At 38.2% G+C, this 127,093-nt stretch overlaps 2 protein-coding genes and 1 long non-coding RNA gene across 7 annotated transcripts in view; 1 reads left to right on the plus strand and 2 right to left on the minus strand.

Moving 5' to 3' along the window:
- Positions 1-18,177: 18,177 nt before the first annotated feature.
- On the minus strand, positions 18,178-63,383 carry LOC125921744 (uncharacterized). Its single transcript, XR_007457480.1, has 4 exons — positions 63,215-63,383; positions 56,318-56,421; positions 44,099-44,182; positions 18,178-18,601 (listed from the first exon to the last, which is right to left on the minus strand). It is a non-coding gene; the product is annotated as an uncharacterized LOC125921744 (long non-coding RNA).
- A 20,581-nt stretch (positions 63,384-83,964) lies between these two features.
- Positions 83,965-104,857, plus strand: BTG3 (BTG anti-proliferation factor 3). 3 transcript variants are annotated; one of them, XM_049629335.1, is made up of 5 exons: positions 83,965-84,019; positions 87,792-87,970; positions 91,802-91,939; positions 97,428-97,635; positions 104,186-104,857. In XM_049629335.1, exons 2-5 carry the CDS (start codon positions 87,798-87,800, stop codon positions 104,423-104,425), a joined length of 759 nt encoding a protein of 252 aa, XP_049485292.1. In that variant the 5' UTR covers positions 83,965-84,019; positions 87,792-87,797; the 3' UTR covers positions 104,426-104,857. The 3 variants fall into 3 exon arrangements, with proteins under 3 accessions (XP_049485292.1, XP_049485291.1, XP_049485290.1); XM_049629334.1 differs by lacking the exon at positions 83,965-84,019 and adding an exon at positions 84,367-84,452; XM_049629333.1 differs by lacking the exon at positions 83,965-84,019 and having other exon boundaries at positions 86,711-87,970.
- Positions 104,858-104,948: 91 nt separating this feature from the next.
- The window catches only part of CXADR (CXADR Ig-like cell adhesion molecule), a 56,090-nt gene continuing 33,945 nt past the window's right edge, over positions 104,949-127,093 (minus strand). For 2 of the 3 annotated variants that reach the window (XM_049629324.1, XM_049629326.1), the window contains exons 4-7: positions 126,586-126,741; positions 125,092-125,214; positions 124,421-124,559; positions 118,811-122,927 (exon numbers count right to left, since the gene is read on the minus strand). In XM_049629324.1, the coding sequence (XP_049485281.1) occupies positions 122,663-122,927; positions 124,421-124,559; positions 125,092-125,214; positions 126,586-126,741 (683 nt within the window). In that variant the 3' untranslated portion in view covers positions 118,811-122,662. Of the gene's footprint in view, positions 105,361-118,810; positions 122,928-124,420; positions 124,560-125,091; positions 125,215-126,585; positions 126,742-127,093 lie in introns of those variants that run through there. The other variant, XM_049629325.1, reaches the window with a different exon arrangement.

Raw genomic sequence — 127,093 nt, forward strand, 5'->3', positions numbered from 1 at the left:
TATTTTTTAAAATGTTTCTTTTGAGAGAGACAGAGAGAGAGAGACAGGGAGGGAGAGAAGGGCAAAGGGAGAGAGAGAGAATCTCAAGCAGGCTCCATGCTCAGTGCAGAGCCCAATGCAGGCGATGCACAGCTTTATCTGTGAGATCACGACTTGAGCTGAAATCAAGAGTTGGATGCTTAGCCAACTGAGACACCTAGGTGGCCCTGTTTTATATTTTTTAAAGGGGACAAAAAGAAAAAAAAAATTCTATCATGATTAATTCAAATTGTTTTCTCCTATTGACAGCTGGCATCCATTTTTAAAAAGCAACTTCAGGGGCACCTGGGTGGCTCAGTTGATTAAGCATTCGACTCAATTTCTGCTGAAGTCATGGTCTCATGGTTTGTGGGTTCAAGCCCTGCATCGCTCTGTGCTGACAGTGCAAGATTCTTGGGATTCTCTCCCTCTCTCTCTGCCCTCCCCCACTCACCCATACCTGCATGCTCTCTCTCTCTCAAAAATAAACATTTCATAATAATAATAATAAAATGAAAAAGCAACCTCACACTTAGCTGTACTTGCTGTTTGTATTGGTTTTTGCCTTACAAACACAGCAATTATAATAAACTCTATTTTGTGGGATTCCCAGCAAAAAGGAAGAAAAATGGTGGCCTATAAGTATATGTTCCACATTATCATGTATATTCCTGACCAGAAGGAATCTCCACTTTGACTAGGCTTCAAAAACAACTGAATCCCCTCTGCTTACTTTTTTTTTTTTTGCAATTTTTGTATTTTTGCTGGGTTTCCAATTTTAACACATTTTTAAAGCAGTTTAAAATTACAACGAAATTGAGAGAAAGAGAAGAGATTTCCCTTTTTTCCCCCACCCCCACATATACAGAGCCTTCCCCCATTACCAACATCAGTCACCAGAATGCTGCATTTTTCTTTTCATTTCAAGGATGAATCTATATTGACACATTATAATCATCCTAAGACCACAGTTTCCTTTAGGGTTCACTGTTGGTGGTATACATTATATGGGTTTGAACAAATGTATAATGACATATATCCATCATTATAATATCATAGAGTATCTTCACTGCCCTAAAAATCCTCTGTGCAATCTGGCTAATCACCTCCTCCCCCATACACAACCCCTGGCAACCACTGATCTTTCACTGGGTCTATTTTGCCCTTTCCAGAATGTCATATAGTTGGAATCATACAGTACGTAGCCTTTTCAAATAGGCTTCTTTCACTTAGTAATACCCATTTAAGTTTCCTCCAGGTCTTTTCATGGTCTGCTGCAATCTTTCTTACACATCCGATGACTGGAAAACATCCCCCGAAACTAGCTTCTGACGCCCTTCATTTCAAGCCTTCTTTCTTCTCTACTGTGCACAGAGCCAAGGGCTATCAGAATTGGAGACTGAGCGGGAGAAGAAAGGCACCATAGGATGTGTCTGGAAAGCTACTCCTACCCCAGAACAGCTAGCAATAACTTACCCACACATGGAAATAACCTAAAAATCCCACACCGCATAAATGCATCCTCGACTCAACTTCTCTCAGCCAGGTGCCAAAAATACTCCAAGGTCACCCGACAGGAGGTGAAACCTGATGGAGAGGTCAGAAAGGAAAAAAGACTACAGTAATCTGGACTGTGGTTCCTCCTGCAATGACGATATAATCACATTGTTAAGGCCCCTCCCAGAGCCTTGGAAAGAGCCTGTGCTAGGGAAGTGCCCTGTAGCTTAAGTTTTATTTGCTTCACAATAAACCTGCCTTCCTCTTCTCACATGTAAAACAGAGCTAATATTGGCCTAGCTTTATTGAAATGACTGAGTGGGGAAAATATGCAGAAACACTGAAAACTAAAGGCTCCTGGGAAAGTAGACACGCGCACGCCAGACACCAAATTCTGTGGAGAAAGTGTCTCCAAACGTTATCATCTCAGTGAATGTGAAATGATTATCTTTCTGGCTTCCTTCCATCTGGGTTTGCTTTCTTTTCCTTTTATCCTCACTTTTACATATAATTCTGGTGTCTCTTTCCCCCACTTTGCTTATATATTTTTCTTCTCTCATATTTTGTTTCCTGTTTTCTCTGCTCTCTCTTTTCCCCGTCCAGCTGCTCTTCTCCCCCTCAGCCCACAATTCCTGTGGCCTGTAGAGCTGCTCCTCCAGCTTTTCCTAAGCTGCTTTAAAACCTACAGATGCTAGGATAGCCATCAATCTAGAAGACACAGGCAGCCATGTGATGCCTGACTCTCCAGATGGGGTTTCAGGGTGACCCTGCCTGATCACCAGGCTCGACTTAGGAAATACAGCCACTGATGAAATTCATGGCAGGCAAACCCCCTGCACAATGTGGGGCAACAGCATGATGGATGGGCCCCTGATGATGGATGGCTCCTCTCTTACCCGTAGTCCATGAATTTTGGTTCATGAATTTCCTCCAACAGAGACTGAGTTGTCCAGAGATAAGATAACAACACAACCAGGCGCTGGGCTCTGGGCTTACTACTTGCTTAGGGATATCACCCTCATTAGTCAAGTAAAGCACATCATTACTGACAAGGTAAGGTTTTAGTCCATTTTAGTGGTTTTAAAATTAAACAGACAGCTGGTGTACCGGTCAAGATTCCTAGCACTGTAAAAAATTCTTTTATAAAATATGAGCAAAACATGGAATTTAAGTAAAAGGGAAGATTTATATATAGGAGCTTAATAATCCTCCTTGTCATCTGTTCATTCTTTTGGGGAAATTACTATTACAGCTCACTATAATCTTAAGCCTTCATAGTTTTCTCTTTTTTTTTTCTTAATACGTGACCCTGTTTTTAGTATTAGGGAATGAATCAGAAGTCCGAATACAAAAAAAAAAAAAAATTGGGTGATTTTAATATATCTGCTAACATTGTCTCATTAATCCTCATGGTACTTCTGAAAGATGTATGCAATGTATTTTTATCTCCATTTTACAGAGTGTGAAACCAAGATATCCTAAAGCTCTTTAAGCATACTTAAGATCACAGAGGCGTTCAGTAATATAGTCAGAAATAAAAGCCAGCTTTTCTTGCAAGCAGGTCTCTGACAATTAATCAGAATCACAGCAAGTCTGCTCTTTCTTTGATGACTAGAAATTTCGTCTGAAGCTGAATGCTGATTTAAGCATGAATAAAGTCATCACAGCTGGTAATTTTATATCTTTAGGAGATTTTTCAGTCCAAAAACCTGTAACATAACATGTGCCCCTGCTTAGATTTGGTACATCACAGCAAAGACAGCTACCAGAAAAAAAAAAAAAAATTATAAAGAAAATCTTAGTCTCCCTTACTTCATTTATAAAATTCAAAAGTCATTCCTATGGAAAACAGAATCCATAGACTCCAAATGAAAAAGAAGTGGCAATGCAGAGTCAAGATTTTGTAAGAACACAGTCAGTATCTTGGAAATTGGACTCAGTTATCTCCTGGGGATTCTGGTTCCTGGTCTTGCAACCAACACTGCCAAGCATGAGTAATAATAACAGCCATGTCAACATGGAGCTGATATGGCAAAAATCACTCTTGTTTCCCCAGTGCTTGCCTTAGCCTAATGAGCAAGGTATTTAATGCATAATTATCACCTACAAAAGGGAGGATATGTGAATCGATGATACTCAAATACATCGCTATCACTCTGCCCCAACGTAATTTCTACCTGCAGACAATCCTAATGTTCCTGGAGTATTTCAAGTTCTTTCCACTACTTAACACTTTAACAACCAAGGGATCTCTTCCATCAACCTTCCACAAAAAAGAATTTCCCTCTCTATGATGTCCAAAGTTTTACATGTGGACTGCCTTCATGTCGCTTTCATTGAACAAATAACAACTAATTCAATGGTGTTCCAATTTTATTGACCATAATAGTCACCTGGGGTGCAATGTTAAATATTCTCAGGCCTCCAGCAATTCTGATTCAGAAAGGAGGAAAGGACTCAACATTTAAACAAAAACCCCAAGGAATTCTGATACAGGCATTACAAGGACCACTCTTAGAAACCAAACAAAACAAAAAACCCACCTCTCTGTAATGGCCCTCTATTCTGCAGCTTAAAAAATGGAGACTCAGAAAAGTTTTTCACCCAAGACCATTCATTCATTCATTCAGTCAGTCAGCCAACAAATACTATAGCATAGATGCTCAGACAGTATTGGTTTGTGCAGAATTAGAGTCTGGCCTGGTTCCTAATCCATGGTTATTTCTACTTAGGCTGATGCCTTATGTTATGGAAGTTCCAAATAATACAGGAGACTAGAAGGGGGTGGTCAGGAAAGGCCTTGTGGAGTGGATAGAATTTGGAATTAACTCATGGATAAAATTCCAGTTGTCAAGATGAGAAGAGAGGAACTAGCCCAGCAAAGATATTAATAATGGTCCAAGGGCTTGTGTCCAGAACTGCAGGTTGCACCAAGTAATACAGATGATGAATGAGGCAGAAATGAAAAAAGAGTGATATATCTTAGAGCCCCCCACTTGGCATGTTTCAGGAGACCTCAGAGGCTTATAACCTATATCTCTTGGCACTTCTTACAGCCACATCCAAATTTGTTGGGGTTCCCATTGGAATAAGGAGAGTCCTGCCAGCAGCGGCCTGAGCCCTCCAAACACAAGTACCCTCCAGCCTCTAGTGCCAGCAGCTTTGTCCTGAGCACTTTTTTCCCTGTGGAAAAAACGTCTTCTTCATTAATAATTTACAGATGCAGGATTGGGAAGGAGATGAAAAAGGTTACATGCAAAAGCCAGAAAAAAAGTATAAATATGATGTGGAGTGAGTCCTCAGGATGCCAGGGCCTCAGGAGGGAGAGGAGAAACACTAATCAAGATGTGTAAGCATGAGCCACCTGGCTGGCTCAGTCAGTACAGTATACGACTCTTGACCTTGGAGTCATGAGTTTGAGCCCCACATTGGATATAGAGCTTACTTTTTAAAAAAGAAAGAAAAAAAAAAAAAGGTGTGTAAGCACGGAGTAATTTCTCGCGGCACTTTGGTTCTTGGCCCAAGCTTTGATTAGAATCAAAGGAGCTTCTGAAAAAATACCAATGCCTTGGCACCTCCGCAACCAATGGAATCAAGAGCCAAAGGGTGGAATTGAGGCATCACTACATTTTAAAAGCTCTCTGGGTGGATCCACTGGCATCCTGGCAGCCTGGGTTGTGAACCACTGATCTAAAAGGTTAGAAATTCCAGAATTTGCAGCATTATTTAAAATAGTGAAGACATGGGATCCACCAACGTGTCCACTGACAGATTAGTGGGTAAAGAAACTGTGATATATATATTAGAATACTATTTAGCCGTAAAAAAGAAGGAAATCCTGCCATTTGAGACTTGCCATTGGATAGATCTTGAGGCCATTATGCTAAGTGAAATAAACCAGAGAGGAAAATACTGTATAATCTCACTTATATGTGGAATCTAAAAAACAAACAAACAAAAAGCCCAAACTTATAGAAAAGGAAATCAGATCCATGGTTAGCAGAGGCAGGGGTCAGGAGGGAGGAGGATTGAATAAATGCCATTAAAATGTACAAACTTCTAGTTATAAAATATATAAGTACTAGGAATACAACATGATGATTATAGTTAACACTGCTGTACAGTATATTTGAAAATTGCTAAGAGAAAAAATCCTAAAAGTTGTCATCATAAGGAAAGAAATATTTCTTCTTTTTTTTATGTATATAAGATGGTGTATGTTAACTAAACTTACTATGGCAATCATTTTGTAATAAATGTAAGTCAAGTCATTATGCTATATACGTTAAACTCATCTGGTGCTGTATGTCAACTATACCTCAAGAAAATGAAAAACTAAAAACAGAATGGCAGAGCTTGAATACAAAAATGCAATATAAATGTGCTGGAGACAATGATTTGAGCTGCAGGTGGATTAAAACAGAGTAACTTCAATCTGTGACTAAGACTGAACAAGAGAGGCCTCAGTAATCCTAGGAACAAGTTAAAGGCATAAGCCAGCATCTGAGGCTGGCACCTAAGGTTCTTGGAGAATCTGAATAGTAAGCCAGTGGGTGCCAGGCTAGATAAACTCATTTTTTAAAATATGTACATACTTCAAACCTATTATTATCTTCATTTTTCAAATAAGGAAGCCGAGTCATACAGAGGTAAGGTTGCCTAAGGCTCTTAATAGGACATTTGCTCAAAAACAAGTAAATGAATATTAAATCAAACTGATTTCAATACACGCAATAGAATACGGTTGAATTAGAAAGCACTGCCATTTTTGTAGGTTAAAAATAGTTTAATATAGGGATGCCTGGGTGGCTCAATCGACTTTTGATTTTGGCTCAGGTCATGATCACAGAGTTCATGAGTTCAAGCTGTGCAGAGTGGAACCTGCTTGCGATCCTCTCTTTCCCTCTCTCTCTGCTCCTCCCCTGCCTGCACACATGTACTTTCTCTCTCGATCTCTCAAAATAAATAAATAAACTTTAAAAAAATAGCTTAATATAGGCAATTCTACAGAGCTTATCCTAATACATTCCTGTCTGATCTTGTCTTTAGGTATGGTTCTTACTCAACTGTTGTTCAGACTGTATCTTTTGGCGGGGGGGAGGGGTGGAAATTCTTGCTGACCTTTATTTTTTTTTTAACTTGCCTTATTTTTTATTTTTTTAAATTTACATCCAAATCAGTTAGCATATAGTGCAACAATGATTTCAGCAGTAGATTCCTTAGTGCCCCTTACCCATTTAGCCCATCCTCCCTCCCACAACCCCTCCAGCAACCCTCAGTTTTTTCTCCATATTTATGAGTCTCTTCTGTTTTGTCCCCTTTCCTGTTTTTATATTATTTTTGTTTCCCTTCCCTTATGTTCATCTGTTTTGTCTCTGAAAGTCCTCATGAGTGAAGTCATATGATTTTTGTCTTTCTCTGACTGACTTCACTTAGCATGATACACTCCAGTTCCATCCACGTAGCTGCAAATGGCAAAATTTCATTATTTTCGATTGCCGAGTAATTCTCCATTGTATATATATACACCACATATGCTTTATCCATTCATCCATCGATGGACATTTGGGCTCTTTCCATACTTTGGCTATTGTTGATAGTGCTGCTATAAACATGGGGGTGCGTGTGTCCCTTCGAAACAGCACACTTGTATCCCATGGATAAATGCCTAGTAGAGCCATTGCTGGGTCGTAGAGTAGTTCTATTTTTAGTTTTTTGAGGAACCTCCATACTGTTTTCCAGAGTGGCTGCAACAGCTTGCATTCCCACCAACAATGCAAAAGAGATCCTCTTTCTCTGCATCCTCGCCAACATCGGTTGTTGCCTGAGTTGTTAATATTAGCCATTCTGACAGGTGTCAGGATGTATCTCATTGTGGTTTTGATTTGTATTTCCCTGATAATGAGTGAGGTTGAGCATTTTTTCATGTGTCGGTTCTGGATGCCTTCTTTGGAGAAGTGTCTATTCATGTCTTTTGCTCATTTCTTTACTGGATTATTTGTTTTTTGGGTGTTGAGTTTGATAAGTTCTTTATAGATCTTGGATACTAACCCTTTATCTGATATGGTTCAGACTGTATCTTGGCCTTATATTCCTCTGGAGCCTTTTTTTTTTTTTTTTAATTTTTTTAATGTTTATTTATTTTTTGAGAGAGAGAGACAGAGTGCGAGCAAGGGAGGAGCAGAGAGAGGGAGATACAGAATCCAAAGCTGGCTCCAGGCTCCGAGCTGAGCTGTCAGCACAGAGCCTGACGCGGGGCTCAAACTCACAGCCAGATCATGACCTGAGCCAAAGTCAGACGCTCAACTGACTAAGCCACCCAGGTGCCCCTGGAGCCTTCTTCTAAATACAATTTCCAACATACCAGAATTATAAATATTCATATATCAACTTATCTATCTTTCTATTTGCCTCATATCGGCAATCAGTCCTACTTGATAAAGAGTTTAAACCAAGGGAAGCAGAGTAAATAAATGACTCTCCCTGATAACAAAAACAGGCTAATAAACCTTTTATAGGCTATCAACCCTAGCAGAAAGAACTGAGATTTATTGAACTAGCCAGCTTCCAGGTTTCTGTGAGAACAAGGGCAAAGCTGGCAGCAAAGTAACAGACACAAAGCCTGTGAACTTAGCCTCTAACTTCTTTATTAAAAAGCAGGAAAGAAAAGCATCCTTTTCTCAGAATGTTATCCTAGAGGAAACCTGGCTGGCTCTAACAGTGGTTCAGTAAGTAAGACTATGCTAAGGAAAGTTTAATTGGATTGCCATCCTATTAATTCCATTCTCCACCACAGAGTACTATATTCTATTCGGTCTCACCAGATTGCCTTGAGTAAGTTTCATGAGGCCAAAACCACCTCTATCTTACTCATCTTTTGATTATCAGTGCCTGGCATGGTGAGTACCAAGAGGTACAGGCTGACAAGTATTTGGGGAAGAATAAGTTTATAAAAGCAGGAGTTGATATAGTCACAATACAAACAATAGCTGCTTTTCTAATCTCATCTTGCCAACAACTGGCAATGTGATATTGGACAAGTTATTTAAATTCTCTGGGCTTCCCTTTCCTCATGAGTAAAAGAGGGAATTGGGATCGAATCCCTCTTCAGGGATTCTAATGCACAGAAGAGACTGTGATTGGGTTAGTCTTGTGAACTAGTCAAGAATTTTTAGTTAATGTCTCTGTACTCTTTTCCTGATCTATTCATCATCCTCCTCTATACTAACCTAAAAGCATACCAGAGAAGGGCAAGGATGCAAAAATATGAATCAAATTACCAAGAATTTTCACGAGGCTTTTTGAGGTATCTGAATCCCCTTGACCACATTAGATTTACGATAGCAAGTTCATAGGGACAAAGCCTCAGTATGCAGAAGTTAGGTTCTCTTTGTATATTGTCTGATTCAATTTAGGAATATTTCAGAACCATATTTCATTCCACAAAGTCCACATTTTCACTGCAGCACAGTGCAATTAAAACAACTGAAATTTTTCTGTGAAAAGCCAGTTTCTCCTCTGTGGAATGAGACCAGATAATAGCATCTTTTTAGCAAAGTCAAACTTTTGAAATTCTCTGTCCTTGTAAAGAAACATATCCTCCAACTGGCAAATGGCATATGTCCTAGGATTCCACTCCATTCTGAAAGAGGAAAAGTAGCCCCAAACACCACCACTCTTAACCTATTTGCCAACCTCTTCAGATACCTTTCTACAAGATTATAGTTTCGATCAAAAGGACTATAATATGAGGGAAAAAGAAAAAAAGGAAAAAACAGAGAAAGATCTGGTACTCTCCATATCTACTAGAAAAGCCTTGAACTCTAATCTTACACCCGTATACATGTCTAGACAGGTAACAGAAAGAGGTCTTAGGCTTTTAATTCCCTAATGAAGTTTGAATAATATACTTAAATTTTTGATACTTTTTGGAATATTTAATTATAGCATTTATGAAGCAGCTATGGAGAAAATACCACTGTCCTGGTCAGAGACTGAGGATGCCACATACCTGATGATCCTGTGATTACTGTTGTGTAATAGAGCAATCCAAACCCAGGTAGCTCAGAGCAGTACTCATTTTACGATATGTAGTGGATGTGGGTGAGCCATTCAGATGACCTTTTAAGACGAGGCACTCATTCCCTTTGGAATGATGGTTCTCAGCTAAGTTCCTCACACCACTCTGAAAAGAGCCACCTTGTCCAATGGGCATCCCCCATCTAATTACTGGTCCTTCTTATGGGATCGGCTGATGCTTTTTTTTTTTTTTTTATGACTGCATTGCAGTTCAAGCCTTCCTTCTGTGCAATATTACCTCCTTTTCTCCTCCATAAAAATTGAACTCAACTGTGCTCCCTAATAAGTCTTTGCATATGAAGCTCTATCTCAGAGTTTATTTCCTGGGTAACTCAATGAAAAATATAATAGCAACTAAGGTGGAGACAATGGTGAAAGAAGTATGTCTTTACTTAGGAAGCCCTGGGAGTGATTAGGGGAGACTGAATCAGCCACGGCAGAGCACTTGTTAGTTACACTGTCACCATTAGAGAAGTCTCAGAATGGTAACCACACAAGGGAAATGACTTTGAGTCCTTCCTGGGGGTGAGCCTTGTTCTCTATTCCATTCAGCATTATGCTGAAAAACTGGCTCTGTGGGGGAAAAAAGACATCGGAGTTTCAACCTTTGCTGAAATCCACAAAGTAGTTTGGCTGCTTTCGAACTATTGACTGTTTAACAACTGGGCTCATCAAATTCCTAAATATTTCACAATAAGCTCTTGGGGACCAGGAAGACAGCCATCTTCAGGACATCACTGCAACTTACAGATCTGGTATAGGCCTGTCAGTGGCTTAGACTTGCCGTGGCATGAGAATCAGAAGAAGACCATAGCAACTAAGCAGAACACGCAAATGCTCTCTGACTGAACTTGAATGTGAGGTATATAGAGAATATGAGCTGCCACTTTCAACAATAGTCAAATTATGAAAAAAAGCCTAAATGTCCATCAACTGACAAATGGATAAAGAAGATGTGGTTTATATATACAATGGAATACTACTTGGCAATGAGAAAGAATGAAATCTGCCCATTTGTAGCAACGTGGATGGAACTGGAAAGTGTTATGCTAAGTGAAATAAGTCAGGCAGAGAAAGACAGATACCATATGTTTTCACTCATATATGGATCCTGAAAAACCCAACAGAAGACCAGGGGAGAGGGGAAGGGGGGGAAAAAGTTACAGAGAGGGAAGGAGGCAAACCATAAGAGACTCTTAAATACTGAGAACAAACTGAGGGTTGATGGGGGTGGGGGAGAGGGGAAAGTGGGTGATGGACATTGAGGAGGGCACCTGTTGGGATGAGCACTGGGTGTTGGAAACCAATTTGAGAATAAATTACATATAAAAAAAAAAGAGAGAGAGAGAATATGAGCTGCCAACACCGGAGAGTAAAAGCTAAAAATGCAGATGCAGTGATGCTATAGGGACCAAGAAGCAGTGAAAACAATGAGTAAGCAGTTGGTAATGAAAAGTAACCACGTGGTGGCAAGATCAGAAATGAGGACTCCGAGTGATACAGAGACAGGAAGAGTAACTGTCTCAGTCAGCTGTCTCAGTGGCAGGGTCATATACTGAAGAGCAATCAACTTGCACTATGGACACGGTACCTGGAGAGCTGCATTTCACCCCAGACATGTAGAGCTGTCTGAGTACACAGCCTGTCCGGCTGCAATCTCCATCTTCCTCATTTTCACATACATCCTCACAATCAGTCCCTATTATTTGAAGCAATCAGAGAGAATGTCTGTTGCTTGCAAAGACACGCGTTTATTAACCCCAGGTCACCATCTGAACTGAATAGCTGCAAGGCAGAAACAAACTCAGAGTGTATACAAAGGTTGTTGACATCATCAGAGGCAACCCAAAATAGAAGCAGCAACCAAGGGAGAGACAAAGCCATTCTCTTCCCAGGGTTTAAATATCCATGGGGGGGCAGCATGATTATATCACTCCTTTACCCTACTAATGAAGGGAAGGACTATTAGGGTCTTGGATACCACTCATTCATTCATTCAACAAACATTTAATGAATGTCTATTCTGAGAGCCCAAAAGTATGTGGTGGACTCTGGGGATACAATGATAATCAGAAAAAGATACAGACTCTCCATCATGGAGCCTATAATGTAGTGAAAGAGATAAATATTTTATCAAAAAACTGTCCAGAGAAAACATAGAACTTGACTGTACTAAGTGCTAAGAAGGAGAGATATATGGTTCATGAGATTTCACAGTAAGGTTGAGGGGACTGGCTTTGTTGGGGAGATTAGAGAATTCCTTAAGAAGAGATAAGGTATCAAGATCTGAACAATATGTTCCAGTGAATAGAGGAGGAAAGAGTATTGAGGAAAACGGGAAACATGTGCCAAAGCATATGCAAAGGAGGCCTGGGGACTGGCTGACCTTTGGATTCAGATCTGAGCCCTGGATCAGCAGTATCCATATCACCTGGGAGCTGATTAGAAATGCAGAAATTTCAGGCTCCATCACAGATCTACTTCATCTATTTCATTCTGCATTTTAAGAAGATTCCCAAGTGATCTGTATACATTTTAACATTTGAGAGACTAAAAGAAAACCAGTGTGGCTGGATCTAAGAAAGTGAGGGTTAAGGCATGGTATGAGCCAAGGCTGGACAAGCAGACAGAAAACAAACACCCAGAGCATCACTGGCTGCATTTAAGAGTTTGGCTTTATCCTAAAAGTACTGGGAAGTCATGAAGGGTGTATGTGTTAGGGGTAAGTAGAAGCGAATAGAGCTGCAATGTAGAAACTTATCAGATAGAAGTAGAATTAAATGTGATTTGCAATCAGGCTATTACAATGGTCCAGGCAAGAGAATGTGAAAGTGTAAGCTCTGGAGATGAAGGTGGAGTTGGAAAGAAGTGAATTAATCTGAAAAATACTCAGGAAATAAAGTTAACAAGACATGATGATGGTTTGGATTTGGGGAGAGGAAATGACAAAATATAGGATGCTTTCAGACATACACAAATTATTTTCATGGTCTTTGCTGATTTTTACTATCATATTCACAGCACCAACAATTATGGCAACAGGTACCCAATATTTGTTAAATAAATAAAGGACTGAACTGAATAGAAAGTCTGAGACATCGTTTAGGGAGAAGATCATGAGTTAGGCTTTGGAATTGTTGTGGGTTGAATTGTGTTCCCCAAAAAGATATGCTGAAGTCCTAACCCCCCAATACCTCTGAATGTGGCCTTATTTGGAAACAGGGTCTTTTTGTAGGCATAATCAAGTCAAAATGAGGTCATATTGGATTAAGGGCACTAAATATAATGACTGGTGTTCTTATATATAGAGAGAGATTTGGAGACATGAAGACACACGTGGGGAAAGACAGATACTTTAAGATGGAGGCAAAAATGGAACTGATGTATCTACAAGCTGTGCATGCAGGCAACCACCAAACCCTAGAACACAGGGGCATGGAACAGATTTTCCCTCAGAGCTTCCAGAAGGACCCAGCCCTGCAGACACCTTGATTTCAGACTTCTGGCCTCCACAACTGTGAGAGAATAAATTTCTGTTGCTTTAGGCCTTCCAGTTTGTGGTATTTTGCTATGGTGGTCCTAGGAAACTAATACAGAAATGCATTTCTGATATCCAAGGAGAAATGTCTATTTATAAGTGGTTTGGAATTTGGATCTGAAACTGAGCAATTACCCTAATGAAGTCTCTTAGCCAGAACCTACTTTTCTTAAGATAAACACCTCTGATTACATCCCTCTTAACCACTGTGCCCTAGGAAATATGAGTATCCATCTTTGTTGTAAAGAACAGTCTGTGAGATCCCAAGTACCCCTTTGGCAAGCTAAGGTTTCAGGAAAAAAAAAGATATAAAAGACAAGGAAATGTTACAAAAGAAAATGAAGTCAAGAGCATCAAAAAAAGTTGTTCTGCAGGAGTGCTCCAACTTCTGCTTCAAAGTTCAGAAGGTGCTTTTCTTATGTTTGAGATTGGTGTGTTATCTAATGACTTGGCTACAGTAGTTGCCCAGATGTCTCTTAAAATTTCTTCTAATTCAGCACCCCCTGACGCGGGTCTCGAACCCACGAACCACGAGATCATGACCTGAGCTGAAGTCAGATGCTTAATCAAATGAGCCACCCAGGCGCCCCAAGTCATCACTTTTTAAGAAAGGTTGGGAGATAACCTTTCTGGGGCCTTTCCCAGGATGTAATCATTATCAACTCCCTATAATATTCTAAAGGTCATCCTTATTTATCATAGGCCAGTCTACTTCCCAGGTATCAGAAATCAAATTTTCACAATAAGTTCATTATCCATGCTGTTCTATATCCAGCACAGCCTCCAATATAACCGTGCTTGAGTCCCAAGAATACTAACTGACTGGGAATTTGGACTATCTGGAAATGAAGAACTCATTATTCATCTTGCCTGGGTTTCTGTAGGTTTCTGTGCATGATAGGTAGTCCACTCCTCCAGGCTGGTCCTAAAGAGGGTATGGCTTTGAGCAGGACTATTAATTAATACAAGCCACTAAAGAGCAAGGAACAAGAAAGGTGTTTCATATACAGATAATTTCAAATGACACATGCTTCAAGAGTTCACATCTATCTTCACAGATATAATGCATGGCTGGTACTGGATTCCAAGTTGGCCTACCTAATGTAGCCAAACTCACTGAATGTGACTATATCCGATAAATGATTACTGTATGAAATGCCATCCAAGACTCCCTCTTGGAGTCTTGGCCATCCAAGACTCCCTCCTGGAACATACAGACCTGACAGCCAAATCAAAAAGGCCTCCCTCTTCTCCCCCTGGTCCTACCCCTAGATACCTGCTTCAGAATCAGAAGTATTTCCACAACTCTATGTCAAGTCAAACAAAATTCCTCTAAGCAATACACAGAGATGGACTTGTGAAGTAAACAACTACAAGTGGTCAGGGAGAAGTGGTTAAGGGGTCTGTGGCCAGGCCTCTTTCTCCCACCGAAGTCTTCCCTCTGTCCTGGGCTCCCCTAACTGCTAACTGCTTAACTAACCTTCTGTGTTACATGGATCCTCTCTGTAGACGTAGCCATGAACCAAAACCTTGTTTTTCCCCTTCCCCAACAATAACAACAACCAAAACTAAAATAAAGAAAATACAAAAGCATGAGTAAATGTTCAATTTACATAGCACTGCCAAAGTTGCCCGTGCATTGGGTAATAGACTGATGCTAATACCTAGGAAGCGACTGTCACTCATTTGGCTATCCTACAGCACAGGTGTGCCCTGCTCTCCTTTATCCCCAGCTGGAGAGGGTGAAGTTGGTCTTCCTACCTCAGCACTTGCTACTGAATCCATGTTAGCCATGAAACTCACTAAAGCACAACTGTCAGGTTTATTGGAGTGGTCAGAAGAGAGAAAGAGCTTAGGACTCTGATCTCTGCTCTAATAAGAAGTGTTCCGTATTATCAAGACAATTAAAATAAAGGTGAGAATTTGGGGAGTCAGAAGCCAACCCTAGCAAGTGGGCTACACTTCTACTTTCCTTCATGTTTGCTTTAGAGATGTCTGAGGCTGTACAGCCAGTCTCCTTCTTTATCTCTTTAGATCTGGAGTGCAAGGGGAAAGGGAAAGAGCACCTCAAACAGGCTGAAACTTGCTCCGCAGGCAGTAAGAGCATGGGTCCCAACCTTCAAGATAATCTAGACATTTTCCTGAGAGAAGATCAAGTGACCAGATATTTTTCTTTCCTTTTTTCTTTTTTTTTTTTTTCACCATCAGCAGTGGTCCTGTCTTTGAAAACTCTACCTGGTTGCTCTGTATCAGGTATCTGTATCAGAAAGGGATGTGGACCTGTAGAGAACTCAGAGTACAAAGATAACAAAAATGTAGAAAAGACAAAATCTTAGCTACTCCTCACGTATTTCCTATACCAGTGTCTGTGAAGACTGAAGAGAAACAAAACCAGCAGAGGGAGAGGGAGAGAACTGGATGGTGGGGTAGGAGGAGAAAAGGAGGCAGAGGAGGAGGAGGTAAACGGAGGAAAGGAGGATGAAGAGAAGGAAGTAGGATGAAGAGGAGGGAGACAGAAGAAGATAAAGTGATTGAAAAGGAAAATAATGAGGCTTTAAAGCTAATAGTGAACCCCTATCTTGTTTCACCAGCCCCTAGATCTTCTGCTCCCTGTAGCCAAGGCCTCTAATGATTATCTCCCAAGACAAGCTTTTGCCTGTCCTTATTCTATAGAAAAAGGTTATACTTGGGGCACCTGGATGGCTCAGGTGGTTGAGTATCCAACTTTGGCTCAGGTCCTGATCTCATGTTTCATGAGTTCAAGCCCCACATCATTCTCACTGCTATCACAGTCTGCTTCAGATCCTCTGTTCCCTTCTCTCAATCTGCCCCTCCCCCGCTCACATTTTTTTTCTCTCTCTCTCAAAAATACATAAAACACTTAAGAAATAATAATAAAATAGGAATAAATGTAACCAAGGAAGTGAAAGATTTATACACTAAAGACTACAACCATTGCTGAAAGAAATAAAGAAGACAAATAAATGGCAAGACATCCTATGTTCATAAACTGGGAGACTTCATATTATTAAAATGTCCATACTACCCAAAATGATCTACAGATTTAATGCAATCCCTATCAAAATCCCAATGGGAGGAGTCCACATGGCAGAGAAGTAGGGGGACCTGAAGTTCCCCTGTCCCTCAAACACAGCAGTATTGAGGCCTTAAGACTTGGAATTCCAGGAATCCGGGCTACAGTGACAGAAACATCTCCAGGTACCCACAAGGACAACTTGGCAGGCCATAGGTGCGTGATTGCAAAATGAGAGAAATAAAATGGGCAGCATAGGCACACTGGGGAGGGATCCCCTTCTGTGAGAGACAAAAGAAAGAGAAAGAGAGGCTGTGGAAGTATAGGATTGTATTTGGACAAGAGAAAAACCAAGGACTGAGGAATGGAAAAAAATGAAGAAAGAACCACTTTCTAACACAATCCAGGTTTTGGGGACTTCCTCCGAACTGGGGCCTGCTGCCCTATGCCTGGATAGGAGAGGCCAGCCTCAGACTCAGTAGCAAGCTCAGAGAGGCAGTCGGAGGGTACAGGCCACCCTCGAGTGCTGTGGGAAGAAGGTATATTGTTGCTCCAAAGACAAAAAAAACCCTGCAGGTGCTGGCCAGCCAAACTGGGGTGGGATCCTTTAAGACATCAGGATTTGAATCCCAGCTAAGTGCCTGGGAGGCACAGGAGAGACTGTGGAGCAGGACAAACTAGCCCACTTGCACAGGTGCAGCACTGTGAGGACAGCCTGAACTGACTGGTTTGGGACACCCAATTCTGGGAGGAGAGACTAGGCCATCGCCATTTTTCTCCCCATCACCAACAAGATGGGGTTTCAGGGAATGGACAGCAGGCCCACAGTGGAGGCAGGACTGCTTACACCAAACCCCACCCCTCTGGTAATTGCGTTATCTACCAGAACAAAATTGACACTGACCCAACCAGCCGGCCCTTCCTCCAGACCAGCACAGCCACCAGTTCCAAGGCACCACCAGATAGCGGTCATATTGGTCCAGTGGTTTTGCATTTTCTGATTTGATTCTTAGTCAAGTCTTATTTCATATACATATATTTTTTTTCTTTTTTCCTTTTCTTCCTCTTATTTCTTCTCTTCTCTTTTCTGGCTGTTGGTTTGTTTAGGCAGACATTTTTAATCTATTATTTTTATACCTCTTCTGTATCTCCTTCTTCTTTATTTTCCTCTCTCTCTCTCTGGATTAAGTCTTAGAGTTTCTCTGATTCTCTGCCTGGTCAATTTCTTGTTTCTTTTTCCTCACCCCTGTCATTTTTCTCTTTGTATGGGATAAGGCTTCTTCTGCCACTCCCCCAGCCTTTTAAATTTTTTCCAGGGTTACTTCAATGAAAAATGAAAGCAGACCTGGTGGAAGGTCCAAACCATCATTATGAGTAGGGAGCTAAAACAACCAGAGTCACAACAACAGAGAGCACACAACACACTCCAAAAATACCTGTTAAAGGGCCAGGCGCTGGACAGTGTATGACCCCTTTTTAATATAGTGGTGCTCACAGGTGCAAGACACATAACAAGCTATGAAAACACATAAAGGACAGAAAGCTAGCCAAAATGATGAAACAGTAGAATTCTCCTCAAAAGAAATTCCAGGAAGAAATGACAGCTAGAGAATTGCTCAAAACAGATATAAACAATATATCTCACCAAGAATTTAGAATAATAGTCATAAGATTAATAGCTAGGCTTGAAAAAAAGCATAGAAGACAGCAGAGAATCTATTGCTGCAGAGATCAAGGAACTAAGAAATAGTCACACAAATTAAGAAATGCTGTAAATGAGGGTCCCCTGGGTGGCTCAGTTGGTTAAGCGTCCAACTTCAGCTCAGGTCATGATCTCATGGTTTGTGGGTTCAAGCCTCGGGTGAGGCTCTGTGCTGGAGCCTGGAGCTCAGAGCCTGGAGCCTACTTTGGATTCTGTGTGTGTGCGTCTCTCTCTCTAACCTTCCCCTGCTTCGGATTCTGTCTCTCTCTCTCTCTCTCTCTCTAACCTTCCCCTGCTTGCACTCTGTCTCTCTTTCTTTCTCTCAAAAATAAATAATAAACATTAAAAATTTTTGAAAAAGAAATGTTGTAAATGAGATGCAAAATAAACTAGCTGCAATGACAGCAAGGATGGAGGAAGCAGAGAGGAGAATAAGTAAAATAGAAGATAAAATTATGGAAAATGATGAAGCCAAGAAAGAGATAAGAAAATACTAGACCACAAGGGGAGAATTTGAGAACTAAGTGATTCAATGAAATCTAATAACATCCATATCATAGGAGTTCCAGAAGAAGAAGAAATGGAGAAAGAGGCAGAAGGTTTACCTGAACAAATTATAGCTGAGAACTTCCTTAATCTGGGGAAGGAAGCAGACATCCAAATCCAGGAGGCATAGTGAACTCCCTTCAGATTCAAAAAGAATAGATCTTCACCATGGCATGTCATAGTGAAACTGGCAAAATACAAAGATAAAGAGAGAATTCTGAAAGCAGCTAGGGACAAACGGGCCTTAACCTATGAGGGTAGATACATAAGGGTAGTAGCAGACCTGTCCACTGAAACTTGGCATGCCAGAAAGTGGTGGCAGGAAATATTCAATGTGTTGAACAGGAAAAATATGCAGCAAAGAATCCTTTATCCAGCATGGTTCATTCAGAATAGAAGGAGACATAATGGCTTCCCCAGACAAACAGAAACTGAAGGAGTTCATGACCACTAAACCAGCCCTGCAACTGATCCTAAGGGGAACTCTGTGAGTGGAATGCTGCAAAGAATACAAAGGACAGAGACATCACCACAGGCATGAAACCTACAAATAACACAATGACACTAAATCCATATCTTGCAATAATAACTCTGAATGTAAACAGACTAAGTGCTCCAATCAAAAGACATAGGGTACCAGAATGGATAAAAAAAAAAAAAAAAAAAAAAAAAAAAAAAAAAAAAAAAAAAAAAACAAGATCCATCTATATGTTGTCTACAAGAGACTCATTTTAGACCTGAGGGCACCTTCAGATTGAAAGTGAGGGGATGCAGAACCATCTGTCATGCTACTAGAAGTCAAAAGCTGGAGTAGCCATACTTATATCAAACAAACTAGATTTTAAACTAAAGGCTGTAATAAGAAATAAAGAAGGGCATTATATCATAATTATGGGGTCTATCCATCAAAAAAAGCTATCAAATGTAAATGTTTATGCCCCCAACTTGAGAGAACCCAAACATATAAGTGAATCAATCACAAACATAAGCAATCTTATTGATAAGAATACAGTAATTGCAGGGGACTTTAATACTCCACTTATAGCAATGGACAGATCATCTAGCAGAAAATCAATAAAGAAACAATGGTCATAAAGGATACACTATACCAAATGGACTTGACAGATATATTCAGAACTCTTCATCCAAAAGCAGCAGAATACACATTCTTCTCGTGTGCACACGGAACATTCTCCAACATAGATCACATACTGGGTCACAAAACAGCCTTCAATAAATATAAAAGAATTGAGATAATACCATGCATACTTTCAGATCACAATGCTATGAAACTTGAAATCAACCACAAGAAAAGGTTTAGAAAACCTCCAAATGCATAGATGTTAAATAATATCCTATTAAAGAATGAATGGGTTGACCAGGCAATTAAAGAAGAAATTAAAAAATATATGGAAGCAAATGAAAATGAAAACATGCCAGTCCAAACCCTTTGAGATGCAGCAAAGGCAATCATAAGAGGAAAATACATTGCAATCCAGGCCTATCTCAAGAAACAAGAAAAATCCCAAATACAAAACCTAACCCCACACCTAAAGGAACTAGAAGCAGAACAGTAAAGAAACCCCAAAGCCAGCAGAAGAGAAATAATAAAGATTAGAGAAGAAATAAACAATATACAATCAAAAAAAAAAAAAAAAGTAGAACAGATCAATGAATCTAAGAGCTGGTTTTTCGAAAGAATAAACAAAATTGATAAACCCCTAGCCAGACTTCTCAAAAAGAAAAAAGAGAGAACCCAAATAGATAAAATTATGAATGAAAGAGGAGAGATCACAACCAACACCACAGAAATACAAACAATTATTAGAGAATACTATGAAAAATTATATGCCAACAAACTGGACAACCTGGAAGAAATGGACAAATTCCCAGATACCCACACACTAAACAGGAAGAAATAGAAAATTTGAACAGACCCATAACCCATGAGGAAATTGAATCAGTTATCAAAAATCTCCCAAAAAATAAAGAGTCCTGGGCCAGATGGCTTCCCAGGGGAATTCTACCAGACATTAAAATCAGAGTTAATACCTACCCTTCTCAAGCTGTTCCAAAAAATAGAAATGGAAGGAAAGCTTCTGGACTCATTCTATGAGGCCAGCATTACCTTGATTCCAAAACCAGGGACCCCACTAAAAAGAATGAAGATGATGAACATAACTGCAAAAATTCTCAACAAGATACTAGCAAACTGAATTTAATAGTATATTAAAAGAATTATTCACCATGATCAAATGGGATTCATTCCTGGGCTGCAAGGTTGGTTCAATCCTACTTTGTAATATCCTGAGTAATATCCTATTCAATGGGGGGAAAACTGAGAGCTTTCTCCCTGAGATCAGGAACACAATAGGAATGTCCTCTCTCACCACTGTTGTTTAACATAGTGTTGGAAGTACTTGCCTCAGGAATCAGACAACAAAATGAAATAAAAGGCATCCAAATTGGCAAAGAAGTAAAACTTTCACTTTTTGCTGATGACATGATACTCTACATGGAAAACCTGAAGGACTCCACCAAAAGCTGCTATAACTGATCCATGAATTCAGCAAAGTTGCAGGATACAAAATCAATGTACAGTTGCATTTCTATACACCAATAATGAAGCAACAGAAAGAGAAAACAAGAAATCGGTCCCGTTTACAACTGCACCAAGAACCATAAAATACCTAGGAATAAACCTAACCAAAGAGGTAAAAGATCTGTATGTTGAAAACTCTAGAAAACTTATGAAAGAAATTGAAGAAGACACAAAGAAATGGAAAAACATTCCATGCTCCTACACATTTAATGCAATCCCAATCAAAACTGTACCAGCATTCTTCTCAGAGCTAGAGCAAACAATCCTAAAATTTGTATGGAACCACAAAAAACACCAAATAGTAATGTTGAAACAGAAAACCAAAGTGGGAGGCATCACAATCCTGGACTTTAGCCTCTACTACAAAGCTGTAATCATCAAGACAGTATGGTATTGGGACAAAAATAGGCACATAGACCAATGGAATAGAGAACGCACAATTGGACCCACAAATGTACAGCCAACTAATCTTTGACAAAGTGGGAAAGAGCATCCAGTGGAAAAAAGACGGTCTCATTAGCAAATGGTGCTGGGAGTACTGGACAGCAACATGCAAAAGAATGAACCTGGACCACCTTCTTACACCGTATAAAAAATAAACTCAAAATGGATGAAAGACCTAAATGTAATCATCAAAGTCCTAGAGGAGAAAAAAGACAACAACCTCTCTGACCTCAGCCACAGCAACTTCTTACTTGACACATCTCTGAAGGCAAGGGAAATAAAAGCAAAAATGAACTATTGGGACCTCATCAAGATAAAAAACCTTCTGTACTACAAAGGAAACAATCACAAAACTAAAAGGCAACCGATGGAATGGGAGAAGATGTTTGCAAATGACATATCAGATAAAGGGTCAGAATCCAAAATCTATAAAGAACTTACCAAACTCAACACCCAAAAAATAATCCAGTGAAGAAATGGGCAGAAGACATGAATAGACACTTCTCCAAAGAAAACATCCAGATGGTCAACAGACACATGAAAAGATGCTCAGCATCATGCATCATCAGGGAAATACAAATCAAAACCACAATGAGATACCACCTCACACCGGTTAGGGTGGCTAACATTAACAACTCGGGAAACAACAGATGGTGGCAAGGATGTAGAGAAAAACATGAACACTTTTGCATTGTTGGTGGGAATGCAAACTAGTGAGGCAGCTCTGGAAAACAGTGTGGAGGTTTCTCAAAAAATTCCTATGACCCAGAAATAGCACCACTAGGAGTCTGTCCAAAGGATACAGAAGTGCTGATTCATAGGGGCACATGTACCCCAATGTTTATAGCAGTGCTATCAACAATAGCCAAATCATAGAAAGAGCCCAAATGTCCATCAACTGATGAATGGATAAAGAAGATATGGTTTATATATACAATGGAATACTACTTGAGAAAGAACGAAATCTTGCCATTTGCCACAACGTGGATGGAACTGGAGGTTATTATGCTAAGTGAAATAAGTCAGTCAGAGAAAGACAGATATCATATGTTTTCACTCATATGTGGAATTTTAGAAACTTAACAGAAGATCATGGGGTAAGAAAAGGGGAAAAAATAGTTTCAAACAGAGAGGGAGGCAAACCATAAGAGACTCTTAAATACAGAGAACAAACTGAGGGTTGATGGGGCAGGGGCGGAGGGGGAAAGGGGAAAATGGGTGATGGGCATTGACGAGGGCACTTGCTGGGATGAGCACAGGATGCTGTATATAAATGATGAATCATGGGAATCTACTCCTGAAGCCAAGAGCACACTGTATACACTGTATGTTAGCTAACTTGACAATAAATTATATTTTTAAAAATCGCCAACGCTATTTTTTTATAGAAATAGAAAAGAAATCCTAAAATTCATATGGAATCTCAAAGGACTCCAAATAGCCAAAACAACCCTTAGAAAAAAGAACAAAGCTGGAGGTCAAGCACTTCTTAATTTCAACACATATTACAAAGCTGTAGCAGTCAAAAACAGTATGCTACTAGCATAAAGACAGATATATACATCAGTGAACAGAAGGGAGAACCCAGAAATAATCCCTCATGTAAATGGCCAAATAATATTCAACAAGGCCACAAAGCCTACATAACAGAGAAAGGATACTCTTCTTCAACAAATGGTGCTGGCAAATCTGGATATCTATCCGCAAAAGTTGGATCCCTACCTTATACCGTATACAAAAATCAACACAAAAATGGATTAAAGACCTAAATATAAGACCTGAGATTCTAAAACTACTAGAAGAAAACATAGAGGAAAATCTTCATGATAATGGACTGGGCAATGATTTATTGGATATGACACCAAAACCATAGGCAACAAAACCAAAAATAGACCAACAGGAGTACATCAAACTTAAAAACTTCTGGACATCAAAGAAAGAAATGGAAAAAAAAAGTGCAAACCATTTATCTGACATCCTACAACTCGTACAACTCAACAACAACCAAAAAATGAAATAACCCAATTAAAAAATGAACAAAGGACTTGAATATATGTTTCTTCAAAGAAGATATACAAATTGGCAGAAAGCATATGAAAACAATAGTCACGGATTGTAATAAAAATGCAAACCAAAACCACAATGAGATACCACCTCACACTCATCAAGATGGCTGCTATCAAAAAGAGGAGGAGAAAGGGGGGAGGAAAAGAAGTGTTGGTAAAGATATGGAGAAATTAGAACCTCTGTGCACGTTGGTAGGGTAGGAATGTAAAATGATACAACTACTATGGAAAACAATATGGCATTTCCTCAAAAAATTAAAAATAGAATTATCATATGACCTAGTAATCCCACTTCTTGTTATATATACAAAAAAACTGAAAAAAAAGATCTTAAAGAGATATTGGCCTATCCATGTTCATTGCAGCATTAAACACAATAGCTAAGAGATGCAAGCAACCTAAATGTCTGCCAATGAGTGAATGGGTAAAGAAAACACACACACACACACACACACACACACACACACACACACACATACACACACACTTAATAGAATATGAGTCAGCTTTTAAAAAGAAGGAAATCCTGTCATATACTACAACATGGATGAACTGTGAGGACATCATGCTTTGTGAAATAAATCAGTCACAAAAAAGATGCACACTGCATGATTCCATTTGTGTGAGGTACTAAAGTAGTCAAACCCATAGAAACAGAAAATAAAATGTGGTCACCAAGGGCTGAAGATAAGGGGTGAATGAATACTTGTTCAATGGGTAGAGTTTTAGTTTTGCAAGATGAAAAAGTTCTAGAGATCTGTTGTACACTAATATACATATACTTAACACTATTATACTAAATAGTTAAAAATGCTCAATATAGCAAATTTGTGTTATGTGTTCTTTACCACAATTTTCAAAAAAGGCAAATGACCCAAGTGTCCACCAACAGATGAATGGATAAACAAATTGTGGTATATACATAAAAGGAATTCAGCCATAAAAAGGAACAGAGTATATATTATAACTTGGATGAACCTTGAAATCACTATGCTAAGTGAAAAAACTGGATAGAAATGTTCACATATTATATGACTCAATTTATAGGAAATATGCAGAATTGGTTTAGTCATATAAACAGAAAGCAAATTAATAATTGCTAGGGGATAGGGAGAAAGAATGCAGAATAACTGGTTAATGGATATAGAATTTTCTTTAGGGATATTGAACTAGACACAGGTGGTAGTTGCTCAACATTGTGAATGTACTAAATGCCACTGAATTGTTCACTTTAAAATAGTTAATTTTATGTTGTGTGAATTTCACCTCAATAAAAAAAATTAAACTGTTATATGTGTGCAGAGCTCTTGGACCAACAATCTCTTACTATCTAACTAGATTAAATAAGACATTTGGAACCATTCGCTGTAAATAGGTTTTAAATCCTACCACCTTGCATGCAAACGTGTGAACATCCACACTTACTTACTTTATTGCTTACTTATTTCATGCTAAGAAAACAAGGTATCCTTCTCATTTCAAGATAACTCCTCCAAATCCCTCCATTCTTTTTTCCAAGCTCTCATTCTTCCAGTTTTCCCTCTTCTCCTATTCAATCTTCCTTTCTAGTCTTTTCTCCTCTTAGCCTATAAATAGTACCAAGTCTTCCCCTATATATATATATATATATATATATATATATTTATATATATATTCCACTAACCTTGTACTGCTCTCTAATAATTTGCCTCCTTCCATTCTCTGCCAACTTCCTCAAATAGCAGTCAACATTCACTTCTGCTTCAGTATGCCTCCCCAAGCTCACCAGTGCCTCCATACTGTCAAATCTAATTAATGTATAAGTCTTTAAATGATTCCTTTGATTTCTTTCCAAGTTTTTTGTTGTGGTTGTTGATATAATCTCCATCCACTCTTAAAATATTCTTGTTTCCAAGGGCCTGTTCTTAGCCCACTCATGCTGCACACTCTTGGTGTAATTTCAGCCATTCTTGAGGTTTTAACAACCACCTACATGAAGATGATGAGTCTCTAATCCATACCTCTGACAGAGACTTCTCCCAAAGCTTCAGATATATACACCCAATTTCTTATTCAACATTTCCATCTGGATGCCCCGTGGGAACCTCAGACTCAGCATGTCTAAAATAGCACATCAACCTTCATACAAAGCCTTCTCTTTCTATATCACCCTCAGCCACCCAATTAGCCAAGCCCCAAACCTGAAAGTCACCTTTGAATCTGCGAAATTCCTCATTCCACTCTCTCCTACAAACATATTTTAGAAATCACCTAATTCTGCTAATTATACCTCTTAAATATTTCTCAGAATAGTAGATCAGATGATATCATGCTACTCCCTCCTTAAAATTCTCCAACGGCTTTCCATTGTACTCAGTATTTTCATAAAATGAAAATTCCAAGGACCCACATAATCTGCCCTCCCTCCCCATCCAACACATCCTACGGTTTGGCCCCTGTTCCTGGCCTCTAACCACATATGTCTTTTTCTGTTCCTCAAACACCCAAGTTCATTCATATCTCTAGGTTGTGCCATTTGAGGTTTCCTCTTCCTGGAATTGTTTCTTGCCAGTTCTTTGTACAGCTCTTTCCTCATAGCCACTTCTTGACACAAAAGACATCTCTGAGAGCACTAATCCTGCCCCACCACCTTCAACAAGCAGGCTCTCCTGGATACATCGTCACTTTTATTTTCTTCATGGCACTTACCACTATTTGAATCATGTGATTTGTATATTCCTCACTGTCCCTTTTACTAGAATAAGCAGTTATAATTTTGGAAATATTTGCTTAATTTGTTTTCTGTCCATCTCCCCGGCTAGAATTTAAAATGTATGACAGCTGGGACCTTATACAGCCAACTCCAGTCCCTCTTCTGGCAGATCATGGATTCCTCCTTCACCTTCCTGGTGTGATATTATTGATGTCCCAGCATGTTTTATACTTGGTCTTAACTAAAATATGACAAATACAGAGAAAGACAAAACAAAAAACAAAAAAACAAAAAACCTCTCCCCATTCACCTTCGGAGAGGAGTCTGGAGCTCCCAATTTCTGAGTGGTGCTAAAATGATCTTAGCCCTCACAGTGATAGCACTGTGTTCACATAAATGCTCCATGACTCAACATTTATTAGGCACCTTCTACGTGCCTTGTACTATATTAAGGGTTGTGTAGGTGTGATATTGTGATTTATAATAAGAAATATATATTTGGTCTTTGTGCCAGTTTCTGGCATAGAACTCCTAAAACTCTTATAATTTCTTAAGTGATGAGAGCACATTTTGTTGTGTTGGTAAGTGACATTTAGGAAGCCCCTAGGTAACCTAAGGATGGGGGTTGATTGTCAGGAGAACCAACCATGTGGCTAGAGGGTTAGAACTTTCAGTCCTACTTCCCTGACATCCTGTAAGGGGAAAGGGGCTGACAAGTGAATTCAATCACCAACAGCCAATGATTTAATGAATCATGTGTAATGAAGTCTCCATAAAAACCCAAAAGGATGGGGTGTGGAGTGTTTCCAGGTTGGTGAACACGTGGAGATTTGAAGAGTGGCACACCTGGAGAGGGTATGGAGGCTCTATGCCTTTTCCTGCACACCTTGACCTATGTATCTCTTCATCTGGCTACTGATTCTTATCCTTTAATATTTTTTTGTAACAAATTGGTAATCTAGCAAGTAAACAGATTTCCTGAGTTCTGTGAACCACTCTAGCAAATTAACCAAGCCCAAGGAGGGGGCTGTGGGAACCTCTGATGTATAGGTCAGAAGTACAGATAACTGCCTGGATTTGTGACTGGTGTCTGAAGTCCAAAGAGGGAATCTTGGAAACCTACAATCTATAGCTGATTGATCACAGAAACACAGGTAATAAGCACAGATTGACATCTGAAGCTGAGGGCAGTCTTGTGGGATGGAGACTTGAACCTACAGAATCTGATGCTATCTCCCAATAGATAGTGTCAGAATTGAGTTGAATTGTATAATACCCGGCTGGTGTAAGAGAATTGTTTGGTGGGGTAGATAAAAAACCCACACATTGGAACTGAGTGCTTAGAAGCATTCAGAGGTTACACTGGGGAATTCAGCACTATCTCTGATCTAGAAAAAAAAGCTCATTTTTATCAGGGAAGATACACAAGCAACTGTAATTGTGATAATCATATATCTTGGATTATCTGAGATGATTTGGATTGCTGGTTCACATGTCCTGGTTTGTGATGCAGAATACCTTGACATTGTAACTACAAAGTTAACTTATGGATGGTATATACAAAGTTCTTTGGGGGCATAAGAGAATTAATTCTGCTGGTGGTACCAGGGGAAACTTCACAAAGGACCAGTTAGTTGAATCTTAATGTAAATACAGCATTTTTCCAACTGGAGAAGAGGAGAAACAGCATTCACAGCAAAGATAAAAATATGAGTAAACGTAGAGAAGTGAGTGGGATCATCAAGTTCTAGGTGGGGAGACAGAGAAAGGAAAAAAAAACCCACAAAGGTGAATTGCTACAGAATAATGGAAATTTTGTGGTTGAAAGTCTTGAATGTCATGACGAGGAAGGCTGATTTTTTTCCCCCTCGAATTCACTCGTTCCCCATATCTGTGTCACGTGGTGGCTCTATAAGTATTATCTGGACAGCCTGCATAAAATATGTATTTCTGGGGCGCCTGCGTGGCTCAGTCAGTTGACTATCTGGCTCTTGATTTCAGCTCAGGTCATTATCTTGCAGTTTGTGAGATTGAGCCCCATGTCGAGCCACATGTGCTAACAATGTGGAGCCTGCTTAGGATTCTCTCTCCCTCTCTCTCTGATCCTCCCTTGCTTGTTGTCTCTCTCAAAATAACTAAATAAAAACATGAAAAAAAAAATAAAACATTTCTGGGGGTCACATCCGGATAATCTTATTCAGATCATTTGTAATGGACCCCTGAAATCTTCCTGATAAATTCATATGATGAGCTCAGGTTGGAAACCATGATAATAGAAAATGGAGGAAGCCCAAAAGCCCTTCTTAGTTTTGCTCCACGGGCATTACCAAAATCCAAAACTGGTCAGCCTTTGGGAGTTCCCAAAAAGGATAGGAAGTAGACAGTCCCTTATCTGTTGGAGAATGGGCTCTAGATTTAGTCCTGCTGTTACTATCCATAGTCCAGTGTGCTTGGGCACTCAGTGTCCATTGGGCCTGCAGCCTTCCCCCACCTTCCCCATGTACCCAGTACATGCAGCTGGGCTTCTGTCTCACTGTCCTCATCAATAACCCAGTTTTTCCCTAGACTTGCAGCTTCTGGAAGAACCCCAAGTTACTTGGTTGGGCTGTGACAATCTGCCTTGCACTGATACTCCCCTCTCTGTGGGAAGCAAAGAGAACCACAGAGACATTTGTCTTTATCAGGATCATCAGAGTTGTGTCAAACAAAGGTTTTCAGCAGAAGGATGACATAATTGGGTGTATGCTTCAGGAGGATAGATTACCAAAACCATAGAGGGAAATGCAAGAGCACATTTAGAAAGCCACTCTAGTAATTTAGAGGGAGAGACATTGAAGAACTGTGCCAAGCAGGGGCCAACAAAATGGAGAGGAAGGGATTAGGAGCTTGGGCAAGATTAAGGGCCAAGGGAACAAAAGCAAAGATAACCCCAAGGTTTCTAGTTTTATCAAGCAGTGGTTTAGCTGGATTATCTATTTGCTTCTGTATCACTTGTTACTTATTTTTAAATTTTTCTCCAAGTTCTCATTGTGTGGGGAAGCACCATTGTTAAGTGATATCTAAGTGTGTCACAGCCCATTTGTAAAAAAACACTGTAAGTATCACAGTGTTGAAAGCCTTTCTCCTGGCTTGAACTAATTTTCTCCATCACAAATATCAAAAGTGCCTGGAAATGCTCAGAGCAATCATTTCAAGCACCAAAAGTAATACCATTATTCTGACCCCAGAGTAACCCCTTCAAATGTTATTTTAGAAAAATAAAAAGCATTAGTAGTTTATCTTAAAGATGGGACTCTACTTGCATTCAAGATTACTATCCTAAATAATAATAATAATAATAATAATGGCCACTTATCTTTTTGTCTCCTTTTTTTTTCTACATGAGTATTTCAGCTTTATTTAACAATTTTACTTCTGACTAATTTGAACAGACATGCGTTGCTTTAGTATTTGGCTTGCAGAAGATTTTTATGGTAAACATAATACAAAGTCATTACAGCTTTAGAATATTTCTCTTGAGATTCTGAAAGGTGTGCATTGGTTTGGGGAATAACTTAAAATTTCGATTTACTTTTGGACTTTACAAGTATCGTTCAATTTATAGAGCTATTGTCCTAAAAACAAAATTTTAATGTTCAAATGCTGTGCAATTGTCCTGTCTTGATTTCCTGAAAGACTATAGCTGCCTCCTTTACTCTGCTTGAAGTTGCTAAGTAGAACTGGTAGCAAAATTAAGCAGTAAACCTGCTGATGCAGAATTCTTCACTCTTAATTTGGCTGATGTTCAACTCTAAATTAGAACACAACTAAACCCTCAGGTTTTACGGGCAAAGAAACTTGATTCATATGCTGAGTCCACAAACTCCTGAAATGTAAATTTGCTTTTCTGCCTTGCCTGCCACAACCACTAGAGAAGTCACCAGGAACCTATAAACGAAAACAACTCCTTCTTTAACCAGGATTTTATTTTCCCTGGCTTTCTTCTTTCAACAAAATTAGGAAATGGTTGCCAAACTCTACTTCTCTTATGTTCCCCAATGACTTTCCTACTGTGGAGAGAGCTTTAACATAATGCACTGCAAATTTGTTTTCCTCTTTGATGAGTTCATTTTAGTCTCCTGTGTTCAGGACTCCTCTTCCCAAAGAGCAGATGAATAATCTGTTGCAAATAAGCCAGCCAGAGGAAGGGAGTCACCAGCTCTCTCCTCGGTATCACGTCCACTGCCAAGTAACAACTGGTAGGCTGCCCCATGATTCTCCACACTCCCGATTCAGAGGGAGGGATGTTCTTCTTCATTCAGATAAACCAGAGAAAAGAGAAAAGACATAAGGGCGCAGCAGGTGTGGCATAATTCACTGCCGCCTGAACTTCTGACAAGAAAAACCTCCTACACCTGCATGTAAGAACAAAGCTCGGCTACAACAGGAATTTGGAATCCGAAGCCAAGTTACCAGCCATGAGTTTGGAACTGCCTTCAACCAAGTTACAAAGAAAGCACAAGCTAGGACTTGATAGGGCATTTGAGGCCTTGACATCTTGCTTCTTTGTCTTCTCCCTGTTTGGTGGTTAAGAGGAGGGATGGCATGACCTGAACCTAGAAGAAGAAATGCTTCTAATGACACAAAACTAAGCTTACATATCTTCTTAAAAATGCCCTCACTTTTAGTAAAATCCTGTGCACTGGTGAGTGGAGTGAATCCAACTATATTATCTCCATGAAGAGAGGGCAGAGAGGATGTAAAAGAGCCAGAAGCATCTAAAAGAGCCAGAAGCATCTCGACTGACAGCCACATCAGATTTTCAATCCTTCCCATAGCGGCAAACATAGGCTCCACATTACAGGTATTGTGACTGAAGCTCGGAAATTTTCCATCACTAGCTCAAGGTCAAATGACTAATCTAAAGCAGAGCCTGAATGGGAACTTTGGATGGCCAAACTTCAAACCTGTGGTTTGTCCTTTATCCTAGTGGCTTCCAAATGCCAGTCTCTGGTCTTGTGCTAGCCTGGCCATTCTCAGGACCCACTTGGGCAGCACTGTCAGAATGCCTGGACCACAGGCTACAGGAAATCAAATCCAATAGGTCTGGAATGAGACCTGAGAAATTGTTTTTTTAAAAATCTCCTTGACATTTTTCTGCGGCCAGATTTGGGAACCACGGCACTATCTAAGTCTCCGAAGTGGTTTTTTTCCCCAGCAATTAATTAATTGATTTCATGGAAATTTTAGGTCATCTCCCAAATCAAAGTATAACGCATCTCACTCTTAGGAAATGTATCTGCTCTTTCTAAGAACCATGGAATATATTTTTTAAATATTTAAAGTTCCAGCAGTCCTTCAGAAAATATCCTTGAGTTGGGACTTAAGGGTGCTTCCTTATGTTAAAAAAATAGAAGTGTTTTCCTGGGGATAATTTATCTCCCACGGTTGTCTTGCTGCAAAACTCTATGGTTCCCTGCACGGTCCAAGATTTTCCTTCCTTCTTGGTGGCTCACAAAGCCAGGGCTGCTGATGCTCAAGGCAAACTCCCTATCTCCCAGACATTTTTGATTAAGTGCACCTTCGGGGCTTCACTTATTTTAGACATGGGGCTACAGGGCTACACATATGTTTCAACCAATTTTCTACAATACACTTCTTCCTAAAACAGCTGTTTTTCTGGCTTTTTGCCACGGACTCTGTTGAGCATCTCTTGGGACCTTAGGTGAATCTTTTTATATCCTTATCTCTCCAGTAAGAAGCTCTTTGTGTGCCCCTATATCCAGATCTCCAAAGCGATTTCTCCTTCTCCTTCAGCACTTTTGTGTTAAGGGGCCCGCAGGTTGAGCAAGGTTCTGTAAACTATGATCCTGGGGCCAAATCTAGCCTGGCATCTGTTTTTTGTAAATAATATTTTATTGGAACACAACCAGCCCCATTCATTTGCCTGTCTATGGCTGCTTTCATACTACATTAGCAAAACTGAGTAGCTCTAAGTAGACAAAGACCATAAGCCTGCAAAGCCAGAAGTATTTGCTATCTGGCCTTTTATAGAAAAAGTCTGCCAATCCCTGAACTAAAGGAACATTTCCAACTTAAAATATTTATAAATTTTCCTCTGATACAGAAACAAGAAATATACACTTCCAAGATCACCTCAAACCACATACGCTATAAGAATTTTGTTGTTTGCCTGTTTTTATTCATTTTTAACCCATATTTAGGGTACAACATATATTCTTTTTTTACTTCCATCTTCAGATGTCACTGGTTATTAAAGAGTTACTCTTAGGACCTAAAAATGATGAACAGTTTTGCCAATAAGCCATTCTTTAATATATAATGAATCAACTCATTACTTGTGTGAGAGTAAGGCGTATGGAAAGGACTATGTGAATCTCTATTAATTCATTGTAATTGTCTCCAATTAACCTTTCCTCCATCTGCTAAAATGAACCCCAGTTTCACCAACTTGTAACTTGTATGGCTGATAAGAGAAATAAACAATTTTCTTTTAATTTTCTCCAAGCTGTCTTGAAAACTAGTGATTGTACAAAGTATATATCTAATAAAACATTAACCCAGGAAAATACATTTTTAGGAAAAAAAAAAAAAGCCTCACTTCTTTCTATGAAAAAAAAATGTGCTTTAAAAACCTCATTACTGTTTTAAAATCCTACAAAAATTACCTTAAAAATCTTGTGGATTTGATATTTTGAATGATTGCAAAAGAGCAACTGGCTTGTAACTGAAATCTGCACCTTTGCACCTGTCCTCAATTACACTCACTTTACCTGCAGTTACTGATATTTAAAAGTACCAGTGCGCCCTCTTGTGGTACATTGCAGTTACTGTTCTTTTCTACCAGTCATACCAGTTTGGTATGAACCCATTAAATTTTATGTAAGTCATTTTACAAGAAACTACTCTATCTTACATTTCGTCTGTGATTGATTCCTATGGAACAATAATCAATAATACATGCTGGTACCTGAAGAATGAACTGCTAAAATTATGCTGGGCTGTAATGAAATATGATTATCACTGTTTGACACCCACCCTGAGCTCCGAAGAACAGAAATAAATCTACCACCGATTTTGGTCCATAGATCACTTTACAGGAAGAAAAAAAAAAACAAAACATAAAGTCTACAACTATCATGTTCTTGCATATCAGGTGTTCTAAAGAATTTCTACCTACTCCACTTTCCAGTTTGATGATGTGGCTATATACAGAAGTGTAAATATTTTTATTAAAGGGCACATGAAACTTTCGCTACGTAGAAAAAAAAAAAAAAGGCCTTATGAAAGTCAAATCTACATCCCAATTTCTAGTTTCTCCCGTTTCCAGGGGAGCTTTGGGTACCTGTTTTGGCCTCTTGACTATGAATTCAATGGTTTAGGCTACAGTGCAATCCCCAAGGATCCCCCACATTGTATTTTGGCGCTGGTGAGACCAACTACCCATAATGCCTCCTCCTCTGGACTGCTTGGGCTTTTTGTTGTCACTTTTTTAAATATGTAGAAGTCCTACCACTTACTAGTTTAACTGGAAACCCTTGAGCAAGTTACTCTAACGCTTCAGCTTTACTTCATCATCTGTAAAATGGAGATACTAATAATGACAGTCTCATATAGCTATCATGAGGACTAAATACAAGTTAAGGAAGTTAAGATTCCTATCTTAGGACTGGGCACATAAGAAGAGATTAATAACCTGTTACAATCAGTATTACTATTAGGTTTCTGAATGTATCAGAATGCTGTGATTTCTTAATATTCCCCCTTCTCTTTTTATCACCCTCCACTTTTCTAGCATATTTTTGGTCTGTTTTATTGATCTTTTTATGTTTGCCTTTGCTTACTGTGTGGCAATGGAAAAGCTAGATTTAAAAGTGTGGGTGCGGGGCACCTGGGTGGCTCAGTCGGTTAAGCGTCTGACTTCGGCTCAGGTCATGATCTTGCTCAGTTTGTGAGTTTGAGCCCCACATCGGGCTCTGTGCTAACAGCTCAGAGCCTGGAGCCTCATTCAGATTCTGTGTCTTCTCCTCTCTCTGCCCCTCCCATGCTCATGCTCTCTCTCTGTCTCTCAATAATAAATAAACATTAAAAAAATTAAAAATAAATAAAATAAAAGTGTGGATTCTTGGGGTGCTCGGGTGGCTGAGTCAGTCGAGTGACTGACTCTTGATTTCAGCTCAGGTCATGATCTCACGGTTTGTGAGTTCAAGCCCCCCCATTGGGCTCCATGATGACAGTGCAGAGTGTGCTTGGGATTCTCTCTCTCTCCCTCTCTTCCCCTCCCCTCATCATGCTCTCTCTCTCAAAATAAATAAACTATAAATAAATAAATAAATAAATAAATAAATAGGTTCTTGGGGAACCTGGCTGGCTCGGTCTGTAGAGCATGTGACTCAATCTTGGGGTCCTGAGTTTGAGCCCCATATTGTGGGTGGAGATTACTTTAAAAAAAAGTGTGTGTTCTTGGTTCAGAACCCTGCATTTCAATTGACTTATTGCTATCTCTAACATATTAAGACTGCATCACAGGGTCAATACCTAGAACTGTAAATGCCAGAATATCTCTGTGCTACTGAGGTATGAATCTTTGGACACTCTTTTTGTGGGAGAGCTCAAATAGGACTTTTGACATGATGTTTTAAAAGTATAGAGTATACATACATATATATATATATATATATATATATATATAATGAAGTACTTACTGTTTGTCTTTTCAGTGGTTAGGAGATTCTTCTGCATTTATCTGGAAGTTTCTAATGCAAGTTGCTTTTGTGAAAAAAAAAAAAACAAAAAAAAAACAAAAAACCTCCCACATCATGGATCTGTCTATATTAGAAAAAGAATAAACATTGGATATGGCACATCACTAGACAGAACAGATGCTCCAACTATTGAGGGTATTTTTTTATACACTGCTTCATCAAACATCAAGAGTGACTTTCTAGGTCAGCTCCGGCAGAAAAGCACTTATTTTAGAACCCTTATTTTTTGTTTCCCCAGCAATGCTATGCCATCATGTCAAGGTCCTTACATTCAAAATTAGTGCCTAAACACGCATGCTTCTTGATTCTTCTTGTACAACTTATACTTAGAGGTATTCAATCTCCTCATTAGATGTAGCAAAACTAAAACATGCTTAAAAAGCAGGGGGCTCAGGGAGAGAGAGATGATTTTCAATTAGGAAAGTCCAGATAGTATTTAATAAAACAGCTATTTACCTATGCTCACTCTGGTATCCATGACTGTTGTTTGTTTCCTAGGAATTAAATGTTAAGTTGCAAGGTATGATCACTATAGTAACTAGAAGGGCACTGGAATTGAAAATGTGAGTAGATGTTAAATTTAGATCAAAGTGAGTAAATGTCACATTATCAATCCTATTCCTGTAGAAGCTAATTTTCTTCAACGGATTTTCCTTATAAATCAGGTGAAAGGCCCTTTTCCCTCCTTTGTGCCTATTTTCAAAACTATTTAAATTAGATTTGACCTTCACTTGTGCTCTTTTTTGGTAATATACAAAGTCCAATGGAGGATTGTTCTTCTTCACAAATGATTCTGTTTCTTTGGTGTTCCTGACACAAATCTGTGGAGTATTGGCAGTTGTCTTACCAACAGTAAACTCCTGAAGGACTATGACCCAAGTGTACAAAAACACATGTTCTGTTTACATGTCTTGCTTTGTCCATCACCTACTATTGTCTAAAAATAACATGCTCACAACCCAGCTTTTCACTAACACTTTCAGGAGAAGTTGGTCTTCCTTGGATTGTGTCTCTGGAAGAGCCAGGTGAAGGGCTGTATTATGGAAGACTGAATCTTGTTTCCAACCAACCCCCACCCCACCACCACCACCAAGAGAGAGCAAGCATCTCCCATTGGTCAGGGTTGACGAGCACTGTTTCCATGGTTCAACATGATCAGCTACATGCAGTTCATAATCAAATATATCCTCCTTTCTTTTGACAAAAGTCTGAGAAGGAGGCACAGTTCATTGCCAAAAAGAGTCCTACTAGCAACAAGTCCAGACACACAAGAAGTCCAAAAGATGTCCGCAGGTGAAATGCTGATTTTCCAATGAGCCTCCTGACTGTCTTTACAGAGTCTTTCTTGAGTGGGAGCCTGGGGATCCTTTTCCTCTGCAATCTCCTTTCTCTTCCCATGTCCCCAGTGATGCGTAACCCCCTCTGTGGAGTGCTGGGTATATCTTGAGAGTAGAGTAGGCAGTAAGATTCCTTCAGGTCAGACCATTTTTCCCAGAAAACTCAACCTCCATTATACCTGAATCCTCCCTTGTAAGAAGGGGCTTAGGCATTTCAGAATCTTATTGGAACACTAAAAATGAAAATAAACCCTGGAATGCCTGGCTGGCTCAGTCAGTTGGGCATGTGACTCTTGATCTTGGGTTTGTGGGTTCAAGCGCCACGTTGAGTGTAGAGATTGCTTAAAAATAAAATCTTAAAATAAATAAATAATAACCTGGGGTGCCTGGGTGGCTCAGTCAGTTGGGCATCAGACTTTGGTTCAGGTCATGATCTCACAGTTCATGGGTTCGAGCCCTGCATCGACTCTGTGCTGGCAGTGTAGTCTGCTTGGGATTCTCTCTTTCTCCCTCTCTCTCTCTGCCCCTCCCCCACTTGCACTATCTCTCAAAATAAATAAAGTTTAAAAATTTTTTTAAATAAAAATATTTTTTAAAAAATAAAAATAACCACTTTTGTTTATGATATTGACTCTTACAGCATCACATGTTCAGAGTTCTTTAAATTTTTTAGGGGGTGCCTGGGTGGCTCAGTCGGTTGAGCGTCTGACTTCGGCTCAGGTCACGATCTCATGGTTCGTGGGTTCAAGCCCCACATTGGGTTCTGTGCTGCCAGTTCAGAGCCTGGAGCCTGTTTCAGATTATATGTCTCCCTCTCTCTCTGCCCCTCCCTCGCTTGCTCTCTGTGTCTCTCTGTCTCAAAAGTAAATAAACATTAAAAAAAAAATTTTTTAATTTTTTTCATTTGAATTTGTATTACAAAAATCCCTTCATCAGAGGTAAAGAAAGAATTATTATTATACATATATATGTATAATCTCCATTCAAAAAATCCAAACATAAATTAGTGCCTTCTTTGAACCAGGAATCGTAGGAAGTACAGAAATGTAATTCATAGGCATAATCTCAGTGCCTGTGAATTCAGAAATTAACTGGGGGTGGGGTGAAGGTGGTAAAGAGACATATAAAAAGGTTAATGGCGGGGCAGTCCTGTAGGAACTCTCATCTAGAGATGAACAGAGTGTTGTGTTTACTCCGAGGAAGGCCCACCCTGGATAAGTGGGATGCAGGAACAATAACACAAAGGAAAGCACGCACCTTGGTTAATTTTCCTGGACTTAGTCTTCACAGAGCCATTTCCAAAGTAAACCTGGGCCATCTTACACAGAGGTTCACATTCCATACCTGGTGCTTAACCACAATGAAACCAACACAGCCACAGAATGCCCAGAGTGGGGATGCCAGGAGGAACAGGTGGCACAGATCTGAGTAAAGTTTTGATGCTCAGATCACGGCTGGGTGTGTTAGTTTACTAAGGCAGCCATAGCAAAGTACCACTGACAGGCGGCTTAACAACAGCAAGTTATTTCCTCATAGTTCTGGAGGCTAGAAGTCTAAGATCAAGGCATTGGTACGATTGGTTTCTTCTGAAGGCTTTTCTCCTTGGTTTGTGGATGGCTGTCTTCCTCTGGTATCTTCACATGGTCCTCCCTTTCTGTGTGTGTCTGTGCTCTAACCTCCTCAATAAGTACACCACAAATGACTTCATTTTACCTTAGTCACCTCTTTAAGGGTCTTATCTACAAATACTGTCACATTCTTAGGTACTGAGAGGTTAGGATTTGACAAAGATTCTCTCCTTGACCAAACTTTGGTCAGGCTCTTCTGAGCTCTCTTTTTCACTAGGCCTGACCTTGGGCTACTATGTCCTTCCTTGTAGAATATTTCTAGCAAGAATCTTGCTAAGTCAGTTTAACAAGAAACCCTCATCTTCAATATCTGATCACCCTCAATATCAGATCGGGTTCCTCACCATCTACCTTCCCCCAGATGATATCTGACCACCCTGGCCTGCCTTCAACAAGAATCTCGTCAGGCTGGTTTACACAGAATCCTCTCTTACCTATAGTATTTCCTCTCGGTAACTTTCTGACCATCAACCCCCAACCCCACTTCTTAGCTACAAATTGCCATTTTTCTTTGTATTTGAAGTTGAGCTCAGTCTCTCTCCCCTACTACAAAACCCTATTGTCCTGGTTCCTAAACCTATTGTGATAGTCTCCCTGAATAAACATTGCCTTACTGTTTCTTAACAAGGGTCATGAATAATTTTCTCTTTAACAGATTTCAACATAGGAACTTTGGAGGGGATGTAATTCAGCCTACATAACATAAGGTCTCAAAACTTTGGGGAAGGTATAGTGAGGAAGCTCCAGCTATGAATTCTCCAGCTATGAATTCCTCCTTCAGGGATGGTCTGGGGATTGGGGGAGGGGGAGTGGTGGAAGTGGGGGCAGAGGAAGAGAAAGGGAGAGGGGGGAGAGAGGAAGGGAGGGAGAGAGAAGATTCTTACTTTTTTTTATATAGAATTTTTAAAAAATGTTTATTTATTTATTTTGAGAGACAGCCCACACAAATGAGAAGGGGAAGGGCAGAAAGACAGACAGAAAGACAGACAGAGAGAGAGAGAGAGAGAAAGAATTCCAAGCACTGCACTGTCAGCATTGAGCCTGACATGGGGCTCATCTCATGAATCATGAAATTATTACCTAAGCCTAAATCAAGAGTGAGACACTTAATCAACTGAACTACCCAGTGCCCCAGATTCTTAGTTTTTTAGAGCTCTATAGGAGAACACCAATTGGCTGGGGCAACCTGAAGATCCGCATTGGGGAGTAAGGAGGGGAATGGGACAAAGTGATTGTGATCCTGTAGGACCACATTTCTGTGTGGCTTAAGAAAAATAAGCTCAAGGGAAAAACAAAATCAATAAATGCAGTGACATTCTGCCATATGTATCTCATGGCAATTAAAACTCCCACTACTATTCCACCACCAAAGAATCATTTTTATAACTATTACCAGTCATTGATTGCTCACTAGTTTAGCCCAGCAAAGAAGCTAAGGGCAAGTGCCCTAGGGTCACACAACCTTGTATTTGAGTTTCAGCTCTACCATTTACCATGTGACCTTGAACAATTCAACTTTTCTGTGCTTCATTTTTTCATCTGGAAAATTTGAATAATGACTGTGTCTTCCTCAGAAGGCTCTAGTAAGGATTACATGAGACAGTAAAGATTACTGTTATTTATTACTGTTTTTCAAGGACTACATATAGTAGATATTTAACATATTTTATCTATTTTAATCTCCTACAAAAATCCTTCGAGGTACACATATCATCAGCCCCATAGCCTTGTAGTATCTCACCTACCCCTGCTGTCACTGAGGACAATTTCCATGAGGAGATTCATGAAAGATTTGTTCCCTAAAACTGATGGTAAGAGTAGATTCAAGATCAGTTCCTTCCTCTCTTCTTTAGATAGTACATTCTATCATGTGTATAGCTGCTCCTCTGGTACAGTTCCTATGACAACCTCTCTGGGATATTTTTCTGCTCAGCCATAGTACTGGTGGCTCTTCTTGTTACCAAAAAAAAAAAAAAAAAAATCCATCAAATAAAGCCTTACATAAAGGGCTTTGTTAATGGGGAATCTCATAAAGGAGCCGTGATGCTACATCAACCAAGGTAGTAAATTGCTTTAAACTGTTTTTGTTTAAATGTTATAAAGCCCCATATACACCCACTGTCTCCAACACAATAATTGAGAACATGTACAATTAGATCTCGTAGTTACCAGTACAGTGCAAAACATAAGTACAGTTTCACTTTGATGTTGGAGCTTTTAAAAAATATTTTTCTTGATATTTCTTTTGGTTTTATTGTCTGTTGTAATTTGCTTTACCACAGTATGTAAACATTGGAAACTCTGTATGCACAATTTAATTCTAATCTACCTGTGCCCTAGTGGTCAATTAGCATGTGAAGTGACCAAACAGAGTTAAAATCCTAAGAATTTGCCAGGTGGCATTCAAAGGTATTTTTGTCAAAATCACTTTCAGAAGCTTTACTACTGAGCATGTTAGAATTTCTAATTGGCAAAATTAGTGGAGTTTAAGTTATGTGATCGTTAGGCGTTGGGTATCTCTACCTTTGCAGGAACAACGTATATGTAAGTACCTACCCTGGCCAGTACTTCATACCAGGGGGACAGCTGGTATGGCCCTGCACCTCTGTCATCAGTGGATGATCTTGTCATCTGATCTGACCAAAAGGCCTGACCCTCCCTCCAGCAGACCATGCCTGTCTTCATCTTGGAGACAGCCTTGCATGAAGAGGCTGGTCATCGTGTCAAGGGTTGAGACTGATAATATTCCAAACATACCCAGGCTGTATGATTGTTTTCTGTCTGTTGCTTGCTTAGAATACCGTGGTCTGAAATGTGCTTCTTGCTACAATTGCCAGATAAAAAAGTGGTGGGTTGGAAACACAGAGCTGGCATTCCCTGTAACTGCTGGAGACTTCTGATAAAGTTCAAAATTACCTGACATTCATGCAACAAAAAACTGGGTGAAGGTGGTTCAAATTCTCATACTCTGTTGTTCAACACAAACCTCAAAATAATCCTGTATACCTGAATTTCCTCCCGCTACACTGTCATTTGTCTTCATTGACGGGCTCATTGATCTCTATGTAAGTGTAGTCTACTGGTCAGAATATCATCTTCAGGCAACGTAGGAATGCTTTTGTTTTCATAACCATCATTCAGGTACTAAGTCATGGATCCTCATGCTAGCTCCCAGACTCTTTTTTTTTTACTTGTAAACAGATTTTATTTCTTAGACCAGTTTTAGGTTCACAGCAAAAGTGAGTGGAAGGTACTGAGATTTCTCATTATCCTCTCATATACACACACAGCCTCTCCCACTGTCAACATCCCCCACCAGAGTGGCCCATTTGTTACAACTGGTGAACTATATTGACACATCACTATCACCTAAAGTGAATAATTTACATTAGGGTTCACTCTTGGTGCCGTATATATTGTATGGATTTTGACCAAATGCATAATAACATATATCCACCATTTCAGTATCATACAGAATAGTTTCAATGACCTGAAAATGCTCTGTGTTCTACCCTTCATTCTTCCTTTCCTTTATTCCCTGGCAACCAGTGATCTTTTTATTGTCTCCATAGTTTGCCTTTTCCAGAATGTCATATAGAAGAAAGCACACAGTATGTAGCCTTTGCAGATTAACTTCTTTCACTTACTAGTATGCATTTACACTTCCTCCATGTCTCTTCATAGCTGGATAGTTCATTTCATTTTACTGTTGAATAACATTCCATTGGCTGGATGTAACACGGTTTGTTCATCCATTCACTTATGAAAGGACATCTTGATTGCTTCCAAGTTTTGGCAATTATGAATAAAGCTGCACATTCGTGTGCAGATTTTCTTTTTAATGTTTTATTTACTTTTGAGAGAGAAAGAGAGAGACAGACAGAGTACTAGCAGGAGAGGGGCAGCAAGAGAGGGAGACACAGAATCCTAAGCAGGCTCCAGGCTCCAAGCTGTCAGCACAGAGCCCCGCTCAGGACTCAAATTCATGAATCGCAAGATCATGACTTGAGCCGAAGTCGGACACTTAACCCACTGGGCCACCTAGGCGCCCCTGACGTGCAGGTTTTTGTACAAACATAAATATTCAACCCCTCCGGGTAAGTATTAAGGAATGCCATTGCTGAATCATATGGTAAGAGTATGATTAGCTTTATAAGAAACCACCAAACTATCTTCCAAAGTGGCTGTACTATCTTGTATTCCCACCAGCCATGAATGAGAGTTCCTGTTGCTCCATACTATCGTCAGCATGTGTTCTGGGTGTCCTGGATTTTGGCCATTCTAAATAAGTGTATAGTTGTAGCTCATTATTGTTTTATGTTTTCTCTTCATTTGTTTTAAATTTATTTATTTATTTTTTAAGAGAGAGAGAGAGAGAATGCATGCGAGTGGGGGGGGGGGGTGGCAGAAAGGGAGAGAGAGAATCCCAAGCAGGCTCTGCACTGTCAGCACAGATCCTGGTGTAGGGCTCCATATCACAAACCATGAGATCAAGACCTGAGCTGAAATTAAGAGTCAGATGCTTAACTGACTGAGCCACCCAGGCACCCCTCATTATTGTTTTAATTTACATTTCCTTAATGACATAGGCTTATTTGCTATTTGTATATCTTCTTTGGTAAGACATCTTTTCAGGTCTTTTGCCAATTTTTTTTTTTTAATTTTTTTTTCAACGTTTTTTATTTATTTTTGGGACAGAGAGAGACAGAGCATGAACGGGGGAGGGGCAGAGAGAGAGGGAGACACAGAATCGGAAACAGGCTCCAGGCTCCGAGCCATCAGTCCAGAGCCTGACGCGGGGCTCGAACTCACGGACGGCGAGATCGTGACCTGGCTGAAGTCGGACGCTTAACCGACTGCGCCACCCAGGCGCCCCTTTTGCCAATTTTTAAAATCAGGTTGTTCATTTCTTATTGTTGGGTTTGTGTTTTTTAAGTTTATTTATTTATTTTGAGAGAGACAGAGACAACACAAGTGGGGGAGGGGCAGAGAGAAAGGGAGAGGGAGAAAGAAAGAGAGAGAGAGAGAGAAAATCCCAAGCAGGCTCCAAACTGCCAGCACAGAGCCCCATGTGGGGCTCCAATTCATGAAACTGTGAGATCATGACCTGAGCTGAAACCAAGAGTCAGATGATTAACCAACTGAGCCACCCAGGCACCTTGTTGTTGAGTTTTAAAACATCTCTGTATTATTTCAGGTAACAATCCTTTTTCAGATATATCTTTTGTAAAGATTTTCTCTCAGTCTGTGGCTTGTCTTAACATTCTCTTGACCAGAGTCATTTTTAATGTAGTAAAAACATGCATATTTGTTTGTGCATTGGATTTATTTACTCTTTCATCCATTCAACATGTGTTCATTAAGTACCTGATAAGTATGAGGCACTGTGCCAGGCATGCAAAAGGCAGGGGTAACCAACAGAGGCACTGGGTTGCATTTGCCTCTAAGTCAGAGCAACTCACATTTTAAATCCTATAACTTGTATTCCACCCTTTGTCATTTATCCTCTGACATATTATGGAGACTGTCCTCTCCTCTTTATTTACACAGACTACCCTGATTGTTCTCCTTAACATGGTAGATGCTCACACCTAACTAGTCTCATTTTAGAGTGAGAAAAATTCCTTCCAATTCCTTCTCTATGTGGGTGACAATTATCCTTCTAAATTTTAAATACAATCAGGTCACATTTTTGGTTAAAAAAAGCATGTATGACCTATAGCTGGAACAGGCATCAGTTTTATTCCACAACACTGGAGTGTAAGAAACATCATTTCTCTTAACTTCTCTAAAATGGTTAAATTATGCTGAACTCTCTGCTACTTAGTTGGGGAGAAAGTCAATTTCAGTCTTCTGTTTATTTGTTTTATTTTTATTTAGATTCAAGTTAGTTAACGTACAGTGTAGTCTTAGCTTCAGGAGAACCCACTGATTCATCTCTTACATATGACACCCAGTGCTCATCTCAAAAAGTGCCCTCCTTAATGCCGGTCACCCATTTAACCCATCCCCCCCAGCCACCCACTCCCAATTTCAGTCTTTTTATTAGGCTTATTCTTTCCACCAAGAATCTTTTGAAATTCACAAGGATCTCACAAAATACATTCAAGAATGGCCCTCTGGTCTTAGTCTACAATGATCATTACTAACCTTCTCCTTGGCCGTATCCAGGTGGTCCTATTGTCAAGTCTAGCTCTTTAGAGAAAGAGTTTTGGCCGAGCAATAGAAAACCCTCTGAAATAAGGAAAAACTAAAGTTAATCACCTTCTCTGGTGGGAGAAAATAAAAATACATAAAACAAGAGAAACAAAAACATTAAAATTTCAAGTTATCCTGACTTATGGAGAGCCCAAACTTTATAGTTGGCAGCTACAAGATATACCTACACTTCCCAATTTCACCTTCATCCTAAGGTGTGGCTGGAGCAGGTTCTCAACAGCTCATAGGAGCCAAGTGTGAATTTTTCAGTAATGTCGTGAGACAATGTTTAACAGAGCTATTATTAAAAATCAAATTATATAAATCTCACTCCCTCTCCCCTCCTGCCTCCCTAGAGAGCCTTCCCATCCCATCTGAGCTCCCAAAGCACTTTAAACGTGCTTGTATACAGTGAGGCTGACATTGTTCCTGCTGTTTTCACTAAAATATCCCGCAGACTATGAGTTTGTCAGTTAGATTTTTTATTTGTATTTGTCTCCCTTGCTCCTAGCAGAGGGCCTAAAACATGGTAGGAAATCCATAACTGTTTGGTGAGTGAGAGAGGGAATGACTTGAAGGTTAAACCTATTCCCTTCCTGATATCTTGGGATCAGCCCTCTATGCAGCAGCACTGTTTCTTTCCTAGATCAGGCTCTGCATGTCCTTCCATTCTTTAATCAGTCACCACAGGAAAAGACTGGTTTCCCTCCAAAAGAGAGGTAACTTCCATTCTCCAGGGCTTTCACTCTAGGGGAGGGTTAAAATGCAGATGAAATACAAGTAGTAAAGAAGCAAAGAACCTTTAACAGTTCCCTGAGGTAAAGAAAGCAAATTAGAAGCTCAACATCCGTACATAAGGTCCTGTGGTACATGAGCCTGAAATGGAAAATTCATGTGGCTGGTTGGTAAACCAGTGCAGGGTTGTCTTCAGCCCAATTAACATTTTGCAGGGAGGAAGTAGATTTGGTAAAAACTATGGGAATGTTTTATTGGTGTGTTGATAGGTGGACAAGATGGCCAGGAGGGTTGTTCATTGCATAGATACAACTGGGAAACACTCTTTTCCTCCTTTAGAAGAATGTCATGAACATTTTGGAAAATTCGTGACAGAAATGTGTCAAAGACCAAAAATACAAAGATTAAAAATGATTGCTTTTGATTTTAGACTATGCAACCCCAAGTACAGAACTGCTTGACCTCATTTCTGATTCCATAAACAGCTTTGGGGAAATTGTCATTGCTTTGTCCTAGTCTTCCCAGAACAAGAACCAAATATCCCTAAGGATACCAAATGACACTACCACCCCACCACCAAGTTGGCAATGGCAAAGACGTAGGCTATTTGCAGAGAGCACGCCGCCTCTGCTGTGAGTGGGCAGTAAACTACCCGGGAGATTCGTGCTGCTTGCCTGGAGACCGGGTTGCTAGGTGCCTCTGAAGTAGTGAGACCGAGAGGTGTGCATTATTCCCCCCACACTTCTTATTTTACACTGTGACAGTTGTAGCTTGGAAACAGAAGCAAAGAATAGCGTCTATAGTGTTAGGAATAATGGCCAGCCAAGTGCCCTATGGGGCAGAAGGAACAGAGTTGAGGCTTTTATCAGGAGTAGAAGAAAAAAGTAATGTGATTTGGTTTCATCATAATTGCTTAAGCAGCCTGGGTGAGAACTAATTGTGAGTTCATCTGGCTCCAGAGAAACCCCACCTCTTCCCTCTCCAGAATGGTACTAAAATATCAGCATTGCATCACCAGAAATCACTCCCATTGGTGGCCTTTCTTAAGGACAGCAGCATGCTCTGTCTCTCTGAAAGCCACTGGAATCTGTATAGACCTAGGAATTTATATCTTTCCAAGACAAATAAAATATTCCTGGCACTCACTTGTCACTTGAAAACTCAGAGTGCTTGCCCATTATTATATCATAGAGGAAGTGTTGTTTTAAAAATGTGGGAGTAATGAAATGCAGAGAAGGAAATGAAGGGACAAGTTAGACCCTACATCACTACATAGTCCGGCCATTGTTGGACTCAGGGGAAGTCCTGGGTTTTAAAACCAGACTGTTCACTGATAATATCTTGACACTCCTGGGCTCTCTCACCAGCTTCCAGTAGCCCTAAAGAGACAAGTACTTTTGTTTTTTAAGTTTATTTATTTATTTTGAGACAGACAGACAGAGAGAGAGAGAGAAAGAGAGAGAGAGGGTGAGTGCATGGGGGAGGAGCAGAAAGATAAGGAGAGAGAGAATCCCAAGCAGGCCCTTTGCTGTTAGCCCAGAGCCCGATGAGGGGCTCGATCTCACAAATCATGAGATCATGACCTGAACCAAAATCAAGAGTAGAACGCTTAACCAACTGAGCCACCCAGGCACCCCAAGACAAGTACTTTTGCTCAGAAAGTTGGTCACCTAATTCTCAAAAGAGCAGAGCTAACATTGGAAGTCATCAGCTAGGACTTGGATTTCATCTATGTTAGTAGCCCAAAATAAAATCTAGCTGAAAGCTAAGTAAGGCTGCTATAATACGCTTATTTGGATTCTATGTGAAATCTGAGAATGAGGCAAGTGGATATACAGTAGTAGAAAGAACATGGATTCAAGTCCTGGGTTCAATCTGAGTCCAAATCTTGACTCTGATGCCTACTAACTATTTGTAAGTTACTTGCTTCCTCTGAGTGTCAGATTCAACTGAGAAATTAGATAAGAATATCAGTACCCTTGCAGGATCTATGTAGGATGCAAAATAATATGTAAAGCGCCTCCACGGCATTTAGAACAGAGGATGTACAAGATAAGTGGTGGCACAAATCACAGTTCTGTATCATGGTAAAATAAAGCGTAATCTGAATGCCTCCACATATGTGGCACTGTGGAGGTTACAAAGACATATCAAGCATGACTCCTGTCTTCTGAACCATCACAATTTAGTTAGATGCCAAGGGGAGAGCAGCAGATGGGGAGTAAGGACTATCTGAAGCAAAGTACCAACCACACACTGTAGAATTAGATATTTAACTGTGAGGTACGGATTTGAGGCAGAGTAAGAGTTTATGGAAAAGGCAGAACAACGTGGGTGGGGTGCTGGCTTTAAGCACTAAACAGAAAAACAAGCACAAGTGTGATTTCTTGACCACTAAGATTTACACAGAAGTCAAATTCCAGATTTAACAAAATCAGAAGAGCAATCTACTGAAAAGGGGTTCATTTTAGCATCCAAAGGTCATGTTAGCAAAACCAGCCAGCTCTGGTGGCTTATGCCCCAAGGTCACAATCTTGGAGAAGACCGGAGCACTTTGAAAGTTCTAAGCATGGAGCCTGACTGGCCTTACCTGTAGTGGATAGGAGATGAATGACCATCTTTATTTTGCAAGGAAAGTCATCTTAGAGTTAGAAAATGAGGAGCAGAAATAAATCATCCAACTCCTTATAAGGTCCAAACTGAAATAAGTTTAAAACATATCATTTTAGGGGCTCCTGCATATCATTTTAGGGGCTCCTGGCTGGCTCAGTCAGTTAAGTATCCGACTTGGGCTCAGGTCATGATCTCGCAATCTGTAAGTTCGAGTCCCGTGTTGGGCTCTGTGCTCATGGAGCCTGCTTCCAGTTCTGTGTCTCCCTCTCTCTGACCCTTCCCTATTCACGCTCTGTCTCTCTCTCTCTCTCTATCTCTCAAAAATAAACATAAAAAAAAAAAACCCACATTACTTTATAAAGTTAAATGGTTTACTCTGCCCATGACTCTACTGACCTCACTTGTCATATATTCTTTTAAATATTTGGGGCGCCTGGGTGGCTCAGTCAGTTGGGCGTCCGACTTCAGCTCAGGTCGTTCTCATGGTTCGTGGTTTCCAGCCCCGCACTGGGCTCTGTGCTGACAGCTCGGAGCCTGGAGCCTGCTTCGGATTCTGTGTCTCCCTCTCTCTGGCCCTCCCCTGCTCATGCTCTGTCTCACTCTCTCTCTCAAAAATAAAATTAAAAAGCATTAAAAAATTTTTAAATATATGTTGGGCTTATGCCCAATTCCATAAATATGGATGAACAAAAAATATTACTTTATTTTCTGCAAATCATGGTAATCTGAATATGCACCCCCACAAAAATCTAACCATCATTATTGACCTCTGCTCATTGGGAGACAAGGAAAGAAAACACACTAGTGCTGACTAGGTTACACCCATGCTTTATATTTTATATAGATTTGCCTAAATACAATATTAACTTGAATATAAATGATGCTTTCTCAAAAATTATCCCAAAGAAATAGAAGGAACTGTCTTGTATTTGAGTCTTTACAAAGTCTTTCCTGTTACAGGGGGGCCTGTTTAATTAATTCAAAAAGTTAATTACATATATTTGAATAGATGGTATAGTTTTAGCCAATTTTTTTCTTAGAGATAAAAATCTACCTAATATTTGAACCTGATCAAAGTCTCTCCTGTTATGGGAGACCTATTCAATTATCCTGATTCAGTCTCAGTAGATGTTTAAAATGCTTATAGAAGTCAGCTGATGGAGTTTATTTTTTTTTATGCAAAAACATTTTACAAATTTGAAATTATTCTGGGAGGTATGATTTCTAAATTAACAATAGTTGGATGACATTGTAGATAATCCTTTTCCCCAAATTCATATGCCGAAATCCTAACCGTCAAAGTGATGATATTAGGAGGTAGGGCATTTCAGAGGTGATTAGGTCATGAGGTGGAGCCTCTCATCAATGGGATTAGTGTTCTCACCAAATCTGCCAGCACCTTGATCTTGGACTTCTCAGCTTCCAAAACCACAAGAAATAAATGTTGGTTGTTTAAGTCAGTCTACAGTACTTTTGTTATAGCAGCCTGAATGGGCAAAGACAACCCACATATGAAACAACTTAACTGTGGAGTAAAGATGATGACTGAACATGCACATTTGTTTTTTATACTTTTCTGAAATCCCACTAAAACATGATAAATATTATTTTTCCAAAACATCAAATCATAAGGACAAAGTATGAGGAAAAACATAATATCAAAAAGTGTGGGGGGGGGGGGAGGGGGAAAGCTGAGAAGCATTGATTACAAACAAGTTTTGGGAACTGATGGCACTAGACAGCTCTGGAAATAGTGCTGAAGGTAGAACCAAGAAGAAGACACAGTTAGAGCCTCAAATCCCCTATTTACCCACAACAAAAGCCTATAAGTTTATCTTCTAGAAAAGCTAAGCCAGAGAACTCTGGGAGAGTTGGGGGGTGCTGCAATACTAAGCACAAAATTAAGAATAGGTGGCTGTTGGCATATTGGGAATGAAAATCATCCCTGCCCCCAGTCCTCCATCTCTATGTGGCTCTCAGAATGGTAGCAATCAAAGCCTAACCTTCCAGAAAAACATTCAAAGATCTTTGTCTAGGGGCACCTGGGTGGCTTAGTTGGTTAAGGGGCTGACTCTTGATTTCAGCTCAGGTCATGGTCTCACGGTTCATGAGTTTGAGCCCCACATCAGGTTCTGTGCTGACAGTTGGAACCTGCTTGAGTTTCTCTCTCTCTCCCTCTCTCCCTGCCCCTTCCTGACTCTCTCTCTGTCTCTCTCTCAAAATAAATAAACTTAAAAAAAAAAAAAGTTCTCTCTCTAATGAATCCAACTGAATTCATTAAGGAAAAAATTCAAAGAGAAACCATAGGCCTATATTGTCCAATATAGTAGCTACTAGTCACTTGTAATGATTTACACTAAAACTTTGATTAATTAAATTAAGTAAAATTTAAGCATCAGTTCCTCAGTGGCACTAGTGATTGATACATAGTGGCTATGATACTGGACAGTGTACATATAGAACATGTGCATCATTGAATACAGTTATATTAGATAGCACTCTTCCAGACAGATCTCCCTACAACAAAGCCAGCAATCTCTGCTATCACACTCTAAGTGTGCCACACTCTTAAATATGTGCAAAGGCAAAGGATCACCAGATACTTAAGACATCTTTAATACAAAAAACAGAGAATACAGTTACAGTATAAGCAAACTGGAAGAATCAGACAATATAAGAGAAGAAAACATTTTATTACTAACATCTTCATGGAGGTAAGAGAAGACTCTGTTTCAATGAAACAAGTATAGCCTGTTTTAAAAAAAAATCAGTAAATAAACATATGATATTAGAAATTTAAAAAATAACAATGGCATAAATGAAAAACTCAATAAAAGTGTCAGAAGATAAAAACTGGAGAAATCCTTCAGAAAGCAGAGCCAAAAAAGATAAAGAATGGAAAAGAGGAGAAAAAAAAATGAGAAAATTAGAGGACAAATTCACAAGGTCAACATTAGATGAAAGGAGTTCCCAAGAAACAGCACAGAGAAAATGAAGGGAGAAAGTTACTTATGAAATATTTCAAGTGTATTTCCCAGAACAGAATGACCTAAGTATGCAGACTAAAAGAGAATCCAGAGTACCCAGGCAATGGCTGATAATAAACCACACCAAAGTCATGTCATTGTGAAATCTTAAAACACTGGGACAAAGGCAAGCTTCCAGGTGGGGGGCTGGGGATAGATGGTCACCTAAAAAGATGGAGAATATGAATAGCTTTGGATTTTTCAGCAGCACACTGGAAGTAGAAGACCAACACCTTAAAAATTCTGAGGAAAAATATTTCTCAACAGATGTCTCTATTCAGCCAAACTGTCAGTTAAGTATGAGGAAGAATAAGGATGTTTTCAGATACTCAGTGTATCAAAAATTTTACATTACCTGTACCCTCTGTCAGATAATCACTTAAAAGCTATGCTTCACAGCGGGTAGACCAAAAACAAGGAAGACATAAGACTCTGGAATCAGGAATTCTACAGGTGAGAGAGGTAGAAGAAATTACAAGATCCTGATCAAGAGCAATCCCATGGTCATAGGTGTGGAGAGGCCCTGAAGATAGCCTTTCTACATTAGGGCAGGTTAGGGTGCTTCAAGGATATGCAAAGCCAGAATAATGTACGTGTCTGAACATACCAAGAAGAGATTTAAGCAACTGGCAGATAGTTGCAGTTAGAAATACATAGAAAACTAATTTTAAACAATTTCAGGACAATTATTTAATCCAGGAAAAACATAGCTGTGAGTGGGAGGAATAATCATACTTGTATTAATCATTACATTCTACAAGGCATAGCTGTGAATAATAGCATTTATCATAATAATAATAATGCAATAATTTTTCTCCAACCCAAATTATGAAATAACTATAGAAGAAATGTGGGGAGCAAAAAAAAATAGGCATGTGACAGAGTGAAGTATAGGCATGAGGACTAAAAAAAATCATCATCTTCCAAAATGGGATATATTAATATCAATAGATAATGACTGAAATAAAAAAAATCAAGAATAAAAATATTATTTACAAAAAGGAAGGTCATATACCCAAGAAAAATAAAAGAGCTAAACGTGGTTGCTTCTGGGTAAAGAGAAATGGATGAGAGAGACTAAAGTTGTTTTTGTTGGTGGTGGTGGTGGTTTGTATTATCCTGTTATTTTATTATTTAAGCTTTGTGCACCTATAGCTTTGATTTTTAAAAAACTGAGGGGGAAAAAGGCACAGGGAAAAAAATCTAAACCTACTGTCCAAATATTGTATGAATAACTATTTATATCTTGGTGAAATTTTCCAGTGATGGCATCATACTCAAATTCCCTTCATGCCTAAAGTTGCCATCTTCTCTTCTAAGTTTCCTGTAGGTTTTCTGTTCTGTGTCATGATTCTTGCTTCCAAACTCTTCCATTCAATTTTCCTCTGGTCCTCCCCATGTTTCAACTGCCTGCATTTCTTGCTTAGAGATATAAACCTAGTACTTCTAGATAGTCTTATATACTTAATCTGCATCTCTAATTATAATAAAATCCTTGGGAACCAGAAGTATGTCTTGTACTTCTCTGAAAACCTAGCACCTGATTCTATTCTTGCAACAGTATGTACACATATGAATATTTCCTGGTGAAAACTTATTGAACATAGACGATTTGATATAGTCACTTTGTACATGTCATCTAATTTAATGCTAAAACAACTCTACAAAGTGAGTTTAATAATTGCTATCTTAAAGAAGTGTGGGGAAAATAAAGGACAGTGAAAATTTCACCATAATTCTGAGTGTAAGACAGCACATTTCTTTATTTTGTTTAAATGCAACTGAGCTGCTTAGAGTACCAATCAGCTGGCAGGAAATTCCATTTCAGTCATTTCTGGACTGACCTCCTCCATTCACATTTCCAGTTGATACAAAGGTTGGGAGTGAGGATGTCTTCTGCACTCCAACATACTGGCTTATGGTCTCCACTGATCCCCACTGATATTTTCACTGTCCAAGGTCACATGATTTGTCCCTGAAGGAAGTTGTACTCACAACTTGAACAAAGGTCTCTGTCATCTCAGTTCCTGGCCATAGCTCCTAGAGCCCCTCTTCCCTAGCATCCTATAGCAATCCACCCAACTGGGAGTTAACAAGTAGGACCTGTGCTACCTTTTTTGGAAACCACCTAAACCCCTTTCCTCCTGCTGAACTCAAGGATTTGCTTACCTATATCCAGTTCTGTTTCCACCCCCAATACCACACCCCCAATAAAGCCCTCATCTTTATTCTCTTCCAGAGAAGAGAATGGGTCCCCACAATGGATCTAGTCTTTCAAAACAAAACCAAAAAAAAAAAAAAAAAAAAGGAATGAAGCTGTCCTCTGGCAACATCTGCTTTCCATTCAGCAACCCAAAGCCCTTGGGGCAAAGGAACACAATGGTTTGGCTACTTTCTTGGAATGGGAAAGGGAAAAATACCTCGAGCAGCGAAAACAAAGATTTTTTTTTTTTAATTACAGAGCAATAAAATAAAAATCCTGCCTCTAATATAAATGCACATATGCATATACAATATAAACACAGAGAAGCAGATACTTACATATTTATATTTATAATATACACAGTTGAATGAATGCCTGTGTGAAAAGATTTTCATTGTAAAAGCAGTAACTTTTATTACAATGACCTATCTTATCCTCCAGTCTTCTACTATTGCCTTTGAACCACATTCCAAACCCAGGGAAAAACATGTTTATAAAACTGCAAAGGTCAAGGCCAGTAATGGAAATTGATTTTACATGCTCAGTGGAGTGTTTTTAAAACCATGGAACAGTCTAAAGGAAAAGAAATCTATTTAATTACTTGACAGTCTTTTGTAGTCCATTAAAAAGGCTCCACAATTGTCTACCTCTCCTGAACTAACTTAACATAAACCCCTCCCATTAAAGAAGCACTTCTTAGAATTGCACAGAATGCACCCTTCTGAAAAGGTGAAAGACTCCAGAGCATGAACTCAAACTGAGAATAATGATTCCTACATGAAGACAAGTTGGTTCCTTTAAATGTTTTTAATGAGGCTGAAATTTGCACTCGAAGTTCCTGCCCAATACCTGAGTAGCTGGTCCCTTTGAACTTGTATTTTTCTCCTTTCACTGTCTGTTTGATAAGACGATGGGGAAGAAATCAATAGCTTCTGTTTCAGCAGCGATTATGGTACATTTTTGCTTTTATTCTTTTTGAATTTCAGTCTATCACGGTCAACACTGAAAGTCTTTTTCCCACATTTCAAAGCAAATTCATGGTAATTTGAAATATGATTTTACTGTAATTAACAACTAACTGCTCTTTAAATTCTTACCATTTTAGACCATTTTAGATAGGAAATAAAGAAGAAAATGGTATATAAATTAAATTCAAGGAGGTGTATATCTGACTGACTACTTGATTATACGAGCAAGTATAAGTCAGTACTAAAACGAGTCTTCTGGGACAATTGTTCTCCAGCTAGGGGAGGTCAGACTGTAAGTTCTTCTTAAGATCATTATGTTCATTACATCATTAAGTGAATTAATTCCACTTAATTAAAATTCTTGAATAAGTACATAATCAAGCACTATCGTCTGGAATTTTAGTAGTCTTTCTAGACAAGCCATAATTAATTGATTATGCATTAACTATACCATATCTATTCTAGAATAGTAACTTGGAAACCATGGTAAATGGTTTGTACTACCACTACTAGTTTGAAACAAATTTTATTTCAGATGCATTTATAGTGCTCTCTCCTCATACTAACATGACTTCACCATAATTGTTATGTCAAGGTAGGTTCTTATCTAAGGTTTCTTTCACCTTCTTGTCTTAACTGAAATTTAGCCTTCTCCAGATTCCTTCCCTTGCAGTCAATTCCAGTAAGGGCTGCTTCCTTCTACAAGTCCTAAACCTACAAGAGAATTGCTGTTTTCTTCTTCCAGACTGTGGTTTCCAGCTTAAACAACAACAACAACAACAACAACAACAACAACACTGCCTCAATACTACCCTATTCATTACTTTCATTCTCTAAGACTTTAGCACTTATATTGTTCCAAGAAGTCATATAGATAACCAGTAGAGGGGTGCCTGGGTGGCTCAGTCAGTTGAGCAACTGACCTTTGATTTTGGCTCAGGTCATGATCCCAGGGATGTCGGATTGAGCCCTGCATTTGTGTGGACCCTGCTTTAGATTCTCTATCCCTCTGCTCCTCTCCCTCACTTGTGCATGCTCTCTCTCTCGAAAAGAAGAGAAAAGAAAAAAGAAAAGAAAAGAAAAGAAAAGAAAAGAAAAGAAAAGAAAAGAAAATCAGTAAGGAAGTATTCATAAAAGCCCATGAATAGTCTCAAGAACAAGGGAGTAATCAATATCTTCAAACACTACCAAAAGTTTAAAGATTTTAAAGTGCCTGTTAGATTAGGCAATTAGGAAGTCTTTAGTAACAAAAAGAATAGTTTCAACATGGTGGTAGGGATGGTAGTCCATATCCAATTTCCAGTAGATTGAGCAATGAATAAAAGGTCAGAAAGATTAAATCAATAAGGATAGATCAAATTTTCAAACATTGTGTTTACATATTAAAACAAATATATAAGACATTTATCTGTGGCAGAATATAGATCCAAAGTTAATTATTCTTAAGAGTGAGAATTGAGGATATTCATAAGAAAGCAACCAGTAGAGGGAAAGACTGAACACACAGAGGGAAGATACCTGATAAAATGAGGTCTCTGAAGAGGTGGGAAGGCTAAGAACAAGTTATGTTAAAAGATCAGTCATGAAAAGATATAAAGAATGGGATGGGAATGAAGCAAATAAAAATGGGGAAAGAGGTAACTAATTTTGTATTAAGATGTGGCAGATTACACTTTCTTTCCATATGTCCTTTAATAATGTAACCGTGTCACTCCCTCATCAAAAGATGGTCTTACCCTTGAATCTAGGCTTTGTTTAATGACTTGCTGGACCAGCAGAATGCAGTAGAACTGACATTCTGGGACTTCTAGCACTTCTGATCACATTTGGGAATACTTGATCTTGGGACATTCCCTTTCAGACCTAGACAACATGCTGTGAGCAGGCACACAGAGCCACTGGAGGCTAGTCCCACATAGGTGCTCTGCTCAATATCCCCAGCCCAGCTCTTAGCTTACAACCAACAACGGTTGCCAGCCTTGTGGGAGAGACATCTTGGGCATCCAGCCAAGTCTAATCTTCAACTGTCTATAGACCAGGCTGACTATCTTTGGTCAAGGTGCAATCACATGAGACACCCAAAATGAGAACTACCCAGCAACCCACAGAACAACTGGAGAAAAAGAATTGTTTTAAGCCACTAAATCTTAAGCCTAGTCAAGGCTAATCAGAACATAAAACAATGGGGAGTTAAGAGAGTTCAAGCTTTATTTCCTCTTAGTTGAGTAGAATGCAAAATGATTTGAAATAGCTAATATGCACTAATATAAATGACACAGATAATTGATCAGAGTCATGTAGAAAAATTATTAAACACTGTCAAGGGCTCAATTCATGTCATAGACCTAAATCTGTAATGGCATCAATCCCCTTTATGATTTTTCTCTAGCATCATGCAAAAGATTCATACAGGTTTGAGGTTTAGCAGTGCAGATAATCAGAAAAGCAAGGGGCCAAGAGAGCAGAAGGTGGTGCTGAGAAAGTGGGTAAGCAGTAAATCAGTGCCTGGAAGCAAGAGCCTACTAATACTTTAGGCACACGGTCTAGGTCCACAAAAATATTTTAATTTCTTTCAGAATCAGAAGAAAAAATAAACTTTTTAAGCCAAAGAAACTGTTATATTTACCTTTTATAAGTGCAATTGTAATTTTTCTTCCTTTTTTTAATGGAGAAAGGGGCCCATCAAGGGAAAAATCCCTAGGTCTCATGAAAGTCATTATGTGGTCCTGCCTAGGAGGAGAGACAGACAATATGAGAAAAAAAGGAGGCAGTAGGGGTCAGAGGTCTTGAGAAAACTATTATGAATATGTAGTCAAATTAGGACTGCAAGAAACATAAAAGGGTAAGGGACTGTGATGAGGGAGTGGAATGGGAGAGGTTTAAGTTTTCAGTAAAAGAGAAGGGTCTCACAGGGGATGAGAAGCTCCAGGATATGGTGGTTAAGTGGTGGGAAGAGAGGTGGCTGTTGGAGAGAAGATAGCAAGGACCGTGGTGGTTGGGAGGTTGAAAAGGTTATTAGCACTGAAGTGATTCAAGATGGTGGCAGGAGTTAGAAGGACTAGGATTTTATATGGATGAAAACTTTTTTTTTTTTAACTTTTTTTGTTTTGAGAGGCCGTGGGGGAGGGTAGAGAGAGAGGGGAGAGAGAATCCTAAGCAGCCTCCACTCTACAGTGCAGAGCCCAACGCAGGGCTGAATCTCTCATGAACCATGACATCATGACCTGAGCTGATGTCAAAAGTAAGACGCTTAACTGACTGAGCCACCCAGGTGCCCCAGACCAAAACTTTTCACATAAAAACTGAAGTACTGGAAGAAACAAAATTTTTTCTTAGTTGACACTTATTGACAAAATTCACATTAAGTGGAATATTGAGAAGCTCCTCAATTCAATTTTTATAATAATAAAATATATTTCAAGTATTTTTCTACCAAAACTATTGTGAATTTCTTTCTTTTTTTTTAATTGAAGTAAAATTGACATAAAATATTATATTGGTTTCAGGTGTACCACATAATGATTTGGTATTTTTATATAATGCAAAATGATCACAATGTCTAGTCAATGTCCATCACCACATATGTTTACAAAATTCTGGTGTGCATGTGATGAGATCAAGATCTACTCTCAACAACTTTCAAATATGCAATACAGTATTATTAACTATGGTCACCATGTTGCACAGGAATTTTTAAAATCAATTTCAAAATAGGAAAAGTATAAGCATGATATAAAATATAAATAGCAAAATGGAGAGATTGGTAAATCACATATGAATAAAATTGTTCTACACAACAAACACCAAAACCAAAATGACCATTCAACAAACTAGGAAAAAATATATTTCAATTCATATATCAGTAGAGGTCTATTTTCCTTATAATGTGAAAATCTGCAACAAAACACTACAAAGATAGGTAAGGGTTCTGCCCCCAGTTCCAATGTGTGAGGTTTTTTTCCCACTCCACCAATCAAGCCTCTGACACCAACTAGGTGTCCTACAATTCAACTCAATTCTGACACCACCCAGAGATAACATCAGATTCCACAGGTTAAGGGCTCAGTCCCACAAGACTACCCTCCACTTCAGATACCAATCACAAGTTCAGGCTAACAGTGCTTCTGACTGGCCAGCTATAAATTCAAGTTGCCACAACTCCCTCCTTAGGTTTGATTAATTTGCTAGAGCAGCTCACACAACTCAGGAAACCCATTTACCCACAAGATTACCAGTTTATTACAAGAGATATTAAAGGATACAATCAACAAGCAGATAAAGAGATATATAGGGTAAGGTCTCAAACAAAGGATCTTCTGTTCTAGTGGAGTTTGGGGCCCAGCATGGTGGCACATGGAAGAGTTCTGTTTCACCAACCTGGAAGCTCTCTGAACCAACTCCTTTCGGATTTTTATGGAGTCTTCATTATATAGGCATAATGGATGAAATCATTGGTCATTGGTAATTGATTCAACCTTTGTTCCCCTTCTCCTCTCCAGAGGTCAAGGAGATGGGACTGAAAGTGCCAACCCTCTAATCACATGGTTGGTTCTCCTGTATGTATGCATACATACATACACATATGTATACATATGTGTATGTATGTATGCATATGATTCTATTTCCATAAAATATCTCTGGAAGGATATCCAAAAATTGATGATAGTTCCTTTCAGACAGAGGGAAGTGGGGGACTGGAAGACATAAGAGGAAGACAATTTTCATTTCACATTCTTTTTGATGAGGAATCACTTGTTATAGCCCTCAGAAATGTGGAAGTGACCAGAATAATTGAGGTAGGGTAGTGGGTGTTAGAGTGGGGTATCGTACAACTCAAAGAAAGAGGGCTTTTGGGGCATGACTGGAGAATCAAGGTTTGGAAGAAACAATGAAAGTCTAAGTGAATATCACTTCTGGGCCCCGAGATACAAATGAAGAAAGAATGGCTAGCATCTTTAAAGAAAGCTGCCTGACAAGTTATGATGTCAAGGAAAAGCCAAGTTTACATTAGAACAAGAATACAGTGAGTTCTGTGAAGAGATCACGGATGTTGTAGAGAATAGAATATTTCCAGAAAGCAGTAGAAAGGGTTGTGAGAGAGGTCAGCAGTGGGAAGCAATGAAAAGATGACTCAGAGAGGAAAAGCACAGAGCAGGATGAAGAAAATAAGAAAGAATGCCTGCATTATAGACTAAAGGGTGACAGCCAATGAAAGCATGAAAGGAATTAATAGCTGACAAAGTTCTATGAGTTTATCAGTGTCAGTTGAGCTTAGCCCAAGGTGACCCAATGATGTTAGCCTGGTCTGTAAGTGCTGAGATTACCACAGGCTAGAACCCATGTGCTATCAACTGTTTGACTATGGCATTTATTCTATGGACTCCTTGCACAGTGGCCCTAACAGAAATTCAGTAAAAAAAAAATTCTTTCTGTGCCACCACAAAATTCAACACTAGGTAATGTGGACCACTTGTGTGGAGGGCCTTTCTCCAAACTTCATCATCAACTTGAAATTTCACTTTCTGACCTATCTTTCCCACATGCTCACTCACTCACTATAACTGAGCTTGCTTTTGCCTTCACTGAAACCTCTAGTCAAGTAGAACAGAGAAGAAATATTAGAGATCATCTACCCTAGTGGTTCTAAACTCTGGCTGCTCAATAGAAATCACCTGGCATTGCAATAACATGTTTGGACATTGAGGGCATTATGCTAAATGAATAAGCCAAACAGATAAAGAAATATTATATAATCTCACCTATACGTAGAATATACAACAGCAACAACAACGAAAAAAAATTAAAAAAACAAAAAGCCAAATGCATAGAAACAGAGAATAGATTGGTGGTTGACAGGGGTGGGAACTGGGGAGAATGGGTGAAGATGATCAAAGGGTACAAACTTCTAGTTCTAACATGAATGGGGAATCTAATGTACAGCATGATGACTGTAGTTATGTAGTGTATACTTAAAAGTGACTAAGAGTATAAATCTTAAAAGTTCTCACTACAGGGGTGCCTGGGTGGCTCAGTCAGTTAAGCGTCTGACTTTTGATTTTGGCTCAGGTCACGATCTCATGGTTTGTGAGATCAAGACCCATGCTGGGCCCTGAGCTGACAGCACGGAGCCTGCTTGGGATGCTCTCTCTCCCACTCTCTCTGCCCCCACCTCAAAATAAATAAACTTAAAAAAAATTCTCACTACAAAACAAAAAAGGTAACTGAGATGATAAATGCATTAACAAACCATACTGCAGTGATTATTTCGTAGTATATACATATATCAAATCATCGCCTTGTACACCTTAAATTTACACAATGTTATAAGCCAATTATATCTCAAAAAAATGGGGTAGAAAGTAAATCAAATGACATGCTTTAAAACAAAAAACAAAACAAAAAAATCTGATTTAATTGCTCTAAGACAGGGACCAAAAATAATATATATATTTTTTAAGTTTACTTATTTATTTTGAGAGAGAGAGAGAGAGAGAGAGAGAGAGACACAGACAGAGGGAAAGGGAGAGAGAGAGACAGAGAATCCCAAGCAAGCTCCACACTGTCAGTGAGGAGCCTGATGCGGGGCTCCAACTCATGAACTATAAGCTCATGACCTGACCAGAAGTCGGATGCTTAACCAACTGAGCCACTCAGGCGCCCCCCCAAGAATAATATTTTTTTTCACTCCCAATATAATTTAATTGTTTGAAGACAGGGACCAAGAATAATATATTTTTTTTAATTTCCCCAGGTCATTCTACGTATAACCAAGTTTAAGACCTGATTTTCTTCAATGCTTTTGTTATAAAGACAAGAAATTAAGGGAGATGACCCAAGGTCAACCCTCTAGAAAGTGGAGGGAGGGTTGGAACTCAGGTCTCCTTGCTCTCGGTCTAGTATTCATACCCTCTATTCATATTGCTTTGACCCATGATTCTATCCTTTCTCTTGGCTTTACTTGGCTCTTTACCCAACCTTAAAGCAGCAATCAAAAATACCAAAATGTGACCAGCATGACCTTCACATGGATCCACATATCCAGCTCTCAGCAACTGTGCAAGCCCAAACATCAACTTCGGTTCCACTGTAGGCTGCCGTGCAATGCTTGAGAAAGTCACTTAATAGTGCCACTTGCCATCACTATATAATTTGTGGTTTCTAAACTCAGTGAATCCTCATTCTACACAGCCATCTTATTTCACCCTACTTTGTTCCTTGTCATGTTACCCAGAGAGGCTGCTCCAAATTTTTCCTATGTGCCTTCCATCATCTGCCCTAGCTATATACAGCCTCAGTAAAGTAAACCACCTGAAATTGATGCCATCTATTTCCCTGGCCTCTCCTCTGCCTGAAATCATCTCTGTATTTAAACCTATCCACTTACCAAGTCTAACTTTTGTCTGTAATTAGATTCAACCCCTCTTGTTTTTCTCTAGTACATGTTCCATCTGTCCCCCAACTCTTCTTTCTCCAATCAGACATTTACTCTCTGCTGCCTCTTCTCTCTCAGCTTACAAATTTAGGAGCTTTTCCCATCCTAAGGGCAATCTTCCCTTACAATTACCACCCTATTAGTACCACCCTACTAATTACTATCCATCTTTCTTTCTTAATAAGACACTATTATCCATCAAGACAAGTTTAAATGGGTTTTATACTTGTAAAGCTCTTAGAAGAATACTTGACTCATAACTTATAGTAAGTGATCTACCTACCCACCTACCTACCCACCAATCTTCTATGTTATCTATGATGTTTGCTATCAATCTACTACCATACTATCATCTATCTATCTACTATCATCTATCTGTCATATATCTACCCATCATCATCCAACAAAGTTTTATATATCACTCAAGGCCCTGTTCAAATGGCCTTACCTCTATGAAGCTGTTCCTTGATCAACTATGACAGGCCAAATCAATGCATGCTTTCTCTCTTTTACCAAATCACTTAGAACATGGTGAATCAGAGCATTGCTTCTGCAGTCCAAGTGCCTGGGTTTCAGGCCTAGTTTTGTCATTTACTTACTACCTACTGGTTGATGAAGTTTGGGACAGGTCCCCCCCAAATATGCCACTTTGGCATAAAGGTTATTTTGAGTTAAAAGTAATCAAGATCCAGCAGGTTTAGTAAAAGCTTTTTACCTCCCCTACAACTGCCTAAAAAGAAATTAGATAGAGGACCTGCTCCAGAAAGAGCTGTCACCATAGATAACTACATTATGATATGAAGTAAATATAATAGACAGGGAGGAACCTAGCAAGGTCTGTTTGATCAATGTCCTCTCTGTCCCATTGCTTCTAAGTGGCCCAGCAAACATTTGTTTACCAAACATTAACTCTTTTTCATTCTTCTTGAGCATTGCATTCCCTCCCTTTGAAGTCCCAGACCCTTGGCCCCTTCTCCTTAGTTCAAGACACCTTGCTGCCTTCTTTGCAATTTCCATGTCTGTGTGGATTTCCCGTATACACACTATTAAATTCGATTTTCTCCGGACAATGTGTCTCATGTCAATTTGATTCTTAGTCCAACCAGAAGGACCTTGAAGGGGACAGGACATTCTTATTCCCCAACAAGGCCTTGCGCTTCAGTTACTATCAGTAATATGGCAATGACAATAGTACCTAGCTCATCAGATTACAATGAAATGTCATGCACAGTAGTATACATAGATATACAGCAATGACCAAACTGATGAGGTTTCTACAGCTGTGAAGCTTCATTTCAGAGGGTGAAGTAAATAATAAATGAGTAAAAATAAATGTTGATATATAACATCTTAGCTGATCACCTGTTTAGAGGCCTTCTAAGAAGGTAAAGAATGATCCGGGGTCCATTCAATGCACTGGAGAAAGAGAGCCCCTGGTGGAGCAAACAGCATGTACAAAGGACTAGAAGCATAAAAGAAGCTGAAATGTTTGCACAACTGACATGTCCTTTAACAGAAGCACAGCCAGTGAGGGGGAAAATAAAATAAGATGAAATTAGAGACAGAAAGCAGGCTCACAAACCATGGTAAAAAGATTTTATTGTATTTAAGTTGTAATAGGAAGAACTGAAGCATTTTAAGAGAATAAACAACATGGTCCAGCTTTTGTTTTTAAAAAGAGTACTCTAGGGGCACCTGAATGGCTCAGTCGGTTAAGTGTCCGACTTTGGCTCAGGTCATGATATTACGGTTCATGGGTTCGAGCCCCGCGTCGGGCTCTGTGCTGACAGCTCAGAGCCTGAAGCCTGCTTCACGTTCTGTCTCCCTCTCTCTCTTCTCCTCTCTTCTTCCCCTGCTCACACTCTATCTCTCTCTGTCTCTCAAAAATAAAAAAATAAGTAAAAAATAAGTAAAAATGTTAAAAGATTTTAAAAAATGCTAGAAAAAATAGAAAGGAGGGAAAGAAGAAAAAAGGAAGGAAGGAAGGAAGGCAGGAAGGAAGGAAGGAAGGAAAAAGAATGCTTTGGCTGATGTTTGTAGAAATGAAATATTCATGTTCAGACATTAGCCTAGTAGCAGGTAAGCACTTACTGGCAGATTATATCTTCCACAGGTGGCACCAATATATAGCACCAAGATGTATCCCATCTCGCATGTTCTTACAATATAAGATGTCAAGTCCCCTTCCTTTGAATTGACATAGGCCTATGGCTCCAACAGTAAGTAGTGAAACCATATGACTTCCAGGCTAAGTCATAAGAGGCAACAGAACTTTCCCTTTGTTATTAGAACTCAGCCACCATATCGTGAGGAAGCCAAGCAGCTACACAGAAGAGCCACCACATGAAGGTGTTCCAGTCACTGTCCAGTGGAGGTACCAGGTAATATCCATAATTCTCCAGATACGTGATTCAATGAGTAAGGCTTCATATCTAGCCTTCAGCCTTGAGCCAGTCCAACTAATGCAGAATAGGGCAGAGAGAACCTGCCCCTGCTGAACCCTGCCAAAATGCAAATTTGTGAGCAAATTAAATGTCATCTTTGTTTTAAGTCACTAGATTTTGTGGTGGTTGATTGCATAATATTGGATAAACAGAGAAGTGGGTTTTAGTATTAATATTATGTATGCTAATTGCCTATCCAATAGTCTTTCCCTCCTTCCTTCTGAAAAGCAGGACCTCAATTTTCTTTGGAGTAGAAAAATAACCAGTTATAAAAACCTATTTCCCTAAATGTCTTCCAGCTAGTGGCTGACATATGATTCACCTCTGGCTAATGAAATATAAGTGGACATTTACTATTTAAAGGCTCCCAGGAAAGCTATTGTACTCCTAACAAAAAGGGACAGATTCAGTTAGCAGGTATCTTATGCCTCCACCTTTCCTATCTTATTGTCCATAATTTAAATATGCTATCTAGAGCCATCTTGGTTTAAGTGCTTGGCCACTGAAGTCAGACCACCTGAGTTTGAATCTGTGTGACATCTCTGAACCTCAGTTCCTCATTTGGAAAACTGGAATAACAACAGTCCCTATGCTATAGGGTTGTTTTGAGGGAAATAAATGAGGATATTTAAGGGGTTTTATACATATTGTGTGCTGAACAAATATTAGCACAGTGAACTGTTATTGATTCTGGGCAGTCATAATCTATTCCTCTAATTTTGGTAACCATATCCTTATTTCTCTTCAGGGTAGGACATCAGCCACTCTCAGGCTGTGTGTGTTTTTTGGCTCAGGCCTAACCCCAATTCCAGGTAGTACACTGGACACAGGCCTGAGCCGTTTGACTCTTCATACTTCCCAGCCAGGCTAATTCGTTGAAGGATGGATAAGTGACCCAATCTAAGGCAAAAATGCAACAAGACTTTTGCTGAGACTTCCAAGACAGAGGCAGACATTCTCCACGGGTGGTCTTAAGGTTGAAAAGATGTAAGGTCTGGAACTGCTGGAGCCATTTTGGCCACCACAGAAAGAAAGGATGTCTGAGTATAGTGACAAATAGGAGAGCAGAGATGCTGGGAGATAGAAATGGGCCGAATGGCATCACAGGTCAGTGTGAATGACTTTCAGTTACACAATCAAACCCTCCTTTTTACTTCAGTCAATGTGTTTTTTTTCTGCCCAAAGAAAGAGTTTTAACTGACTCAGCTATTATTATTATTGAAGAAGATTTTGTTGAAAAGATGACATACATAAAAATTGAGAAACATAACTGAGATGTAATATTTTAATTACTCAAAATTATGCCAAGCTGACAATTACTTTTTCAGTTTGTATGTTACCTCAGTAAAACAGGAATAGAAGGAAACTTCCTCATCCTGATAAGAGACATATATGAAAGTCCTATAGCTAGTGTTAACATTAATGGTGAAAGACTAAACACATCCCTACTAAAATAGGAAGGGAAGGATGTCCACTCCACCACTTCTATTCAACATTGTACAGAGGTTCTAACACCATAATAAGGTGAAGAAAAAAATAAAAGCAAACAGATTAGGAAGGAAAACACAAATCTGTTTATTCATAAATGATGTGCTCGTTTATGTAAAAATCCTAAAGAAATTGCAAATAAGCTACAAGAACTAAAACTGAGTTTAGTAAGATAGCAAAATCAATATACAAAAACAATTATATTTCTAGAAATTAGTATGAGCAATTAGAAATTGAAATTGAAAATTTACCATTTACAATAGCATCAAAATTACGAAATGCTTATGAATAAATTTGATGAAAGAGGTTTATGACTTATACACTAAAAACTATAAACATTGCTGAGAAAAATTAAAGAAGACCTAAGTAAATGGACAGATATACCATGTTCACAGATTAGAAGACTCAATATTGTTAAGATATCATTTAAGTGGCAAGCTGATTTTAAAACTTATATAAAAATGCAAAAGATCCAGAATAGCCAAAACACTTTGGGAAAAAAGAACAAAGAGAACATTTTAAGTTTTTTAAAGTATTTTTCTAGGGAGTCATTTCTAGAAGTATAGTTCTAGATAAAAGGCTGGAAATATCCATAAGAAAAACCAATTTAATATTAAAGTAAATTTTGCAGCTTAAAACCGTTTTAAATATTTTTAAAGTATATTTTTAAAGTATATTAGTATTTTTAAAGTATATTAGTAGTTGTCATGAGCTTAAGAAATGCCTGAATGAGTGTGTAAAAGACATGAACAGAAACTTTTCGAAAGAAGACATCCAGATGACCAACAGACACATGAAAACATGCTCAACACCACTCATTATCAGGGAAATGCAAATCAAAACCACAATGAGATACATCCTGACACCTGTCAGAATGGCTAAAATTAACCACTCAGGAAACAACAGGTGTTGGCAAGGATGCAGAGAAAGGGGAACACTTTTGCACTGGTGGTGGGAATGGAAACTGGTGCAGCAACTCTGGAAAACAGTATGGAGGTGCCTCAAAAAATTAAAAATAGAGGTACCCTATGACCCAGAAATTGCACTACTAAGTATTTAACCAAGGATACAAAAAATGCTAATGTGAAGGGGCAAATGCACCCCAATGTTTATAGCAGCACTATTGACAATAGCCAAAGTATGGAAAGAGCCAAGTGTCCACCAACTCACGAATGGATGAAGAAGATGTGGTATATACATACAATGGAATATTACTCAGCAATCAAAAAGAATGAAATCTTGCCATTTGTGACAACGTGAATGGAACTTGAACGTATCACGCTAAGCGAAATAAGTCAGTCAGAGAAAGATATCATATGATTTTCACTCATATGTGGAATTTAATAAACAAAACAGATGAACATGGGGAAAGGAAGTAAAAATAAGATAAAAATAGGGAGGGAGGCAAACCATAAGAGACTTAAATACAGAGAACAAACTGAGGGTTGCTGGTGCGGTGCTGAGTGGGGGATGGGATAAATGGGTGATGGGAATTAAGGAGGGCACTTGTTGGGATGAGCACTGGATGTCATATGCAAGTGATGAATCACTAAATTCTACTCCTGAAACCATTATTACACTATATGTTAACTAACTTGGATTTAAAAAAAATTTTAAGAAAGAAAGAAAGAAAGAAAGAAAGAGAAAGAAAGAAAGAAATGCCTGAATCACTCCATCCTTCAGACACCAGGTGAGAGTGAAATGGGATGGTTCATGAGGGTGCATGGGACTACCCGCTAGTGAAATATATGGTGCACTGGAAGAAAAGTAATCTAATTTGCTAAATAAATTAAAAGTTATAAAATTACTAATAAATAAAAAGAAAGATATCCTATTATAGAGAAGATATTTTACAAATATTTGATGCTTATAATTATTATGCCTTAGCAGAGCAAAGAATAGTAACATCAATTTTAGAAACTGTACCAAACTGGGAATCTGTATTAGTACTGGCTCTGTCACTAACCAGCCTTTGGACAGGTTAGTTTACTTCTCTAGGTCTTAGTCATTTTCGAAAGAAGGTTATTAAGGGATATAATTTCTTTTTTTTTAATTTTTAAAAAATGTTTATTTTTGAGAGACAGAGAGAGACAGAGCGCGAGTTGGGGAGGTGCAAAGAGAGATGGAGACACAGAATCTGAAGCAGGCTCAAGGTTCTGAGCTGTCAGCACAGAGCCCGATGCGGGGCTTGAACTCATGAACCACGAGATCATGACCTGAGCTCAAGTCGGACACTTAACCGACTGAGTCATCCAGGCGCCCCTAGGGACATAATTTCTAAGAGCTCCTCCAAGACCCATACTAAAAATTTTTATTTAGGCTTTTCTGTATGTGTGTGTGTGTGCGTGTGTGTGTGCGTGTGTGTGTGTTTCAGCATTACTTCATTTTGAGATAACTTTTATTCATTTCTTCTCTATAGAATCCACCTCCTTGTAATCTACATCTTTATTAGAGAACAGTACTATGGGATTATGGTTGTTTTGAAGGAATCAGGGGCTATAAAATGGTATCCTCTTTCATCCAGGACCAGTAAAGGCGGCCTTTAGCACATCTCTACCAATGATTCTATTTTTAATTCTCTCTACAGTCCTCCAAAATGCAGTCTTTGACACATCACATGCATGAGATACCACCATTATTTTTCTCTATTGATTTCCAGAGCAAGCTAGAGTATTGAAGGATAGATAAGTAAACTAAGAGGTTCAACGTACTAAATGGAAATAGCTAGTTCAATTTCACCAACTAATCATTCTCTAGGTACATCTGAAAAGCTCCCTTTTGATATTTTTGTAAATCTGATTCCTGACTTAGTAGAGAGCTATTTTGCTAAAAGGATTGTAGTCCAAAAAGAGCCCTGTTTAGGCTATCTCTTTTTAGTGCATAAAGACAGAATTCAGAAAGATAAGCAACATGAATGAAATTTTGCAGCCTTAAAAAGTATTTTGTCTTTTAGCTGTGATAGAATGAGATACCACTATCTTATTCTGCCCCAGGCAGGTCCCAGTTGGCAAATCTTCCCATATAGGGCATTACTATTATGTAAAGTTTGAGATGAAATCTCTTTTCTAAAGATCATACTCCTGGGTTCATGACCTTTTGAGATTTTCTTTCTTCTTCTGTTCAACTTTATTTTAGAAGACCAAAAGACCTGCTAATCTTTACTAGTGTATGTGAGGCCATTCTGAGATATAAGTTTCACATATATAAAAAACATTCCAGGTGTGGTTTCATGTTATACAATTACCTTAGCATAGGTTTAAAAAATTAGACGTGGGGTGCCTGGGTGGCTCAGTTGGTTAAGCATCCAACTTCGGCTCAGGTCATGATCTCACGTCCGTAGGTTAGAGCCCCACGTGAGGCTTTGTACTGACAGCTCAGAGCCTGGAGCCTGCTTCGGATTTTGTCTCCCTCTTTCTGCCCGTACCACCCGCTGGCGCGTGTTCTCTCTCTCTCTCATGAAAATAAATAAACATTTATAAAAATAAAATAAAGAATTAGACTTAAACTTTGGGACCATCTTGATTCTTGACTCTAGCCAGAATCTAAGCTCCCTCCTTCAAACCTTTCATACCTATCAACACAGGCTTTGACTCAAGTCTAACCCCTTTAGTTTTAATTATAAGTTATACCACTAATGACTACCTGAGTTACCAACCTGGCTTGTGGCTCCTGAATGTTGCCCTTTGGAAATTTTTACCAGTTTGCCCTAATTTTCTTTTAACTGAGACTCCATATTAATATGCAACTCGTTATCTGTTCTTTTTATACTTCTTCCCATCCTTGATCTTTCCTAAGGCTGTTAACTTACATTGTATTCTCTTAAGTTTCCCTCTGAACCCTTAAACTTTGTATCTCACAGACTTTTTAAACTCAGATTTTAACCTAAAGACTGTAAAACCCTTCACTCCTGAAAAACATGTGAATTTTCTTGACTCCAAACTGTCCACTCTGAATCTTTTACTATATGGTGCTAAAACTGGAAATACGTAAGCTATGTATACCTCAATTCTCAATCATGTTTGCTTCCTGTTGAAATTTCCCAAATTCAGACACTTTTTTAAATAGTAAGAAATAAATCCCATCTTCCTTCATTGTCACCATAATCAAGTGCTGTCTAGCCTACTGTGCCTTGGCAACACAAATGTGCCTTTGGCTTACAGTCTGCCTTAGATGGCATTAACATGGAGAAATGTATAAAATGACAATCTGTAGAGAAATGTATAAAATGAAAAGGATATCAAGAGTGAATTTTTTTTAAAAAGGTAAAATTGCTAATACTATTGTATTGAGCTCACCAGGTCTCTATGGGAATGAGAATTTGATATATTTAAGTTGTTGCTGGAATCTAAATTGATAACTGTACACTACATTTTCAAAGGTAATTCTGGCAATGTTTTAGTGTATCTGGAATTCATAAAAATTATTTCATTAAAAAAGAATCCAAGTTGACATCTGTAGGTGCTATCTCACACTTGAGTAAAAACAAAGTCAGCTGTTGCCTGACTGTAACAGTACTTTTATTTGACACTTCCAAATGCTTGGCGTAAAATGAAGCAGTGTGCTGGCCAACAAAAAGCAAAAGAGTGTGGAAAGCAATGGGGAGATGAAATTGGGTAAAAGCAAGACATTTTCAGTTCAACTGTTTTATTTTATAGTCTAAGACTATAAAAGCAACAAACTGTAAAACTTTACTAAACCGTTTACCACTGAATTCTACATAATTCTACAGTAAATGTCTTAATCTATCCTTCCCTCAAGAAAAAACCGTCAGTTCTATATTTAAGCTAAAGAGTCTACAATGCCAACATAACAAAAATCTATTTTGAGGATTAAATACATTTCACTATTGAGATTTCCATCATTTTCTTAATATAATACTGGTCTTTCTACAATTACCTTAAAGTCTACACTTAATGTCTCCATTTTTCTCAAATTTGGTTCACTTCCTTCAGCAGGTATGAGGGAGATGGGAGAGGCCTGTTTCTCTACATTAACTTTCTCTTTTCCATCTCTGCTTCCTTTATCTTCTTGATCTATGCCATCAATGTCAACTTCCGCACTTGCATTCTTTTTTCCACAATCCACCACTCTCTTGGAAAACATTTCCCCATTTCTTTTTGCTCTCATAAGAACCTATGACTCAAGCTGAATGGGAAGCTGAATTTACTAAAAGTATATAGCACAAGGTAGAGAATTATATTGCAGAACAATGCAAAAAATAACTTAGAAATGAATATTAGAACAAACAAAAAAAGGAAGGAGGTCTTCTCTAGATTAAAAGACTTGTGAGTTAAAACATTCAAATGTAATGTGTGAACTTTACACACATTATGAATTATGACTCAGGCAACCACAATGTATGAAGAAATTTTTGAGACAATCAGAAACATTTTAATATGGACTAAAGGTATTTGACAATATCAAAATGATATCAAGATGTGATTATGAATTTTGTTTGGTGTAAAAGTGGATTAAATTTTGTTTTTTTTTAAGTTCACTTTCTTTTTTAGAGATGCATCGTGAAGTATGCAGAAGTGAAATAGTAGGATTTCTGAGATTTCTTTCCAAATAGTCAGCAAAGAGAGAAAAGAGATTAAGCAAGTGTGGCATAACCTTGATAACTGTTAAATCTTGATGGCTATGGATTGTGCTATTCTTTTTTTGCAGGTGTTTAAATTTTTTCATTTCATACTATTTTCAAATTCAAAAATAAAAAATAATATATTCCTCTTTTTAAGAGTCCTTATTAATCCTGAATCTTACAAATTTTCATCTGAGTGTCTTCTCCATTCAAGAATTGTCCAATATATTTTTTAGTTGTTTTGATTTCTTCTTAGATTCTAGCTCTTAATCTCCTGGCTGTATCTAACCCTCAAATGCACATTATTTCCCACTCAGAATGCCTTAGAGATCTCCTGGGTTATTCTCACTGTACTCAGAGAGCCTGATACCCATAAACAAAACAACTCACCCAGGTGTTTTTCTAAACAAAAGCTATTTTTCCTGTAAGTTCATTGACATCCCCTCTCTCCACAGACAGAACTTATCATTCTCCCCTTTGTGTTTTCATAGCACTTTAAAAATAACCCATATTGAAACATTAAAATTATGTATTATTATTTTACTTGTCTGTCTTCCCTAGTAAATTGTAAGTTCCTTGAGAACAGCAACTGTGATGGCTAATTTTATGTGTCAACTTGACCGGGCCAAGTGATGAGCAAATATTTGGTCAAACATTATTCTGAGTTTCTGTGAGGGTGTTTCTGAATGGGATTAACATTTAAATCAGCAAACTGAGTAAAGCAGATTGCCTTCCATTATGTGGGTGGGCTTCATCTATTCACTTGAAGTCCTGAGTAGAACAAAATAGCTGACCCTTCCCCAAGTAAGAAAAAATTCCTCCTGCCTGACTGCTTTCAAACTGGGACACTGGCTTTTCTCCTGCCTTCAGACTCTAACTGTAACTAACATCAGCTCTCCTGAGTTTTGAACCTGCTGACCATTAGACTAGAAATACACCATTGACTCTCCTGGGTCTCTAGTTTACCAATTCATCCTACAGATCTTGGGACATTTTAGCCTCCAAAATAATAACATGAGCCAATGCCTTATTTAAAACCAACCAACAAACAAACAAACAAACAAAAACTCTTTAATATGTATACATCCTATTGGTTGTTTCTTTGGAGAACCCTAATTAAAAAAAAAAAAAACCAAAAACTCATATCTTATGCATTTCTAATGAACTAGAACTTGGCACAGTGACTAACAAGAAGTAGATGCTTCTTTTTAATGGTTTGTTGAATTACCTGGCATTTTAATATAGTGCTTTAATGGTCTAAATGTAAGATTTATATTTGACTAATAAGTTAATTTTGAAAAGAAAGAAATGTTGGGCCCTACAATGGTATAAAAAAGAGTAAATTCCTTGCTTTTTAAAAATTGCAGCTAAAATGTTAAGTCAACTAAAAGAAGGAAACTACTAAACTAGACTAGAATTAAACTAGTTTCCATGTTTTATTGATCCATTCTTTAAATTTGGTCACACATCTATTCTTTTATCAGTTTGGGTCCGAATTTTCTCATTATGGAACATGAAGCTAGCTCCTCCTCCCATTTTTCCCTGGCTCTGGCATTTCATCCCTCTTATCATTCCCAGTAGCAACTATAGGTTAATTTTCCTAATACATTCCTTTTATCTTATCCTAAAATTTTCAGCAGTTCTCCACTATCTACATCCTTCACTCTAATATTCAAAATTGCTCACAATATGATCACAATCTACCTTTTCATCAGACTCTCAAGCAAATCCTCCATCCTTCCTGCTACGTTGGTAAATGCACACTTCTTTTACTTACATTCAACTAAATTTACTGTAGTTCTTAAAATGCCTTCCCGTTATTCTTAGGAAGTCCAAATTCTCTTAAGAAATAGTAGAGAGGGATGGACCTAGAGGCCATTATGCTAAGCAAAATTAGTCAGAGAAGGACAAATATCTTATGACTTCACTCATATGAAGAATTTAAGATTCAAAATAGATGAACATAAGGGAAGGGAAGCAAAAATGATATAAAAACAGGGAGAGGGACAAAACATAAGAGACTCTTAAATATAGAGAACAGAGGATTGATGGAGGGGGGATGGGCTTAATGGGTAAAGGATGTTAAGAAATCAACTCCTGAAATCATTGTTGCACTATAAGCTAACTAACTTGGATATTAATTAGAAAGAAAGAAAGAAAGAAAGAAAGAAAGAAAGAAAGAAAGAAAGAAAGAAACTGCCTAATTAAAAAAAAAAAGAAAGAAAGAAAAGAAGTAGTGGAGAGGGGTGCCTGAGTGGCTCAGTAGGTTAAGCGTCCAACTCTTGGTATTGGCTCAGGTCATGATCTCACGGTTCGTGGGATCAAGCCCCACATCGGGGCTGTCAGCACAGCCTGCTTGGGATTCTCTCTCCTTCTCTCCCCACCCCTCCCCACTTGTGTGCGTGCACTCTCTCTCTAAATAAATAGGTTTAAAAAAAAAAAGAATTTTTTAAAAAAATGTATGGTTTCTTCATCTTCCAGCATGGCTGTGTCATTAATAAACAGTTCTTAAGTATCTCTTATGACAAATACACACCTGCTCTGTGAAACCAGAATCCCCCTCACCACACCCCCAATAGCTGGACTTGCTGAGTCAAGTGTACTTTATTTTCTATGCCATTCATTTGCCACGTATTATTTTTAGGCTTTATCATCTTAAATATACTACTGTCTCCTTACTAGCAGGGATTTATGCTTCTGCATATCCTTGACAGATAAAGTTCTCAAACTTTAAAGAATATACTTGAGAAACTTATTTAAAATGCTGATTCCCGGGGCGCCTGCATGGCTCAGTCGGTTAAGCATCCGACTTCGGCTCAGGTCATGATCTCACGGTCCGTGAGTTCGAGCCCCATGTCAGGCTCTGTGCTCACAGCTCAGAGCCTGGAGCCTGTTTCAGATTCTGTGTCTCCCTCTCTGACCCTCCCCCGTTCATGCTGTCTCTCTCTGTCTCAAAAATAAACAAACGTTAAAAAAATTTTTTTAAATGCTGATTCCCAAACCTCTCATCCACCTCCTTCCAATTCTGATTCAGTAATTGGTAATCTACATTGTCATAAGTATTCCCTTGCTGTCTTGTGATTCTGATTCAGGTGATCCAGGGACCACACTTCGAGAAAAAACTGATCCACTATATATATAATACATTTTGTTGCCTGCAGTTAGCATGGGTTCAAAACTTTATTTTTAAAACATCTGTTTTAGAGGCGCCTAGGTGGCTCAGTCAGTTAAGCATCTCACTCTTGATTTTGGTTCGGGTCATGATCTCACACTTTGTGAGATCAAGCCCTGAGTCGGGCACTGTGCTGGCAGGACACAGCCTGCTTAGGATTCTCTATCTGTCTTTCTCTCTCTCTGCCCCTCCCCTGCTCATGCTCTCTCCCTCTCTCTCAAAATAAATAAATAAACATTAAAAAATTTTTTTAAAGTTTGTTTTCCTTTATTTTGAGAGAGAGAGAAACAGAGCACATGAGCGGAGAAAGAGGGAGAGAGAGAGGATCCCAAGCAAGCCTTGCACGCCATCAGAGCAGAGCCCAATGTGGTGCTCAAATCCACAAATCGTGAGATCATAACTTGAGCCTAAGTCAAGAGTTGGATGCTTAACTGACTGAGCCACCCAGGTGCCCCATAAATAAACATTTTTTTAAAATCTGTTTTAATTTAGAAGGATAGGTATGCTTGCATTGAGAAAACTCTTAAATGGAAAATGGCTCAGGAGTGCTGGGTAACTCTAAAATATTCTGCCCACATTATCAAAGACATTACCCAGGAGGAAAGAAAAGAGAAAAATGTATAGGAAACTAAAGAGACTGCACAAGGTGCTGCTTGATGGATCAGCTACAGATAAAAAAGTCATGGGCTGAAACCTTAAAAATGGTGAAGGCTAAATGTCAGGATGAGCTGATACTTCCACAAGGGGCTGTTTGGCTAAGTTCAGAGGAAGTGTTCAGATCTCTGCACAGTGTAGATGGAGCTAGAAAGCAAAACCTTCAAAATCTCATTTTGTGTTTATTCTTTGCTCCAAGCAAAGCAATTTTATTTTTTTTAATGTTTATTTATTTATTTTTGAGAGACAGAGAGTGAGAGCGGGGGAGGAACAGAGAGAGAAAGGGAGACAGAGAATACCAAGCAGGCTGCACGTCGTCAATACAGAGCCTCATTGCAGGGCTCCAACTCATAAGTTGTGAGATCTTGATCTCAGCAGAAACCAAGAATGGGACGTTTAACCATTTAACCGACTAGGCCACGCAGGCACCCCAAGCAATGCAATTCTAAATAAGAAAAAACAAAACAAACATCATAGAGAGGGGAATTGAAGAAGAAGGAATGGTAACTTTGAGGGGATTAATACCTCTGATTCTAGAGTCATTTACAGATTTAGGGCTCACTGTCAATAATCTTTGAGGAAATATTTTAAATAAGAGAAATACCAAGAATTTGCAAATGAGATATATCTTTATTTTGAAAGATGGAAAAAATGAATTCTTAACTAGACTTGAGCTCTTTCAAGTTTCAGAACAGATTATTAAAAAGCTTGTCATCACTTAGAGATGGAGGAAATGGAACCTTTGAGCTAGTTTATGTATGCCAAGGATAGAAATGCCAAACTCTGTATTCTTTTATGATAGATCAGGGGATGCTATAGAAGTTGCAACTAATGACTTCAGCAAGGGATTTGACAAACTAGTAACATTCTTATGAATAAGAGTTTCTTTAAGTTGTTCTATTATGTGAATTCAGAGTTAGCTGACTCATTTTTCTGAGACATGATTAATGGAGTGGGGGCTCTGGGGCTTTTTTGGTGATTTGCATTCATTCAATAAATATTTATTAAACATTTACCATGTGCCAGGAACTGCTGTAGGTAGTGGGAATCCAATGGTGAATAAATCAAAGTCCCTGTTCACAAAGGATTTCATAGAAGGAGACAGACAGTAAACAAGGAAACAAATACATTCAATGTCAGGCAATGGTCAGAAAAAGGAATAAACGAAAAGGTTAAAGGGGAAAAAAAGGAGCAATGGCAAGTGGATATTTCTTTTAAAGGCTGGTCAAAGAAGCTGATAGAATCTGGTGATAATGGAGCAGAAACCTGAAGTGATGATTATCCAGGTGAAGAATATTCCATGTAGCAAGACAGTAAGCATACAGGCCTAAGATGGAAGCATGCTTGGCCAAGAGGCCCAGTGGTAGGCAGAATAACAGTCCCCCAAAGCTGACCATGTCCCAATTCCCAGAACTTATGAAACTACTATATTTCAGGCAAAATAACTTTGTAGATGGAATTAAAGTTCCAGACCTTAAAATAAAGAAATTATCTTGGATTACTGAGGTAGGTCTCACCTAATCTCATGAACCTTAAAGGCAGAGAACTTTCTCTGGCTGTAGCAAGAGAGATTTGGCAGAAGAATAAATCAGAAAGATGCCAAGTATGAAAAGAATACTGAACACTGTTGCTGTCTCTCAGATGTAAGGTCCCCAGAGCAAGGACCAGAAAGAGGCCTCTGGAAGCTAAGGGCAGGCCCTAGATGACAAACTGCAAGGAAACAAGGACCTCAGTCCTACAAACATAAGGCACAAAATTCTGCCCATAACCAGAGAGAACAGCTGAACCAACCCAACTTCTGACCTGCAGAACTGTGAGATAATAAATTTGTATTGTTTTAAACTGCTAAATTTGTGGAAATTTGTGGTCATTTGCTTTGACAGCAATAGAAAACTATTATAGACTACACTGGATTTAAGGATAGGGAGTATAATAGGAGATGAAACAAAAGAGGTAGAAAGGATGGATTGCAGGAAGAAGATGAACAAGAGGGTAGCTACTGTGTGGCCTTCTAGACTATTGTAAGGCCTTTGTTTTTAACCACAGATGAAATGGGAGCCAATGGGGGGTGGGGGCAGGCATAACAAAATCAAATTTACATTATAAAAGGATCACTGTGAACTACCTTGTTTAGAATCCAGCTGAATGAATATTGCAATAGTTCATACAACAACGTAAACTAGGAGAATCATAAGGGAAATAAGAATAGTCAGATTCTGGATGTATTAAGTTGAAGCATATAAACTTGCCATTTGAGTGACTCAAAAACAGTTAAAAATCAAAGGATGAGTCTAGAGGATTTGCTCATAGATGGCCTAAGGGGTGTTGGAGAAAGAAAGGAGTCATTGTTGACTCCAAAATCATTGGCCTGAGCCAAGGGTATAAGAGTTCTACTGAAATAAACAACGCAGGAGGGGAGAGATTATGGGGGTAAAGGAGCAAGGGCAAGCATGGATTCCTCTTGGGACATGTTATGTATGAACCACCTATCAGACATCCAAGTAAGGATGTTCATTAACTGTCAGATATACAAGACTGAAATTCAGAGGATCATCTGAGCTAGAACTATTAATTAGGGAGTCCTCTCACAACAACGGTTTTCAAAACCATGAGATGAAGAGTTCAGACACGCAGGAAATGAGTGTAAAGAAAGAACAGTGGTGCTTCCTGGTTTACTTCTTTTTGAAAGTCTTTCCTAGATCATTTTTTTCTGACTTGTAAATACAAATACATGAATAATCCCACAATCTGAAATACTTTTTAAATATTTAGTTATATATTTAATGAATTGCCTGCTGAAGGGCCCCAGGCTCCAATGTGCAACAATAGCATATTGATAATTTTGAATCAAAGTTACTTAACAAATAGCCAGTGCAAGAACAAACACTCTGACCCCCCTTTGTGTCTTGAAAGCAGGAAATAAATCTCCCAAGTGAAAGGTATCTTCCCTGTACTAGGAGGTAAAAAGACATCCTTATCACCAAAGATAGGGATTTCAGGGCTGAATAGATAAACAAACCTTGTTACTTTTACTAATTTACTACCTAGCCCAAATTTTGTTTAGAATTCCTTACTAATTTAAACTCCTGAACATAAATTTATTTTGTCCTGTCAATTCCTCACTGATTTATGTTTCTTTGTCCAAAAAGTATATGCCTTGGTCATTTCTTTAGGTTTCAATTTTATTATTCGGCCTCTGTGCACACTTTATTATTAAACTTTGTTTTTTCTCCTGTTAATCCGTGTCATGTAAATTTAATTCTTAGACCAGCTGGACGAACTTTGAAGGGTAAAGTAAAATTTTCCCTTTCAAACACTGCGTTAAAAATAATAAAATTGAATAATATCCGTACTATCACAGAAAATTCAAAATAAAATAGTCATAAGGCCTTCCAAATTAAACACAGATCATATAGTTGAAATACCTTAGTGAAGTTAGCATAAGCTACACATGCATATCAAAAGACAAGTGAATTATATTCCCTCAATAGCTGTTGCTCTGAGACATTTTCATATCCTATTATTGTTTACATTTTTATATAACATTTATGCTGAGTATCTGGTGAGGAGTATTATTTTTTCAGTTCACTTTGGTTCCTCAATACTGTGTGAATTCAGTATTTACATGTGTGCAATTAAAAGCAAAAGCGAAACAAAATTACCAACTTAACAACTTTGTTCTATTTGCTTTGCCCCCATTGTGTTTCAGTTGTGGCTCATGATATATACAAGTCATAGCTAGTTTATTATTCTCACACTTTCCTTCTGAAAAAAAAAAGTATTTGTGAGCACTTTAGGCTAGTATAAAAGCACTAAGATATTATATATGTACAATATATTATATATCATATATTAAGCATAAAGAAAATTTATAATCTTTACATATATATATGTATACATCTTTGTTATAAACCTGTAATGAATCTCTCTCATTCTCTTTCTCACTCCCTCTTTCAAAAAGAGAGATAAAGTTTTTATTTGTATATCTGAAATTATAAATATTTATATACATGTATCTCATACATATAAAGTTTTTATATCACAGAGTTACTGAAACTTTCCTACAAGGTAGAGAAAAACCTGACCTGCTGCAATTAACTCCCTAAAGCACTCCTGTGAGAACAATTACAAAATATTTTTGCCAACCACATCACAAACAATTATTAATGTACTAACTTTAGTTTCATGTTTTGAGCTTCTCCTGGGCCAGGTGTGGAGTGGGAACATGCTCTTTATGAAAACATCCCATTGGATGTGCTGACAAAGCACATTTTTAAAGCATACTCATAATCACTCCAATTAGGCCATCAAATGTCAGGACTTGCTGTGTGAATTTGGTGAATTCTACCCAACTCTGTGGTGCAACTGAGAAGTAACCCTACCTTGGAAACAAATTCCTCATACTATGGCCTCTCCTCCTCTACCTGCCTGTATTGAAAAGTGGTAAGGAGGGTTTGCAATGCTGCCCTCTCACAAGTCTGTGAAACTTCCTTTCAGGTGGGAGCCCAATCACATCCAAACCCTTTTATATGCCCACAACACTATTGTCTTTATATGTCTTTGAGGCAATGAATTTACAATATAACTAATATGGTATATGGAATATGGAAGATAGATTGTTCACATCTCTATCTTCCCCTAGATTGTGAGTGACTTATTTGTCCATATTTTGATCCTTTCTAATGATGGACACACTATTCTCAAAGCTCTAGCACAAATATTTGACACGGTTATGCAGAAGAAGTCACATGAAAACATCCAATCTTCCCTCCCTCATTCTCCCCCATCTCTACCACCACACAACTGATTGAAAAGAGCAAAGAAAAATAAAACAAGAGGATATGTTTTCTTAATGAAAACATTCCTTATATTGTTCACTAACGAATTTATATTTTTAAACTTAATTACCATTGTGCCTTTGAGAAAATACTATTGAATAGCAGTCATTGTGATGGGTAATCTTAGGTTTCAACTTGGCTAGACTGTGGTGCCCATTTTGGTCGAACACCAGATGTTGGTCAAACACTAGATGTTGCTGCGATGGGTATTTTGTAGATGTATTAACATTTACAATTAGTGGACTTTAAGTAAAGGAGATTACCCTGATTAATGTGGGCGGGTCTCAAACAGTTGAAGGCCATATGAACAAAAATTGAGGTTTCCGGGAGTAGAACAAATACTACTTCCTCAAAACCATAACAAAAATCCTGCCAATGGATTTTGAGCTCTTTGACTCTTGCCTGAATTTTTAGCCTGCCAACCTGCCCAACAGATTTCAGACTTACTAGTGCCCACTACCGCATGTACCAATTCCTTAAAAAAATCTTTCTCTCCACATATGCATCCTATTGGTTCTGTTTCTCTAGAGAACCCTAACACTTGCATTTCAAAGCATTCTTTCCCATACCTCTGAAACTCTCGCTAATTGAATTATACTGTATTCTTAATTTTGTTTCATGGAGTGTTTCTATTACTTACTAATAGAAGTCAGTTTCTCTGTTGGTACAGAGAACAAGAGAGTTGTCAAAGGAACTCAACAATGGCACATGTCCTGTCAAGCAGGAAAATTTTACATCAGAGGTTTCAAATATGAGCTCTATTTGAGCCCAGAGTGTGCAGGTACCTAAATATTATACCCTACCTCCTAAGCTAGGAACCTTTTCCTAAGCTAGTTTGTACCAATTAACAAATCTTAAGCAATTACCAATAAAGAATGAGTAGTTTGACCAAAACATTTTCTTCCAAAAAAGATGTGCCATGTTTGGGGCATGGTTGGGGCAGGGAGGAGGGCTTCAACAATTAATGCAACTCAAAATAGGAGGTTGGTGTGCCCAGTTTCCATTGCCTCATTCATCAAGAGAGTCTGTGTTGTGACTCTTGGAAGTCAGTTTTATTGCATGATGTAATGGAGAAAATAATGAAGATTACAAATTTTCTTTATACTTATGTTTTTTTAACCACTGCCAGTTTACAGATATTTAAGAAGTTGAAGCAAAGAGACTAGATTTAGTTTCTTTTAATTTAGCCAAATGGTTAGGTCCTGGAAATTTTTGAAGAAATGTATTAAAGTGTTTTTAGAATTAAAAAGTCTTAGATCCCACTTGGTAGACCTCCAATGGCCCTCAGAGCCTGCACACTTTTCCCTGATGCTATATAACAGAACTTTCTCTGTCCACTATAAAGGTGATGGTTTTGTACTCAAATTTAAACTTGACATGTACATTGAGAAGATGGTGAAATTGCTATTCTGTTTACAATGCTGAACTTCTCTGAGCTCAATGGAATAACAGATTTTAAGGAGTTACACAGTTATTTAGTGGAAAATAAGTCCTGGTTATGAAAGCAATTCATAGATCTTGGTGATTGAGTGTGAGTCATATTCTCTATGACTTTGGGATGCCACAAGATATGTGTGATTATAAAGCCCCTGACCAATGAGGGTGGCTCATTTTCAAACAAAACAAAACAACAGCCTTAAAACTTGTCCTGGGGCCCATGGGTGGCTCAGTCAGTTAAGCATCCAACTCTTGATGTCAGCTCAGATTTTAATCTCAGGGTCATGAGTTCAAGCCCCACTTTGGGCTCCAAGCTGGGCATGAAGCCTACTTAACAGAAAAAATAAGAGCGACATGCAGAAGAATGAACCTGGACCCCTTTCTTACACCATACACAAAAATAAACTCAAAATGGATGAAAGACCTAAACGTAAGACAGGACACCATCAAAATCCTAGAGAAGAAAACAGGAAACAACCTCTTTGACCTGGTCTGCAGCAAACTTCTTACTTGACATGTCTCCAGAGGCAAGGGAAACAAAAGCAAAAATGAACTACTGGCACCTCATCAAAATAAAAAGCTTCTGCGCAGCAAAGGAAACAATCAGCAAAACTAAAAGGTAACCGACGGAATGGGAGAAGATTTTTGCAAATGATGTATCAGATAAAGGGTTAGTATCCAAAATCTATAAAGAACTTATCAAATTCAACACCCAAAAAACAAATAATCCAGTGAAGAAATTGGCAAAAGACATGAATAGACACTTTTCCAAAGAAGACATCCAGATGGCTAACAGACCCATGAAAACATGCTCAACATTGCTCATCATCAGGGAAATACAAATCAAAACCGCAATGAGATACCATCTCACACCTATCAGAAAGGCTAAAATGAACTCAGGCAACGGCAGATGTTGGCAAGGATGCAGAGAAAGAGGAACCCTTTTGCACTGCTGGTGGGAATGCAAACTGGTATAGTCACTCTGGGAAACAATATGGAGGTTCATCAAAAAATTAAAAATAGAACTACCCTATGACCCAGCAATTGCACTACTAGATATTTATCCAAAGGATACAGGAGTGCTGATTCAAAGGGGCACATGCACCCCAATATTTATAGGAGCACTATTGACAATAGCTGAAGTATGGAAAGGGCCCAAAGGTCCACTGATGAATGTATAAAGAAGATGTGATATATTTACACAATGGAATATTACTTGACGATCAAAAAGACTGAAATCTTGCCATCTGCAACAACGTGGATGGAACTAAAGTGTATTATGCTAAGTGAAATAAGTCAGAGAAAGATAAATACCATATGATTTCACTCATATGTGGAATTTAAGAAATAAAACAAATGAACATAAGGGAAGGGAAACAAAAATAAGATAAAAACAGAGAGGGAGACAAACCATAAGAGACTCTTAAATATAGAGAACAAACTGAGGGTTGCTGGCAGGGTGTTGGGTGAGGGGCATTAAGGAAGACACTTGATGGGATGAGCACTGGGTGTTATATATAAGTGATGAATCACTAAACTTTATTCCTGAAATGATTATTATACTATATGTTAACTTAGATTTAAACTAAAAAACAAAAACAAAAAATACTTGTACTAAAACTATTATACCTATTAACACACAGTATTACTGAGCATTAGAGTTAACTACAGAAAGGAATCAACTGTGAAAGAAAAAGTACGTATTAATGGATGATTGTATTAGCTCTGCTTCCCTCTTCCAGACTCCTAAAGAGGGTCCTCCCATGTAACATGACCAATTCTTTTGGGCTTTTGGCATTCAGAATCAGGAAGAAAGAGAGCTGGGGGAAAAGATCTAAAGCACACACTCAGGGCTGGAGAACAACAGTTGGGCACATTTTGAAATACAATACAAGCAGCTATCTTGTGTGAGAACACAAGATGAGAGAAAAAAGAGATATGTTTAAGATATGTTGTTTGTTATTTACCTGCTTCACAGTGTTCGGGCTATGAGAATTTTTAAAGAATTATTTCAAAATTATACCTCAGATATTTGCCTGTGTATTTTGAATATGGTCCTGATCTAAGACTGGACCATGTGGGTCACAGATTTATAAACATCACACAAAATACTAATCTCAAACTATAGAAACTTCTGGACAAATTCTGAGTATTTGTAGCTATTTTATGAAATTGCAGAGATAAAAGCCTTAATCAGTAAAATAGCCTCAATCAGATTGTTAAGAGTTTAGAATGATGGAAACACTCTCCTATCCGCTAGAACAGTCCAGGGTGTAAATATCAGTATCCTCTTTAAATCGACCAATAAGGAACCATAGATAGAACAGTATAATTTTTTTTAACAAATAAAAGCTTATTGTATTGGCTTTAGAATTGCCTAATAATAAAAAAAAAAAAGTGCTTTGAATCTTGAATCACCAGTATCAGTAATAAAAAATAAAATATTCATAGAATAGGGTTGAAAACATGCTCTCAGGCCCAGAAGGCAGTGAAGAATCTGGTCCATCTACAACTTGAATAATCAGGGCTTGAGCAATTTACATGTTTTAGCTGGAAACAGTGAAAACTGGCTCTCTTCCAGTAATAATTTTTAAAAGAAGCACCTTGTATTTTTCTAGTCTGATGTATTAAAGTACTTTCGCAAACCTAATAACATGGTGCCAATTCAATGTAAAAGATCGGAGAGATGCTCCTCCTTTTCTTCAGAACGTTAAAATGTACCTTTTCCACATTTGTATTTGCTGAGATTAAGCTCTGTGTTTGGGAAGCCCTTGAGTAGAAGTGTCTCAGAAATAGAAAGCTCGGGCTCCCAAGGTTTCATTCATTTGGCTGACATCCCTGGAGCCCGTTCCTTGTGCAAGACACTGTACTCAGTGCCAGGCAGGTACACCGGCCTACGGGAGGTAGTTCCTGTTCTGAAGGAACCACTGTCCTGGCCAGGGAAGGGCCCAACTAGGGGTTCTAAACAAATAACCTAAAATATCACAGAGCGGCTGCACAGTTGACGTGCCTGAAATTACCCCAAAGACGAGGATCAGTCCACAAATGCAAAGTCTTCCTTCCATCTGATACGGGTCGCCACCCCACCTCTCAAGAAGAGCTGAAGCAGAGCTGCTGGGTCTAGAACTCATGGCCCCAGATTGTTAGGGGGCAGGTTGGCAAGGAAACACAAGAGGGGGAAGCGTTGGCTCAGGCGCGACCCCCGATGGCGACGCAACAGGCAGGGCGGGCGGGGGTCGGTTCGGCCCTCACCGTGAACTCAACGCAGGATGGAAGCATGAGGTGCTGTGGGCCTCGCCGTCGGACCAGAGGGTCTGTCAGCGCGTCGCGCGGCTTGGGTCTCAGGGTCGGGCTCTAGGCGAAGCCCCGCCCCCCCTTCCCCCCCACCCCCCGGCTCCTCCGCCCCCGCCCCCTAAGGCGCGCGAGCCGGTCCCGCGCGGCGCCAACCCTTTCCCGGGTCATCGCCCCTCCTCTCTTCCGGGCCGCGAGCCCCCCGCGCGTCGCCTCAAGGCTGCGCTCGCTCGCGCGCGCGCGCTCTCCTGTCCGCCCGCCCTCTCAGCGCGCGCTCGGCCGCCCGACGACGCGGGAGCCACACGCTCCGGACTAGGCTAGCTGCGCTCGCTACCGCCGAGCGCCGGCCCGCTGAGGCGGCGCCCTCGGTTCCCCGCCCGGAGACGGTCGGGGTCGCCAAATCTGCGGCCCCAGGGCGGCAGCGGTAAGGAGACCGGGACGGGGGAGGCGGACATGGTGGAGCCGAGGGCGCCGGGAGGAGGGTGGTCCCGGCGACCAGAGGCCACGTCGAAGGCTCGCGGCGGGCGGCGCGCCAGGGAAGGGGGAGGAGTGTGGGATCGAACCGGATTGCATCGGCCCTGCTCGGCAAGAAGGAAGGACTGTGGACCGAGGGGGGCGGCCCGAGAGGGTTTCCGCACGACCCTCGGCGGGTTGGGGACGGAGGAGACGCCGCCTCGAGGCTCCTGCCACGTTTCCACCGCGCGTTACCCTCCGCTCGGGGTGGGCGACAGCCTTGCTCCTTCCCACCACCCTTCCACCCTTTTCCCAAGCCGGGGACCCGGCTTGCTGTCCGGGGGGTCGCGCCTGAGGGGAGCGCCGTCCTGGAACCCAGGGCCCCCCGGAGGCTGGAACCTGGCCGGCGGCCGCGGACCGCCGGGCGAACGGGAAGACGCACCCCGCGAGGCTGTTTGCGGGGGAGGAGGGGAATGGGGCTCCAGGGCCCTTCCCCCGCTTAACTCGGGGAAAACCGCGATTGCAGAAGTTGGACGCGCTCGCAGGCCGTTCTTTCCAGAGTGGGTGGAGATGTTTGATGCCTACTCACCTAGCACTCTTAAAACCCAAGCGTGAGTGCTTAGCAGCAGGTTTTTGATGGCTTAAAAAGTCCGAGTCCCGGCCCCGTGGGAAATCCTGTCTCTCCTCCTCGCCCGGAGCCCGCTTTGTAACGCCGCGGAGGCTGGTCAAGGGCTCCTCACCCCTACGGCCGGGATCCCCGCTTCCTCAACCTTGGGAATGTCTATCAGGAATATTTGTTTCTAGAAACGGTTGCGATTAGCCTTTCGTTACAACACAAGGAAAAGTGCAAAGTTATAAACTCCTGGAAGGCTGAGCTTGGTTTTCCTTTGGATTTTGTGCACGAAGCTGTGAGCGGAGGAGCCTGTGGAACAAAGTAGAACTTGAGCCGCCGCCGCGGTGACTACGTCCCAGGATGACGTCACCGTGCGATATTTAAAATGGGAGCTTTTCGCTCGCGGTGTGGGTGGAGGAATTGCGGCTACTTAAGACGCCTTTGGTCTTACTGGACCTGCTTGCTTCCAGTTTCTCCTTCTCTGACTTTATAACTACCTCGTTTACCTTTTGGTACTCCCAGAATTCTAACTGGTGGGAGTGGGTTAATTTTTCTGCTATTCCAGGCATCATTCCTTCAAACCGAAAAAAAAAAAGTAATTCCATATGACTCATCCTGTGTTACAACCAATAGCAACCACTAAGTGGTTCTTTCCTTCCTTTTTTTTTTTTTTTTTTATTTTTGATAGGAAACAGAACAAAACAAAAATGAGAACAAAACCCTGAACTCAGATATGTAGAACATAATAGACAAATTTAATGAATGAGAAGAATGATCTAGTTAAGGATTCAGTACTTTAGTGTGGTTCCTTGTTTTCTTTGGTGAGATGGAAGCTAACGTAGTTCCATCAACAAGCAACTTTCATCTCAAACCGTATATTAAATTGCAGTGGGCTATCTTTTCCATCATAACGCGGTGGAATATAAATACAGCCTTATGAAGTGGAAATGGCTCAACATTTTTTTAGGAGTACGCCTCACAGCAGTTGCAGAAGGCAGAGATTGTGTGTACCTGCAAGCTCTTATATGCAACCTAGTACCTGTTGTCTGGTAGCTGGCATTCTGTGGTTCCAGGAGAAAGGTTTGGGTGTCTTCCCATCCAGGATCAGAGTGGGTATGGCTGCCAGCACACTTCTCAGATAACTAGAATTTCTTTCACAGTGAGATCCCTTGTTTGAATTTGCACAAGGAGTAAAGGAATCTCATTATGAAGAGGGATTTTAAGAGGTGTGAGAAAACAAACGTGTGAGAACACAAAAACTATCAGTTGGCTAGTTGGTTTTTATACTAAATATAGCAGACGCTGTATGTCTTTAATAATTGGCTCTGGAAAGGGTGATACTGCTTGGTAAATGCAGCATGTGAATAACTCCAAGTTACTTCCAGCAGCCAAATGAATGAGCTCATCGTGTAAAGCCAGAATATACATCGAAACAATCCCAGGACAAGGTTTTTGCCTTTATGGATTAATCAATGATAAATCAGATCTGCCATTCTTGAGGCAGTTCCAGAATGCAGCTACATCTCTGATTATTTCTTTTAGTTTGATTTTTCTGTAGATGACCCTGAATTTCTGCTCTCTTAAATATGTTTTGATAGAGCCACTATTTTTGGTCATATCTTTTAGGCAAATATATTTCTGTTCCTGAAAGAATGCTTATAATAGAAACTCACTGCTGAATTTTTTCTTTATGTGTAACAGCTTTGTTCAAATAGGATTCACCTAGCATACAACATACACATTTAAAATCTACAGTTCATTAGTTTTAGTATATTCACAAAGTTGTGCAGCCATCACCACAATCAATTTAGGACATTTTCTTCACCCTACAAGGAAACCCTATACTCACTGACATCTCTCCTCCTTTCCTCTATCACTCCTGCCCCTAGACCACCAACCTACTTTTTGTCTATGTAGATTTGCATATTCTGGAAAACTCCTATAAATGAAGTCATACAATGTTTGGTCTCTTGTAACTGCCTTCTTTCCCTTAACACAGTGTGTTTGAGCTTCACCTGTGTTGTAGCATGTACCAGTATATCATGCCATTCTTCTTTTTGTTGCTGAATAACATTCCGTTGCATGTATATACCACATTTATTTGTCCATCAGTTGACAAATGTCCATCAGTTGAACATTTGAGTGCTTTCACTTTTTGGCTGTTAGGAATAATGCTAATACTGACACTTGTGTACACGTTTTTGTGTAGAAGTAGGTTTTCATTTCTTTTGGGTATATATAGCTATGAGTGTAGAATTGATTGGTCTTATGATAATTCTGTCTAATGTTTTTAGGAATTGCCACTGTTTTCTATAGTAGCTATACAGTGCTGGCTTTCAAAGTGGACTTGTGTTTTAAAGTTCAAATTATTTCACAAAATTTTAAACTTAAGTTATTGTAGCTAAATGTTGACAAATTTAGTAAAAAGTATATACTATCTCTGATTTATTTTAGCCAACAGGAGCAATTTGGTGTGCTCTCTTTATTGAACTTCACAAAGCTAAGTGATACGGTTTTTAGATAGTATTATTATAAGGTCTTTATGGTATAAATTAGTGGTTATTTTCCCTCTTCCAGATCTGAGCCAATGAAACAGAAGATAAAAGAAGGGAAGCTGTGGAGGAGGGGTATTTTGCAGAGCTTTATCTTCCAGTTTTTATGTTCCGTTTTTTGAGAAAAACTGTTTTATCTTTGCAGGGAAAGATGAAGAACGAAATTGCTGCTGTTGTCTTCTTTTTCACAAGGCTAGTTCGAAAACATGATAAGTTGAAAAAAGAGGCAGTTGAGAGGTTTGCTGAGAAATTGACTCTTATACTTCAAGAAAAATATAAAAATCACTGGTATCCAGAAAAACCATCAAAAGGACAGGCCTACAGGTAAAGGATTAAATTGGACAGTTGCATTGGACTAAGTGGAGAGGCTGATAGCACCTGAAATGAGTGCAAGGCCAGAGGACTGAGGGGGTATCCAGTCCATTTCTTTCACAGTTTATCTGCAAAATACAGAACTCTGGGGTGACTTTGGCATTTTTTTCCTTACACATTTTAAAATACAAGTATTTGTTGTTGGTGTCCCACTGTCTGGACTTGGGAGGCCAGTACTGTTGGCTTATGGGAGTTAGTCTTGTGATTGTAGTTTGGTTTCTGCTTGAGTGGATTTCTTTATGTCAGGTACTTGAGGGTTTTCACAATTCTAGAAGATCCCTAAAACCTATCCATAAATGGACACGGTAAGAGTTGAGAGAAATGAGTTTCTTTGTTTCTACAAGTGAATTACGTGTTACACATTTTTGGAAAAAATAAAAGTTTTATGGCAAAAGAGAACTGAGTATTAGACACCTAATGCATTTTGACACAAGAATAATTGCATTTATACTATGCATAATTCTTTACGGTAGAAACCACTATAACTTTTATTGATGAAGATAATTTGTTATGATCTACAACTGGTAAATATTAGCTCTGCGTTTTAAAGTCAGGTCTCACTGACCCTAAATTCTTTAGGGCTTCTGCATACCACAGTTTAACCACTGCCTTGTCTCTGAGAGGGAAAATAACTCTCACTTGCAGCTATCTGTTGTACTCTGGTTTATAAGTTACATTTTTAGGGGCGCCTAGGTGGCTCAGTTGGTTAAGCATCTGACTTCGGCTCAGTTCATGATCTCACAGTTCATGAGTTCAAGCCCCACTTCAGACTCTGTGCTGACAGCTCAGAGCCTGGAGCCTGCTTCAGATTTTGTGTCTCCTTCTCTCTCTGCCCCTCCCCTGCTAGAACTTTCTCTCTCAGAAATAAGTAAACCTTAAAAAAAAAAGTTACATTTTTAGCTTAAAGAGCAGGCTCCTGCAAACATGTCCTGGCATGCTAATTCCCTGGACCACTGTATTGAGAACCTAGATTCTACTAAATGAACTCAGCTGTCAAACCGTGCCCCATTTGTGGAGGTGGCCACAAAAAAATAAAACAGTGTGACTACAGAAATTCTTTTATTTATGCATATTGCTGCCCCCATCAGCACTTCTGTGCTTTGATGTAAAAAGGACTTCATTTCATTTGCTGAGCTGTAGCAAGTGCAAGACTATTCAGGGAATCTACAAGGGAAGTGAAAATATGATTTGTTTAGTTCTCATTTCCTAGAAGCCACAGGTGAGCATGTATTCTATTGAAAAGAAAAGAATCAAATTTATTGATGTATTTTCCTCTTCATTTTATTTCCTAGTAAATTGGAAAATGTGGCGAATTAAAGTAGAAATGTGGATGTTCTATATAAAGCAGACTCAATATATTTTTTATCTTCTCGCTTGATTCTCTTAATTTTTTCTGCACATCTTCATATCTGATAGAGTGAACAGCTTTTTTAAGTTAGAGCTGTTGAGGCTTTTACACTGATGTAATTGACATTGGACAAAGACTTTTGGAAGTGCCAAGACAACTTTTACTATTACTGAAAAAGGAGACACTGTCAAGTAAATGCTTAAAGGTCAGACAGTGTACAGTTTCATTTCCATTAATTCTAAAAACTTGAGGAAAAAAAATTAGCTAAACAGGATTAAATTGGCATATGATCAGAAGTATCATTATTGAGTCATTTTGAAGCTGTCTTTGAAGTAGAAAACTATTAGACTTAATGGTGGGTTGTTACTATTATAAAAATGAATAGAATATAGGATTAACCAGTAAGAGTCTTGAATCCATAGAGTAGGTTGTAAGTGTTCATTTTCTTCTAAAGTGTTTATAAATTAAAATAGTTTCTCCACAGTATATACAAATAAGAGGCGTTTATAGGGCAATTTGGCAATATTATCAAGATCTGTAAAAATACTCCTACTCTTTGAACAGTAAGTCTCCTAAAAATCTCTTCCAGAAGTATAATCAGAAATGCAGATAAATATGTATGAATATGGATGTTTCTTTATAATTGCAAAAAATTGGAAATAACTGTCAACATTAAGTAAATGATAGACTATTTTTATGCAACTTTTAAAATCTTGTTTTTGAAGACTGGCTAATGGATGAGTAGTCACAGTATAAAGAGTTTAAAAAAACAGCACAAAAATATGTAAGGTATGCAAATTTTGTTGAAGCAGAGTCTCTAAGCATCTTTATTTACATATATATTTTTTAAGCTTAGAGTCTACATCATCCTTACTGTAGATAACAAAAACACATACATCTAACATCTATCTTACCTATAACTGCTTTTGATCCTAGGGCACATGAGGCTTTTGAATCAACTTACACAGCACTACAATTTGTAAACATAGGACCATCTTAAATAAAGGAACAAATAGCATCTTACCTGCATAAAATAATTTTTTCACTCTGAATTGCTTACTTGTTAATGGTGATGTTAAGATTAGTACAGACAGAATAGGGTATTTAATAAAAGAGATTTTAGAGTCTTGTCCAGATTTGACCCTTGAATTCACCACTTTCTAGTTGTGATGTTGGGCAAAATACTCAGACTCTGCCACCTTTTTTTCTTACAGTGGGGAAGTGGTATCTAACTTACAGAATAATATGAAAATTAGAAGAATTAATACATGCGAAGCATCTAGTAAACTGTCCATTTTATAGTAAACTTTGAGAAAGAATTATTTAGAAATCTGTATTCACTGTTAATGAGAATTTTTTCACTGTTCTAAATGAAAATTGAAATCAACTAATAAAATAATTTTTAAAACTTTAAATAGCATGTTTTTCTATTCATACTGTTTTATTTAATGGTATAATTACTATTTTTCAGCAAACTTGTATGTTCCATATTTTAGAACTTTGGATCTGAGGAAGAAGTGAAATGACTTAATCGGAATTCACCCAATAAATAAGTGCTGGGACTGGTACTAAAACCTGGGTTCTCATGATTGATTTCTTAGTTGTAGGCAGTAAATACTTTTATTGTACCCACCATTTCTGTTACATAATCAAAATGCTTAAATTAGTATGTATTTTTGCGTTCATCCTGGGAGCCATCTTTGAGCATTCCATTAGGTAGAGGTGGTAGTTCTTAGGTTTAAAAAATGGAACAGAGGCTATATTGGTTTAAAATTTTTTTTCAAAAAAAAATTTTTTTTCAGTTATTTTGACAATTTTTTTTTTTTATGAAAACCCTTTGGTAACAAATAAATGAGATAAGCCAATAATACTTTGGATTGTATTTTAATCTTAACTATGTGATATGAATAGTTCTGTGTCTTAGACTGATTCTGTATTTTAGAACAATGATAGGTGTTTCTTAACACTTATTATCTGGGATGTATATGCAAGGAAATGATCAAATCACAAGAATTTGAAAATATTTTAAACATTGGTTAAGGTCTTTTGTTAGTTGTGGAGATTTTGTTATATAGTAACTTGGCCTATTAATACTACCTTTAGAGCTCTAAGTAATTTCATGCAACTAATACTCCTTGCTCATTTCATGGACCTGTGAGATTGAGTAGTTTCTGGCTAAGATGAGGTAGAGCCAGTTCTTCAGATTTCTCTGGGCTCGCACAGAAGCCCTCCTCTTTCCACCAGGCTGAGTAGTCTTGTTGATGCTTCCTCTTTGCCTTTAGTTCGCATTTATTATCTACTTAGGATACATATGCTCCAGCATTCTCCGCCAGGGTTTGTTTGTTTTAAATTCACATTGGCAAATACTAGTAATATAATGAAGTTTATGATTAAGATTCAATTAAAGCTATTAACATTATTCTACTTTGTTGTAGATGCATTCGTGTCAATAAGTTTCAGAGAGTTGATCCTGATGTCCTGAAAGCCTGTGAGAACAGCTGCATCTTGTACAGTGATCTAGGCTTGCCAAAGGAACTCACTCTGTGGGTGGATCCATGTGAGGTGTGCTGTCGGTAAGTTCTTGAGTGTGCCAGCTGAGAGGATTACCATGCTAGAACTGATTTTATGAAATTCTCTCAGGTATTGCCTGCCTGTGTATCTTTATGGCCAGGTTTTTGCTTTCTCAGTTGTTAATTTTGTAAAGTAATCTGAAGGTGAAGGGCTGGTTACATTCCTGTTTTACAGCTAAAGAAACTTACAGCTTAAACTTACTTACAGCTAAAAACTTGGGGCACCTGGGTGGCTCAGTTGGTTAGGCATCCGACTTTTGCTCAGGTCATGATCTTGCAGTCTGTGAGTTCAGTCCCCGTGTTGGGCTCTGTACTGACAGCTCAGAGCCTGGAGCCTGTTTCGGATTCTGTATCTCCCTCTCTCTGCACCTCCCCTGCTCACGCTGTCTCTCTCTCAAAAAAGTAGGTAAAGAATAAAAAAAAAAAAATTTAAGAAACTTAAAAACTGATTGGGCAGGGTTTTTATGGTTCTACCAAGAAGTTTATTATACACCAAAAAGCAGAATTTAGATAGCTAGACTCCTATAGGTCAATTATTTTCTTTCATTGGTGGTGTGCATGTCTTTCCTGTCTTCAGATAAGAAAATAATTCCAAGTAGTACTGGATAATAACTTTTGGTTGGGGTGCCTGGGTGGCTCAGTTGGTTAAGCTTGGTTTTGGCTCAGGTCATGATCTCACGGTTCATGAGTTCGAACCCTGCATCCGGCTGTGTGCTGGCAGCACGGTGTCTGCTTGGGATTCTCTCTAACTCACTCTCTCTCTCTCTCTCTGCCCTCCCCTCCCTCTCTCTCCAAATAAATAAATAAACATTTAAAAAGTAATAATAATAACTGGGGCGGGGGGGTTCTGTTTGTTTCTACTCTTGCCTCCCTCTCTCTTTTTGGTTTTTAAGTGACCAAGTAATATTTTCATGGTTTTGTTTTTATAACGGAGATTATTTCTACTCTTCTAATGAGCAGAATTATACATAGGTGAGTGTTAGGTATGATATTTAATTGAATTCCATTCATTCTAAAAGCATTTATTGTGGACCAGGCATTCTTAGTTTTGGGGTTTTAAAAAAATGAAAGTAGCATTCTGCTATCAGGTTGTTCAAAGTGTAATAAGGGAGAAGAAAGAACAAGCAGATTACAACAGGGTGATTTATACTATAATAGATATATGTATAAAATGCAGGAGTTGGTGGCACAAAGAGAACGTTACTGCCTCTGCTGGGCAGTACTCTGCTGAGTGATATGTGAGCTGGGTGGAGAAGGATGCAGTTGACTAGGTGACAAAGTGGGAAGGACATTTCCATGCAGGAAGAAAATAGGATGAGTAAATTCTTGGAATCCCTGTGAGTGATTTCCTACAGCTGTTCCTTTAAGGTGTTTCTCTTTGGTTTTAAGTGCACTTCACCTGTTGACTATAGTAGAGATACTTTTTGATGCAACCATAATATATTCCAAAGGTAGACTATGGAATTTGATCTGATCTTCAACAATAAAAGTAAAGATGATGACATGTCATGCCAAAAATACATGGTAATTCTTCCACCAAATTATTCTGGACCACAATGGAGTTATTTGGTAAAAGCTGCTGTTATCAGCTTATTCTGTGGGAAACTTAGGTACTAGATTCTTCAACACTTCTTCTCAGAAAAAAGGAGAGCAAGACATCTCAAGTTGTGGTCCAAGAAGGTCAAACATTTTTAGATTCTGGGACTAATTAAGGACTCCTTAAGCCAAGGTGAGACTTTATAGACTTTGGCCACTGAACCCCTGCTGAGGACCTTAGTATACAAGAAATAGCACAAAGTGACTATATTGAATTGCTTACTTTTTTATTAGGCCTGCACTTAGATCCTGACTCTTATTTAACACACAGTTCTTTTAGTTGGTTACATAGGTTTTCAGCCATAAAAATTATAAGCAGTGTTGGAAAGGGGCTTTTTCATGTAGTTATAAAACTACCAAAAAAAAAAAATACCATGTAGTCTTAATGTGGAGACAGGAGCAAAAAAGCTAAAGAGTTGGCACAAATGTATTATCACCCAATCAAATAATGAGTATTATTTAATATAATGATCCTGAGTCATTAGGGAAATGTTTCTATGTCCAAAGATGTGTTTAAGAATTTGGATAATTGTAGGGACTCCTGGCTGGCTCAGTCAGTTAAGCATCTGACCTCAGCTTCGGTCATGATCTTGAGGTTTATGAGTTCGAGCCCCGCATTAGGCTCTGTATTCACAGCTCAAAGCTTGGAGCTTGCTTCAGATTCTGTGTCTCCCTCTCCCTGCCCCTCCCCTGCTTGTGCTCTCCCTGCCCCTCAAATAAATATTTTTAAAAATTTTAAAAAAAGGTTGGATAATTGTATAAACATTTTGGACATATTTATTTGAAATGACTTAACTAAATCTTGGCACCTGAAGATGAAAACTCTAAATAGCTATTCTACTTAGGTGGATACTTCATTGCTTAATAATGCCAGATAATGAAAAATTATTGTTCCTTCATGTTATTAATATAAGAAAATGTTTGCATTCAGTAGCTTTATAATAATTTTACATATAAGTAAAATTTTGCCAACAATTGACTGTGATGTGATATTTTTTCACAGCTAATAGAAGTTACCCTCAAGGGCACCTGGGTGGCTTGGTAGGTTAAGCGTCCAACTCTTGGTTTCGGCTCAGGTCATGATCTCACAGTTTTGTGGGTTCAAGCCCCATGATGTGCTCTGCGCTAGCAGCACAGAACCTGCTTGGGATTTTCTCTCTCTGCCCCTCTCTATTTCTGTCAAAATAAATAAATAACAACAACAACAAAAAGAAATCATCTTCATTATGTGATAACAGAACTCCAAAAAGAAAGATGTGCTAGTGATTGAGTAGAGGTGATTGCTCTAAGTTAATAGAGGAGATTGCAATATTGATTAGTACTTTGGGACCAAAACTATAGAGATAAACATTCTGAAAATTAAAGCTGATCTAGCAGTTATATAATAGAACAAATATCTGAGTCATTAATAATAACTCATTGGTACACTAGAGACTAAAGTTATGAAAAAATTGAAATGCACTCAAAAAGAACATTTTTCATAGTATGACTGAGTTATTCCATCAGTATAAAATATTGGAAGTGTGCAAGGAGTGTTGATGTAGTTAAAAGGTTATTGTTTAATGAACTATGTGAGGAGATACAAAATAGATAATGGATCCTTCCTACAAAGAGAATGCCTGCGAATGGGTGGCAGCTTTATTATCCACTCAACATTCTATACCTTTTTTTTTTTTTTTTTTAGAATTTCTATTATCCTTTTCCTGATCTAGAGCATTAGACACTATTAATGTTTCAAATTAACTAAATGGACTTAATATTTAGCAGCATGTGGTTGAAAAATGGAAAGTTTAAAAGTTGTCCGTTACTAATTGTAAGGCATTAACTGCACACTCTAATGTTAAAATAATCAACAGCTTCACTTAATATGAGAACCCTCATACCCAAAATACTACAGAGGGAGAGATGCAGAACCTAATTGAACTAGCTGATCCTTCATTAGATGTCTGCCCTTGATTTAGGTTTCAGTTTCTACAGAGGCAGGGATTTTTCTCAAATTGCCTGCCTTTCTGTTTTACTTGGATTTTGACTCCATTAATGGGCAAAAACTGAAGGTTGGCCTAAGCCCCTTGTTAATATTGCTGACATTATTAACATGAATTAAGCTTTGTATTGAAATGTGTTAAGTCTTTAATATATGGGCAGGACGGAGAAGTAAATTTCCATTGCTAAAACTATATTATAGTTTTAAACTTGAAATTATAGTACAGGAATTCTGTGTTGTGAAAAATTTGCCCAGCTTCTCAGGCATCTTCTACCAGAGAATCACTAGCTGAAAACCAACCAGTACCCAGTCAGCTCTCAGCTTTCTTGCCTAACAGACAGAAAACCAAGGCCTAGACATGTTAAATGACTTGCCCCTTGTTACAGAGCTAGTTAGTGGAAGAGCCAGAACCAGAAACATGTTCAGTGCTTTTTCCACCATCTAGCAACTCTTTTTATGAAGTAAACTGGAAAAGAATAGAAAAGGAAGTTATGTCCCATATTAGGTAGCATTTATGGCCCCCTTTCAGCCTGTGTGAGAATGGAAGACAGCACAGCTATCTAAAAAAATAGAACTCACCTGTGAGACTGCATGATTTCTGTAAAACTTTCAAAGGCTTTATTGCAGTTTGGCCTTTTACTTATTGTACATATCCTGATTCAGAAATAATTTGAGATAAGGGTTATCTCAAAATGAAATTAATTTACATAGTTAAAATAAACCCTGTTTTTCTGTCAAGGTTGTTTTTGTTTTTTTAAGCTTAAAATCACTTTGTCTTTCTAACTTTAATCATATGTTGTATAAGAACTGCTTAACAATCCCATTTCCTTTGTCCTTAACACTTACTAGAAATAGTTTCATAGTGTATATGCTGTATAGTCTGTGTAAATAAATTTGTGGGTTTCTCCTATGCTCCACATAAAAACTACTGGTTTTACTATTCTTTATGTTATTTTCCCTCATTGCAGAATTTATTTTCCTTTTCTTTTTTCTATTTTTTTTTTTAACATTTATTTATTTTTGAGAGACACAGAACAAGACAGAGCACAAGCAGGGGAGGCACAGAGAGAGACACAGAATCCAAAGCAGGCTCCAGGCTCCGAGCTACCAGTACAGAACCCCATGCAGGGCTCAAACCCACAAACTGTGAGATCATGACCTGAGCCAAAGTTGGATGCTTTAACTGACTGAACTGCCCATGCGCCCCCCTCCCGCCTTTTTTTTAGTAATCAACAGCCAAAGTTACATATGCCAATTATTTTTCTTAGCTCAAGGCTTTAAAAATATTTTGGCAGAATTAAAAGGCTCATTTTACTTTTTTCAAAAAATTAAGATGAGAAGTTTTCCTGGTAAGCAATATAATTCAAGCAAAACCCCTTTGTTTTCCTCAACAGTAGTGTTTGTTTTCCAGTTGTCTCAGTTCTCATTTTTGTCAGTGTGGATATAGGCAACTCAGACCCTCTTTTAATTTAATAATGGTAAAGTAAATCTCAAAGGAAATGTCCAGTTGATTTGTGACTTGAATCACTAGTATCTATATTATAGTAGTCAGCTAAAAATACATTAGAAAATCTTACTATATAAGCCAGGTTAATGGTACATACAAAAATGTCATCAAAACAGTGAATTTCTCATAGATATTTTAAACAACTATTTTTGTTAGGAGGCAGTGGGAAAGAAAATTGAAGAGAATAGAATCACTTATTATTTGCACGTAAGTAGGCCAGAAGTAGAAAATCATGGCCGACCTGTTGGCCTGTAGGTGGGTTACGTAGGGTTAAGTTCTGGGAGTGTTCCTTCTTTGCTTTGGACCGATGGCATGTCCAAGCCTGTTTAATTGTTTTTATGGACAATTTCTTGCTTTTGTTGATAGTGCTTCAAGGTGTGTGAATTTGTTTTTTTAATTTTTAGGTATGGAGAGAAAAACAATGCATTCATTGTTGCCAGCTTTGAAAACGAGGATGAGAACAAGGATGAAATCTCCAAGAAAGTTACTAGGGCCCTTGATAAAGTTACCTCTGATTATCATTCAGGATCCTCTTCTTCAGATGAAGAAACAAGTAAGGAAGTAGAAGTGAAACCCAATTCGGTGACTACAACCCCAAGTCCTGTGTACCAGGTAACCATGAATCAGCTCTCTATTAAAGGTCATGAGCAGGGCTTGCCATGTCATTCCAGGTAGTCCTGCTCATGTTTGGGGTTTCTGATTTGAGATTTTGAATCCCGGTTCTTGCTTTTGTGCACTAAAGGAAGCTGCTCCTCTGAGATGTAAGTAGACATCCTGAGTCACTTTATCAAGGGTCTGCTTTACTACTACTCAATAAGTAGGATAAAAACATTCTATTTATTTATTTTTTAGGATGAATATATATTTTTAATTTTAACAATATATTCATAAACATTTATGTATTTTTAAATTTTAATTTGATTTTTTAAATTTAATATATATATACTTAATTTTTGACTTGAGAGAGCAAGCGAACGGGGGAGAGGGGCAGAAGGAGAGACTGAGAATCTTAAGCCAGCTCCTCATCCAGTGCAGAGCCCAACTCAGGGCTGGATCTCACAACTTTGAAATCATGACCTGAGCCAAAATCGAGAGTTGAACACTCAACTAGCTGAGCCACCCAGGAGCTCCTAGAATAAGTATATTTTAAAAGGTGTGTCAAAGAGAGGCCCCTGGGTGGTTCAGTTGATTAAGTTTCTGACTCTCTGTTTCAGCTCAGGTCATGAATTCGTAGTCTGTGAGTTTGAGCCCCACATCGGGCTCTACACTGACAGCTCAGAGTCTGCTTCAGGTTCTCTGTCTTTCTCTCTCTCTTTGCCCCTCCCCTGCTCTTGCTTGCACTCTCGCTCACTCTCTCAAAAATAAACAAACATTTAAAAAAATGTGGCAAAGAATAGAAAAAAACTGTGGTGATAAAACATTCCTGATATTTTAAAAATCCTTATTGTATTAAAAAATAGGTATTCATTTTTTGTAGCCTTCAGCACTTCTGATTAATACCATTGGGTTTAACTTTATTCTCCCCACGATTAAAGAGAAACTTCACTGAATAATACAGGAGTTAATTTTTCACTCAAGTCAAAACAATATCTCCTTTACTTACAACAGTGGAAGAGTTACATAGCTACCAGGCACACACTTACAAATTTGTCCACTTATTTATTATTTATACCCCACACACCAAAGAACGTTTAACATACTTTTAAAAATTCTTGGAGTGCCTGGGTGGCTCAGTAGGTCCAACTATTGATTTTGGCTGAGGTCATGGCCCCATATCAGGCTCTGCACTGGGCATGGAGCCTGCTTAGGATTCTCTCTGTCCCTCTCCTGCTCACAGGCACTCCCTCTCTGAATGAATGAATGAAATATATATATTACATATATATAAATATATATAAGCAGTTCAGTAGGGAAAGTCTTCAAGAACTGGTACTAAAACAACTGGATGGTCTATATGGAAAAAAATGAACCTAACTGCTATTTAATCTACTTAATATACTCTTAATATACACACATATATGTATACATATATATATACACACACACTTTTAATACAATAATAGTCTTCAACAGAAAAGATAAGTCAAAAAATGTTAGGAAATCTATTCAGTTGAGCCTTATTTGTACTTTTTTCCTATTTTGAGGGTTGTTTTTTTAAGTTTTTTAATCTATTTTGAGAGACAGAATGAGCTGGGGAGGGACAGAGAGAGAGTGGGGACAAAGGATCCGAAGCAGGCTCTGTGGTGACAGCAGAGAGCCCGATGAAGGGCTCAAATTCATTAACCATGAGACCATAACCTGAGCCAAAATCGGACACTTAACAACTGAGCCACCCAGGCACCCCTGAGTTTATTTAAAAATGTACCTATTTTTATTAATTTCACCTTATTAATTAGACGTGATGAAACATATCCAACATATGGAGTGTAGGATTTGGGCTACAATGAGAATTTCAGCCTAATGAGTAAGAAATTAGTGTTTTAAGTATGAGAAACTAAATCTTTACATTCACCATACATTTATATAATGAACATACTTTCAGTATACCTTAGTCTTTTATTTCTCTGGGGTTTTGTTTTGTTTTGTTTTGTTTTGTTTTTTCAGTTGTTGAATTATCCTTCCCAGGCTTGTGAGGGAAATTAGGTCTGATGATTATCATATTTTTAGGGATATATCTATATATGCATATTGTAAGATAACATGCACTTTTAAAAAACAACTTAAAGCAGTGTAAAAGAGTATGTATGATATATTCTCCAAATTACTGTTAAATTGCCTGGAATTCATTCACACATGGCAATTTTCATATTCAGAATTTTATTGTTACTCAACAAAGCAAGAAAGTAAGTCTTAAATTGAACTGATTGCTGCAGATTTTTTACAAGTAAATTGACCTTTAATTTTTAGATTTTCCTTTTAAATTAAATTGTATTTATTTCTCCCCATGTTAAGAAACTTTTAGGGTAAAATTAAACAAAGGCATGGAAATTGAAGTGTCTTTTGTGTGCTTTTAAAATAAAATATTTTTCCTTGACAATTTTTCATAACAGAGAAGCTTGACTGTTATAATCTATTGTGTAGAAAGCTGGTGCAAGTGACCCACTTTAATCTTTTCTTCCTATTCACTTTTTCATCTTGAACCTGATACTGCTGAAAGGTTTTAAAAGGGGAGTTTTCAAAGTAAAGATAAAAAGTTCCTAGGTTAGGATCTTTTTTCTCTTAGAAGTCCATTTTTTGAAAGATACCCCAGGAAATTACTAATTAAGAAGTCAAGATTATATGGGGTACCTGGGTGGTTTTAGGTGGTTGAGCGTCCAACTTTGGCTTAGGTCATGATCTCACAGTCTGTGAGTTCGAGGCCCACGTCAGGCTCTGTGCTATCAGCTCAGCCTCGAGCCTGCCTCAGATTCTGTATCTCCTCTCTCTGCCCCCTCCCCTGCTCATGCTGGGTCTCTGTCTCAAAAACAAATAAACGTTAAAAAAAAATTTGTGTGTGTGAAGAAGTGAAAATACTTTCATTTCTCCCCAAATTGATCTATAGATTCAAGGTCAGTGTCAATCAAAATCCCTACAAGCCTTTTTCTAGAAAGTGAAAAATTGATTCTAAAATTTATAAAAAGGAGAATAAAGTTAGAGGCCTTACACTAATATAAAGCCATTGGTGCCTGAGTGGCTTAGTCAGTTAAGCATCCGACGCTTGATTTCAGCTCAGGTCATGATCTGGTCCATGGGATCAAGCCCTGCATAAGGTTCTGTGCTGACGGTGAGACTGCTTATGGTTCTCTCCCTTCCCTGTCTCTCAAGGTAAATAAATAAACTTTAAAAAAAAAAAAAAAAAGTGTAGATTTAAAGATACACAAATATAGATTTTTTTTTAATTTTTTTTTCAACGTTTTTTATTTATTTTTGGGACAGAGAGAGACAGAGCATGAACGGGGGAGGGGCAGAGAGAGAGGGAGACACAGAATCGGAAACAGGCTCCAGGCTCCGAGCCATCAGCCCAGAGCCTGACGCGGGGCTCGAACTCACGGACCGCGAGATCATGACCTGGCTGAAGTCGGACGCTTAACCGACTGCGCCACCCAGGCGCCCCGATACACACATATATTAATGGAACAAAATAGAGACTCCAGAAATAGACTTACATATGTTCAGTCTTTTTTTTTTATTACTAAAGTATCAAAGCCGTTCAATAGGGGAAAGTCTTCAAGAACATGTACTAAACCAATTGGTTAGTCTATTTACGGAAAGAAATGAACCTAACTACTATCTGACATGATACACACAAAAAAATTAATTTGAGATAGATCATAGACCCAAACATAAAAGCTAACTAACTCTGACACTTTTAGAAGAAAATACAAAAAGGTATCTTTATTATTTGGGATAAGCAAAGATTTCTCCCAAGGGATATAAAAAACACAAGAAAAGAACTTGATAAATTTGACTTCACCAAAATTAAAAATCTTTACTCATCAAGACAAGCCATTAAGAAAATTAATAGGCAAAGCATAGACTGGGACAAAATATTCTCAGTACATACATCAAAGGACTTGTTTCCAGAATATACTTTGTAAATCATTCCTATAAATCAATAATAAGAGACAAATGACCCAATTAAAAATAATGGACAGAAGATGAGAGTAAACACTGTACAAAAGAAGTTATATAAATGTCCAGTAAACACATGAAAAGGTGCTTAACCTTATTTATCATCTGGGAAATGCAAATTAAAACCACAATGAAACACTGCTTCCAGAATGGCTGAAATTAAAGTCTAACGCCACCAACTGTTGGCAAAGATGTGAAGTAGCTAGTCATAAACTGTTGGTGAGAGTATAATGTGGTACAACTTTGGAACCTCTGGAACTTGTTAAATATGCATCTACCCTATTACCCAACAATTATACTCTTAAGTATTTAGAGAAATGAAAATATTTACAAAGCCATGTATTACAATGTTTATAGCAGCTTTTTTCATAATAGTAAAATGGAAAACAACCCAAATGTCCATTAACAAGTGAATGGAAGAAAAATTGTGAGGTATTCACAAAATAGAATAATGGTCAACAATAAAACAGGAAGAACTAATAATACTAGACACAATATGGAAGGACCCCAAAAACATTTGGTTGAGCAAAAGAATTTTGCCATACACAAAGAATACATGCTGGCTGATTTTTATTAAAGTTCACAGACGGAAAACTCTGGTGATGGAAATCAGAACAGTGGTTGCCTGTGGTGTATTAGGATTAACTAGAAAGGGTAATGTAAGCTCCAGAATTTTGTCGTCTTTCTGACAGTTTTAAAACCTTACCAGCACCCCAGTGTAAAAAGAAATGAAAACATTGTATTTTTCTGTTTGTTTTATAGGCCAATTATTTGAACTCTAAATTCTGCCTTATTTCCCCATTATTATATATAATCAAGAATTAACTGTACTGGGGTGCCTGTGTGACTCAGTCAGTTAAGCATCCAACTTTGGCTCAGGTCATGATTTTGCGGTTCACAAGTTCAAGCCCTGTGTCGGGCTCTATGCTAACAGTTCAGAGCCTGGAGCCTGCTTTTCTGACTCTGTCTCCCTCTCTCTGCCCCTCCCCTGTTAGTACTCTGTCTCTCTCTCTCAAAAATAAATAAAAACGTTAAAAAATTTTTATTAAAAAAGGAATTAACTGTACTAAGGTTTTTCATTGAAGCATTATTTTATTTGTTGTGCATTGTTTTTTAATAGTAAAACATTGAAAACAGCCTAAATGTTCTATCAGTAGGACACCAGTTAATTTAGTTATGGCATAGTCATTGCATTACATCTAGCTGTAAAATAATGAAAAAGGACGTTATGTATTGATATGAATGTCTTTTAAAATGTGTGTATAGATGTATGCCTAACTATTATATGCATGGATTAATTCTAAGGGTATACACAAAAAAAAAATAGTGTAAGTTGCCTCTAAAGGGTAATTGGGTAGCCAGTAATCAGATAAAGAGGGACTTTCCATGTATATGCTTTTATACCTTTTGTATTTTCTATCACATGAATGTAATTGTATACAGACTATAAGTTTTAAAATACCTGTACTAAGAGGAACAGATTAGAAATCAGAGAATTCAGGGGCACCTGGGTGGCTCAGTTGGTTAAGCATCCCACTCCTGATTTCGGCTCAGTCATGATCCCATGATTTGTGGATTCAAGCCCCTCATCTGATCAGTGCAGAGCCTTTTGGGGATTCTCTCTTCCCCGTGTGCTCTCTTTCTCTCCCTCTCACTTTCTTTCTCTCTTCTCTTCTCCCTCAAAAAGAATAAACATTTTAAAAAGAAAACTCAGAAACACATAGTCACAAGGTACAGCATTCTTAGCAGGGGTGTACAAAATTGCTGATAACTTTTTGAGTAATGTGGACTTGATGTCCCATTTGACTTAGGGGATAATCTAAGACTGTAGTTCCAAAACACAAACTGGCTGCGTCAGAATCACCTGAAGTGCGGTCAGAGTACCTGGCCTCTATTCCTAAAAGATTGTTATTGTTCAGTTAGACCAGGACTAGGGCATAAATATATTTTGTGTTTAAAAGCTTTTTTAGGTGACTTATTAAACAGCCAGCTGTGGAAACCACTGGTCTAAAACATGATGTGTCCTTTCAGGCTTCCATTCATTCTGTTTTGATCTTTCCTGCTTGTTTTAGAGTGCTGTGTTTTTTATTCATTTTCATTCATTAAGAAAACTAATCAGGGGCACCTGGGTGGCTCAGTCGGTTGGGCGGCCAACTTCAGCTCAGGTCATGATCTCACAGTTAGTGAGTACAAGCCCTGCATCGGGCTCTGTGCTGACAGCTCAGAGCCTGGAGCCTGCTTCTGATTCTGTGTCTCCCTCTCTCTCTCCACCCCTTCCCTGCTTGTTCTCTGTCTCTCTCTCTCTCAAAAATAATAAACATTAAAAAAAAAATTAAAAAAGAAAAAACTAATCAATCACCTACAATATATGAAATTTCTAACATATTTAGATCTGACCATAGGAATGTTATTTAGACCTACACTTAAGGGTAGGGTATAGGTGAGTGGTTTTGTTTTTCTTTAGTGAGTAATCTGGAAGTTCACCTAAGTTTATTACATAATGTGACTGATTTTTCCTCTGAATTAACTTACTGCTTTCTCTTTCATGCAGATTTCAGAATTGATATTCCCACCTCTTCCAATGTGGCACCCTTTGCCCAGAAAAAAGCCAGGAATGTACCGAGGGAATGGCCATCAGAATCACTACCCTCCTCCTATTCCATTTGGTTATCCAAATCAGGGAAGAAAGAATAAACCGTATCGCCCAATTCCAGTAACATGGGTACCTCCTCCTGGAATGCATTGTGACCGGAATCACTGGATTAATCCTCACATGTTAGCACCTCACTAGCTGCTTTTGATTCTGTTGGTGTCAGTGTTGAGAGAAGGTAGAATAAGCTTGACCACATATTAAAAGTTCATATTCATATAGTAGTAAAGTTAGATGGGCCAAACCGTCAAACTTATTTTTATAGAAAAGTTATTGATAATAATCTTTCTTAAAAAAATATATATGCACTTTAGATATATTGATATAGTTTGAGAAACTTTATTAAAGTTAGTCAAGTGCCTGAGTTTTTAATATTGGACTTGAGTATTTATATATTGTGCATCAACTCTGTTGGATATGAGAACACTGTAGCAGCAGACGATCTGTTCTAGCACCTTTGAGCATTTATGGAGAATATGTAAGTTATTTATACACAAGGAAATCTATTTTATGTCATTGTTTAGAAGAATTGCGTGAAATCATGTAGTTGCAAATAAAAAGTAGTTTGAGGCATGATGATGTGTGCTTCTTTTCTATGCATAAAAAAGGCAGAAATAGCAAAGGGCATATTTCACTTTAATGTGTTTAAATATTTAGCAAAGAAAAAACAAAATTTAAAGTTTTCTTAAAAAATCAACTTTTTATTAACCATAATTTTCCCCAAGGCAACAGTATCAAAATGTGCATATAAAAGTCTAAAGTTTATTAGTAGTACTAGTGGAAAATATATATACAATAAAACCTCTTTAAACCATCAAAGTTGTGATACATAGGATTTTCCTAATCAAGAATCAAAGCCTGTATTAATTTTGACATGGTATCTGACTTATATGCCTAATGCCACTGCATAAAGCAGAAATGTTCTCACATCTCTGTTCCTTGTGCTTTTTTTCAACACATGAAAGTCTTTAATAGATGTCTGAATTAAAGCCAAATAGTACAGTACTTCAGATTCTTCAGTAGTCCCTTCATATTTATACCACTGTGATGCCATCAGTCTTGTAAGCGTACTTGAACTACAAAAAGAGAGAAAGACATATAAGAATTTGGATTTTTTTCCAAAAATTAAATTTTTTTTAAAAGATACTTTTTTTCCTGTTAACCCACATCTTTAAATGTCTAGTCATAAATTATTTGACTTAGAAAAATCAGAACTTGCTAATCATTAGAAGACCTTGGCTACTCCACATATTCCTGTTGTCATTTTTTTCTGATAAATTCTATTTAAGTATAGAATGCCAGAAAAGTACCCAAATTCTAAGGATACATATCCCAAAGATTTGAAAGTATGTGGAATTTAAATTACACAATGTCAACAAGAAACTTGCTTTTAAGCCTTAGAGACATCTAGTTTTAGTATTAACTTATATACACCTTTTAATGTATTTGTAAGCCATGAACAATTTTTTCCTAAAATATATAATGAATGCCTATTCAGGGATGAGCGTATTTTTCTAAGAGTAACTGGCATCACATGAACATTAGTTTTATTTAAGTTTGAAAATGTTTTTAACTGTTCCATTCTGGGTCCTAGGAAGTTTTGTGTAATAACTACAGATAGTGTGCAATTATAAAGATGGCGGGTTTCAAGTATTTTTATCATGGAATTAGCAGAGAGCATTTGTTCTTTTAGTTTGCTCATGTTGTAGTTATGAGCTTATTGGGAAAATCAGAAGCAATAAATAGCCATACAAGAAAGGAAGTATTTTTGGGACACATCTAGTAACCAGAGCTTTCCACTGTGGATTACTGTAAAACCTAAATTTCTTACTCAGTGCTGACAGCTAAATGGCTGAGTGCCTTGGGGAAAATGCTAGTTTTACATATTCCTAATATGATATATTACCTGTAGAAGACTTTGCCCTTTGATTGACTATCCAACCTCCCACCTTATTTGAAAAGTTATTTAAAGCAAAAGAAAACTCATCAATATAGCTTTTCCAATCCATTCCTAATGAAATAAGCCATCTTTCTCTAAGCAGTTGGGTCTTAAATTCAGTCTAGTAAGCACAGGGTACAAAAATTTGTCAAACTTTTTGAATGGTTTTTAGGACTCTAGGAGTCGTAACATCTCTGTGTCTCAGACAATTTGGACTGTTCTAATGAAGGCAATATGGCTGCATAATTTCAGTTTGAAAGCCTTTTTTGGGCTGTTTCAAACAGTGGTTTGTGACAAACACATCTTTTTGGTAAGTTCTATTACATCAGTACTAAAGTACTTATTTCTGGTTTTTTAATGTGATATTTATGTCAAAGCATTTATGTTGACTTCTCAACTATCACTGTCAAAGTGATTTCTTATTTGCTGAGTGGAAAGAAGCAAAACTTAAACACTACCATGTACACTGACCTTGCCAGAGAAGACATTCTATCCATTTTACAGATAACAGTAAGTTCAAAAAAAATTTTAGGGATCTATGTGCCAGTAGTTTATTTAATCCTCATAATAACCCCATGAGGTAGGTACCATTATTACCAATTTAGATAAGGACTCTCAGAGAAGTTAAGAAATGCCCAAGATAACAGCTAAGAAATGAAGCCCTGACTTTAACCAGTCTGGGTTTTGCAAAGCCCGTGTGGTTCATGGTGCCTTGGTTCAGTTCATTATAACTCTGTGAGAAGTTTCGGTATCAAGCCAACATGTGAAAAAAGGGACAGATGTAAAGATTAGATTAAGCAAATGAGAAGACATTTAAATTATCTGTTGATTAATAAAACCTTGACAGAGTTCCTTTTTACAAACCACTAACTTGATAGACATTTTATTTGCTTGAACTGTAAATCAGATTGCAATAGGAGGAGATACAGCCCACTTGACAGGATTGAGATGACAAAGCTAAGTGTATCAATGATTGGTCCCGGGGAAAGATCACACACAGAGAATTAGCGGTATTAGAAAGGCACAAGTTCATCATAGGCTTTAATTTGTTAGTTATCAAGTATATCTGATGGTTTAACATGGTGTTCAATGTTCTCATATTCTCTGGAGTTTGTTTTCCAGTTGTGAGGCAGTAATACTGTGAGGTTCGAAGGGAAACAACATCCATACGTTACAGATGGAGCATAGGCTTATACTGGGAGTTGTGCAAGCACTAGTTCCAGAGAAGGCTCATGTAATTTCTGTTTAAAATGTGCACACTTTATCCACCACAGAAAGCATCCCTTTGTCTCCCAGTTTATCGCATTAGACACTTTGTAGTTTCCTTTGTTCTTTTACATAATTCGAAGGATAACCTAAGGAATGAAATGGAAACCCATCTAACCCTTGTCAGACACAAATTCACCATTAATACTTGTAGCATATACACCACTGCAATTAGGTTGGTTTGATGTTTATTCTTTAAAGCACATGATCAGCACAAATAAAAGTGTTAAACTTTTATTGTTTGTACCCTCAAAAAAGGAATAACTTGCTACAGAAGCGACTCCTCTTATACATAATTAGACCCTTGCTTAAATTTCATAGGACTTGAAAAATACCAAGTATTATGTAGACATCCATAACTTGGCTTTAAAACACCATTTTTGAAGGGTAGTTAAAAATATAAATGTGCAGATCTTTTGGCTAAGAAACGAATTCTGGGAATTTGTCTTTAGAAATACTCAAAGGGTCCAGCCATTATCTATGTAGAAACGTTCATTGCAAAACCCAAGTAGCCAACAACAGGTGAACAGTTAAATAAAATCTGAACATCTAGTCAAGAAAATACTATGGAAAAGTCCATGTAGCTACCAAAAAAAAAAAAAAAATTTGAAATGACATGGCATAAAATGTTGCAGATTGGGGAAATACCACAAGTGGGGGATGAAAAATATTATTTCAATGATGGTGCCAAAAATTGCCTGGAAAAATAAGTACCAAATTAACAGTAGCCAGTGTTCTCAGAGGCAGGGGAAGGGGTCAGATACAGAGAACTTTATTTTTCTAGATTGTACACTTCAGTCTTTAGACTTTTATACTGAGCATTATTACTTTGTAACTAGAGGGGTAGAGAGAAAAAATATTTTTCATGAGCACTTAATTTAAGCCAAGTTTGGTGGATTTATTTTTAGCAAATACAAATACTCTATCACTGATAACCAAACTGCATGTATGTTTCATGGGCAGTCTGTTACGCTTCTGAATAAAAGGATTGCAATGTGGGTAAAAATTTTGTTGATCATACTGTGTCTAGAAGGAAATATTCCAAAATAATAAATGCTTGTAATAGAGTGGTAGTATCATATACTTTTCCTTCACTGTTCCCAACTATATGTAAATAATATTAATTTCATAAGAAAAACTTTAAATATGCTTTGTGGAAGAGAACCCCTATTAGAAAGACTACTAAATACCTGGAAATAAACTAAAAACAGAAAGGAGTCAAATAGAAGAGAAAAATTTATAAAAATTTACAAAAAGAAAAAACTGACTAGAAAAATATGCCATATTTCTAAATTGAGTCAACATTATAGAAACTCCACTTTTTAAGTTAATATGTAAAAATATAAATCATAATTAAAATTCTGATAAAATTTTAATGGAAAACAAAACTGATTTTATGTTTACATGGAAGAATAATTTTCCAAAATAACCAATATTTTTTTTTTTTAAAGAACAATGGATAGGGAGTATTATTCCTTTTACATGATTTGTCAATATATACTCAAAAGTTAACATAGACCTGAACAGATGAACAGTGAACAATGAAACAGAATTACAAGTGCACATCCAGAAACAGAAATTTAATGTATGGTGAAAGTGACTTTTCAAATTGAAAATGATCCACTAATAAATTAATAGTGAACTATTTTGACTATGTATTTTTTTTTCATTTTTTTAAAGTTAATTTTTAAAAATAATCTCTACATTTGGGGGCTCAAACCCATGACCCCAAGATCAAGAATATGCTCCTCCAACTGAACTAGCCAGGCACCCTGGATGCATTTTTTTTTAAGTTAAATTCTAACTCTAAGCCATAAAAATACATTCCAAATAGATTAAAGATAAAATGCTAATTATGAAACTGTAAAAGTACTGAGAGGAAATATGAAGGGAGATATTTACTAACTTCAGCTTGGGAAATTTTTCCCAATTTTAACAGGAATGTTAGTGGTTTGGAATTAAAAAGTAAACTGCATATCAAAAGACATCATAAAGTTAAAAGAGAAACTCCAAAGAAAATTTGCACATGTTTAAAAGAAAATGGATTAGTATTCTATCAAAAGCTTGTATATATAGTTATTTAGCAGAGCTAAATACATATAAAGAGATGTAAAAACTAAAAACAAAAGGTGTGCTAATGGAACACTAATGGCAAGGAAAACAGAAGAAGCTATGAAATACCATTTTTCACCTAACAAATTGACAAATATTGAAAAGATTGTTGTTTGATTCTTTGTGGAAGACAATTTGACAATGTCAATGTTTTTTTTTTTTTTAATGCGTATATTCTTTTATCCAGTAATTCAAATTCTATATACCTGGAAGATAACCTATGGAAATACTTTTGCAAATGTATAAAAATGTATAATTGATGCAGCATCATTTGCCATAATAAAAAACTAATTCATTCATACTATGTAAGAACATGAGGCCAATAAAAGAATGATCTGTGTCTACTGATGTGGGAAGATAATCACCATATTGTGTGACAGGTACTGCCAGTAAGTCCCTTCCTTCCATTCTAAGTTAAACCTATGTATGTTCTACTATTCTCATCTTACATTTGAGGACACTGTGTCTCAAGTATTCAAGTTGCCTAGGTGACCTAAATTAACAAGAGCTTCAAACCCTGGCAGGATAAATCCAGGACACATGTTGGGAAGATAGGCTAAACTGTAAAGAAAAATATGTGAGCACTTTTGTCGTTTAGAAAGCAATAGCATCGATGTTTTGGTGTTATTCTCTTGATGCAGACTGATTTAAATGAAAAGGAATAAATTACCTTATTAAAATTATTTGGCCACAAGAGGGCATCAGATATTCTTTTCCAACTTCAAAGCAGAAGGCTGTATTTGAAATCTCCCCTTTCCATGAAAAGCATTAGTGGTTATACTGTTTTTTTTTTAAGTGGCTGTTGTTTAAATCACTGCTTTTCCTATGGATCTATATGTAGAATTGTCATTAGTAATGGGGAATTCTAACTCAGAATGCCATATTCACTGTACACAAAATTTCTTTAGTAGAATTATTTTTCTGTTAACAAAAGTAATGTTCATTTAGGGAAAAAAGTAACAGCACAGAAAGATCATTAATCACCTATAATCGCCCCAGCAGACATAACCACAGTTAATATTTTAGTAGATGGGGATGTTTAAAAGAGGGAACTTCTACTTTACACACTCCTATACTGTTGTATTAAGAAATATGTTCATTTTATGGTTACACAATGTGATATTTTGAAAAACTTTCTTATGTCGATTTTCTAAACAATTTTTTATTTTCTCTCTAAATATATGTTTTAATTTATTGTTTAAATTTTTATTTTAAATTCTAGTTAATTAACATATTCTAAAACATTATTTTTAGTAGTTTCATATTATGGACAGGTTAATCATGTACCAGAACTGCTAACTGAATTCACACAGAAATGTATAGATGATAAATTTTTGAGTTAAATTAATAAGTCAGTGTGGGGGCGCCTGGGTGGCGCAGTCGGTTAAGCGTCCGACTTCAGCCAGGTCACGATCTCGCGGTCCGTGAGTTCGAGCCCCGCGTCAGGCTCTGGGCTGATGGCTCAGAGCCTGGAGCCTGTTTCCGATTCTGTGTCTCCCTCTCTCTCTGCCCCTCCCCCGTTCATGCTCTGTCTCTCTCTGTCCCAAAAATAAATAAAAAACGTTGAAAAAAAATTTTTTTTTAAATTAAAAAAAAAAAAAAAGTCAGTGTGATTAACTATTTCACAAAATTCAATAGGAAAAAAACTGGGTTTGCATCTTATAAATCATCCACCAAACACTTCTTCTAAAGAAGTGAAATAGGGGCACCTGGGTGGCTCAATGGGTTAAGAATCTGACTTCAGCCCAGGTCACGATCTTGCAGTTTGTGAGTTTGAGCCCCACGTTTGGTTCTGTGCTGACAGCTCAGAGCCTTGAGCCTGCTCTGAATTCTGTCTCCCTCTCTCTTTCTCCCTCTCCCCTGCTCTTGCTCTCTCTCTTAAAAATAAACATTAAAAATTTTAAAAGAAGTGAAACAAAATTTACTGATTAAAAATGAAATTTTTGAAACTCTAAGATTAGTGGAACATGAAAAATGTGAAATTGTTTTATCATCTGAGTTATTACTAAGTGAAATCTATTTCATGTTTCCCAGTGATAAGACAGACTATATTTAAAATCTGATATGGATAGCTAATAAGTTCCTTTGGAAAATAATTTTGAAGATACCATTTGTGATGCTTGATACTGTGAAATCTGGGAAGGAAGACACAAAACGTTAAAATACAGGACCTGACAGGCATTTGGCAGCAGGTTTACAGTAAAATCCCTCTCCCCAGACACAATTAGGAGTGCCAATAAAAAAAGTTTTAAGTGGAAAACCATTAAAAGTGATATATCCCTTAAAAATTTTTAAATGCTTAAAATGTACCAATATACTTTGTCACCAAATCATGTAGTTAAGAATTTTTCTTAGAATATGGGTCTACTGCTAAGAATTATGTTTTCTTTTTCCCATAAGCTACATCCATATTGATGCTAATTAAAGTCTAGGTTTTTTATAGTCAAATGAAACCAACATATTTTGAAGCAGAATCATTTCCTTACATATGTTGTCTTTGCCACATCTAGGATAGCTGCTATGTACAATTTACTTAAATTTTGTAATCAGCAACGTAACAAGCATACATGGGCGTGGTACCAAACAACATGCACTCCAGTCATAACCCCATGGGACCATCACTCCATCTGGGAGAAGAGTGCAGCTGTCAATGCTCAGCGTGCCCTGGGCATCAGTGACCACGTTTATGCACAGAAAGCACTGGTTAGGCCAGAGTCTGCTCTTTTCCACTGGCCTGCCTGGCTGGTGTTGGTGGGAGCGGTGAGAGATGAGACAGCCACACATTGCAAATTCCCATTTTCTTTCTTTCAAATGGTTCTCAAGGGGCCCAGACTGCCAAGAACTGGAGGTTCTTAGAAAAATACTAGATCGGGAGTCAGGTGACCTGGAGTTTGTTCCTAATTATGTGGCCTGGGGAGATCAAAACCTTTCTGGATCTTTATTTTTTTCCTGAAATGATATTGAACTAGATAATGTAGCCCATGGGTATTTTAGGTTTTTTGTCTTTTTACAAAACTTAAACTGCCATGTCAATTTTCTTAACTATATCACAAATTTGTTGCCCATATTACAAAAAGGTTTAAATCAAACTTATAAACATGCTCATAAAAGCCCTGTTGGCTATTATACAATGTATCTTTACTCTGTCCTGGGTGTAGAACAAAGTATTTTTTAGTTGGCAGAGCAGAGATGATAATTCATGTGATTGTTTAATTTTACTTTGTGCTGTTGTTCCTGTGAACACATAATAAGTCCCATTCTTGTTGGTAGATCAAAATACTACTGGAGGCTGAATGTCAAAGGACTGTGATTTTCCAACAGGTTGCAAACCAGTCGTTGGTATCTTCTATATCCCACTCTCCTTAGAATTGCAAGGTCATTCATTCTACTGTTCCCTACGAAGGTTCTCGCTGTCGACAGTTCTGGGACTATGTGAGAGGGAAAGAGTCCCACTTAGCAACATTAAAAGAGCACAGTGAGGATAGCCAACATTCAATTTGGGAGAGTGTGTGATAACTGACCTAACACGTGACATACACATCTCTTCTTTTCAAGTGCAAGAGAACTCATTTTCTTCATTACTTTAGTTTGTGCTGATTCCATTAAAATGCTGTGAGCCAAAACACCAGCAACTAGAAACCAAAGATAAATTAAGAAAAAACACACTGTGATGGGAGTACATGAAGCAATGGCTTGATGTGAACACAGAGCTCCTGCAATTTGATCATCAACCAAGGTTACTGAATCTGTGTGTTGAACATCTGGGTAAAGATGTCCCATCTTTGAAAGGTCTGACATCTGCTTAAGTTTCCATGCGAACATGGAAAGACACGGGACCTTCAGCTTCCTCTGAGGGTACAATTTCAAGAAGGGAGAAGGCAGATTGCACCAGGAGGATGGTTTGGGAAGGGTTTGGATTACACCATCAGGAAAGGGTTAAAACCATAATCAGAGTGAAAGAGAAAGGGTAGCCTAGCCAAAAAAAAAAGTTCATTTCACACCACAAAGGACTAATTTTTATTAATATTTAAGAGCTTCTCCAAATTAGCAAAATCAGTACAAAAGAAAACTGAGCAAAGCATATGAGCACTGTTCTCAAAAGTACAAAGGGCTTTTAAACACGGGAAAAGATATTCAAATGAATAAACAGAAATACAATTTTAAAGAGAGAATTTTCTTCTCAGAAATTGGGAAAGATCAAAAAGTTGGGTAAGCGTATGGGTGAGGATTTGGGGGAAGCTAAGCACTCTCATCCACTGCAAGACAAAGTGCTGTAAGAAGGTATGTTAATAATAGCTATCAGAAGATTCTTGACTCAGCACCTCTTCTAGACATTTACCTTAAGAATATAGTTATACATATGCAAAATAATGTATATACAAATATACTGCTTGTACTTTTACTCATTATATTAGAAAGATGGGACCAATTTAAATGGCCCTCAAATGGAGACTGGTTAAATAGAGTTATGGTATATCACTATGACACAATATATAGTTTTAAGACAAATACGGTTGTTTTAGGTGGGTAGATACATAAAAGATAAAAATGTATAGAATAATATGAAAAGATTTGCTAAACTGGAAACTGTATAAAACTTTATTTAAAAAAAAACAAAACATGTATATGCAAGTGTAAGCATAGAATAAGTGTGGTAGTTGGAGGGCCCGTTGTGAAAGTCTAAAATCAGGCCAGAGTATAAACTTCAAGTTAGAGGTTGTCCTGGAAAGCTTTTGAGCAAAAGAAATGAACCTAAGTGCTTTAAGACAATTAACCTAGAAGCAGAGTTTTAATCAACTTTTGTCTAGATCATAGAGGTGATTGTAGAGCAATGGCCATCTATTTGCTTCCATAATCAGGTGGATTCTTTTTTTCTTTCTACAGTGGTCCATCACCTCTTCATATATTCCATATATTCCTGAGGTTAAAAACTATTTCTCCAAAAAAAGTTTCATCTTGTCAGCAAGATTCATAAGGAAAGACAAATCATAACCATTCCATCAACTACTTTTCCAGTTGACAAGCAGATATGAGGTTAACAGCATATATAGTCACTCCAGTTTTGAAATCAAGATCACACATACTCTCTTGGCTTAGGAATGAGGGAGACAGACAACCATGAAATAGCTGTTGGCATAATTATTTAGGTGCTGATATATTTTTTAAATATTTTATTCATTTGTGAGAAACCTAAGATAGAGTATGAGCAGGGTGGAGGCAGAGAAAGACGTAGACACAGAATCAGAAGCAGGCTCCAGGCTCTGAGCTGTCAGCACAGAGCCCAACACGGGTCTCGAACCCATGAACCGTGAGATCATGAACCGAGCCGAAGGCCTATGCTTAACCAACTGAGCCACCCAGGTGCCCTGTGTGTTGGTATTTTTATTACACTGCTAAAAAGTAAGCAAAGAAGCTCTCTGGGCATGTGTTCCACACCAACCTTCACTATTTTATTAGTTCTTCATCATAATTTCCAGTCATCATTACTGACATGGGTTGAACTGTGTGCCTCAAAACTCCTAGGTAGTAGTCCTAATCCCCGGTACTTCAGAATGTGACCCTATTTGGAAATAGGGTCCTTGAAGTTACAGTTTGTTAAAATTAGGTCATCAGTGTGGGTCTTAATTCAGCGTGACTGGTATCCTTATAAAAAAAAGGAAAGTTAGGACACAGAAACAGATACCCATAGAGGAACAGCCACCTACAAATCAAGGAGAGCGGCCTGGGCAGATCCTCCCCTAACAGCAATCCGAAGGGACCGATTTTGCCAACACCTAAATCTCATACTTCTGGCCTCCAGGATGGGAGACAATAAATTTGTCTAACCCACCCAGTTTGTGGCACTTTGTTATGGCAGCCCTAACAAACTAACACAATTATACATAGAAATTAATTATAAATGACTAGTCATTTCAGAAAACTAATCATTTTAAAAGACTTGAAAACAATTTACATTCTGTTTGTTTGAAATTAAAATCTTCTAAGAAATGGTGTTCCAGCCATCTAAGTAGATTGCCCTGAATTCTGAAACCAAGATAAATTAGAATATCACAATTAGGCAATGATATTTAAGTGTGTAAGTTTCTTGGCCTCTCTAAAGGTGCACTCAAATATTTCTGGAAGTTTGTGAAGCCCGAGAAAAAAAACATACTACCATTAATGACTTGGCCTGGAAACCAGTCATCTGCAAGGAATTTCATTTATTACCAAAATAACCCTGGAGAGAAAACAGTCACTAACTTGACTCCAGACTATTCAGAATCTGAGGAAGGTTTTACAGGTTTACTTTTAAAATGCTTCTCCACTTCTCCAGGTTTTTATAATAATTAGGTTTGTTTTAGTGTTTGTTCCTATTCAATCAGGTCACCCCATTCTGTATTTGTCCAAGTTAACTTTTTAAGCAATGTCACACTTTTTCCTCTCACCACACATACTCACACTTTTTCTCTGGATACAGTCTTTTTGGAAGAGATCAGGGCAGCTGTCTTGAAGAACATAGGACACATACCAAGTCAATGCAAACTTGCCCCTAGTGTTTACGTAGTTTCCTTTCTAAAAATTCACTCAGCATTTACTGAGTAATATGCAAGTCAGAGTTAGGCACTTAGTATGATGAGGTGAGCAAATCAGCTTCAAATTTGTAAAAGGGCATATTAGGCATGTTCAACAAATGGAATGGAAATGACTTCGTGCCCTCAAAGACCTGTGCTGGCAGTGTTGAGAGCTCAGATGCACCCCCAATTTATAAGTAAGGAACAGGGGTACATATCAGGAAAAATGACTCAATTGACACCAGCAGGACACATAAACGAGGGGCTGTTCTCTGGTTGAAGAAATCGCATACCCACAAAGGTCCAAAACCAAGGCCCCTTAGCTACTGAGCATGTCTACTGAGTGAAGGTGCATCTGCAGCTATGGAGGTAACAAACCGTAGAGAAATGGAATGGACTTTGCAAGATCTTCTACATTAGGTTAAGATGACCTGGTTTTTAATTGGACCATATTTACATTTGAAGACAACCAATCCCACTAAGATTTAGTTAGTGGATTAAGGGACAAGGTCTTAGGGGAAGATAGTCAAGACCATGACGGCTTCTGGTACTTTGTTGGGGACTGACATTGGTTTTTACCTCTAATTTCCTACATCTTCTCCCACCTTTCTCATTCCCCCATTAGAGTTAGAATTTTCACAGCTCAGCAGTGAAATGAGAAGCAAACTAACCACGGATTTGTCCTGAAATTTATTTCTTGGTCCTTTGATTAACTCTAGAAATTTTTTTTCCTGCAGTTACACTTCAGGGCAACAGCGCTTCCCCCTCCACCCCCTCCCCCACATGGTTATCAAATCTAGAAAAATCATTTAAGTAACAACACATTCACATTTGATTATGATTTCAGAAATGGCAAGAAAAACTGAGCTTCAGTTCCTAGGACTGGCTTTTTCATCTTTTGTTACCTTTACTGCATTTAGAAAATTACATTTGATTATGCCTTAGACTTAAAAGTAGACCGTTTTTACTTAAAAACAAGTTACTTTAGGGGTGTGGGTGGCTCAGTCAATAAAGCGTCCAACTCTTAATCCTGGCTCAGGTCATAATCTCACGGTTCATGGGTCCAGAGTTGGGCTCCGTGCCGTGAAGTGAAACCCTACTTGGAATTCTCTCTTCACCTGCTCTGCCTTTTCTCTGCTTATGCACAACACGCACTCTCTCTCTCTCTCTCTCAAAATAAATAAATAAACTTAAAAAAATTACTTTATATTCAATTTTACCTCAAATTTCAAGAATTTCATCAGCTTTGACATTTGGTACTTAATTAGCCAGAAATGTGATCTGGCTAATTAAGATTAAAATATGAGGGGTGCCTGGGTGGCTCAGTAGGTTGAGCATCCAACTTTGGCTCAGGTCATGATCTCACAGTTCATGAGTTCAAGCCCTGTGTCGGGCTCTGTGCTGACAGCTCAGAGAGACACTGGAGTCTGCTTCAGATTCTGTGTCTCCCTCTCTCTCTCTCTCTCTCTGCCCCTCCCCCACTTGTTCTGGGTCTCTTTCTCTCAAAAATAAATAAAAACATTAAAAAATTTTTAAAAAGATTAAAGTATGGACTAAATTAAAGGCATTAAATTATACTCAGTAGTTTCACTTAGCATATTTTATTGAAATCTTGATTCTTTGAAAATCTGTGAATCCCTATCAGCATCCCAGCTATGAGGGACAAATGCAAAGAATTTTCATTATTCTATCAGTTCTCTCTTTAGAACCATCCAACATCCCCTGTGACGGATTTGTATCCCCATTTTAAACAGCGGGAAACTGAAGCTAAGTAAAGCATATAGTAATGAGCAGAAGTTTATGTCTGACTACAAGGCCTATTTTATAATCTTTTTATCTTTTAATCTAGGAGCAGACAATTTCACATTAATATAAACCAGTGGTTCTCAACTAAACCAATTTTGCCCCCCATCCCAGTGGATATGTGGCAAAGTTTGGAGACATTTTTGACTGTCACATCTCGGGAAAGAAGAAAGAACGCGACTGGCATCTAGTGGGTAGAGGCCAGGGATGCTGCTCGACATACTACAGCGCACAGACTGTTCCTCCCAACAAAGGATCATCCAGTCCAAATGCTACAAGTGGTAAGATCGAAAAACCCTACACTAAACAAAACATTCCTAAGTGTCTTCTTACAGAGGTATTACTACCTCATTCTGTTTCCTGTAGTCACTGTTTAGAATCAATGAACCGTAACTAGCTGTGTATGTATTTAATGCTACTCTTGGAGTACTCAAATTTGAGTTCATGCTCCAAACTGTGAATTGATCACAAACTCTGTGGAGGCTTCAACCCCAAATATTACATTATGCTATATGCTGTCATGTAAATGCACAGAGTGGGGAAAGAGAAGTATGTTTGACATGTTTTCATGAAGTGTGATAGTCTGATCTTTATTCTGTTCAATAAAGGATGCAAGGAGGGGAGGAGAAAAGGAAACCCTGAGGAATAGCATTATTGAGGTTTTATAAAGTAGACATTTCTCAAGAGGCACAATGAAGCCACACGAGGCAGAAAACTGCTTTCTTCATTTTATTTCAAAAGTACACAAGGTCACAAAACTAGAGCAAGTTTTTGTTTTTTTAAAAACAAATTTTGTTCTTACAAATTTCAAAATCTGCACCATTGGATACTTAAGCCAGAAACTTTAAATACAAAATCACTTTTGAAACTGACACTTATCAATTCTCTACTTGCATATGTGAAGTGTCAAAATATTTTTTATCAGTAGTACAGGTGTATTTATCACAAAAGTTCACAGTTAGGAATGAGAGTAAGTGAATAAATTGTGGTTCTCTTAACACTTCCCATTGAATAAATTAGCAGAAAACAGAGTTCTCTGATTGGAGCTTTTGGTGTTCGTGACCAAAGCCAAATCCAACGGACATCATCACACTTTTAAAATTACAAAATAAGGTATTTTTTAAACTTGATTTTAAATAATGTTAAATAATAATTTTAATAACTTTAATATGAGATTAGATGAAGCAAAATATTTGCTGATATCTATAAGATAAACAGAACCACAATTCACAAATTTATTATTTTTCCCTGCTTCTGTAACACTGTAGAATTTGTGCTCAGTTATAGACCTTTTTTAATGTCAAAACAGGCAAATGAATAAAAAATCCAACTGCAGAATGTGTTGCCTCTATTCCAAGTCTAAAGGCATTTGAAATATTAAAACTTGCCCAGAACATTTATACTACTAAACACATGGCTATTATAAAGATATATGTACATATATATATATATAATGTCACAAGCCACAAAAAGTTAAAATTGTGCCAACATTTTCTACAACTACTCCTTACATCAAAGCATTAACCACATAAATTTTTTTTTCTGTTCACACTGGAATAAGGCATCTGACAGCCCTAAACACTGTGGAAACTGAAGAGATTAGAAAAAAAAAAAACTTTAAACATTCATAGAACTTCAAATTTACATGCCACACGCACACAAAAGACAAAACAGTTATTTTAAGAAGTCATACATTATAGAATTTGATATCCAACTTCATGCAGCAAGTTCTTTTTATATTTAATCACGTTTACTTGCCCCTTCACTTGCTCCAAACTTCCAGAACTCAATCTTAAAAATTATTTTTAACAAAAGTCAACTATTTCTTCATATCCATAATCTAACTGCATTTCTTCATTTAACCCCCCCAGACATACTCAGGCTCTGTTTCCATTGTAACAACTCCATGGTAGATAGCCCAAATTTAAAGGAAGTTATTCGCCTGGAATAACTGGTCAGTGTCTTCAGTAAGAAATCGTGGGGGTTCTCTAACGGGAATACTGCTAAGATTGCCAAAAAGAAAAAGAAAACCTGTAAACTACATATTTAAAGCACAGAACTCATACTCTACACTTTCGTTTCTTTTCAAATGATTCAAATGAAACTGAAAAAGATGGTGTCCAGTCTTTCAAGGGTACAGTAGAATCAACCTGTTTGTCTTCACAGATGCAGTGCCCATCTTGACGGACACTGGCTTTCTGATGGAAACGCATGAATTACAGTTTTTGGCTGAACTGCTTGGTGATTACCAATAGTAAAGAACAAATACCCGATCTCTAGTTCAACTGAATTATCACTGAGAATTATCTGGGAAGTTATCAGTGCCATCCGACTTTTGGATTAGACTGAAATTTACAATGAGAGCAGCTGGAGAACTAAGTCTCAAACTGAATTCTGTCCTTGAAATTTAATCACACCCGGCAAGTCTTTTCATTTTCAGGTCACGCAACTGATGTTTTTACAAGCTCCATTTATGGACTTTACTTATAGCCAAATCCTACACTAGAAAGTCTTACATGTCCACCTATTATGGTAATTCCTACTTAGACTGACACTGTATGAAAACTGGTAACAGGAAGGACCAGATTTTTTTCTTTTTATTAATTGAACTTTGTGATGTTATTTATTCTTATACTATCTTATAAGTTTTATCATATAAAACAGGCCAGACATCTGGCATTCAAAAATAGCTACTGTTATAAAATCATAAACACAAAGAGTGTTGGGGGTGTTGAAGTTTTAAAATCTTTATGAATAACACAGTTAAGCTGCACCCAAAAAGAACAGAGAAGAGGAGGCAAGATTCAAAGTATGAAAAGAGAAACGTGTCACAGTGATGTGTTTTTTAGGAACAGTACCTTCACCTCTAAGCACCTTTCAGGTGATAGCTAGCTCATAGGCACCAGAAATTCATAATAAAAATTAAATCACCCAAAGGCACAGATGAAAATGTTAACACAAGTATAAAAGCAATATTATGTAGGGTTAAAAACCTACCTAAAAAAAATGCTTCCAAATATATAAAACTATACACTAATCCATTACACAGACATTCAGCTTAAGTTCACCATTAATTATAAAGTACACACCGTATTCTGCCTAATCTCAAATTCATACCAACATTAATTTATAATGTAGCATTTACCACCACAGCACCCAAAGAGATCTACAGAAACCAACTCCCTACCAAAATCTAGGGAAAAGGTTTTAGAGCTAGTGAAATATTTATTGCAAACCTTATTTACTATAAAAGAAAACTGTTGGCTCATTTGACTATATCCACACTCCCTCACAATCTTAAGGGAAATACAAGAAATTCACTTTCTTCTACTACCACAGTATTTAACACATTTGGCAGTTAAGAGTATACCTTTTACTCCTTTTCCTTTCATTTCTTGCTTTTTATTTTCTTAAGAATAAATCACTTTCACAAAACTAAGGCTCATTCTTTTCAAAGCTCACCTTCATTTGCTGCAACTACACAGACATGTTGGCCATACAAGAGCAGCTATGCACCCTCCCAAGTCTGAAATACAGAATTGATGGAGGACACTTACTAGCTTAAAATTATTTCATCTTCTGAGTCTAGAAAGAAAATATCTCCGGGGACTAAATTCAAGTGGGTAAATTTAGGATTACATGTTTCTAGAACACATAATATGCAATACCAACCACAAAGCTCACCCCCCACACCCCCGCCAAAAACAACCACACTGAACCAACCAGGTAAAAAATGCTTTTAAATTTGGAACCCATAATTAGGGAATTTCAAACTGTTAATACATGAGCCATAATTTTTGTTAGAAAAATATTTTGTCCCGGGCTAGTATTTAGTTGGAACTGCAAAATATTCCATCCTGTTTCTGGCTGGTCATTGTTCTGAAGACCATCATAGGCCTCAAGGCCTTCGGATTACTCCTCAACAAAACCCATACTCACTATTGCACCCCTAACTAGTGTCATTGCTGTATGTAGCTGACAGCAAATTTTCTAAACAAATCAGAGAGATGCTCCATTATTTTAGCATATAAAAGAGCTTACTGCGTCCCTGTTGCCTATAGCAATCTATCAACTAGTTAAGAAATCATTTCATAGACAAGGTTTATGAATGATTCTGAAGTAAAAGTAGCAATTTCTAGAATACTGTACTGTTTTCTATGTTATTAGAAGGATTTCAAACTCATATTTAAATGACTTTTCTAAGAAGCTATAAAAAGAACAAACATAAATGTATCATAAATATTTTTGCCATGAATGTTTCTTTATCAACTTGGAGGGAACTATCTGATCACAAATTGAGAAAAGCAATCTAAAAATAATGGTAGAAAAAAGTACCACTTTCAGATGATTCAAGTATCAACTCAGAGTGCATGTAAGTTCACCAATTTCTTCACCTATGATTTCATATTCAAAGTGCTATATTTTAAGTATTAATATTTAGAAATATTATCAATCTCCTAAAGGAAATTTTTTTCAGATGGTGAATGTCTTTAGTGACTTCAATGCCTTTACTATTTCAATAACCAAACATAACTTTTATTATTTTTTTTTTCCCCAAATAAAACTTTTTAAAGTATAACTCTCAGTTTCCAGTTAACTTCTTTTTGATCTATTTTGAGGCTGGTAGCAGAATTTAAAACGGAACTGGCTTCCCTATCTGAAGAGAAGGAAAGAGAGATGGAAAGCCTGGATGAAAGCACAGAGGCTCTATACTATAGACCCATCCTTGCTCTGTGCTGGAATCATCACAGGCACCGCTCCCATCCTACTTAGATTAGGGGCCGCTACCTTGGCAGGTGGGAGAGTCGGACTCTGAGGAGTGCGTTCAAAGTCTTCACTTGGTACTTGGTTATACTGAGTCTTGGAATATCCTTCCATGTTGGAAGGAGACATGGATCCCAGGGACGAGTGATTGCTGCCGATGTAGCTCCTGGCAGTGGATGTGCGGCTCTTTGGAGGAGGCACGTCTTCCCTAGAAAGCAAAGATCCCAACACAAGGTCAAAGAACAAGTTTCTAAAAACCTACAGTTATATAAGCTGTGAAAAATGGACAGGAGTGAGAAAAGATCCTCTAAGTATCAGGTATATAAAACTGTGTGTGACACAAATAAAGCAAGCACAGTAAGGTACAATGTCATGAACTGTGTATTTGTCCAAAATCTATCATTTACAGAGTGTATATCTCCACACAAAAATGTAATTTTTACAAAAATGTATGCTTCTATAATGTTGTCTTATAAGGAACACACCTCAAATATCTTCATACTCTACTATCACTGATTAAGATAGTCTAGTTAGAGTCAGGCAACACATTGTAGTTGATAAAGCACTAACACTCACAGATGTATTTCCACCGAAAAAAAAAGGAAAGAAGAAAGAAAAAAAAACATTTTTATTATGAAAGTTACTTATCTGAGACCTTAGCTGAAAATTTAGCAGATTTAAATTTGCAAAAGCTGAGCATTTAGGCATAAGAATTTTCACACCAAACACTGACAAAGAATATATATGAGTACCTCTGGTGCAGTTTAAAAATACAAGTGCCCAAGGGCACCCGGGTGGCTCAGTTGGTTAAGCATCAGACTCTTGATTTCAGCTCAGGTCATGATCTCATGGTTGTGGGATCAAGCTGGGTGTGGATGCAAAGACAGAAAGAAAGACAGAAAGGAAGGAAGTCAGGGAGGGAGGGGGGAAAGGAAGAAAAAGAAAAAAAGAAAAAGAAGAATTCAAGTGCCCAGACCCCATGCTAGACCTATCAAAATGTCAATTTATTCACTGGATGTTATTTAGGTCATGTTATCATTTTTTTATAACACAATATGCACTTCTAGTTAAGAACTACTGGCCTAGAATGTTAAAAAATAAAATAATATCACATTATCAACAGTACTATAAACTACCTATGTCACTTGATACTATCAGGTCTTTCTTTTCAAACCTTACTATCTGCTTTTTTTTTTTTTTTTAATTTATTTTTGAGAGACAGAGAGAGATAGAGGGCAAGCAGAGAGAGAGGGAGACACAGAATCTGACACAGGTTCCAGGCTCTGAGCTGTCAGTACAGAGCCCAACGTGGGACTCAAACTCACGGACCGCGAGATCATGACCTGAGCCGAAGTCGGATGCTTAACCGACTGAGCCACCCAGGTGCCCCTCATTTTTTTTTTTTTTTTAAATTTCATGCCTGCACTTACTGGGAGAAGGTAGGCAGTCTAGAAATAAGTATTTTGCAGAGGCCCTTATGATAGGATTCAATATTGGGGCAGAAGGCAGGGCACAATGGAGGTTGGTGGATTCTGCACCCTCGAAATTGAAAGTAAAAGCCTTCAAATGCATTGAGGGGAAGAGCTAGAGCTTTCACCCAGTTCTTAAAGTGGTAAATGCTTCAGATGGTTAAGAGAACTCATGCTTTGGAAACCGAATCAATTTAGTTTATATCACTGAAGTCTTACGTCACTTAATTACCTGATATCATGATGAACTTCCTTTTCATATTTTTCTTCTCTGCGCTTTTTACGACAGCAAAAGACGATAAAGCCAATGAGCACGAGAGCAAGCAAAATCCCTACAACAGCTCCTGCAATTGTCCCAGCTCTGTTTGAAGCTGGAACAAGATGTTAATAAGAAAATAATTAATAGTAACAAAAACCTATATCTAGTCATGTTGAAGGTAGGGATACACACTGACAGAGTTCATAGCATATATTAACTTTAAGAGACAAATTAATTAGTTTTTGGTCCAGTGGGAAAATCCACTGAAAGAGCTTTTTTCTGAAATGTATAATCTATTTCAAGCATAAAAATTATAAAACTAAAAGATTTTAATATTCACAGCTATCTTGGCAGGCATATAAGAATATTCTAAATAGCTTGTGTTTATAATGGCAAAACATGGTCCGAGAGTCGATTTGACAACTCTTAGCTTCTTAGTGTCATTACAGTAATGAAGATCTTATTAATATTGTATTTTTTTTCCTTTCCATGACTTAGAATAGCTAATCACTGAGCCACAGGGTGCTTTGCTAAAAGTTGGCATCCCTTTGCCGTTAATACACACTTGCTGACTGAACCAAAGGAAGCTGTATAAAGCCCATGGAAACAAACATCATCACAACAGACAGAAAGAAGGTACTTACGAGGAACAACATCCAGGCGCAGCAGGCACTGATCAGAGCCTACTCTGTTTGTGACCGTACAGCTGTATGTCCCAGAGTATTCAGTGGTGGCATTTTTTACAGATATAACAGGTGAAGTCATTTCTAGGAGGAAAAAAAGGGTGTGTGTGTGTGTGTGTGTGGCAAAACCCACTTTTACAATACTGTATTGCTAAATTTTTAGTAAAGGCAAGCCCTTATGAAGCTTGACAACCCAGGTAAAAGTGAGACAAGCTGAAGGGCGCCTGGGTGGCTCAGTTGGTTAAGCGTCCGACTTCGGCTCAGGTCGTGATCTCTCAGTCCTTGAGTTCGAGCCCCACGTCGGGCTCTGTGCTGACCGCTCAGAGCCTGGAGCCTGCTTCAGATTCTGTGTCTCCCTCTCTCTCTGACCCTCCCCAGTTCATGCTCTGTCTCAAAAATAAATAAACGTTAAAAAAAATTTTTTTTAAATAAAAATTAAAAAAAAAAGTGAGACAAGCTGAACCTGGAAACAGAATAAATTGCCAGGGAGACATCTGCAGGTCTCCAGAATGCAAACACAGTTGACTCTTGGACAAGGGGGTAGGGGTTAAGCATTCTGATCCACTGCACAGTTGAAGAACAGGGTATAACTTTTGACTCCTCCAAAATGTAACTATAATTAGCCTACTCTTGACTCTGGAAGCCTTACAGTAACAAACAGTCGATAAACACATGTTTTCTAGGTTATGTATATTATATACCATATTCTTACAATAAATAAGCTAAAAAGAATATGTTACTAAGAAAATCATAAGGAAAATACATTTACAGTATTCTACTATAAAAAATCCACATACAGATGGACCCGCACAGTTCAAACCTGTGTTGTTCAAGGACCAACTGTAATTGTCCCTCCAGTTCATTTGTATCACCAGTGACAGTAACCACAACTGCCTTAGCCAGGTAAGGTCTCAGCTGAGGCAGAGCCACAACAATTATAAAAAATATTGGGGCATCTGCTGGACTCAGCTGGCAGAGCATGCAACTCTTGATCTCAGGGTGCTGAGTTCAAGTTGGTTAAGCATCCAACTCTTGATTTTGGTTCAGGTCATGATCTCACAGTTCATGGGATGGAGCCCCGTGTAGGGCTCTGCACTGACAGTGTGGATCCTGCTTGGGATTCTCTCCCTCTCTCCCACTGTCTCCCTCTCTGCCCTTTCCCTGGCTCGTTCTCTCTCTCTCTCTCTCTCAAAATAAATAAACATTAATGTGTGTGTGTGTGTGTGTGTGTGTATGAAACAAAATATTATAATATCCTAAGCAGTGAAATCACTATAAAAATATTTTCATTAACATTATATGACACTAAGTTGTCATTATAAAACACTGAATAATTCTCATGGAATCCAGAAAAGGGAAGGTATTTGGGAATTTGAAAATATGTATACATACACACACACCCCTAACCAGACTTAAGTACAAAGGCACATAGTACAACTGCAAAATCACCAGTACCTGCTAACAATGAGGCGGGCAGTTTCTGTGAGTTGGACAATTTTTGCCACTGGTATTGTAATGGAAGTGAACCTTCTTTTGGTTCACATTTTAGTTTAAAGTCACTTCCAATTTCTTCTGATCCATCAACATAACATCTCGTACCTGAAGGCTTAACTGAGAAAAGAAATGTAACTTCATGTAAGAGAACAGAATTTATGTTTACAAGGATTAAACACACGGCGTGTCGCATAACCACAGACTCATAATCGTGTGGTCCTGAGTCCAGAGTTGATGGGACTGAAAGACTGTAATAGGTTATCAACACCAGTTTACTCAGCTTTATCCAAAACAAAGCAGGCAAGAATGAGCTCAGGCATCCCGGGTGGTAGCTCTGTGCCCGCCCCCCCCCCCTTTCCAAAAGGCACATCTGGAAAAAGAAAGGACGGTGCGAACAGTACCCACTTCAGACTCAAAGAAGCTTCTGCCTCCCTCCACTCCCTCCCTATTCTTCTGAACTGTGTGACAG

This window comes from Panthera uncia, chromosome C2, assembly GCF_023721935.1.
Source record: "Panthera uncia isolate 11264 chromosome C2, Puncia_PCG_1.0, whole genome shotgun sequence".
Lineage (NCBI taxonomy): Eukaryota > Metazoa > Chordata > Mammalia > Carnivora > Felidae > Panthera > Panthera uncia.

Bases quoted from the DNA above. Each gene is read 5' to 3' on its own strand.
- BTG3 (XM_049629333.1), top strand. From the start codon at position 87,753: ATGTTCCGTTTTTTGAGAAAAACTGTTTTATCTTTGCAGGGAAAGATG. The intron at 87,971-91,801 runs GTAAAGGATTAA...ACTTTGTTGTAG, and splicing joins TCAAAAGGACAGGCCTACAG to ATGCATTCGTGTCAATAAGT. The intron at 91,940-97,427 runs GTAAGTTCTTGA...TTTAATTTTTAG, and splicing joins CCATGTGAGGTGTGCTGTCG to GTATGGAGAGAAAAACAATG.